Below are 144,179 nucleotides of genomic sequence, written 5' to 3'. Positions count from 1 at the left end.
TGTTGGAGATAAGGGTAGAAAATGTGTTGTCTTTGCACCTGGAGATCTTGTTTGGTTACATTTGCGTAAGGATAGGTTTCCTAATTTGCACAAGTCAAAGCTAATGCCACGTGCTGATGGTCCTTTTAAGGTGTTAGAAACAATAAATGATAATGCATATAAACTTGAGTTGCCTGCAGATTTTGGGGTTAGTCCCACTTTTAACATTGCAGATTTGAAGCTTTACTTGGGTCAGGAAGATGAGCTTCCGTCGAGGACGACTTCAATTTAAGAAGGGGAGGATGATGAGGACATCACTAACAAAGTTACACCCACATCCCCTACTGATACATATAGAGGACCAATTACTAGAGCTCGCGTACGCCAATTAAATTACCATGTACTTACATTTCTTGGTAATGATTCTAATGTTCGTGAGAATATGATGCTGCCTAAATTGGATACATTTGTCTTGCTTACAAATGAAGGGCCTAGCTTGGACAAGAAGGATGATCATTTGAGCAAGATCATAATGGAGATGAGGGCATGCGCAAGGGGGACAAGAGTGGAGTTACAAGTGATGATTTCAGGACTTTGAAGCCACCATAATGAGTGCGTGAAGCCTTGGATGAAATATACAAGATGCCACTTCATAAATTTCGTCCAGAGGCTATTATAGGTACTGCGTCACCTTATTATTGGGCCAGGCCCATGTAATTTCGAAATACTTATGTATAGGCTGTTTTAGAGTCCGTATGTGTGGGGAAACAAGAGTTAGGGTAGGTTTCGGACCCCTCCTCCAGGGGCCACAAAATTTCCCCCTCTTCCTCCATATATACAGCCCTTAGGGCGTCGTTTAGTGTTTGGGTTTTGTTTAGATTAAAGTTCACCATATCTGCAACTTCGCGTACTTCATTTGTGTTCAACGACTAGACAAAGGCGTCACAGAATCCCACCTTGATCAATAATTTTTTCCTCTTATATTCACAATATCAAGATTGCAATCTTAGTTTCTTGCTTGTTCTTCGTTTGCCTGCAGGAAAGAGACATTCGTGGTCAGGTTGATCATGCTCCGGCATGGTCAATAACCTCTTGGAGTTGGTTTAGCGATTGATAAGGCGCGACGTCCTAGCACGTTCGTAGTCGGATCGTCAAAGTCGACTTCCTCCAAAATGATAGCCACCATCTCATCAAAAGATGGGACATCTTTGCCTCGATCACACTTGACGTTCCTCCTTGGTAGCTTGATGCACTAGCTCGATGAGGTTGGAGTAAGGTTGGAAGTCGGCGATCTTCTTGATGGGATGATTGAGTCCATTCAAGAAACATGCCATAGTTTTCTTATCATCTTCCGTGACATTGGCTATTGTCGTGGCAATCTCCATTTCTTTGTAGTACTCTTCAACGCTCTTGATTCCTTTCTTGAGGAGTTGGAGTTTCTTGAAGAGCTCGCGGTTGTAGTATGTTGGCACAAAATGTGCTCTCATGACATCCTTAATTTGTGCCCAAGTAGTGATGGGTGGTTCATGTCTTGCCTCATGGCACTCAGTGAGTTGTTCCCACCATATGAGGACATGGTCTTTGGGACTCAAGGGATGACATGGAGATCTTATTCTCTTCCTCATAGTTGTGCAAACGAAAGATCTTGTCGGTCTTCAATGCCCATGAAAGGTACTCTTCGGGATCATTGCTTCCGGTGATCTTGGGCATGGTGAACTTGAGCTTGCCGGAGCGTTGCTCTTCATTGTGTTGGGGTCGGGGATGATGACACCCTTGTCATGGAGGATTTTCAACCTCATGTTGATCTTGGCGTGGAGGGTTGTCAAACTCATGTTGCTCTTGGCGAACTTGGGGTTCTTGTCAAGGAGCTTCTGGAACTTGGTGATGCACTCGAGATTGATAGTTCGTCTCTTGGAATTCTTCGTAAAGTTCTTCTTCTTGCCCCCAAGTATGCCGGTTGCGGTCAGCGATGGCGCGACTTGTTTCATGGAGGGCACGTTGGGCTTCAAGTGCTTGTGCTTCACACCATTGTTGTTGTTGTCGGAGCGCCTCGACGTCTTGCTCCTATGGATGTTAGCGCGCCCGCTCTTCCTCTTGTTGGTGTTGTCGTTGCCTTTATTGTGCTTGTGCCATGGTAGCTTGGTTTTGGCGATGTCGATGTTCCTGCGCTTGAGGATTGGTTCCGTGTAGAGGATTGAGGTTTGCTTGATGGTCTTGGCACGTGGCTCGTCGATGAGTGTTTTATTACGGAGTACTTAAGCCGGAGATTGTGTCATCGGAGTGTCGACTTGAGCGGCTCCGTCTTGAGTAGGACAAAGAGGTAGAAGAGCGGTTGACCAACAAGGCACGAACCTCGTCCATTCTTGCATTGCTCTCTTGTTTTTGTTCGTCGAGCTTATTGTCAAAGTAGTCTCTTATACATTGCTCGGAGAGTCGCAAGTCGGTGGTGAGATGGTCGATGCGGTCACTCAATGCTTGTTGTTCTTGACGAACAACTCGTTGTGCATCGAAGAGGTGGTTCTTCGTGACGTAGGAGCTCATGTTGTCATCTTGCTCGATGAAGAGTGGGTTGGTAGAAGAACTTGGCCTATCCATCATTCCAAGCAAATATGTGAGGGGGTGAAAGTGAAGAACTTATACCAAATGTACCTTCACCGGTACGCGTCGGTGCTAAACAAACGGTTTTTAACCCCTTTTCGCGACGGCATTTGGAATATTCGCCAAGTGAGTGTGGGCGATAGTGGGGGGTCCTTGCCACACGACCCAGAAATCGTCGGGGATAGGCCCTCCTGGGACACCGAATGAGCTCGTGTGCGATTGGGCGAGGCATCGAAACCCAATCATTTTCGTAGGTATGTACATCCCACATGGTGAATCCCGGAAAAACATTTCGGTAGGTATGTATATCACACACAGTCAATCCAAGGAATACATTTCCGTTCTTATGTACATCCCACACAGTCAATCCAGGGAAAACGTTTTCGTTCGTATGTACATCCCACACAGTTTTATTTGTAGGCTCGTGTGTGAAAGGTGTAACTATCACACACGCTCTGCCTTGGTTAACTGTTTTCTTTTATCAACTACATCACACACAATTTGATGAAGAAAACTGTGTGGCATTGGGCTATCCATCACAAGCGCTTTTACTGCTAGAACCATTTGCAAAGTTCCATGACACATTTAGCAGGTTTATTAGTTTACAATTAATAATTCCAGTATTACGCAAATTCACATTTCATATCGAACAGCTATTTGCCAATTTCATACCAGGAACATAAATATATTATAACATCACAGGACGATAGCTACATGAAAACAGCATAGTACAACATATAGCTGGTTCAACTTCATAAGAACAATATTAGAACAATATATTCATTTCCTTAATCGAGATCGTCTAGGCTCGTCTTATCCACCTCTGCTTTCAGTTCAGTAAGAACATGTTTTGCACTGGCCAACTGGGAAAGTGCCTCCTCCTTCGCCAATACCATCTTAACAAAGTCTGATTTAAAAATCTGAGCTCATTCTCCACCTTCCTCTTTTTATCCCGCATCTTCGAATATTCTTTAGCGTTGACAACACTTTCTATGTTCTCTTCCTCATACATGCTCCAGAGCTTCACTAGGCACATCTTCAAAGACTGTCGCCACTCTTGATCAACCCACTCCAAGTAAGAACAGTTATGTTCATCCCATAATATTTAAAACTAGATTAGTAACAATTGTAGGGGAAATGGGTTTATAGCAACATAGAAAATCACCAATGCTTATTTTAAAAAAACTGAAGAAACATGTTAATTATGACATATCTTCTCAAAAAGATCAATGTGCAAATGAATTAATTGCTACTGAGACAACAAAAAAATCCCGGAACATCAGAAGCTATAATTAACTACAACAATGCTACAAGTTCTTACTCATGTACAATAAATAACAAATTCAACATTTTATGAGGAAGGTAAATATAACTGCAACAGCATAGCGACAGTGTTTGGATGACAACAAATTGATACTAACAGGTGTGTACATGCACACATTTAGTAACATAGAACTAATAGCACTAAGGCCGTCCACTATGTATGCCAAAACTGGTGTAAAGACAACTCTTGCTACATCTCGCACCGGTGCCATGCACCGGCGAGCCGATGCAGCAAAAAAAAATTGGGGACCCGGACTCCGAAGCACGTAGTTGCTCCGGTGCCCAGTTCCTTCGTGCCATAAAGATTTAGTATTTTACCGCTTGGCTGCTCAGATGTGTGGACCAAAGTTGGCTGCACAAACTACTAAAGCGGTGCCAAATAATTTTCTAATGGCACCGCTGATGAGATGGCAACAATTTAAGATACTAGGTACAAACTATGACACTGTCTCAGGATGCGCTTGGTTGAAGGTGTGGTATGAATGGGTTGAGATCGTGACAGTGTCTGAATCACATCTAACAAATGATTCGTAACAACAAAAGAGGGTCTAACCTTCTCTGCACATGCCATAAACTTCCTCCCACTATCCACAGATTCAAATGCAACTAGCTTCATGCATGGAGATTGATGGTGACAACGAGTAGATAGATCTTCAGCCACCCCGCTCCATTCGTTGCCACTAATGGTCCTAGGGAGCTACAAGAGGAAGAAATGACTCAAATCGACCGCTAGGTAAAAATCCTTCATTTGAAGTCATAGCTCGAGAAAGATAAGAGAGGCATACCTGGGTGGTGAAGGAGTCGTCACCAGAGGAGGAACGGCAGGAGAGGTCTTCGAAGAAGACCATGACAACCCCGGCGGTAGGATGCGAGATGGCAAGAGCGAGGAAACGGCTATAGCTTAGGAAGGAAGGAAGGAAGGAGGAAATAGGGGAAATGTGACTTGTGGTCGGGGAGAACAGGGGGTAGGGAAGGGGGAGGGTGCGGGGGTAGATATTTTGGCGGTAGGCCAAAATTTTGGAAATGTGGAGGGAAACTTTGCGCGCAGTACCGCCAGACCATTGACTTTGAGCGATTGTGTGCATCGCAAACAATTCTTCTGCTTTACACTGTCAGGACCCCGACTCGATGTCACATCGATCTAGCCGGTAACACCTCATATCACTTTGCGGCCTCACGCACGGTATCCCCGCGGGTGTCGCCTTACCTTTGCCCGGGACCGTTTGCGCCTTTTGGCTCACGTATATGATAGTGTCGCTAGCATCCATATGATAAGGAGCCCGGGCTGACATGACTAGTCGTAAACCCAAAGTGGCACAGACTTACAGGGACAGGCATCCATGACCCAGCTTCGAACGTGTCGGTCATCAGCAAGTGGGTCCGGGCTGTAGCACTGGGCTAGCAGGACTCCGGTAAACCGGGCTGTAGCGGGCCAACAGGACTCCGGTACTCAATGCGTGACATTTCCCCGAAGGGACAGACACCGGAACGAAGAAGGACACATGCCGGCCAGCCTAAGTGTTCCAGAGCAGTAGCAAGCTACCATGGCTCAACGGTAACACTAGGAGACATTTCCCGGTAACAGAGGCTACTAAAGATAAACAACTAGATAGTCAGATCCCACACATACCAAGCATTTCAATCATACACACAATATGCTCGATATGTGCAAATACAACAAGGCATCACAACATGACTCTATGACACAAGTACTTTATTTAAGGCTCAGAGAGCCATACATAACATACACAAAGGTACGGGTCACACGACCCAGCATTCAAGTCATACAGTCATACAAACCAGCAGCAGAAGTAACTTGTCTGAGTACAGACAACTAGTAAAATAAAAGAGGCTTGGAAAGCCTAGCTATACTACGTGGTCCTTCACAAGCTCAGGATCACCACCTGGGCCTTTAGCCTACTCGTTGATGTCAACGTCTACGTAGAACCCATCAGAAGGGGTTGCAGCGTCTTCTGTAAAATGTAAATTATAGCAACATGAGTACAAAGGTACTCAGCAAGACTTACATCAGAACCTACATACATGCATATTATCAAGAAGGGTTGGTGGGGTTATTGCAGCAAGCCAGCTTTGACTCTTGGCTAGGCTAACCTACGAGACTCTAACTTGAAATGGTTTTGCGTACACGAGTCCACTACTCTCCACTCAATACACTACCGAGGATCCACCTCCGTCTTCCTACGGAAGAGCCATCCTCGGCACTCACACTTATCTTGAGATTTTTAGTAGTTTCCATTTACTTGTCTATGAACTGTATAGGCAACCAAGTAGTCCTTTACCGCGGACGCGGCTATTCGAATAGATCATGATAACCCTGCAGGGGTGTACTTCTTCATACATGTTTCCACCACTTAGCGTTTGCACACGACATGTGCTCGGCAGACTTCAAGCGAAAGCCGACGTGGGTGTAGACCACGACCTACCTAAACACTTAAGCCTCTAGTCCAGGTTTATCGCCTATCCAGGTTCCATCCGCAGGGAGTCCGACCGAGGTTTCCCATACGGCCCCGAACGATGTGAACAGGGTTCCCGAGATACCTAACGGGTATTCGGTACACCGTGCCACGTACCTACCGCATCACAGCCCACCCCTACGGTCAGCGCTGTCCACGGCCTCCAGTAGGCTACAAACACCAGAAACTACGTGCAACTCCTGGACAGAGAGCTAGGGTGAATAAGAAGTCGAGCGGGGTCATATTTCAGGGCCCAATGCATGGTAGTAGCTGTATCTTAAATCACACATACAGATCTCAGTGCTTAAGGTCGGCTTCAATGAAACAACCCACCATGTACTCCTACATGGCCTCTCATCGATACCTTTACCAAATCGTGTTCACCACACCACTCTCATTACCGACATAATCATTTCACTCTAGCCATCACCCAGATGAACCAGACCTGACACGACTCTAAGCATAGCAGGCATAGCAAGGTAGGAACAACACATACATATGGCTCAATCAACTCCTACACATGCTAGTGGGTTTCATCTAGTTACTGTGGCAATGACAGGTCATGCAGAGGAAATGGGTTCAACTACCGTAGCACACAACAGTTTGAAATGCGTTGTCTTAATGCAGTAAAAGAGAGCAGGAGCGAGAACATGGGATTGTATCGATATGATCAAATGGTTGGTTGCTTGCCTGATGGTTCGATGCACTGATACGGTTCTTCGTTAGGGTAATCACGATACTCCTCAGAGGCAGAACCTGTCGCAAAGGACACCGATACACAACCATCACCAAACAAAGTGCAACAGTATGATGCATGCATGAAACATAGCAATATGAGTGTGTTGGGCTAATGCAACTAAGATCAGAAGGGTTTGAACCAATTTGAATCAAAGATTCAAATTTCAAACTCAAACATGGCCTTTTAAAGTGCTTTTCCTTGTTCTGCATTAAACATCAAGTTAACTTGTTTAGTCATGCATGGAAATAGTACAGATGGATAGATTGGATTTTTCTGATCATTTTTCATATATAATTTGTCTGATTTGGAGTTACAGAATAAAAGTTATGAATTTTTGAAGTTTAAATTATATTCTGGAATTTCCTATATTAGATTAATTCCAGAAAATCAATTATTGCGTCAGCCTGACGTCAGTGTGACGTCAGCAGGTCAACGGAACACGTCCGGGTCAATCCTGACAGTGGGTCCCGCATGTGAGGGTGATTAAATTAATTAAAGTTTAATTAAAACTAAACCTGTTTAATTAACAGGGCTGGGCCCCACCTGTCATTGACTCAGGGGAGTCAACCAGGGCCCACCCGTGGTCAAAGTCAATGCCAGCGGCACCGGCGTTTAGCCGCCGGTGAGCCCGACGCGGCGGCGGGAGTGGTTTTGGCCGTTTCGGCCACCAAATGGGTCACGGAGACCACCGGAGTGGAGCTGAGGACGAACCGCAGCTCCTGGTGGAGTCCGTTGGGGTCGGGGTGGCCGGAGTTGGCGCCGACGACGACCTTGGTGGCCACCGGGGTTCGGCCGAAGACGAACTTGACGCTAGAGGGGTCGGTGAGGCTCGGGGAGTGGCTAGCTAGCTGCTAAGTGACACGGTGAGCATGACGGACACCGTGGAGTGGCCGGAGGATGACCGGGAGCACGTCGGCGACGAGCTCCACGGCGGTGGGTGCGGTTGAGCTCCGGGAGGTCGCTACACGGCTCGGGAGCAAGAACGGAAGGGAGGGGAAGATGGCTAAGCTCACAGTGAGTGCGACGAAGCCCTTGGTGTGGCCGGAGATGGACCGAAGCGACGACGGCGTTGAAGGGGATCTCCGGCGACGGCGAGCTCGGGCGGGGTCGGTGCGGTGGTCTCGGGCTGCACGAGCACACGGGGCTCGGCTAGCTCGATGAAGTGGACGGCGGAGGAGCTCCTGGACACGGCGGCACGGCGTGGGGTTGACGGAGGGCGTGGCTACGGCGAGGGGGTGGCGGCGATGGCGTCGGCCATGGCGTGGGAGAGCGAGGGAGAGGAGCTGGAGAGGTGAGGGGGTGTTTGGGAGGTTCGGGAGAGAGAGAGAGGCCGATTCACGGCGTTAGCCGTGCGAGGGAGGCGGCGAGGCGGCGAGCAGGTGCGTGGCACCCATGCGGTGCTCGCCGTCGAGCACCTGCCTGCCTGCCTGGCCGGCAAGCAGCTCGCTGGCGCGGTGCTGGGCTGGGCCGGCAGGTGGGCCGGGTGCTGGGCGCCAGGTAAGCTTTTTCCATTTTTTTCTGTTTTCTGTCTTTTTAATACTTCTGCAACTTTGTTGAATTAAATAAAATACTTAGGCTACTCCTAAAATCACCAAACTACTCCTGGTCCATAGTTGGATTATTTCCAACAGGAAACATTTTAGTTTGGAGATATTTGAGCATTTAAATATTTTATATAATTTTAAATGCCCAAATTCAAATATTTATGATTTAAATCAAAAACCCTAAGCTGGCCTAGGAAAATGTGCATCACTTTTGGCAGAGGTTCTGAACCAAGACAAAAATGATGGGCATTTTAGAAGGGCATTTCAGGTTCATTGAAAAATTTTTTAGTAAACCCTAATTGGATTCAGAGGGGACTGGGGGTTCTGTCATCCCCATTTCAGGTTTTTGGTGAAAGAATAAACATGATGCAACACTCTAATGCATGACTAGCTAGGATGTGACATACACGCATGGGATGGGTTTGATAATTCGAATTTTGGTGGAAATTTCCCTAGGTACGTCATTGCATAACTTAACATCGCTTGCCAATTTGGGCACACAAAAGAGCGTACAGCAGACATACCACACTTGCTGAATCGAGCAATTTTAGTAATTAAACAGAGCTAGTTGACCTGAACATTTCTCCAAGGAAAGACTAGCATTAAAAACAAAGCCTAATTATGCATAATTTTAACAAATCCACCGCCGTGCTGGCCAATGCATCTCTAGTGTGAGATGAGACGTCGATGACTTGTCCTGGAGACATGCAGCCATTGGTGGACTCCGCGCCCCCCCTGCTAAAGTTGACCTCGTCCTCATACTCATCCTCATCCTCAGTGCTGCCCTCAAGGCTGTAGTACTCGTAGTAGTGTCTGCGCCAGAGCTCGTGTTGGTACTCCACTGCCGATTCCTTGACGGACAGACTCTTCTCTACCTCGACCTTGACCTCGGTCACGCACAACTCCTCCTCCCGGCGCTCCTCGATCTCCGCCGCCACCTGCATCTCCAGCTCCCACTCAGCGACCTCACGAGGAAGCAAGTGCTCCATGGCCACCGGCACCTTTTCGGATGTGGGTTGCATGCTGGAGTTCGAGGTGGTCTGGAATATCTTGGCGTGTGCATCCTCGATCTTGGCCTGGATGGCCTCGATCGGGCCAGGACGACATTGGTGGCACGGACTACAGCTCGGGCGCTCTCGGCGTTTGCAGTTGCCTTGTCGGCTGCAGCACATGCCCTCTCGGCAGAAGCGGCAGCACTCTCGGCATAGGCGGCCATGCTCTGGGCGCAGGCGGCGGCACTCGGGGGGGGGGGGGGGACACGGCCATCGTACGGGCCTTCACGAAGTGTTTCCATGGCGTCATCTTTGCAAGAAGGGGGTGTGGGAATGGGGATCGGGATTCGTGGATTCAGTGGTTGCCAGCACTGGAGCAGACGAGTCGTCGAAGCATAAGGAGGGAGACTTAAATAGACCCAGATATTTTTATCGCAAACGGTTGCTACAAACAACTCAGTGTGATGTTGCATATATTTTTATTAGCTGTGAAAGACGAATTTGGAGTAAAGTGGCAACAATGGTGTTTTAAATATACGAGAAATTTTGTAGTACTAATACAACGGTCATGTCAAATTTTGGAAAATTTCAGGGGTCATTTGACCTTTTAAGACATTTAAGTGATTTTCTAGCCATTTAATGACCGTAATTGAAATTTGAACTACATGTACATGCAACAGCTAACCATAATGGTTTGAAAAGTCATATTTTGTGAACTTGTGCGCAATTTAATTCCATGTGTAGTAAATTGGTAGGAATTTTCAAACATACTGGTCTAACGGCTATGACATAATTAAGCATGGAGTGCCATGGCATTTAAATTCCGAAAAATTAAAAAAAATCAGAAACACATGAAACCATGGTTGGTGTAATGTCATGCCACCAAGATAATGTGGTAAAAAATTTGGCATTTGTGACGAAAGTTTGGACGCACACCCCTCACAAACCGAAGCAACTCACTAGAAGGCTCGTGCTTCTGAGAGGGAACAATGCATGATTGATGATGAATGGGAGATAGCTTCCTCTTACAGCCTTCAAATTTTTTCTACATGTAATGTGCACTAATACAATTGTCATGTGAAAATTTGGAAAATTTTAGGGGTCATTTGACCTTTTGATGAGTTTTAAGTGATTTTCTTGCCATTTAATGTTCATAATTCAAATTTGAACTGCATGTACATGCAACGCCTAACCATAACGGTTTGAAAAATCATATTTGTGTACTTGTGTGCGAGTTAATTCCATGTGCAGTAAATTAGAAGGAATTTTTAAACATATTTGTCTCATGGCATGGACACATGCATATGTATGCATGGAGTGACATGGCATTTTAATTCCAAAAAATTAAAAAATATCAAAAACAGATGAAACCTTGCTTGATGTAATGTCATGCCACCAAGATGATGTGGTAAAAAAATTGGCATGTTTGACATAAGTTTGGACACACACCCCTCACAAACTGGAGCAACTCACTAGAAGGCTCGTGGTTCCGAGAGGGAACAATGCATGTTTGATGACGAACGGGAGATAGCTTCCTCTTATGGCCTTCAAATTTTTTCTACGTTTAACGTGCACAAATACAACTGTAATCTGAAAATTTGGAAAATTCTAGAGATCATGTTATCTTTTAAAGGCATTTAAGTGATTTTATAGCCATTTAATGACCGTAATTCAAATCTGAACTACTTCTACATGCAACGCCTAACATAACGGTTTGAAAAATCATATTTGTGTACTTCTATGCAAGTTAATATGATGTGAAGTAAAATAGAAGGAATTTTCAAACATATTGGTCTCACGGAATGGGCAGATGCATGGAATGCCATGGCATTTTAAATCCAAAAAATTAAAAAATGATCAAAAAACATGAAACCATGCTTGATGTAATGTCATGCCACGAAGATGATGTGGTAAAAAAGTTGTCCTGTTTGACGAAAGTTTGGAAACACACCCCTCACAAATCGGAGCAACTCACTAGAAGGTTCGTGGTTCCGAGAGGGAACAATGCATGTTTGATGACGAACGAGAGATAGCTTCCCCTTACGGCCTTCAATTTTTTTTCTGTGTTTAACATGCACTAATACAATTGTCATGTGAAAATTTGGACAATTTCAGGGGTCATTTGACCTTTTTAAGACATTTAAGTGATTTTCTAGCCATTTAATGACTGTAATTAAAATTTGAAATACATCTACATGCAACGGATAACCATAACAGTTTGAAAAATCATATTTTTGTGTACTTGTGTGCGAGTTAAAAAAACATCAGGCGATGTAAGTATCTGTTGTTCAAAAGAAAATGTAAAGATCTAGCAAGACAACCAGGCCCCGCATGATTGGCACTCTATCTCACCACTCGAGGTTTGGTAGGTGAGTGGCGGGGATCATTAATCAGACACGATTCCGTATTGGAAACTGTCAGCTATTATGTTCACACATGGATTTTATTGCGGGGATCGTGTGTAATTCAAACTACAGTACTCGTAAATTCCAGCGTCTGGCGTGTGTACTGTTCCCGTCGATCTCGATTCCGGCCGCCAATAAATACTACCTTGCTCATGTCGTCCCGCCTGCATTCTCTTCTACACCCTCCTCTCACTCGCCCACTCTCTCTCTCTCAAATCTCTACCATGGCGCCGCCGGTCTGCCCACGCACCGACAGGGAGTCGCCGCCCCCCGAGGAAGCTCACTTGAATAGCAGCGACGAGGACCCTTAAGCGTCATCGGACTAGGTTGCGCCGGACCCCCCCCCCAACTTCAGATTGGTTTTGGGGCCACTACAATCTTTGTCCATGGAAGTCACTGCCGTCGGCTAAGAAAGCCAGACAAGTGACATTCAAGAAGGAGATGGCGGAGGAGGAAGCCAGGTACCAGGAGGCTTGTGAAGCCCGTGATGCGGCCTGGAAAAAGGAGGCGGGGGAGCTTTGGGGGCGGGCACGTCGTCGTCCGGAAGATGTGTACTAAGACGGGTACTTCGCGAGGAAGGCCATAGGCGCTGGGCGCCTCGTCGTTGTGTGGAGATGGGCCGATAAGTTCCAGCATGCCACCGACGAGGAGCTCCGGTGAAGATCGTTCGCGCGTGTCCGCCGATAAGAGGCAGATCGGTACATCAAGCGCTGCGAGGCGGAGAAGGCGGAGTACTGCCTCCGCACTGGGAAGATGCCGTGCACCAGGGAGCTGTTGGCAAGGGGTTGCCGGAATACTAGCCCCAGAATGGATTATTAGTTTTAGTATTGTTCGATTTCAATTTTATGCATTATACTTAGTAGTTAAGTATCATCACGTATATGTGACGATATTATATATATATTCTGTGATGAACTAATCAATCTGTATATGTTGAATCTAGCTGTTATCATCCACATATACAAAATGGAAAGCGTATATACACACATTAAAACAGAACATATAAGAACTGAAAACAGAGTACACACATTGAAATAGAGGAATAAACAGAGCAATACTAATATTGTTGTGAATACATACCTATCCACGTCGAAACGACTCAACAAAATAAAATGCATCCATGAGACCATGACCAGCAACCCTTGCCTAAGGTAGCTCTTGGCCATGCCTGAACTCATGCAGGCATTCATCCAAGCGGTGGACATGCTCTCTGTACATCTGGAGCGCGATCTCGAGCTCCAAGTTGGCTATTTCATCGAAGATCACCAGCTCGAGGATGCGATGACCATGTTCCTCTACTGCGCCCAGGTGGACACCTGGGCCAAGGATGCGGTCGAGCCTACCAACCAGCGCGTTGGCATCGAGCGAGCCGCGGACAAGGAGAACGACATGACCCATGCGAACGGCGTGGCGGGTGTTCGGTGCAAGGACGGCGCGGCTGGCCTCTGGTGCAAGTATGGCGCTGAGGGCCTCTGCCCACTCCTGCCGAGGAATGGGGGTACTGATAGGACGTGTACCCAGTTGGGACACCATGTTGACAGCAGGCAAGCGCTGATGGATCCGCTCTTGCCGTGCGGCGCGCCGCGCCTCACGCTCTACGGCGCTCCAACGGTCTCGCCGTGCGGCGAGCCGCAGCCTATCGGTGCAGACGCTCCTAGCTTGCTCTGCGGCACGCCATTGATCATGTTGTGCAGCGAGCTGCAGCCTGTCGGCGTTGACATGCCTATCCTGATCCATGATGCGCAAGCGCCATGCGCCAAAGGTCTGCTCAACCCTGGAGATGACGTGCATCACGACATCGTCCATCGCATTGCTGGGGAGCGCCTCGTCCTCGAAGGGCCGTGGTGCCTGCTCGTTTTCCTTGTCGACGTGGTTGATGGCAGAGGCGGCGCTTTGGTGGGTTGGCATGCTTGGAAAAGGTGGATATGCTACAGGCTACACTTGTCGCCTCTATGCGTTGTGCGCCGCCTAGGTTTATGCACAATATCGCTTGGTGGAGGGAAACAGGTGAGGAAAAGGCGGGAAACGGCGGCGTGCTCATAAAACACCCTCAATTAATAGAAACTTAGCATAGAGGGAACATCAAGCTAGCACAAGAAGTAGATGATGATCAGATCAACACGGACCACACTAGGGAACCTGTCGGTGATGAATTCATCAATCGCAAATGGTTGAATACAAGCAAGCGTTTTCCCACAATACACATGGCTTATTCCATCACAAACAGGTCGGATGGATCAACTGTATTCCATGTATCACACATTGTCAAAAAGTAATGCAGTAGACCTTCTTTAACATGTGTTACAAAATTAAAAAATTAAAAACAAGGACCTCAAGGTTAAATTAACTCATGGGATGGGTCATATTAGTCATTTAATTTGACAAATACGACTCGTCCTATCAGTTAATTTAACATCAACACAACTTCCCAACCAGTCACCCATCTGATGGCTGCTCAAGCCTGAGCACACTTAACTTGAGAGTTCTCTTACATGAGCTATTGGTGGAACAACTAGTCCGTGCTGATATAGGATGCCTCTTCGCATCCTTATGGCGTATCCGGATGACCGCCTGTCCCCCAATGGCCAATAGATGTTGTGTAGACAGAGCATATCACATACGTCTTACTTGAAGCAATCATCTGTGTTATTATCGGTCTTCGCACACATTTCTGATTACAGACTTGTTTGCCGCGTATCACACACATCTTGATATATTGAACCATTTCTGTTCTCTTGTCTCAACGCAAACTGTTCATCCGAGTGAACGGCATGCCGTATATTGCACACACCTTGATCTGGCTGACCGTTTCTTTTGTCTTGCCTAATCACAAACAGTTCATCCGAGTGAACTGTATGCCGTATATCGCACACACCTTCATCTGGCTGCCCATTTATTTTGTTCCACCTCATCGCAAATAGTTAATTAAACTGAACCATATGCCCTGCATCGCACATTCAACTAAAATCTAAACCGTGTTGGATGCATCTTCCATCGCAAAAGTTTTGCACCTTTTTGACGGTTTTTTCACCACCGTTTGCGATTATTTCATCTCACACAGTTTCATTGAAGGGTCTCTGATCATAGTGTCGCGTTAGTAGCATCCTGCAGTAGTGCTTGACTGATGTTGAAGATGGATCAAGGATCACTCAAATGTGTAACAAGGAAATAGCACAATTGGTACCAATTCTTGTCGGTTCTCACACCTACACAAGTAAAATCTTATAGTGGAGCTCGGTTAGGATGGTGGCACAAAATTTGATGCAATTGTTAATGAGCCTCAATAATTTTGGAAAAGATTCACAAATTTGCGAATGCAACAAGTAGACCAATAGCAAGATATGGTACATGGAAACACACACGTAGATAGATAAATGGGGTTGTGCGACCAAGGAATGAGCCAAAATGTGGAATCCACGAAAATGCTCTTGTTGCACAACACTAGAGAGACACTAGCACAATTCCACAATAGGCGGATACGAAACTTGTGCATAACCTACAAAGCAAAAATGCAACAACTTCTATCCCAAGTATGCTATATGTATGTTGTTCCGATGATATGATCCAAGATGATCGAGTATGACAATCGTAATGTAGTAGGTGCTATGGTTCTTGCTTAAAAGCTCTTTGCTTATCTTTCCTTTTTGCTTAAAAGCTTGTTTGGCTCTTGCTCTTTTGAGCTCTTTTGATGGCCACTTATGCCAAACTTCATGAACCAATATAGCAATTGTGTATATGCGATGACAACCTTGTGACACAAGAGATGTTACCAAGATGATATGTTATTTATGCAATGGGAGCTATGATCAGTAATGTGCACAAGTAACGTTGCTAGAAATAATCAAAGGCAAGGTACACAAAATGGGCTATGGGGTTATCAATGCAATGTCAAGAATGTACACTGATGGGATATCACGATACCAAGATGATATAGAAGTTACTGTCGAGGGTTACTTATTTGTAAGAAAGGATGGATGAAAGTGAAGTGTTCATTGTTGATGATGAGTCCGTGGCGAAGATGAGTGGCGGTGATGTCGATGTCGAATCGTTCCTTGTTAGCCGAAACACCCTAGGAAACGGTGAACCACAACTCAAATTCTCAAAACCAAATGTGTCATAATTTGTCGGACTGCGTAGCGAGTAAGCAATGGTGTTTGTGGCAATCGATGGTGGTTGGGTTGAAGTATCGGGGTGTATGTATGGAAGGGGGTATTGGGGTGTGTATGCGGAAGTGGAGGGAATGGTGGTGGTGGCGGAACTGAATTTTTTCAGTTTCGTCAGTGAAGGTCGGACGTCCGATGGTGGTCCGACAACCAATAGTCGTCGGACATCCGGATACGGTTGGACGTCCGGTGCCTGGGCGATTTCGGGCACGGGATGAATTCGGGTTTTCGTTGTGGAGGTGGAAAAATTGGTCAAATTCGAGTGATTTTTTGGATGGAAAAGGTGGAGATGATGGGGGAAAGCTAGATCCACTAGTGGAAAAGCAAATCCATGGATCAAATCCAACAAAACTTCATCACACCAACAAACCACAAAAAAACTTGGGGCTATTTTTGGTGACGAATTTTCGAAATTGGGACAAAATCAACAAAATCAGGCTAGAAAACAAGGGGTAGGGACTCCAAATTCGTGATCAACGTGGCTCATGATACCAAGATGTAGGGTAGAACCCTAGATGCCTGATCTTTCATGAAATGGAGGGGATCTATAGGATCGAAAGTATGTCTAGAGGGGGGTGATTAGACTACTTGACCAAATAAAAATCTATCATTTTCCCAATTTTAAGTCTTGGCAGATTTTAGCAACTTAGAACAATTCAAGTAATCAACCTACACATGCAATTCTAAGAGTACAGCAGCAGAATGTAAAACAATTGCATATAAAGGTAAAGGGAGAAGTTTGGAGGGAGCAAACACAATGTTGACACGGAGATTTTTGGCGTGGTTCCGATAGGTTGTGCTATCGTACATCCACATTGATGGAGACTTCAACCCACGAAGGGTAATGGTTGCGCGAGTCCACGGAGGCCTCCTCCCACGAAGGGTCCACGAAGAAGCAACCTTGTCTATCCCACCATGGCCATCGCCCATGAAGGATTTGCCTCACTATGGTAGATCCTCACGAAGTAGGCGATTTCCTTGCCCATACAAACTCCTTGGTTGAACTCCACAATCTTGATGGAGGCTCCCAAGTGACACCTAACCAATCTCTCAGAAAATGTATGTTGGAAGTGTAGGCATATTCTGATGGCTCTCTCCTTCAATGCAGAGTGCGTGGAGGGGTATATATAGTCTCCACACAAAACCTAACCGTTAGACACAAATCACCAAACTCGGTGGGACCGAATCATAAAACTCGGTCAGACTGATTTGGTTCATAATGTGACCATTAGGCTTTTCGGTGGGACCGACATGTCAACTCGGTGGGACCGATTCCATTAGGTTTAGGGAATAACGTAATCTCGGTGAGACCGATTTCACAAACTCGTTGGGACCGATTTTGGTAATAGACAAACAGAGAGTTGGTCAGGCGAACTCGGTGGGACATATTCACTCATCTCGGTTAGACCGAAACGTTACGAAGGGGAAACAGAGAGTTTGCATTGCAATCTCGGTGGGACCGATTGCTCATCTCGGTAGACCGAGACGTTACGAAGGGAAACAAAGAGTTTGCAATTACCAAAACCACCCAGGGATAGTTGCACATTCAATCTCCCCCTTTTCGGTAATTGATGACAATATATAGATCAAAGCTTCGACAAATGATAATAAGATTGAAATACATCTTCGCTTTGAGAAGTATGTGATAATCAAGAGCTCCCCCTAAATTTGTGCATTATTTAAAATTTGCTTTTGAATGCAAATGCACAATCAATTAGGTTCATGGGTTACTCTTCCATGTCACATACATCTTGGTGGAGCGCTCAAAATGATAGAAATTAAAAGCATGCACTCATCACCAAGCAAGTGAATGATCATATATGAGATATAAAAGATAGTGTCATTCAACCAAGCATTAAGGTAGCATATGATCAACCACATGATTACATAAGTATCTCACAAGGACATAAGGACATAAAGTATCTCAAACAAGCACACAATAAAAAAGTTCAACCAAAAGCAAGAGAGATAAAAAGCAAAACACACTCTCTCTCTCTCGAAGCCAATGATCTATACATATTTCTCCCCCTTTGGCAACAAGTTAAAAAAAATTTCAAAAATGCATAGTGCTAAACATCTCTCAGGCTTGGTATTTGGGAGGTGGTGTAGAGAGAACTCCAAGGACGAAGGCTTCCGATGATGTAGTTGGAGCTGGTGGAGGTGGAGTGGGTGCTGGAGGTGGCACTGGAGCTGTAGCTGTTGGTGCTAACACTGTAGCTCTAGCATCTGAAACTGGCACTGCAGCAGATCTTGGACCTCATGGAACACGCTGAAAAGCATCAGTAGTTGCCTTTCCTCTCCTCTCCTCTGCTTCCTCCTGGAGCTGCTCAACTGCAGTCTGAATCTCAGTCATCTTTAGATCAAGATCATAGAATTTAGCTCCACAATCCTCTCCAAGCTCTCTTGATTCTGAGTCAGGGTGACCAAGCCCTTCTCAATCCTTAGTGTAGCTTGAATCGGATAGCTTAACTGATCATGCTTTCTCTTCGGGAAAAATTGAGATGCTTCTTCTACGCTTGGCATCCTTGTAGCTTTCTCAGCCTTTGCCTTGGCTCTCTTCTCCTGGACTTGAGCTGATGCTGGTTCCTCCTCATTCATCACAACAGTGTTGTCTTCAAATTCAAGATGTAAGGGTAGATGCTCCTTGTCTAGCAAATAAATTCATGTGCCCATCTTAGAATTGATGAGGTCCTGAATATGTGGAGCATACCCACAACTCCTCTTTTGATCAGTAGCAGTCCTCTTGATCGTTTCTACAATCAAGCTCATAACTTTGAACTTCTGAGGGACATCAAAAATTTGCAGCATTTTGATGGAGTGTCCTCTGATCATCTTGTGATCTCCTGACTTGGGTAGCAATGTGTGCCTTAAGATCCAGTTAATGGTAGGCAGACCAGACAATAAGAAGTGTACCGATCCAAGCTTGTGTGTCTCCAAAGCCTTATCAGGGATCTCCTTGTACATGTTTGCCATGGAGTTGTGGTCTTTCTTCTTGGTGGCATACCCATCCAAGTCATCTTCATGTTCTTCGGGGGCATTGATTAGCTTGGCCCACTCTTCAATTGTGGACTGGTACCTGGTACCTTCAGACATCCATACTATCCTTCCATCTGGATAGAAGTGGGCAGTGGAGTAAAACTTCATGATCAGCTCATCATTCCATTTAGTGAGCTTTTATCCAACAAACTCATCTACTCCACATGCCTTAAAGCTGTTATATACTCATGGGAAGTGACCTTCATTCTCCTGGATGTATTCCCACTCCACCCATTTCATGTCACGCACAATGGGCTTCTTGTCAAGCAAAATTGTCTCATAGAAGTCTTGTTGTTCCTTTGTACGGAACCTGTAGTCAACTGCAATCCTCCTCCTAATAGCATAGTGATCGTACTGTCTCCACAATCTCACTCCTGCATCTTTCCTGATGTGCATGTCCTCGGCGACTGTACGAGCATCATTGTGGTCAGGAATTTTGGGCTTCAACTTCCTCAAAACAAGAGAATCATCTTCCTCTTCTTTAGCTTCAAGCACTGGGGCCTTGTTCTTCTCCTCAGCAGGTATACTCCTGGTGTTCCTCTTGGGCTTTGGGGGTTTCTGAGCAGCAGACTTGGGAGCAGATTTGGGCTTAGATGGAGCAGCCCCTAAGTTAATTGCCTCTCCCATAAGCTTCTGATACTTGGGAGTTGGTGCAGCATCCTCTTCCTCCTCTTCCTCTGGATCTCTCATAATGGAGGATCTACCAAGCACTCTGGCAGTGGTCTTCTTAACCCAATCCTTCCTCTTCTTTCCTTCTCCAACAACCTCTTCAGTTTGCTTGGTGGTTTCAGCAGTTGAGGCTCTCACCTTTAAGGTTGGCACCCTCTTGGCAGGGCCTTCTTGTGCAAGCCAGGCTTAGTTGATGCAGCCGTGACATATTCCTTCTTCAGCACCTTCCTCTTGGAGCTGACTTCCTCCTCAACAGCCACATAGTCCTCATCTTCAGAATCTGAGGTTTTCTTCTTTCTTGACCTGGTGGCTGCCTTGGGCAAGTTGCTTGGTGTGCTCCTGCTGCCATCATCAGAAGTGCTAGAGGGACTAGTGCCCTCACTCAATTGCACCTGTTCCTCTGACTTGTTCTGGTTGTCGCTCTAGTCAGACATCTCTGCAAACTAACTGACAGCAGACCCTGTGAATAGGTATATATGAGGTAGAGTGGATGAGCATCACAAAGTGCAGAGTTTTGCAAAATAGATGACTTAAAAACTTAGTTCTAGTTCTTCACAGAAAGCATTTCGGAGCTACCAATTTGTAAACTCGGTGATACCGAAGCAGCTTTTGGAACCTAAACTAGTGAACTCGGTCAGACCGAGTCATAGTTCAGTGGCACCGGGACTGCTAGGGTTTCACAAAGAATCAAACTCGGTCACACCGATTTGCAATTTTTGGTCATACCGAAAGTGCAACTGCAATGGCCTAAGCCAAATCGGTGAGACCGTTTTCTACAATTCGGTCGGTCCGAGATGAGTTCGGCGGAGACCTAACCCTAAATTTTCAAATCCAATCTAATATAAAGGATGTTTTCAGTGGATAGATTGATTGCATACGTGGTCATGATCATGGCAAAGTAATGTGCTATGAATCGGAGTTAAAAGAATAGCACAAAGGATCGAACTCGTACCCTAATTCAGCAGAGTTTGCTACAACGGCAACGGAGGGGCAGAAATCCGTTGACGGCGATGGAAACCAACGGCAGGAGGTCGCTGGTAGTGAGAGGATGATCCGAAGACCCGAGGCGGCAGAGCAGGATACGTGTGAGCTGAGAGGTTTCGGAGAAATTTCAAAAATCTCACCCTTGGGTTTATATATCCCGACCCTGTCAGTGTGACTGAGTGGAACAACTCGGTGGCACCGAGATGCTGAATCGCAAGCGGTTGCTGCAACTTCGTGTGACCAAAAATTTCTAATCAGTTGCACTGAGATTGAAAACCTAGATCAACTTAGTGATCTTGGTGTGACCGAAATGGATGACTCAGTCAACCGAAATGCACAAAGAGGTCTTGGAAGTTTAATTCTATGAGGAATCGGGGAATCCAAGTGATCCTCACAGAGAGTTGTTCGAATCTGACTTGATCAAACTTTTGTGATGTAGCATGAATAGAGTTTGAGACGAGAAAAGCATAGATATCTAGAGGGAGTTCTTAGGCATTCTTGTCCATCCATTTGGCAAAAGAGAAAAAGCCAAACAATCAAAGCAACAAGTGGATGTCCTCGAATGAGTAAAATATGCATCCAACATGCTCACACAATAAAATGACAAATGAAATATGTGACAAAGCATGCACACTCATTCTAGCATCTATCAAGCAATTTGGCAATGACTAGGTCATCTATATATGAGTATATTGACTTAGGAGTCAAATGAGAACATTTGATCATAGGTCATACTCATCGTTTAAGCACAAGTGGGGTTGCCACTTTTACATAAGCATTGTTGTGCTCACATCATAAAAGTTGCTTTAGCTCAATTGATTAGAGTAAAGCTTCCCCTAGATGTGATATCCCGCTAAGAGGGATGAACTAACCTTGGGTTTTGTCAATGATGACTTCATGTAGGTGTTGAAGATGTAGATGCTCAATGTTGATGTAGATCATTCGGAGCAATCCTTTGGAGTGAGTTGCACTTTCAATACCTACACGGGTTAGTCATAGAGTGATGGTCACGTAGGATGATGTCCATGAAAGCATTAGGTTACCTTGTCCCTTGTCTTACCAACAAGAGGGTTCGTGACTCCTTGAACTAGTGCAAGATATGGAAGTTATTTGCACTTGTACTTGCCAAGATGATAAGAGTGAAGTATGTTGCCGGAGTCACCCTCAAGAACTTTCTAGTTCTTCTTCTTAGGGATCCACACCATCTTGATGGGAATCCTTGGAGTTGTAGTCGTACTTGATGAAGTGGAACTTGATGTAGTCTTGGGAACCCACTTGACCAATGCCTTAGGTGCTTCTTCAAATGCATCAATCTCCTCTTGAAGCTTGTCCTTGCCTTTTAGCTTGTGGTCTTGTGGTGGAAGATCATCTTGAGCTTGTGTTCCTTGGAAAGAAGTAGAATCTTACTTCTCTTGTTGAGGAACAAACTTCGTCTTGGGGTATTTATCTTCTTCCCACTCAACTCCGTTGGCATTGAACTTTCGTTCAAAACCAACACCTTGATTCTTCCGGTGTCTTCCTTGCTTGTGTACAATTTCCCCAAATTGCTTACTTCCGGCAAGGCTCTTGTAAACACCTTTCTCTATAATTCCCTTCAATAAGCTGTTTTCTTTCTCAAGTATAACTTGGCTAAGAGAATCATTAGTGGAATCAAGAGAACTACTAGAAGCAACAACATTGGATTTAGCATGATTGTTGTTACTACTAGAGGAAGAATCTTTCTTGTTCTTGTTGCTAGATTTAACTTGTGGCATGTAAGTAGACAAGAGTAAACGCTTGGCAATGTAAGAAGAACTTTTCTTGCGAAGATCATCATTGATTGCTTTTAAGAACTCATGCTCTTGCTCAAGGTTGAGCTTTTCAAAATGTAGCTTCTCATGAGTCTTTAAAAGTTCTCGATGATCTTCCAAGGTAGTTTCATGAGCTAACTTAAGAGTGTTTAGTTCTTTAGTTAGACGCTCAATCTCCTTCTTATCATTTTCATTCGTTTTATCTTGATTAGCATGATTAATAACAAGTTCATCATAGTTTTCATAACTAGAGTTGTCAACAAGTAAATCATCATTTCCTAGCAAATCATCTTCATCACTATTGAAATCGACATACTTGGGGTGTGATACCTTTGGGCCTTTAGCCATGAAGAATCTTCCAATCCCTTCATTTGGTGAGTCAAATATGTCGTAGGACTTGGTTGACACAAGTGGTAGACCGGAAACACCTTCATCTTGAGTATATTTGGAGTTGGAGTGATAACTTCTCTCGAAGTGATCGTCGGAGTCGGAGCCGGATACCCATTCACAAACATGAGCTTCATGTCTTTGTTTTGTGTAGCTCTTTGATGACTTGTCCTTCCTGCCCGAATCCTTGCTTCTCTTTGATGTTCTTCGTTCATAACGGTCATCTCTACTCCTTCTCTCTCTTGGTGGTGATTCTTCTCTTCTACTTATCCTTTTGGGAGAATCTTCTCTTCTTTTGTATGGAGCCGTACACTCATTGGAATAGTGTCCAGGTCTTCCACAATTGTAGCAATTGCGCTCACGACTAGAAGATCCTTTGTCATTGTAGGACCTTGACTGGGAACTTCTTTCCTTGCTTCTAGTCTTGTAAAACATGTTGAAGTTCTTCACTATTAGGCTCAATTCTTCATTGAATGTTTGTTTCTCACTTGATGATGTGGGAGCATCACATGAGGCTTTGTAAGCACCACTTGACTTGTTGTGAAGCTCTTCCTTATCCTTGAGTGACATCTCATGAGAAACAATCCTTCCAATGACTTCTGTTGGCTTGAGATCATTGTAATTGGGCATCATTTGGATCAATGTGCACACGGTATCATATTTTCCATCCAAGGCTCTTAGGATCTTCTTGATAATCTATCGGTCATCTCTTCACTTCCTAAGCCGACAATCTCATTTCTGATGAGAGCAAGCCTAGAGTACATTTCAGCGACACCTTCACCATCCTTCATTTTGAACTTGGCAAGTTGACTTTGAAGCACATCCAATTTGGATTCCTTGACAGAGTCGGTACCTTCGTGCATATCAATCAAAGTATCCCAAAATTCCTTTGCATTCTCAAGACGGCTGATTTTGTTGAATTCTTCGGGGCACAATTCGTTGAAGATAATATGACAAGCTTGAGCATTGTATTACAGAATCTTCAACTCTTCTGCGGTAGCTTCATGGTTCGGTTCTCTCCCATCAAAGAATTCACCTTGCAAGCCAATACACACAATTGCCCAAACGGCGGGGTTATGTCCAAGAATATGCATTTTCATCGTATGCTTCCAACTAGCAAAATTAGTACCATCAAAGTAAGGACCTCTACGGTGGTAATTTCCCTCACTAGACGCCATACTCTCCTAGGTTGTGAAACCAACGCTATGATCACCAAAAGCTATGGAAATCAAAGCAAATGGAGACCAAAGCTCTGATACCACTTGTAGGATCGAAAGTATGTCTAGAGGGAGGTGATTAGACTACTTCACCAGATAAAAATCTAGCATTTTCCCAATTTTAAGTCTTGGCAGATTTTAGCAACTTAGCACAATTCAAGTAATCAAACTACTCATGCAATTCTAAGAGTATAGCAGCGGAATGGAAAACAATTGCATATGAAGGTAAAGGGAGGAGTTTGGAGGGAGCAAACGCAATGTAGACACGGAGATTTTTGGCGTGGTTCCGATAGGTGGTGCTATCGTACATCCACGTTGATGTAGACTTCAACCCACGAAGGGTAACAGTTGCGCGAGTCCACGAAGGGCTCCACCCATGAAGGGTCCATGAAGAAGCAACCTTGTCTATCCGACCATGGCCATCGCCCACGAAGGACTTGCCTCACTGGGGTAGATCTTCACGAAGTAGGCGATCTCCTTGCCCATACAAACTCCTTGGTTCAACTCCACAATCTTGATGGAGGCTCCCAAGTGACTAACCAATCTAGGAGACACCACTCTCCAAAAGGTAATAGATGGTGTGTTGATGATGAACTCCTTGCTTTTGTGCTTCAAATGATAGTCTCCCCAACACTCAACTCTCTCTCATAGGATTGCATTTGGTAGAAAGATGATTTGAGTGGAAAGCAACTTGGGGAAGGCTAGAGATCAAGATTTATGCGGTTGGAATGGAATATCTTGACCTCAACACAAGTGTAGGTGGTTCTCTCTCAGAAAATGTATGTTGGAAGTGTAGGCATATTCTGATGGCTCTCTCCTCCAATGAAGAGTGTGTGGAGGGGTATATATAGCCTCCACACAAAATCTAACCATTACACACAAATCACCAAACTCGGAGGGACTGAATCATAAAACTCGGTCAGATCGATTTTGTTCATAATGTGACCGTTAGGCTTTTCGGTGGGACCGACATGTCAACTCGGTGGGACGATTCCATTAGGGTTAGGGCATAACGTAATCTCGGTGAGACCGATTACACAAACTCGGTGGGACCGATTTTGATAATAGACAAACAGAGAGTTGGTCAGGAAAACTCGGTGGGACCGATTCGCTCATCTCGGTTAGACTGAAACATTACGAAGGGGAAACACAGAGTTTGCATTGCAATCTCGGTGGGACCGATCGCTCATCTCGGTTGGACCGAAACATTATGAAGGGAAACAGAGAGTTTGCAATTCCATCTCGGTGAGACCAAGATCCCTATCGGTGAGACCGAAGTGACTAGGGTTTCTGGCAGTGGCTATGTCTAGTGAACTCGGTGGCGCCGGATAGAAGATTTTGGTGGGGCCGAGTTTAACTTTTGGTTTGGGAAATATGTGGATATGATAAATTAGTTGAGGTTTTTTTGGAGAATCTCGCTAAGCATTTTGAGCAAGTAACTCATTAAGCAACACCTCACCCCCTTTTAATACTATTGGCTTTTCCTATGGACTCAATGTGATCTTGTATCACTAAAAGTAAGATGTAGAGTCTTGTGCTTTGAGCTTGAGCCAATCTTTTGTCCTTAGCATTTTGAGGGATCCACTTTCTAATCCATGTCATGCCAATCATTGAGCTTTCTTGAAATATTTATCTTCAAATAGAATTAGCTCAATGAGCTATATGTTGTTAGGAATTACCAAAACCACCTAGGTATAGTTGCATTTTTAGGATCCTACGATGAACACGAGGGGAAACACGAGAGGTATCACTCAAACCAACATGATTTGATTACAGATGTGCTAGATCCCTGAAACACAAGAAGATACATGATCCAAATCCAACAAAGGACGATGCAAGTAACAAGTTCTTCTCCGTGAGGAGGTCTTGAGGTGTTCCCATTACGGGTCTTGAATCCGCTTGGGGGATCTTCTTCGTAGAGGTCGTGCACTCCAAGGGAGAAGTAACCAAGTGGATGAGCAAAGCTTTATCTCTAAATTGAGCTAATCCTTTGCTAACCCTAGAAAGTGGGAGGAGGAGGTCTATTTATAGTCTTAGTGGACGAAGGGGTACATGGGCCTCGGCCCAACATGCTGTCAACACACATGCATCCAACGTCCGACAGTCAGCGATCGTCTGAAGGCTCGTCAGGGTCCGAACGTCCGGTACTTGTAGGAAGTCTGATGTTTCGGCTCTAGTCAGGTTTTGTCGATCTTCGGTCGGGGTTGGACGTCCGAGGCGTCGGTCGTCTGGAGGCTTCCATACTTCCGACATTTTGGCTCGGTGATGGTGGTGTCGGCCGTACGGGACCTAGAGTTCGTCGGACGTCTGGTCGGCGTCGGTCATCCGGTCGCTGGAGCGTCTTCTTTCTGGGACTTGGTCGGCTGGCTGATGCGACAGCCGTCGAACGTCCGTAGGTTGGAGGTTCCCCGGCAGCTCTTCTTCTTGTTCCTTGTACTTGGTGTCCTCGCCGCCTTTTCCGTTGAGTGTAGTTGTTCCGTAGCCTTCCTCCAAGTACCTGGTCACACATATGGTCTCTTCTTGAGGTAGTAGCCATGTCTCATGTGAAGAAAGTGGTTGTTCGGAGAGGAGCAAGTTCACCTTATCTTCGATAGCCTTTGCTCGAGCTCTTATGATTGGTCCAAGTGGTGTCATGGGAGATGTAGGTTGGTCTATGGGGATGACCTTGGGATGCTCCACATCACCGCCAATCTTTTAGCCGGCTTATCTGTAACGCCCATAACCCAGCTAGAGCTTCGAACATGCCTTTGTAATTTTACTTATCAATATGTTGCTTCATAACTTTGGTGATCATACCTTATAATTAAGGTGTATTTTAGTTGTAGTTGACCCGTCTTTCAACACATAAACGACTTGTGATATACTCATAACCATGACCACCTAATACTTTCCAGGCCGTAACTTTTCAACTGCCGAAAAATGACTATCGTCAACAGGGAATGGTCCTTGGTTACCAAGAAGATCGTTCATGATTTCATAGGGCCTATTGGCGAGTCAACAAGACCTTGGATGGCGAGTCAGTAATGGTGAAGTACCCCCAACTTCTGCTAAAGACGAGATCATAGTCTTTACTGATCACATACTTAGAGGGTTTATCCCACCCGGGTCTAGGTTCTTCGGAGATCTTATTCATTATTTTAATCTACACCCTCAAGATATAGGGCTGAACTAAGGGTCCAATATCTGCCACTTCCAAATTTTCTGTGAGGTTTATCTTCAGAGAGCACCCATAGTCCCTCTTTTCAAGGAATTCTTCTATATGAACCGCCAAACTGAATGCAAAAATGGCCCGAGTTAAGAATTAGGTGGGATCTCAATTCAGAGACAGAGAGATAACATCTTTCCCTCCACCGTCTTACACAGTCACCCCAAGGGACGGGTAACCACTTGTTTTTACTATAAAAACATCGCGCCTACTACAGAATACCCTCTGCCCAGGTTTAGAGTTGAGGGTCTTCCACTGAACTTTGACCCGCCCAGGAAAATAATTCCAGAAGAGCATGCCATGGCTCTCCCATTACTTTCTAGGGCCAAAACCTTGTTGGCTAATGGGCTACTTGGGGTTGATTTGATCCGGTGCTGGGTCATTTGGAACATACTCCCTTTAAGCCGTTGCTCTAGCTTAATGTATGAATATTCTGGCGAACCAAATGATCCTCAATGGTTCACAAAAGATAACTTTACTGCGGAAGAAGTTTTTAAGACCATGAGGACCCTACTTGATGAGTCTCAAGAGAACTGCAACAAAGTGGGCCTGCCCCCATTCTTTAAACAGAACCCAACTCCACCTATAAGTATTTACCTTTACTTGCTTCAATATATGTCAAACCGGCTTATACCTTAATTTGATCTCTTTTTACGCTTAAGCAGGCTGACTCCGCCTTCTGGACCAGGAAACTGCAACCCGCCACCTCGGTTAAGAAATCTAAGGCCAAGTCCCATGCTCCGATTCGCCATAAAAAACAAACAGCGGAAGATCTTGTGAAGCTGGATAACTTGGAGGTAGAACCCAATTCCGTTGGTCGTCTTTTTTATGCAACTTATTGATGCTGACTCTTCACAGGATGACGCAGAGACAAGCCGAGCAAATGCAACAGAGGTAATACTTGTCTCCTCCGACTCAAATCCTTTGCCAAGAAAGAAAACCCGGCGGGTCATCCGGAAACTAAGATTTTATCATCCTCTTGCTTATTTGGACCCCAATTTTCTTTTGAAGAAGTAGCAACATGACTCCAGACGTATGACCCAGAGTGACGGTTTTCATGACCTCAACTCTGGCTTACCTAATACCCCTGTTCGCAAGTGTCGACATGAGGTGCCTTATAACCCAACAATTACTTTGCCAAAAGCTGGTCTTTTTCGTCAACCTCTTACTCTTTCCGACTCAAACTACCAGGGGACCTCTCCATCATCTAGCGACCACAGGCACTCAAATGCCGGTCTTCAAAGCTTCCAAAGGGTAATGATACCACTTTGCTTCGTAGATTATTTGTGACAATATATGCTTATGATTTATTGCATCTTTATTGTAGAGGCGTAGCCAAACCAGGTAAAAAGCAGAAGGTGGGCGGGTCTTCTAGAGACCCCCAATGCTCCTGAACTATAAACACAAATAGACGAGGCCCTTGAAACTTCACCTCAAAATCTTGAAGGTCCTATCAATGACCCGCCACCACAAATTGACCTGGCGGCTCTGGAATCAATCCATACTAAAATCAACCCGGCTGCCAGTGATGACTCACCAAATCCCAAGCCGTCAAGCCCTTAGAATACTACTAAAGATATTCTCATTACTGGGATAGGCTACACAGAACCAGGGAATCCAACTGTCTTAGCTAAACACAACGCCAAAGAAGAAGCTCATTCTTTGGAAAAAGGCAAAGTGAAGCTGGATCTAGAGACTTATGCTGCTGTGAGTGCTAGCGACATCCACACTAGTTATCTTAACTGCATTCACACTAGCCGCGACCTTGAGGCCGACTTAGTAAACCTTATGAAGGAACACTATGAGGTACGCTACTAACTTGTTTCCATATGTACTTATACAGCCGCCAAGTCTTAAGTATACGAAAAAATGTTGAATATGTTTAGGACATCCTAATAACCTATAGCCTTAGCAAGGGCCGACTTAAACAAACTGTAGCCCCGAAGGGCCGGCTTAAACTGACAAGTTAAGCCGGGACTTGCAATTACTTAAGAAATCCTAACATGCAGCCCCCAAGGGCCGGCTTAAACTGCCAAGTTGAGCCGGGTCTTGCGATTGCTTAAGAAATCCAAACCTGTAACCCTCAAGGGGCGGCTTAAACTGATAAGTTAAGCCGGGTCATAAGAACTTTTAAAACAGCCTGCATTAGCCCCCAAGTGCCAAGTGCACTTTTTGCAATGTGCTTGGGACTTTTTAATGAATTGTATGATAAAAAATTTGCTCCTTGTTACGTAACCTTTGCTTTTATCCATTCCAGGAAGAATCGAACATGAAAAGGTCGCAAGTTGTAACATCCCAAAATTCTAAATTTTGGAATGTTATAATAAATAGATAGATTTGATTGCTTGCTTGTTTGTTGTATGATTGAGTGAGTGAATTCGAAACTTTTTGAAAGTTAAATGAGAGGGAATAAAAGGACTTTCCCAAACTTTTATATTTGCTTTCTGATCTCCGTGAATTCAAATTCTTTTCAACCCAAAACGCTAGAGAGAAGATGACATGACTTCTTCCATTTAAATTAAATGAAAAGGGTTGTTGAAAATATTTGAATTTCATTTGAAAATATTTTCAATTCATAAACTTCATGCAGCTCAATGATTTTCATGAGAGAAGATAAAATGACTTCTTCAAATTATATGAAATATGAGTTGGGAGTTTTAAGAATTAAATTCAAAGTTCTTTTGAATTTATTTTCAATTTGGAGTTATTTGAGTTTTATTCAAATTATTTTTCTCCAAAATAAAAATACATGGAAAATAGGGTAACATGATTCCCTATAACAGAAAATTGGAGAAAATTAATTTGAAATCATTTTGGTATTTTTTTAAATGATTTTTGGTGGATTTTATTAGAGCAGGAGCACTGTTTGAATTATTTGAATTTTGTGGATTTTATTTGGAATTATAAAAATGTTCATGTCGTAGAGAATCTTTTTCTGAAAATTTTGATATATAATATGCCTATAAAATATTTTTATTTATTTTGCTTTTATTATTTTATTTGTCTGAATTTTTTTTTTAAAAAAAACTTCCCGCCAGGCCAGCCGGCCCAACAGGCCGCGGCCCAGCCCGCGTCGCCCCGTCCCCGAGCTCCCGCAGGAGTTCGTCTCCTGCACGCCGCCGTGCCGCCATGGGAGGCCGTGCCGCCTCCGGCCTCCTCCTCTTCCCCTCCTCCCCCTATAAAGCCGCAGCCCCGCGCCGCCCTCTCTCCTCTTCCCCGCCTCTCGCCGCGCCTCCCGCATCCGGCCGAAGCCGCGCCGCCGCTGCCGCTGCACTTCGCCGCTGCCGCCGCCGCACCGCGCTGCCACCGCTGCCGCCTGCTGCTGCCGGCTTGCCGCTCCGCCCCGTGTCGCTCCCCGCCGTCGCCTGCGCTGCCGCCCCGCTCGCCGTCGATCTGCCGTCCTCGCCGGACTCCAACCGCCATGGAAAAAAACCGCCGCCGGCGTCGAAACCGCGGTGAACCGGTAATACTTCCGCCCGGTTCGCCGGTTTATTTTAGGGTTCGGTTTTCATAAAAAAAATGGTTTAGTTTTTTTAGTTAGATCTATTTAGAGAACGTTCTCTGTTTAAGAACTAGTTAGCGAACGTTCACTTTTTAGCCTTTTTCTTTTTCTGTTAGTTTTAGACAGGGACCTCTTTGTAGTATTTCTTTTACAGATTAGTCCATCTGCTTCAAACCTCTACAACTTTTTACCCGTTTATCCAAATCCAACGAAACCAACGCCCACATCTTCATTACGATCTCCTCTATCCAGTAAAACAACTCAGACATGTTTTTGAAAATATTAAAATTTAAATTAGATCAGATTTGAATTCAAACTTCGTTTGATCATAACTTGAGTTTCGTAGCTCCGTATGAGTTGATTCTTTTTGCAAATCGAAGATCTTGACCTAAACATTCTAATAAGGCCAAATTCACATAATTTTGGTACTGTTAGAAATTGTTTTCTGTTGCAAGAGTTATTTGCTTGGTTTTGATGTTTTCGAATCGTCTTCTTCGTTCTTTCTGTTTTCTTTGGGTGATTGCTTATGTGTGGTTACTATTGCTTGCTTATGATAGATTGACCGGAGTGTGACAAGTAGATCTATCAAGAGTTTTGAGTGCGAATCATCTTCATCAACATTGCAGGCAAGTTCACACTTTGATCATACCTCTTTCATACCCAGTTTTGTTGCATTAGATCAAACCTCAAACATTGCATGATTAGGATCTAATTAAATTGTGGGTATTGGGAAGTAGTTGATGAGGTAGGAACCTATTGCCCCGCATTCAAACCTTGGGAGTTACTATTACGTTATGCTTACATTGCCATGCTATGCTCGTAGACGTGGATTGGGTTTGAGAGTATTTCATGACAGATGTGAGATTGTTAATTAATGGTTCAACTTAAGGTGGCAACTTTAATACACATCTAGGTGGATTGCTAGGGGCACCCTGGGGATATACCAGTGGACTTGCCCGGACACCTGGGGAAATACCAGTGTTGTCCTAGGAGATCCCGGGGATATACCGTGTGATCATCCTACGGTCTGTGTGCAGCCACAAGCTATTATGGGCTCTAGCATAGTTGATTAAGTCGTGTGAACTCTTACAGTGGTAGACTAGCAGATGTAGGGGTTGTAGGTGGTACGGTCTACCCATCGTAAGGTGCAAACGCTTCTGAAAGACTATGTCTCGGTCATCCGTTTCTCAAACACCCTGTAGTGCGAGAAATCCAATGGGGGAGATCGAGTCTTGTGGGGAAAAGTGCGCAAACCTCTGCAGAGTGTACAAACTAATCATGATTAGCCGTGTCCCCGGTTATGGAAATCTTGAGTCTCTGGTACTTGGATTATCCTGTTGATCTCATCACGTTACTTTAAATTAAGTTTGTTGGGTTTAATGATGTTATTTAATTGGGATTGAGAATGCTGTCAACCATTCTCAATGTTCAACAACCACCATGATAGTTAAATAAGATTTATTCCTTTGTAATAGGGAAAACTGGCTTTTCGCAAAAACTATAACCATAGAGCTTTTCCACCAGCCAAATATGCATGTAGTGATAGCCATTGTTAATCATTTCTCTCTATGGTGTGAATTTGCCAGTACATTCAATGTACTGACCCTCCGTGGCCGCAACGTCTCATGTTGCAGGAATCTTACGACGAGTAAGTGATACGTTAGGGTTACGATTTCTACACCCAACTTTGTCGTTGGTGTTGATGGGAATCCACAACCTTGTTACTTTCGCTATTTTGGATTGAGGTAATAGTATTTACGTTACTTTTACATGTGATTTACCTCTGTTATAAATCCTCGAGTACTGTGTGTGTCAGCATACCGATCCAGGGATGACACTTAAGCACAGAGACTTGATCCATTCGGGTCGGGTCGCTACACAAGTTGGCGACTTAACACAAGGTTTAAAGCTGCAGCAATCCGAAACTTCAAATGCCAAATCAGAGCTGAATGCCTCATTAGAAGCAATAAAGAAGTTGAAAATGGATTTTGATGCTGAGAGAGCCGGCTGGGAAACTGACAAGGCGGCTTTAATCAAGAAGGAGAAAGACGTAGAAGCTTCTCTTAAGCTGATAACTAAAGAGTTATCCGGCTTAAAACAACATATTATTCAAATGACAGCTGCCATCTTTGGTAAGATTCAAACCCTTACTCATTAGTAAGTTCGATATTGCTGTGACTTGCCTAGCGACTTATGCTTATGCGATCTTTTTAATTCATTTGGCGACTCTTACGTCTTATGTAAACAGGCCCTAGAACCGCCAGCCTTGGGGAAAGTACGCTAATGAAGTTAAAGGCAGTGTACTCATTGATCGAACAACTGTATAACGGAACTCTGCACAAACTCATTGCCCTTGTCAGGTGGGAAGAAGCCCCCAACACTCCTCAAGGCCATACTAGAACAATTTTCAACTTCGCCGGCTCAAATCCAAGAGTGCCGATTGTCAGCCGCCCGAGCAGGAGCTATTGTCGCTCTAGGCCGAGCCAAGGCATGGGCAATAGAACTGGACATGTTAGAGATCGCCGCACGGTGCCCTGAGTTTAAAGATGACGGGTCAACCTTTGAGGAGCAAGATTTTAACAAGTGCTTGATGGAGGTGCGACCTATGGCGTGTAAGCTTATTGAAGAACTAAATCTGAAGCACTACACGCTGACTTATGGTGATCAGAACAACAAGATTAAGCCACCCATCCATGAAGTGATGAACCTTGTGCCTGTCAGGCGTAAGCACCTCTTTGCCCCAGATCTTGACTCTACCCTCATTATAAATGATGGATCCATATTCGAGGCCTTAACCGGCATTGACTAGACGTCACCTGACCTCCAGATGGGCAAAGAAGAAGAGACGACGCAGGATGACCCAAATCGTCATCTGGCCATGAAAGAAATCATTGATAAACCAGGCGGCTCTCAGGCCAGAGTACAAGATCTCTTCTCCAAAAAACATTTTGGCTCCAAACTTATGGTCTTGTGATAGGCTTTTAGTAGAGTAGTCTTTTGAAACAATGATCCGTCTTGTCATTCCATCTGCATGGTAACTATTTGAAATATCAGGTTTAGTCTTTATGACAAGCTTGATCCAATTGGTCATACTAGCCATTGCAACACTCTTGCTTGTGTGTAAAATTCTGCATGTCCTGCCATAAGAGGTTAAATACATGCCCTGGCGACTTAACATCAATAACTAGGGCGGGTGACAACCCTAATAGTAGTAGCCTCTCATGACTAAAAAATCATCATCTTAGCTTTGTGAAGTCAAAATTAACTAGTGACTCATTGTCCAAAAACAGGGCGGGTTATAACCCGAAAATATTCAAGCATGAGCCATAATGCACTGGCAACTTAAAGTCAAAAACTCGGGCGGGTTATAACCCCAAATAGTCAACCATAACTATCATAACCAGGAACCAGGCGACTCGGGGACCTTTAAAACCAAAACTTTGAAAACTTAAAAGCATCTAAAATCCAAACAAAATATATGCAAAGCTCAAAATTAACTTGGGCCAGCTTTTAAAGCGTGGCCGAAAAAGGTGGCTTATAAGCCGCATATTTGCTTTCAAGGCCTCAGCAGCCGTTTGTCATTCAGGCCTCGTGATTTCTTTCAATGCCGCAACACCATTTGGCACTCAGGCCTCATGTTTGCTTTCAAGGCCGCAACAGCCGTCTGTCACTCAGGCCACATGATTGCTTTCAAGGCTGCAACAGCCATTTGGCACTTAGTCCACATGATTGTGTTTAAGGCCGCCACAGCCACTTGGCATGTAGGCCACATGATTGCGTTCAAGGCTGCAACAGCTGTGGTTTGACCTAGCTCACTGTAAGTCGGCTCTCACGTGACAAAATTCGCCGTTTGAACCTTAACGAGTTCAAGGTCTTTAAAAATATTGACTGTTAAGAGTTTGGAGGGTCACCTAGTGGAGTAGCAAGTTGCAAACAGGCAGGAAAAACCTATGAAAAGTGACATTTAAGCTGACCAAGAGGGTATGAAATCTAAACCAAGTGGTTGGAAGCCCCCAAGTGACCTTATGATCAACCAATAAAGGCTCGAATACTCAGAAATGAAACAATAGAGGCCCCGTTCGGGGATGCTGGCTTTATTATATTGATCATAAATATATACATTGGCAAAAGTATGTACAATTTATGAGCTGGCGGCTCAAGTGTAGTATGGCCAAAGATGTGCAATATTCCAAGGACGGCGGGTCTCCTCCTCCGACTTGTGAGAATCCTTGAGCTCACATATATCAATGAGGTAATATGACCCATTCTTCAGGTTCTTGCTGACCACAAAGGGTTCTTCCCAAGGTGGGGATAACTTTTGCATATCTGTTTGATCTTGAATAAGCCGGTGTACCAAGTCGCCTTCTTGAAACGCCCGGGTCTTAACTTTGAGGCTATGATAGCGATGCGGGTCCTGTTGGTATATCGCCGAATGAGCCGCGCCAGGTCACGCTCCTCGTCCAAAGTGTCGACTGCGTTTTGACACGCTATTTCATTCTCAGTTTCAACATAAGCCGCCACATGAGGCGAGTCATGACGGATATCACTTGGAAGAACCGCCCCTGCACCATAAACCATGAAGAAAGGCGTATAGCCTGTTGACTTGTTGGGGGTGGTGTTGATACTCCAAAGTACTAAAGGTAACTCCTCAACCCAACAACCCAGCATTCGCTGCAAAGGAACCATAAGCCGGGGCTTGATACCTCTCAAAATTTCTTGATTAGCCCTCTCAGCTTGACCATTAGACTGTGTATGAGCCACATAAGAGACATCAAGATGAATATGCTCTTGTTTGATAGAATTCTTTCATAGCAGCCTTAGAAAGATTAGTGTCATTATCAGTTATGATACTATGAGGGTAACCAAATCGGAACATCAATTTTTTAACAAACTAAATTGTCATTGCTGCATCACACTTGCTGACCGGCTTTGCTTCAACCCACTTGGTAAATTTGTCAACCGCCACCAAGAGTTGGGTTTTCTTATCCTTAGACCTCTTGAAAGGTCCAACCATATCGATCCCCCAGACTACGAATGACCAAGTAATTGGAATCATCCTCAATTCTTGAGCTGGCACATGAGCCCATTGCGAAAACTTCTGACATCCATCACACTTACGGACGATATCTTTGGCATCAGCATGAGCCGTCAACCAGTAAAAATCCATGGCGAAAAGCTTTAACCACTAGAGATTTAGAGCCATCATGATGACCACAATCACCTTCATGGATTTGTCTTATAATCCCATGGCCCTCTTCAGGAGAAACACAATGCCGGAACACACCTATGACATTGCATCGGTGTAACTCACCATTGACAATAGTCATAGACTTAGACCGCGAGTTATCTGCCTGGCCAAAGTTTCATCCTCAGGTAACTCGCCCCGGGTCATATAAGCCAAGTAGGGAAGTGTCCAATAAGGAATAGCATGGAGAGCCGCCACCATTTACGCCTCCGGGTCAGGAATAGCAAGATCCTCTTCTGATGGTAACTTGACTAAAGGATTATGTTGCACATCAAGAAACACATTAGGGGGCACCGACTTACGTTGATACCCAAGCCGGCTCAAGGCATCAGCCGCCTCATTCTTCCTTTGATCAAGATGTTCCACCTGATAGCCCTTGAAGTGACCAGCAGTATTATCAACTGCCCGATGATAAGCCGACATGCGCGGGTCCTTGGAATCTCAAGTGCCGGAAACTTGCTGAGCCACTAGATCCTAGTCGCCAAAACACCTGACCCGGCTTAAATTCATCTCTTTGGCCGTTCGAAGGTCATGGAGCAAAGCTTCATATTCACCTGCATTGTTAGTATAAGGAAGCATCAACCTTAAAACATAGCGAAATTTATCACCTCGTGGGGAAGTAAAAATAACTCCACCCCTGAGCCTTCTAATTGCATGGACCCATCGAAGTGAATAGTCCAATATGTGTTATTAGGCTTCTCCTCAGGCGTCTGAAATTCCGTCCAGTCATTGATGAAACCGACAAGAGCCTGAGATTTAATAGTTATCCTTGGCATATAGTTCAAACCATGGGGTCCGAGCTCAATAGCCCACTTAGCCACTCGACATGTGGCCTCTCTGTTCTGAATGATATCCCCCAACGGAGCAAAACTGACCACAATAATAGGATGGACAAGAAAATAATGCTTCAGTTTACGACTGACCATGAACACCCCATATACCAGTTTTTACCAATGTGGTTATCGCTGCTTAGACTCAGTTAACACTTCACTGACATAATATGCCAGCCTTTGGCCTGGGTATTCCTTACCCGTCTCCTTACACTCCACCAGAATTGCCACACTGACAGATCTACTATTAGCCGCCACGTATAGGAGCAAGGGTTCTTTCTCAACGGGAGCCGCAAGGATTGGCGGCTTAGCTAACTACTTTTGAGTGCCTCAAACGCTTCATTAGCAGCATCACTCCAAACAAAGTGATCTATTTTCTTCATCATCTGGTACAAAGGAATTGCCTTCTCACCCAGGCGGCTTATGAACCAACTTAATGCCGCGATACAACCAGCCAAGCACTGGACATCATTGACACACGTCGGGTTAGCCAATGAAGTGATAGCTTTGATCTTCTCCAGGTTAGCTTCAATTCCCCTCCCTGAGACCAGGAAACCCAAGAGCTTGCCTGCAGGCACACTAAAAACACACTTGGCCGGGTTAAGAATCATCTTATAGACTCGAAGATTATCAAAGGTCTCCTTTAAATCATCTATCAGAGTCTCCTTCTTTCTGGACTTAACAAAGATATCATCCACATAAGCATGAACATTACGTCCAATCTAGTTATGAAAAAAATTCTGGACACAACGCTGATAAGTCGCCTATGCACTCTTGAGCCCAAAAGGCATAGGCACAGAGCAGAAAGCCCCAAACGGTGTGTTAAAAACTGTCTTCTCTTGGTCTTTAACTGCCATCTTAATCTAATGATAACCAGAATAAGCATCCAGGAAGAGCAGATGCTCACAACCCACTGTGCGTCTATTATATATTCAATATGGGGAAGAGCAAAAGGATCAGCTGGACAAGCTTTATTGAGATTTGTATAATCCACACATATACGCCAGGTGTCATTTTTCTTAAGCACCAGCACAGGATTAGCAAACCACTCAGGGTGAAAAACTTCAATGATGAACCCGACCGCCATGAGCCGGGCCACCTCTTCTCTAATGGCCTCATGTCGCTCTTCATTGAACGGACGAAGGAACTGTTTCACCAGCATAAATTTAGGATCAATATTAGGAGTGCGCTCAGCGAGTTCTCTCAGTACACCTGGCATGTCTGAAGGTTTCCATGCAAAGATGTCCTGGTTCTCACGGATGAACTCGATGAGCACGCTTTCCTACTTAGGATCCATGTTAGCACTGATGGTGAACTACTGAGATGAGGCGCCATGTACAAAGTCAACCTGTTCAGTATCATTAGCCGACTTAATCTTCAACAAAGGGTCTTGCTTAGTGGTCGGCTTCTTCAAACGGGACATATCCGCCAGGTCAACATTATGTTTATAAAATTTGAGCTCCTCTGTGGCGCAAGCCGACTCAGCATATGCAGCATCTCCTTTGTCACACCCTGATTTTCATACAACAACACTTAAGCTAATAAGTCATGATAAATGTGGTTTGACAAAAACTTTTGAATACTTTGGACTTTGCTTGATTTGGATTTTTGTTTGACGTTTGAAAGTGCTCTAAAAATCAAATAAATCCTCCAACTCCTATACTTCATCTCCTTGATCCAGAATTTTGCCCAATGATCATGCCATGTGTATACATCAGAATAGTATTGTCTTGTAAAAATAATTTGGCCAAAAAGTATTTTCTAATTAGGTTTTCCAAAAACCCGTGAGTTATGTCTTGAACTACAAGTACTTAATATGGGATGTGAAAAATCTTTCAAAAATTATATTTAAATCCTATTAGATTTAGGACTCCCTAAAACCACAAAAATATTATTTTAAAGTTATTTTGCTATTTTATTTAAAGGATTTTTCTTTAGGCCATAAATGGTCTTTAATAGGTAAAAATTATTTTAGAGTTTCAAAAACATTTGAGAAAATTTAGGGAGACTAAGTGGACATATATTGTCCATATATATGAGTTTCAACACATGGTCATGGCCAAAATATTGGTCAAATCCCTCAAAAACCCTTTCTGGATATTTGAAGCTTTTGAAATATTTACAAAGGAAGTATTCTCCATAATCCAAGAAAATTCCACCATGTCACAAAAATGGCCTACTTGATGATCTTGACAAGTCTCATGTCATGGAGAAGAGTACAACCCCAGGGAACCCTCTCAAAACCATTTATGTCGTTTTCCAAGTTTGAACAACTTTGCACTACCAAACATGTCCAAATGTTCCGAAACATGCTACACATGCTCAAATGGTCTAATTATTCATCTATACCAAATGGCACAAGTTGGAGAACAAGATAACTTGATCAAAATGCCCCAAAACCCTCTTTCTCCAGAACCAAATTTGAGCAACTCTACATTGCCAAGTGTCTCCTTTTGATCCCAATTTTTGTGTACATGCACAAATACTCAAAATATGACACTACACCAAGTGGTGAATCAAGGAGAAAAGATTTGCATGACTAAATCTTGGTAAAACCATTTCATTTGATTTCTAGGGTTTGCAAAAGTTACATTGGCAACTTTCTCCAAATTGACTCAAGCTTCGTGATAAACATCATTTGTAGATGATATTTGATCCAGTTAAATATCACGTTAAGAAGAATTCATTTGCATGCCCAAAGCATCATCAAAGACCTTCTGTTATTTTGCCTAAGCCACTGTTTTGACCCCTTCCACTATTCTCCGTAAGCTCAAATCTTTACCAGAGCTTCTCCTAGTCATCTTCTACAACCAGCAATTCCCTCTCCTCCTCGGTTCGTTGATTGAGGAGGGTAAAACCCCCCATTTACCTCTCTAGACAGCAGCAAATTCAATCTTTCTCACCCCCTCCTCACACCAGAGCACTTCCAGAGCATCCAAAGTTGCATTCCCTTTCTTGACTCCCACCCGGAGACCCTAGACACTAGTGTCCATGACTAGGGCGCCTAAAAATATGCTAGTGTTAGCCATTCGGGCGCTCTGGAGCGCACTATAGTGCACCAAAGTACTATAGCTGCCACTCCCAATGTGCCCGGCCACCTAGGGCCTCTCCAACATGCCTGCCGATGCACCTCAGCGTCCGTAGCACGACAAGTGGTCGACTCACCTCCTTCCTCTCTCTCCACTGCCTGTCCCGCGTGTGAACAGAGCACCGCCCGAGCCCACCAGTGCCGGCTCACGCACGGGGCCCGCCTCGAGCTCAACTCAATGCACCTCTCTCTCACCAGCAACCTACGCCACCCCTACAAGCACCACAGAGTAGACCCAGCTCCTCCCCTTGGCCACCAGAGCCGTTGCCGTAGGCACCTGTGAGCTCTGTCCATGGTGAGCCTCAGGTTGGCTATGTAAGGCCTCCCCAAGCCCTCCTCTCCTCACCACTCACCCTCTGAAGCTCCTAATCAACCCCATGCACCACCCACTCCTCTCCAGAAGCGCCCGAGCTCGAGATCGAGCTCGAGCTCCGCTGCCTCAGGTCGTCATCAATCTCGGGGTACATGCACTCTTCGCCTCATTTATCTCTCGATCTGGAACCGCCGCACCTCCCTGACCATTTCCCCTTTGTTTCCCCTCTCTATTGCAGCCCGAATTGACCAAGGCAAGCACCTCTCGAAGTTTTGCATCGGCTTCCTCATCGTTGTCAAACCCCTACACCCCGGCGACCAACTCCACCTCCACCCGAACGGCGACTCCGTCCTGAGCACATAAGTGCCCTTAGATCGCCTCGCCGTCGACCACATCGATACTGGTGAGCTCGCCGCCCTCTCTGGCCCGAGGTTGACGATGACGGACGTGGAGTCCATCGGTCAGCCTCACACATTAACGGGTGGGCCCCACACGTCAAGTTCAAATCTCCCCCGCGCGCGAAGCGGTATGCTGCATCGGCTAGAGGCGTATTCTCTGAATACACCTTCTACGTGGCTTGTCACGCGGGCTGGACCCCTCTGGGCCTGCCGCACTGTGGCCAAATCGGCCGATTGGCACAATGCCATTTCCTCCTTTTCTTTTTTTAGAAACTTACAAAATTTCCAAAAATCAAAATACTTGTCCAAATGAAATAATTCCAACTCCGATATTTTTCTAAAAATCCCACCTATCTAATGGTGTAGCTTTCATACATACCCAACAAACTTTTCTGTACTATTCAAATTTAAATTCAAATTTGAGCATTCAAATCCATCTCTGAAAATCCATTTCTATTATTCCATAACTCCAAACCCAAAACTAAGAATTTTGAATTCTTAGTTTTCATCCTAATATTTAACAAAAATAGTTGACATTTTTATAAGCACTTTATTTTTCTGTTTTTGCTTTTGCCTTATTTTCTCATTGTTCCTTTTGGACGAATAGGTCTCGTGTTTGACGACATAGTTGGAGAAGAAGAAGGAGAAGGACTCAAAACTTTGAGAACCAAGCCAACCAAGGCAAGCAGCCCTTTGACCATGCCTATGAAACCATTTTATGCATGTCATATAGCACTTTATTATTGTTGCATCGGAATCTTGATGAGATGGTATCCACTTTGGTTGTTGCCTTTGTTACTCCCTTGTTGATATGTGCATTGTGCATGACCCTACCTTCCTATGAGGGTTATGCGGGTGGGAGTAGATAGGATGCCAAAGTAGTTTCTACAGAAAAAGGGACAGGTATATGCATGGTGATGGATGCAAGAATATTTTTAAAAGACTTTTTGAAAACCCCATCGGGTGCCACTAATGCCCGAGGGAGATGTTGAGCTAAGTAACCACTTGATGACGAAGTGGTGTACCGAGGCAAGTGAGTGTGTTCTTTTTGGAAACAGATTGGTTTAAGTTGTGACCGTTGCCCCAACCAAACATGCGCAACCACTCTACCCTTATATGGGAAATGGCATCATTGATTACCTAGTTCGTGCTAGCATGGACGCCCACATTTCTAGTGATGGGAGTGGCATGGTCACTCTCGGGATGGGGTCGTGTTTGGATAGGCGGCCATGACTGTTATTATAGGGCACCCGACACACCGTTGGTACCCCCTTGCTTGTGTTATGTGATGAATATGGGAGCGTGGCTCCACAAATCTTACTATATGACAATGTTTGGCATGGGTGCTATTACCAATTGAGTGGACTCTATGTTAGACATGGCTAGGGAAAGGTAATTATCGGGTGCTTACACCGGGTACTTGAGGTACCGCCGGTCATGGATGACATGCAAGTTCCCCAGATCTTGTGGGTAAATTGTGCAACCTCTTTAGAGTGTCAAACTACTCGAATAGTCGTGTCCATGGTCAAGGACAGTTGGATAACCACTCTTGGGCTACGTCCATTGTTTATGAAACCTGGTGTGTGTGGTTGGTTGTGTGGAGAAAACTACTTTAGTCGAGTGGAATGACTCGACACATTGATTAAGTTGGAGTTGATCCAAACTGTGTTTATGTTCATATTTGTAACATGTTCACACGTATATCTGAATGCTTACGGTGCATGCTTTACAAGTTGTTGGACATATCATTGCACTCAAAACTAGCTTTCTGCAAAATTTCCTACTTAGTGCTATATCATGCATTGTCACGCCTTATTCAAAATCATGGGTTGCTTGTGAGTACATTCAAACATACTCACTGGTTTGTCCCTGGCTATTTACTTGGCCAGGCTTGGAAGAACAAGATTAAGATGAAGAGTTCTTTGGTGACGAACATGCGAGCTAGTACGCTTTCCTAGTCAGAATGCCTGTAGGGTTAAGGCAGATGGCATGGGTTTATGCTATCGTTGAGGATTTCTGCTGCGAGCTTATGAAGACTTGGCCATAATGGTCATAATTTGTGTAAGATGGTATGTGTGGATGTAAGACTCTTGTTATTCAGCTTCTACTGATCTATAGGATCACTTTACACGTGCATTCGGTGATCATGACTTATGAGACGTGGTCCCCACATCCTTCCTCACATTCCAATGCAATTCTTCGATCGCCATGGACTGTAACTGTGCCCTTACGCCCTGGCATTTTAAGATGTAAGTAAACATAACAAGTCCGCGCCATAAACTTTGTATAAGCCGGCCGCCCAAACAAGGCATGATAAGGGCTCTTGATTTTAACCACTTCAAACCACAACGACTCTGCTCTATAGTCATAGTCATCACCAAAAGCCACTTCGAAGGCAATTTTCCCTACTGCGTATGTCAACATACCAGGGACCACACCATGAAAAACTATAGAGGACGGCTTAAGCTCCTTATCAGTTAAATTCATCCTGCGGAAAGTACCATAATAGAGGATATTGATACTACTGCCACCATCCATGAGCACTTTAGTGAATTTATAACCCCAACCTGAGGGGCTACCACCAATGCTAGTTGACCCGGATTTTCATCCCGGGGCGGGTGATCCTCTCTACCCCATGTGATTGGATGCTCGGACCATCGCCGGCTCAATCGCACTGAGCACACGTTTATGAACTTTCTGATCCAGCTTACATAGACTCGTGGTGAAGACATGATACTGACCACTGTTAAGTTGCTTTGGGTTGCTCTGGCATCCGGATGGATGCTCCTGGTTACCCTAACCTGACTGTTAGTTATAACAACCCTGGTTGCCTTGTCCCCTATACCCAGAAATTTAAGCCACCATCGCCAAAACAGGGACCTTGTGAGCCGGATCCTGACCCGCCAGGCGGGCATTATTATTGTCGTGATTCTGGTTGAAGTTAGAATTTTTCTACTCTTTTATGATAAAATAGTCCTTCCATGCATGAGTTGATGGCTGCAGGGCAAACTATGCTTTGGGCAAGGGTCATTAAGCATTGCCTCCAGGTTAAATTTTGGTCCTCCAAATTGCGGCTTACCCTTATGACGCTGGTTTCTATGCTGAGCATTAGTGTTAGCCACAAAATCTGACCTGCCACCGGTTTGCTTGCACTTACCACTGTTGCCCTGATTATGACCATTATACCCTATCACGTTCTGCTGCTGACCCTTACCATTACCACTCTTCTTCCCCTTGTTGCATTTTTCATCATCAGATTCAGAGTCCTTAGTGTTGTGTGAGCCAGCATACTTGATGAGAGCCACCATGAGCTCTCCCATATCATTGCAATGACGTTTAAGCCGACTGTCATAGTTCTAAGTCTGACAGTATAAAGGGGGTACGTTGGAGGAGGCAATATCCTAGCTACAAGGAGGTTGTGCATGCAAGATTTACGAGTTCAGACCCTTCGCAAAGGAAGTAAAAGCCCTACGTCTCGGTGCCCTGAGGCGATTTATGCGTGAAGTTATAGGGAGTGTGAACCATTGTGCCAGAGGAGGGGTTGGCTTATATAGAGTGCGACAAGACCCCAGCTGTCCCACGTTACACAGGGTTCAATGTACATTAAGGTGAGGCGTTATTGGTAATGCCAACAATAAAGGCACATAAATGATCATTAACACTATGGAGTGAACGCCTGACCATTGCCATCCTGAGTGACTTTACATCTTCTGTACTCCGAGTGGCTTCTTGTTTGGTCGAGTGATGATATACTGGTCGAATGGAATTAGGTTATCCGAGTGGAGTTGTTGGTCGAGTGAGTTGCACTCAGAGGTGATCCCATTCGGTGAAATCTGTTGTGCCTTGAATGCCGTTGATCTTAGGGTAGTGACCTTGGGGAGGGCGTCTAGGTCAGGCCTATTACCCTACCCTAGGTACATGTCCTTGTCATTAGCCCCAGAATGGATTGAGGTCCGAGGGTAGAAGAGGTTGAAGATGGTTCCGACTCAGTTCTCATGCTTCAGGGGCATCGTACCTGTGTTGGTGAACCACGCTAAACCTTCAACTTTATTTTTAATAGCCTCGATCCATTTAGAATTTTGTCGAGTGAATTTATCCTGGAATGCTTCGAGTGTTGGAGTAGAACGAGATCTTCGACATGACTAATTGCGCCGCCATTCCCAGATCTCACAGGATTCGAAATTTGGGGAAGCGCGCGGGACGGAGAGCGCCGTAGTAATCGGGGCAGATTAGGTAGGGGCGCCTCGATTTCTGCGCCTCCTTTTTCACCACGTACCGAGCGCGTGGCTGTTGTGGGATTTGACAGGATCTCTCGAGCCTGATAGTCAGTCTCTTGGAAATGTGCGGATAAAAGGATCCGCGGCCGGTGTGCCCGCACAACGCATCCCATTCTCCTACTCCTTCCTATGTTTCTTCATCTCGCCTCCGCCACTCTCGACACCTCCGCTCCACCCGCGAGCAGCCTGCGACGGTGGGGAAGGACAAGACGGTGGCTCTGGAGCGCGCCAAGAAGGTCACGGCAACGGTGGCATGGAAGCCGAAGGGCAAGAAGACGACTCGGGGGGATCTTCCTCGAGGTCCGGTCTGCCGCCCGGCTGGATCCAGGGCGACTGGATTCGCTCCATGATTCAGCTTGAAGATGTGGGGGATCTCTCCTCAGGGGGACTAACCGCATCTAGTGCCACCCATGGATCTTGGTGTAAGTGCATCTAGTGCCACCCCTAGTTGGTTTTGGAGTATTGACGACAAACCTAGTTAAGGGACTAATGTGTTTGTGAGAATTGCAGGATAACACAGGTAGAAGTCCCTCATTGATTCGGTTTTCCTACCAGTAATGACCCCTAAAAATGTATGAAAACATTGAAGTCAAAGGTGGTATATGAAGATATTCACATTGAAGACCATGACAAGAGAAGACACCACATGAAGCCTATGGAGCTCGAAGACTTAGATCTTTCGTAGTTCTCTTTCTTCTGTGTTGAGTCATAGGAACCACCGTACTGTTAAGTGGGGTCCAAGAGAACCAGTCAGAATGACTTAAGTGATGCTTAAACAAAACCTATGTCTTCGAGTGAAGACTTTGAGAGCGAATCTTGTCCAGAGTCGGGCAAGTCAGCTTTGCTTGAAGCCCAAGTAAAGTTTCCGTGTGAGTTTGAAATCTGACCATTGGAACACGTGTCAGTTCCTTAGTGACCCAGGGTCATTTCGGACAAATCAGGTCGGGTTGCCAAGTGGCTATAAATAGCCCACCCCCTACAACCATAACTGATTGGCTGCTCAGATTCAGAGTACGGCTTTTTTCGTTTGAGAGAAACCCACCTCGAAACCTTTGAGAGTGAATTCCTTGCAAGGATAAAGCCCTAACCACCCAGAGCCAAAGAGAATTAGGCATCACTTAAGTCTTCTTGTTTGTGTGATCTGAAGACTTATTACACTTGAGGACCGTGCATCCTCCAGCCGGTTAGGCGTCGCATTCTAAGCATCCAAGAGACATTGTGGATTGCCAGTGAACGAAGTCTGTGAAGGTTTGGGAGTCTACCTTGAAGACTTACCAGAGTGATTGGGCGAGGTGTGTGTGACCTTAGCTCAAGGGGAATACAGTGAGGACTGGGTGTCCTGAGCTGCGTGTTCAGGACTGGGTGTCCGGGACTGTGTGTCCTAAGGTTTAAATACCTAGACGCCCTAACCACACGTACAGTTGTCACAGCAACTGGAACTGGTCCAACAAATCATTGTCTTCAGCGAGTCACTAGTTTCATCTTCCCTTCCCTTTACTTACTGTTACTCCTTGTGAAGTCATTGTATGTTCGCACTATCTTTTGTCTTCACTGAGTGACTGCATGTTCTGTGTGGCTTAACAATATCTTCCTACCTGATCCTTACTACATTGCTGCTATTAGTCATTGTGCTTTCACTCTATTGAATACTTGACTATGACTTGCCTAGTGTAGTCTACCTTCCGCTGAAGGGTAATAGGTTTATTTCTATCGTTTGTCTTCATAACTTCCACGTTTTGAAGACTTTCATAAAAATCGCCTATTCACCCCCCCTCTAGTCGATATAACGCATTTTCAATTGGTATCAGAGCAAGGTGCTCCCTTGTTCTGTGTGATTCGGTTTAACCACCTGGAGTTTTAGCTATGTCGACTGCAGGGATAATTAAAGTCTCCGCCGTGTGCCCCGTCTTCGATGGAACTGAATATCCCTACTGGAAGAATAAGATGTGCATGCATCTTGAAGCCATTGATGTCGACCTATGGTATATCGTCAAGAACGGCGTTCCCAAGGCTGGAGAAGGTGTCACTGCTGCTAATGTCAAGAAGTTCGTTCAACTAGATTCTACTGCCAAGAATATCATCTGTGGTCATCTAACCAAAGGACAGTATGGTCGTGTGAGTGCTTTGGAAACATCTAAGCTGGTCTGGGACTGGCTCTCCAAGGTCAATGAAGGCGTCTCAACCTAGAGAGATCAGAGAATCAGTGTCCTTTGCAACCTCTTCAACCGCTTCAAGCGAAATGACAATGAGAATGTCTAGCTCACATTTGACCGACTCACTGACATCACAAATGAGCTTCAAGCCCTCGGCACTACTGAGATCACCAAACATGAAGTCGTCAAGACACTATTGAGATCACTTGATAGTTCATTTGACACCCTAGCCCTGATGATTCAAGAACGTCCTGATTTCAAGACACTCGAGCCGTCTGACATACTTGAGAGGCTCAACACACATGAGTTTCAGCTTTCTGAGAAAAGAGATATCTACGGTCCAAACTATGGGCGAACTCGTGCCTTGAAGGCAAAAGCTGTCTCCTCATCTGAAGAAGAATCTAACATCAGTTCGGATGATCCTGAAGACATTGGAAGGGAACTTGCTATGCTTGTGAAGAAGTTCCAAAAATTCACCAAGAAGAAATGTTTCAGAAAGTCTTCCCGATCAAGCTCAAGGAATGATGAAGCTTCTGCTCACGACTACAAGAAGAAAACATGTCACAAGTGCAAGAAACCTGGCCACTTCATCTCTGAGTGTCCACAGTGGGACAATGAGAACAAAAAGAAGAAGAAGAGCAAGGAATATAACTCTGACGACAAGAAGAAGAAGAAATACTCAAAGTCTTCTTCCAAGTCTTCCTCAAAGTCTTCATCACACAAGAAGAGCTCATCTGGCAAGGCACGTGCGTTTGTTGGCAAGGAAATGGATTCAGAGGAGGAGTCCGCTTCTGAGGAGGCGGAGGTGGAGTCTGACGAGGAGTCCGATTCAGGCGTCGCAAGTCTGGCTACAGCATACATTGCCAAGTCCATCTTCAGCGCTAAAGACAATGACTTCATCACCGACACCGATGCAAATGACAAGGACTACTCCGCTTCTACCTACCGCTTCATGGCACGTGGTGCCAAGGTAAACACACGCACAACTCACTATCAAACATCTAGTGACGATGACTCTGATTGTGGTTCAAAACCCAGCTACAAAACACTTGCTAAAATTGCAACTGAACAACAGAAAGCTATGGAACATATTCAAAAACTGTTAGACAGAAGCGATGATCTGTTAGGTGCTGAAATGACTCGATCTGAATCCTTAATTGAAGACATAAAAAATCTTCACTCAAGAACTCGAAAGTCGTCATGAAACTCTCTCAACAAATCATGAAAAGCTTTCCTATGATTATCTTCAAAGGAAGCAAGATCTTGAGAAATTGAGAGCGGCTCATGAAGATCTTAAAAAGGAAAACGAGTCACTTCGCGCCAAACAGATCAGTTCCGCTCAGGAAGGATTTGAACCACCATGTCTTAAATGCATTGAGTGTGATAATGCTACTTTTGTTGCTGAATGTTCTACTGCTACTGTTGTTGCAATATCTTCAACTGTTGATGTGGTAACTAACCCCTCTGCTGAGGATACCACTGCTATTGCTGATGAGAATGCTAGGTTGAAGACATTGCTTGAAACAGGGATGTACAAAAGTCTTAAAGGGCATCAGACACTATGTGATGTCCTCAAAAAGCAGATTCTGAACCGAAACCCGAGGAAAGAGGGTGTTGGGTTTGTAAGGAAAATGAATGCTGATGGCTCTTACTGAAACCTGAGCAGTACACCAAAACCACGTGGGTTGCTGCAAAGGAACCTTCAGCAGATCCATCCAATATATCTGGCTTCACTTGTGCTAACCCCATTATCATTGATGAATCCCTTGATGCAAACTATAAAATGTTTATGAATCAGAATGGTGAAGTGTTTGCCAGGTACATTGGTACTAACTGCTGGAATGGACCGCCTATGAAGAAGATCTGGGTTTCAAAAAGGTGTCTGGAGAATCTTCCTGTGAATGTCATCATGACACCTCACGTGAAGAAGACAAACCACAGACCAAAGGCTTCATACGGTCCAAAGGCTTCATACAGAGAGAGGACTCACCTGAGTCGCACTAACGCAAATGTTTTGCAGGGAAACCATACTCAGGCATATGAATATGAGAGCGGTTCATCAAACCGCCATGTTCATAAGACCAAGAACTATTCTGCTTATTCTTATGAGTACTATTGTCCGCCTGCAAGACTGTTTGCTAGGGCTCCAAAGCCAAAGTTCTCAGATGCTGCACTTAGACTTATTGCTTCTAAGCCACCCTTGAAGATGTGGGTGGCTAAGAAAGCTTAACTCTCTTTTGTAGGGAAAGGTCTCCAGCAGAAAACCAAAATCGCCTAACGCTATTGCTGGGGACCTTAAACATCTTGTAGGGCGCAAGATCAAATGCCCGAATGGTCTTACTATGTACTTCGTTCCTGAATCGCTTGCCACTCTCCCTATTAGTCCTAATCTGGATCTAAGCTTTCATAACCCACTGGTTCGTCAAATGTTTTTGCTTCACAATGCTCTTCGTGAAGCCTATCCCCCTAACTACACTGTACGGTACGACACCAGCGTCTTCAGAATGGATTATTGATAGTGGGTGTACAAATCACATGACTGGCAAAAGAAGCCTTCTTATGGACTCGACCTTACGTCCATCCGACAAGAACCACATCACATTTGCTGACACTAGTAAAAGTAAGGTATTGGGTCTAGGTAGAGTTGCAATCTCAAGGGATCAACACATGGATAAAGTCATGCTTGTTGAATCCCTTGGCTTCAACTTAATGTCTTTCTCAATGCTTTGCGATTTAAACATGATCGTAATATTTGGAAAATATCGTTGCCTTGTTCTAATGGAATCTGACAAGTCTCTAGTATTTGAAGGGTATCAAAAAGATGATTTGTATGTGGTAGATTTCTCAGCAGGACCACAGCTTGCCGTATGTCTTCTAGCAAAAGCTTCAGAATGCTGGCTCTGGCATCGGAGGCTTGGGCATGCTGGCATGAGGAACCTCCACACCCTGGCAAAGAAGAAGCATGTCATAGGCATCTAGGGCGTCAAGTTCAAGAAAGATCACTTATGCGGTGCCTGTGAGGCAGGAAAGAAAACGAGGGCCAAACATCCCTCGAAGACAATCATGACCACTACTCGACCCTTCGAACTGCTTCACATGGATCTTTTCGGTCCCACTCATTACTCAACTCTTACTACTACTGCTTGTCTCTATGGCTTTGTCATTGTTGATGATTATTCTAGATATACTTGGGTGCACATAATCCTTTACAAGACTGAAGTGCAGGATGTCTTCAGACGCTTCGCCAATCGAGCAATGAACAACTATGGCGCCAAGATAAAGCATATCAGAAGTGCCAATGGCACTGAATTCAAGAACACTGGCCTTGATACATATCTTGATACCTTGGACATCACACATGAATTCTCAGCCCCGTACACGCCACAGCAGAATAGGGTCATCGAACGCAAGAACAGAACACTCATTGAGATGGCCAGAACGATGCTAGATGAATACAAGACTCCAAGAAAATTCTGGCCTGAAGCCATTGATATTGCATGCCATACAATCAACCATGTTTATCTTCACAAGCTTCTGAACAAGACATCTTATGAGCTCCTTACTGGCAAGAAGCCAAATGTTAGTTACTTCAGAGTATTTGGCGCCAGGTGCTGGATCAAGGACCCACATCACACCTCAAAGTTTGCACCAAAGGCACATGAGGGTCTTATGCTTGGATATGGAAAGGATTCGCACTCCTACAGAGTCTTCAATCTCAATAGTGGATGTGCGGTTCGATGAGACCAACGGTTCACAAAGAGAGCAACTGCCAAATGTGCTAGATGAAGTTCCATCCAGTGAATCAATCAAGCTATTGGGAACTGGAGAAATTATACCTTCTGAAGCTCATCCTGAAGAAGAACTTATCATCTCAGCACCTGATCAACATGAAGACAATGCTCAGCCTGAAGACATTCCTTCTAACAATGACAATGATCAGCAAGAGCAAAATCTTCGCCCTGTGCATCCTCGCGTTGCCAATGAAGTGCAGATTGAAAAAATAATTGATAGCATCAATGCACCCAGTCCACTCACTCGTTCAAGGGCAACTCAGCTAGCAAATTTCTGTAGGCACTTCGCATTCGTCTCAATAACAGAACCCAAGAAAGTTGAAGAAGCCTTCATGGAACCTGAATGGATTCAAGCTATGCAAGATGAGCTTCAACAGTTTGAGCTGAATAATGTATGGGAACTAGTCAAGCGTCCCGATCCTCGGAAGCACAACATAATAGGCACCAAATGGATATACCGCAACAAGCAAGATGAGCATGGTCAAGTTGTTAGAAACAAAGCTCGTCTCGTTGCTCAAGGATATACTCAAGTGGAAGGCATTGACTTCGATGAAACATTTTCTCCTGTGGCTAGACTTGAAGCCATACGCATACTGCTGGCCTATGCAAATCATCACAACATACTTCTTTATCAAATGGATGTGAAGAGCGCCTTCCTCAATGGCAAGATTGAAGAAGAAGTGTATGTTGCACAACCTCCTGGCTTTGAAGATCCAAAACATCCTGACATGGTATACAAGCTCAACAAACACTGTATGGCCTCAAACAAGCCCCTCGGGCCTGGTATGACACACTCAAATACTTCCTGAAGAGCAAAGGCTTCATACCTGGTTCTCTCGACCCCACTCTCTTCACGAAGACATATGATGGTGAACTGTTTGTGTGCCAAATATATGTGGATGACATTATCTTCGGCTGCACCAATCAGAAGTACAGTGAAGAGTTTGGATATATGATGCAAGAGCAATATCAAATGTCTATGATGGGAGAGCTGAAGTTCTTTCTCGGTCTTCAAATACGACAGCAACGCAACGACATATTCATATCTCAAGAGAAGTATCTCAAAGATTGCCTGAAGAAGTTCGGTATGCAAGACTGCAAAGGCTTCACAACGCCAATGCCAGCCAAGCATCATCTGGGTCCTGACGACAGTGGTAAAGAGTTCGATCAAAAGGTATACCGCTCCATGATTGGTTCTTTACTTTATCTATGTGCATCTAGGCCAGATATTATGCTTAGTGTTTGCATGTGTGCTCGATTTCAAGCGGCACCAAAGAAGTCGCATCACTTAGCTGTGAAGCGAATTCTTCGATATTTGGCTCACACCCAAACTCTAGGATTATGGTATCCAAAGGGCTCAGAGTTTGATCTGGTTGGATTCTCGGATGCTGATTATGCTGGTGACAAAGTTGATCGCAAGTCTACATCAGGCACATGTCACTTTCTGGGACGATCACTTGTATGTTGGTCTTCAAAGAAGCAGAACTGTGTATCTCTCTCCACTGCTGAATCTGAATACATTGCTGCTGGATCTTGCTGCGCTCAGCTTCTGTGGATGAAGCAAACGCTCAAAGACTATGGCATTCATCTGAAGCAAGTGCCACTCTACTGCGACAACGAAAGCACCATCAAGATTGCCAACAACCCAGTTCAGCACTCGAAGACAAAGCACATTGAAATTCGTCATCACTTTCTCAGAGATCATGTTGTGAAGGAAGATATTGATATCATACACGTCAACACTGAAGAGCAATTGGCAGATATCTTCACCAAGCCCTTGGATGAGAAGAGATTTTGCAAGTTACGGTGTGAGCTAAATATCCTGGAATCCTCAAATGTCATGTGATCAGGCACACATCCTAACCCTTATGCATATTGATGACTTAGATGTGCAACATAGGAAGTAAAGTATATCTTCAATCAATGAAGACATACATTCTAAGTGTGAATACATTAATGTGGAATTTGACTTCGGAGCGCCACGATAATTGTGCGCCGTGTCTGGGTCTAATACTTCCTATACGGTGGGTAACGCCACCACCAAATGTTCTATTTTGAAGTGTTTCACTCATGGCGTTACCTTGCTATGTCTTCACATTTGGTTTGGCTTCAATCTCAACATGTCTTCATGATTATGTTCACTATGTTGATTATATATATACACTAGTGTTCTGTCCTCTACAGCATTCACTTATAGCTATGTCTTCTTGTTGAATCTTTTGAACTAAGTGAATGTGATCGGACCCTAACCTCTCTATGCTATCTATCTCAAACTCTATCTCTCCAAATCATATGCATTCTATTGAAACTGTCGAATATCTTCTCTGTGTCCTTGTCAGCAGAAGATACAAAGACAAACCTTAAGTCCACTTTCAATGCTCATTCCTCCACTCGAAACCCGGAGAAGTAGGAACGACCACCCGACAATCTAGGCGTGCGTGGGACGTGGAACAAACCCCAAAATTCTGTATGATGGCCACGTGTTCCTCAGATGCGAATCACCAGGGGCACCTGTGTAATAACGCAGTGCCGCCCCTGTACCTATAAATACACACTTCATGGCGGTCATTATCTCTTCTTCCTCTCTCGCACGAACCCTAGCGCCACTGCTAGCCCTCGACGACGCCGGCGACGAAGCGCTTCGCTGCCGCAACCTCTCCGACATCGTCTTCACGCCGACCGCGGACATCGTCCTCTCCGCCGTCGCCGTAGGTGTCCTCCGTCGCCAAGTTAGGGCACGGAAGATCGAACTGCTCGGCCTCATCTTCCACTCCGTCTAGTAGTTCTTAGTGTGGTAAATAAAACTTCCTTTTTACGGCACCGTTGATCCTATGGCTTTGTCACTTTCTACCACAAGCAGTTTCTATTCACACAAGTTAGATCTCTCTCATACTGCATCTCATAACATGCCTAGTATATTCACTTATGCTTCACAAAGTAGTTAGATTCCTCACTTGTACTGATCTCTGGATTCGTACACATTTGGAACCAACTCCTTATCTATGAGTGAATGTCTTCGCACGATGAGGTCAATGTCTTCTAAACTGATTTATATTCAAAATCTTCTGAGAATGCATATGACCTCTTCCCCTTCCCTCGCACCTTAATGCTGTCACAGGTACATGTCTGTGGGAGAATCCCTTGGTTCTCATAGTCTGCATTCATTTGCAGAATTCTTACAGCATCATATAAATTCTCCCGAAGCAAGTTCCTGTTTATCCAGCAAGCGAAAATATTTGAAGCCTTTGAACGTGTTGAAGCCTTTCAGTTTAAAGTTCATGGCTTCAGAGAAATAGCAAGGAAGGGTGGCAGAAAGCGTCATGGAGAAACATCTAGAGATCTGCCAGATGACCTCTCAGAACTGTACAAGACAGATCCTGAAGAGGATTACAATCAGCGCAAGACCCGAATCCAATGGATTCGAAGATATTGGGCAGAACAATGGTTCAAATACCGATTTGTAACCCAGGAATATGCTAAGAAAAATGCCATCAAGAGACCGTGGGGAGACATCCTATACAAGAATCTTCAACCCAGGTCCAGAGATGAAGCCATTGAACAAGGTTTCTATCCCTGCATGGTCCGTGGGCCACAGCCTATTGATGCACACCCATCGTCACTACTATGGTGTCATGACGACATTCTGTTCAAGCGCAACTTCCAGTTTGCCTAGAACTCAGCAAAGCAAAACAAGAAGACATTGGGACTAGACTTCAACCCTGGTCCCTCAGCTCCAAGGGCTGATGACACACGAGATGCAGAACCCAATGTCGTTGGTCCTTTCTACAATCTTGGTTCAAGGGATTGCAGTGAATGAGCCTGCAGCTGACGCTGAATCAGATGAAGCGCCTGCAGCACCGAAGCCAAAGAAGTTCAAGAAGCCTAAAGCTTCAAAGCCTGCCCCTTCACCAAAAATCTCACGGGCGAAGCCACTGGCAACTGCACCTCCTGAAGACAGTGTGCAGTCCGAAGATTTATCATGCATCTCCAAGCCCCAGAAGGTCAAGATGCCTCTGCCACACACCGGCCAAGAGCTAACAGCTGCTGCCATTCTACGCAATGATGCCATTGATTTGTCAAGTGATGAAGATCTTGTAGATGACGCTCTTGAGAAACTCATCAAGAGCAAAGAAGAAGCAGAAATCTTCAATGATCTGCCTCTCTTTGATGTGACAATCATCCACAACTTCATTGATGAGTGGTTTGACACGCCAAACATCAGCTTCGAAGATCTGCAGCTACCCATTGGCCTCAGTGTCGCCTTCCATGGCGCCATTGCTTCAGAGTTAGCTATCGCCCAGCGCATTGTTGAACTGAAGCAAAATATTGACTATGAAAAGTCTCAGTTCAAGAAGCATATGGCCAAGCTCAGCGTGCAAGAGGTGAAGAACTTCAAGATTATGCTGCACGAGCTCAAGGAAGCCTTTCTCAAGAAACGTGCAGAAGCTCAAGGTTCTTGTGAGCGCATGAAGGTTCTGGCTGACAAATGTGTGCAGGCCTACAATGAGGCTGGGAAGCGCAAGGCCCTTGGGCGTCCTGGCATCGACCCCAGGATGGCAGCAAAGAAGATGAAGAAGCCAGCTACGGCTGAACCTAATGCACCAAGGCAGGAAGCAGATCCCATTGTCTTCCCAACTAGAATGACTGGCTCAAAGCCAAAAAGCCGGTCAACCGCTTTAGAGCTCAAGAAGACGAGGACTGCTGAGGCTGAAGCCAGGAAGAGGAAACATCCTGAAGCCTCTCCTATTGCCCCCTCCAAGAAGAAGAGGAAGACCAAGAAAGATCGGGCTGCTCCCATAGAGCCTTTGATAGTTGAACCCATTTCTGTGGTTCGTCCTGACGTTGAACGCCAACTGACAATCCATGAGCCTGCTTTCACAGAGGCTCATGAAGCTGAAGACTTTCCAGCAGCTGATCCCATCGCTGCTGAAGACATTGGTCAACATGACCATGTAGAAGATGGTGCAGTCCTTCCTTAGCTCGAGAACAGCGAACTCATCAGCATTGGTCGTCCTCTGACGCCAATCGCTCAAGATGCTTCATGGGCTGATCGCCCACAAGAGGAAGAAGACTTTGAGGCCCAGCCAACTCCAACTACACAGGCGTCGCCTGCGTTGCGCAGGCTTCGAAAAGGACCTAGGCCTCCAGTCTCTGCGTCTGAAGCTGAAACTGCTGAAGACATTCCGGCTGCATCAACCGATGAAGAAGAAGTCCCACAAGCTGCTACTCCCCTGTCCCACCAAGAAGCGGTTCTCGAGGAGAACATGATTGTGACCGACCCTCCAGCTCGTCAAGTGGAGGTTGAAAATCTTGAGGCTGCCACCACCACCACCAATGAAGCCACTGACGCTGTCATGGCTGAAGCTAATGTGGAGCCCTCCCCAACGGAAGAAGAATTCAGCGAAGCCACTGATCCCGCCACTTCTGTTCCTGAGTCTGCTGCCGGTCCCCAGTTCGACTATCATGTTGAGCACAGGCCTCAGGTACAGAAGCCAATCCCAAGATTGGCAAGGTTCCCAGGTCCTGCATCAGCACCTGGCTCCTTCAATATCAATGGCTTCAGAGCAGACAACACATTCTTCAACAGCTCCAGGAACCCCTACTCAAGGGAAAGGATATCATCTGATTGGTTCTGGAGCTATCCGCAGCGAAGCTATTACTCCTGCATTCTATACAATCAAGGTCGCATCTTCCCCCACAAGCGTCTTGGCATTGAAGCTATAGCTGGTCTGCCATGTCTGGAAGAAGCTCTGGATTGCTTCAAAGAAGTTGGATTGCTGCCATTCGTCACTGACCAAGAGCATTGGAATGAAGAGTTGCTGCTCCAATTCTATGCCACACTTCACATCCGCGGGTATAGCAAAGATCTGAAGACTTGGGTTCTGGAGTGGATGACAGGAAACGTTCATCAGGAAGCCAAAGTCTTTGACATCATTGAGCTCACTGGTTTGCCCACTCCTGGCGATCTCTACGAGCATGGCTATCAGCTTCATAGTGAAACTATTGAGAACATCTTTCAGAAGACTGAACCTAATATGAGTCAGATGCTCAGTATGATGAAGCCATTTCCCCAAGATGCTGCATATCCCACGGAGTTCTTCGTTGAAGACCTTGAGTATCTGCCAAGAACCATTTATCACATCATAAGGCGAACTCTCTGGCCAATCAAAGGACATTCTCCCCATGCCAAGCTGGAAGGTGCAATGAAGACTTTGGTCTTCTACATTCTTCATGGAAAATGCTTCAATACACAGGATTTCTTCATTCGCCAACTTGCTGCATCAGGCTCTGATCTGTTTGGCTTGAAGTTCTACGCCCCATGGGTCATGCGGCTGATCAAACTTCACTCCATTTTCTCATATCAGCCATCTGCTCGCAATCATCGGATTTTTCTGCCTGATGTGGATATGTCTATTGAAGCCATCTATCCTGAGCCTGCCAAGGAACCCCTAAGTCTTCAGAATGCAGAGCAACATAGTTTCTCTCAGAACATTGAAGGAGTTGAAGCAGTCGCTCGTGTGTATCCTTTGGCTGGCACTACACGTGCACTGCATCCTGCTCTCACTGAAGCCACTGACAGTACAACTGCTCCACGACCCAAGAAGCGCACTCGTGTTCTCAACGACTGAGAGCTTCTTGTGGCTCTTCATCAGAAACAGGATAAGCATCATGACTGGCTGAAGCGTCAGATGCAAAGCCTCTTGGTGGATGTTAATCGCATTCGCAATCTTGCCACCAAGAATGCTTTTGTTGCCCATGAAACCTCTCGCCGCACATGGAAAGGGCTAACGCTGATGTGTTCTGAAGATGATCTTCAAGAGGATGGCTTCACTGAGCGATTCAAGTTTGACTCCACACCTCCTCGAAGGGCAGTGCTGCGATGAACTCCATCCCTTGAAGACTCTGAGTTCTCTTCCTCTGCTGCAACTGTGAATGCCAGAGTGATCGAGGATGAAGACGATGCTACTTCACCGCCACCTCCTTCAGCACGCTTCGACTCTGCTCCAAGCTCTTCAGTACCGCCAAACACCACCAACGACCCTGCTGCTTCACCTACTCCTCATGGGAACGAGTAGATGCTCTATGTCTTCAAACCTTTTTGGTCCTTACTGACAAAAGGGGGAGAAGCATATGAGGTTGATAGTCTTCAAGCGGGTCCATATGGGCGGGTGCTTTATATTTTGCTTTGTGCTTACAACTCTCGTTTTGCTACATTTGGTTCTTTGAGTTGTAACACTTAAACTCGATGGTCGTCTGCTACTTATCTGCCACCTTGTGTTGCGATGATAAATTCCGCATGTGCGACGATAAATTCCGCACTTAGATCATCCTACAGATGTCCATTTTCCATTATGCATGTCATTATCTTCATATACTTTCACATGCATAGTGGATTGTCATCATAAGTTGAAGTGGATCTCCACAAGTACAACCTGCCATGTGCATTTGCATTCCAAAAGCAAATTACTTAAATGCACATCTTCAGGGGGAGCCCTTGCAACATATGAAGACAATTCCTTATCCTTTACAATTTCACAGATTATATTCCCCGTTGAAAACTTCAACTAGTTTGTCATCAATCACCAAAAAGGGGGAGATTGTAAGTGCATCTAGTGCCACCCCTAGTTGGTTTTGGAGTATTGACGACAAACTTAGTTGAGGGAATAATGTGTTTGCGAGAATTGCAGGATAACACAGGTAGAAGTCCCTCATTGATTCGGTTTTCCTACCAGAGATGACCCCTAAAAATGTATGAAGACATTGAAGTCAAAGGTGGTATATGAAGATATTCACATTGAAGACTATGACAAGAGAAGACACCACATGAAGCCTATGGAGCTCGAAGACTTAGATCTTTCGTAGTTCTCTTTCTTCTGTGTTGAGTCATAGGAACCACCGTACTATTAAGTGGGGTCCAAGAGAACCAGTCAGAATGACTGAAGTGATGCTTAAACAAAACCTATGTCTTCGAGTGAAGACTTTGAGAGCGAATCTTGTCCAGAGTTGGGCAAGTCAGCTTTGCCTGAAGCCCAAGTAAAGTTGCCGTGCGAGTTTGAAATCTGACCGTTGGAACACGTGTCAGTTCCTTAGTGACCTAGGGTCATTTCGGACAAATCAGGCCGGGTTGCCAAGTGGCTATAAATAGCCCACCCCCTACAACCATAAACGATTGGCTGCTCAGATTCAGACTACGACTTTTGTCGTTTGAGAGAAACCCACCTCGAAGCCTTTGAGAGTGAATTCCTTGCGAGGATAAAGCCCTAACCACCCAGAGCCAAAGAGAATTAGGCATCACTTAAGTCTTCTTGTCTGTGTGATCTGAAGACTTATTACACTTGAGGACTGTGCATCCTCCAGCCGGTTAGGTGTCGCGTTCTAAGCATCCAAGAGACATTGTGGATTGCCGGTAAACGAAGTCTGTGAAGGTTTGGGAGTCTACCTTGAAGACTTACCAGACTAATTGGGCAAGGTCTGTGTGACCTTAGCTCAAGGGGAATATGGTGAGGACTGCGTGTCCTGAGCTGCGTGTTCAGGACTGGGTGTCCGGGACTGTGTGTCCTAAGGTTTAAATACCTAGCCGCCCTAACCAGACGTATAGTTCTCATAGCAACTGGAACTGGTCCAACTAATCATTGTCTTCAGCGAGTCACTGGTTTCATCTTCCCTTCCCTTTACTTACTGTTACTCCTTGTGAAGTCATTGTATGTTCGTACTATCTTTTGTCTTCACTGAGTGACTGCGTGTTATGTGTGGCTTCACAATATCTTCCTACCTGATCCTTACTACATTGCTGCTATTAGTCATTGTGCTTTCACTCTATTGAATACTTGACTATGGCTTGCCTAGTGTAGTCTACCTTTCGCTGCAGGGTAATAGGTTTATTTCTATCATTTTTCTTCATAACTTCCACATTTTGAAGACTTTCATAAAAATCGCCTATTCACCCCCCTCAAGTCGATATAACGCATTTTCACTTAGAGGCTTCCTGGAAATGAGACCGAGCCACAGCCGCAGGAGGGTGAGTGCGTCCTCCTTGCGACTCACGTTGACCGCGGATTCTCTCTGCCTCCCCATCCTTTCTTTCGGGGTTTTCTGAACTTCTTTCGAGCCCAACTTCATCACTTTTCCCCTAACACCATCACGTACCTTGCTGCGTTCGTTTCCGTGTGTGAAAATTTCTTGGGTTGTCGACCGCATTGGGGTCTCTTCAAACACATCTTCACTTGCCGCTCTTAGTTTGTGAAAAAAGCTAATCCGAGTGATGAGAAGACCCATGTGATCCAGATGTGTGGAGGCCTAGGTATCCAAATGAGAAACAAAAGTACTTTTCCAGTTGTGATCCTTCCAGAGTCAGTTAGAGGGTGGCAGTCGACCTGGTTCTACTACAAGGACCAACCCACTCCTGGTCAGTCGACCCGTCTCCCTCCCTTTTCCATGGAGCGAGTCCAACAGCCCACTTCTTTGAAAGTAACTCCAGCAGAGAGAGAGCAAAGGTGAACATGCTGATGGAGCGAGTAGTCCAATTAGTTCAAGATAGCGTGACTGGTATGGACTTGCTGGAAGTATTTCTCAGTCGACGCGTCCAGCCACTCCAAGCCCGCGGTCATCCTATGTGGATGTACTCGGGCATTGAGGACACCACTCGGATCCACCCGGAGGAGGTCACCGAAGAGACGGTGGAGTTGTGGTTGCAAGGCATCACTGGGAACAAAGACAACCCTCGGGGGTCCAAAAGAGTCCTACCATTCTGCGCTGGCCATGAACCCGAAAAGGTTTATCCTTTACTGTCGAGTGCTTCTTCATTCTGATTTATAACTATCTTCTTGCCCGACGGATGTCTATGTTATTCTCTGCCTTGCAGATCTACATTGATACGTACACAATTCCCAATGGAGAGAAGGACCAGGTGGGAGAGGTGAGTGGGGGCGAAAGTGGCTATTGGAGATCCGATGACGAGGACAAGGAGGACAGTGAGGACTTGAGTGACGGCGAGGAGGTCGACTCTCCACCCCGCACTGAAAGACGTTCCAAGCAGACCCATGACCCCACGAGAATCCGCGACAAGGTAGTTGTGCAGACCTCGAAGCGCACTCAGACTTCCTCCCCAGTTCCGACTGAGAAGGCGCCGAAGCAACCCAAGATTGCAGCTCCTAAGCCTCGGAAGACTCTGCCCAAGATGAAGATCGATGTTCCTATCGCCTCCAGGTAAGTGTTTAGTTTTATCCTTTTATTCAAGAACTTCTTCAGTAGTCATTGACTCACTCTCTTGCTCGACCGAGTGAGTTTGGGTACTTGCAGTGCTACTACTTCTGGGACTTCCATGTGTATTTATTGGAATGAGGATGATGCAAAGATGGAAGATGGGGCCACCTCTAGAGCAGGTGTGACTCTGCCATCTTGCCTCCACTTTGTCAATTGATTTGGAGGTCGACTGATATATTATGGTCGAATCTTTTGCAGCACCACAACATGTGATTGAACTTCTAGATGATGATGAAGATGTGCCTCTGAGGCCTATGGGAAGGAGGCAGGAGCTTGGCCAGGAAAGCGCCGATCGGCAAGAGAGCTTAGATGACAACAGTGCCCGAACGAGTGATCCAGCAGACTGGAGACCTCAATCGGGCCTCTGTCACGTTTGCCGAACCTGTGCCGAGTGAACATCCATCAGCGTCGACTGCCCAAGATCCTGCTTAATCTGTTCAACTCCATACTTCAGATTCTCAGATTGCTGCAACTGTTCCACCGTCTCCATTGTTCGTCACCCATCATGTCCCGAAGGACAAGGCGTGCGCTGCTAAAAAGGCCAGCCAAGCAGGCCTGACGATGGAGCGGATGAAGACGGTGCGTGAGACCAGCCAAGCTGCATATAACGCTAGTGCAGCTCTCCAAGCCAACGTCCAAGTTAGTTGATTTCCGACTGATCCTCTAACTTGATACTTGAGAACTGTTGCTTTCTTATTCATAAGATGTCCGTGGATGATCGTTTTCACACTTTTTCAAACTTCATGTGCATCTGTTCACCCACTTGGTGAATTCTTTCATTATACAATCTTTGTCACTTGAGTCAATGTCGAGTGAACTTTTGAATCAGTGGGGGCACAAAGAGTGCACCCACTGGGTGTAGTCCCCGAGACCATTGTCGAATGTTTGATTCGACGGGGGTCTTAGATCGTTGCTGATAATAAATCCACTCGGTCTCGAACTGATCCTGTCAAGTGAACTCTTAAACTAGTGGGGGCACGCCAAGTGCACCCACTGGGTGTAGTCCCCGAGACCGCGGTCGACTGCGGCAGTCAGCGGTGGTCTGAGAGCCAATTTTGTTGTTGTAGTTCTCTCTCTTTTTGGGTGACTGGACTAATCAAGTCGAGTACCAAAGCAAACCAGTGGGGGCACGCCAAGTGCACACACTGGGTGTAGTCCCCAAGACTACTGTTGAATGTTTGATTCTGCAGTAGTCTTAGAATTTTTTGTCATAATATCCTAAATTTTTACTACACCACTTGGGAGCAAATAATCTTTGACTTTGTCAACTGATATATCTTATTTACCAGCTTAAGAAATCCTGTGAGCTCATATCCCAATTTGCCGAATTTGAGAGGAGGCAGATCCAGCTCAATCTTGACTTGGACTTGGCCAAGCAGAACTTGCAGAAAGCCAAGGATGAAACAGGTGGTATGGAAGGTAAAAACTTTCCAACTGTGAGATTGGACTGTTAACCGAGTCATCTTCCCGTTCTTCTTTCTGAAGCGAGTGATGCTTATTATTTTTGAGAGAAAATGAGGCAGGCTCTAGCACAGAAGGATCTTGATCTCGCAGCAGCGTAGAAGGAGGCCCAAGAGAAGACAACACTTGCCGACGAGAAGTGGGCTTCAGTGAGGACGTTAGAAGAGGATAATGCCAAGCTGAAGACTGCTCTTGCCGAAGCTAACAAGGAAATGACATGTCTGAAGTAGGACAAGGTAGCCCTGAACGACAAGATTGAAGATCTCTCTCAGAAGAGAAATGAGCTGGAGGCTTATCTGGGGGGACTCGCCAAGAAGTTATTCCTCATGCTTGAAGGTATTTCCTCCTGGTCGACTGGTTTCTCTTGACAGTTGTTGATTCCTCAGATGGTTATTTGACTCATCATTTTGCTATGTTGTGCAGAGTTTTTCCAGAACATTGAAGAAGAGACTGGACGGATCGAGACGAACTTGGATCCCATCAACTCTCCCGTTCAGGATGAAGCTGCCATGAACATGCTCCGACTGGAGTCTCGCCTTGCCAGCGTCGTGGATTATCTGGCTTGACTGAAGGTGGCGGTTTCCCGAGTCGACACAACACTCTGGCCAAAGGAGAGGTTCCAGAATGACCTCGAGTCTCTAATGACTCGACTCAATGAGATCCCCGGCCGAGTGCAAGCATGGAAGAAGTCTTCTGCCTGATGTGGTGCTGATGTGGCTCTGTGCCTGGTTCATGTCCACTGCAAAGAGGCCAAGGAAGAGAACCTGGCAGCGCTCAAGGTTGCTAACACCAAACATTGCCAGTTCCAGTCCTTCATGGAGACCTTCATTGAAGCAGCCACTCGCATCGCAGACGAAATTGACTTGGACGAGTTCGTGGAGCCAGCCAGTCCTCCTCCAGAGGAGTGAACAAACTTTAAGCTTTAATTCAATTTGCCTCGGAATGCCGAGTGATTTTGTAACCATTAAAACTCCTTCAGGCCAGGTGCCCGAGCACTTTTATCTACGGTTCTGGACCTTGCAAGATTTATCTGAACTTTGTTTTTCTTCGAATATGTTTGTCTTCACCTTTGCTGCTTTTGAATCTCTTGGCTCTGAGTGAAACTTCATTCTTCAGTCGAAATTGCCACTAACTCTGTGATGTAGCTCTATCGAATGGGTCATGGACAAGGGCACTTAGTGTTGTCCACGACCCGCACTTCGTTGTCCTTGCGGATCAGAATGGAGCCGACGTTATACTTGCGGCGCAACTCCATCGAGTGGGTCATGGACAAGAGTACTAGGTGCTGTGCACGACCTGCACCTCGTCGTCCTTGTGGAACGGGATGGAGCGGACGTTGTACTTGTGGTGCAGCTCCGTCGAGTGGGTCATGGACAAGAGCACTAGGTGATGTGCACTACCTGCACCTCGTCGTCCTTGCAGATCGGGATGGAGCGCACATTGTACTTGTGGAGTAGCTCCGTCGAGTGGGTGGTGGACAAGAGCACTAGGTGAAGTGCACAACCTATACCTCGTCGTCCTTGCGGGTCGGCATGGAGCGGACGCTGTACTCGTGGCGCAGCTCCGTCGAGTGGGTCATGGACAAGGGAACTAGGTGTTGCGCACGACCTGCACCTCATCGTCCTTGCGGATCGGGATGGTTTTTAACTTAGGCGAGTGCGAGACTGCAGCTAAGCCCCCTAGTGGGAGGATTGCTCTCCACTTGGTAGGATTTTAGAAACTTCGGCGAGTATGGGACCGCATCTAAGACCCCGAGTGGGAGGATTGCTCTCCACTCGGTAGGATTATTTAAATTTGGGCGAGTACGGACTGCAGCTAAGTCCCCGAGTCGGAGGATTGATCTCCACTCGGTAGGATTTTTTAAACTTAGGCGAGTAGGAGACTGCAGCTGAGCCCTCAAGTGGGAGAATTTCTCTCAACTCGGTAGAATTTTAGAAACTTAGGCGAGTACGGGACCGTAGCTAAGACCCCGAGTGGGAGGATTGCTCTCCACTCCATAGGATTTTTTAAACTTAGGCGAGTACGGGACTGCAGCTAAGCCCCCGAGTGGGAGGATTGTTGTCCACTCGGTAGGATTTTTTAAACTTAGGCGACTATGAGACTGCAACTAAGCCCCCGAGTGGGAGAATTGCTCTCCACTCGGTAGGATTTTAGAAACTTAGGTGAGTACGAGACTGCAGCTAAGCCCCCGAGTGGGAGGATTGCTCTCCATTCGGTAGGATTTTAGAAACTTAGGCGAGTACGAGACTGCAGCTAAGCCTCCGAGTGGGAGGCTTTTTAAACTTAGGCGAGTACGGGACTGCAGCTAAGCCCCCGAGTGGGAGGATTTCTCTCCACTCGGTAGGATTTTTTAAACTTAGGCGAGTACGGGATTGCAGGTAAGCCCCCGAGTGGAAGGATTGCTCTCCACTCGGTAGGTTTTTTTAAACTTAGGCGAGTACATGACCGCAGCTAAGCCCCGAGTGGGAGGATTGCTCTCCAGCCGGTACGATTTTTTAAACAAAGGTGAGTACTGGACCGTAGCTAAGCCCCCAGTGGGAGGATTGCACTACACTCGGTAGGATTTCTAAACTTAGGCGAGTACGGGCCTGCAGCTAAGCCCCCGAGTGGGAGGATTGCTCTACACTCGATAGGATTTTAGAAACTTAGGCGAATCAGGTTTGTGGCTAAGCCACCCACTGGGGGATTTGAACACACAACTTGACAGGATAACAATCATTTAAGAACCACAAAAATCTTGTTTTTGATAAGCAAAATGAACGATTCTTATTACAACTCGCCGACCCGAGTGCTTAAATGTTGAAATGGCGGAGCAGATCCGCGTTCCAACGGCGTGGCTCGTCTTTCTTGTGTTCCACATTATAAAGGTGATAAGCTCCGTTGTGGAGCACCTTGGTGATGATGAAAGGGACCTTCCCAAGCAGGAGCAAGCTTGTCAGGCCGTTGCTGATCCACTCGAAGCACCAGGTCTCCTTCCTGAAATGCTCGACCTCTCACGTTTCTGGCATGGAATCGACGGAGGTCTTGCTGATAAATGGTCGACCGGATCAAGACAATCTCTCTCTCTCTCTTCTTCCAGGAGGTCAACAGCATCTTGCCGAGCTTGCTCTGCTTCAGCTTCTAAGAAAAGTTCCACTCGGGGCGTGTTCTGAAGCAAGTCGCTTGGCCGCACGGCTTCAGCCCATAGACCATGAAGAAGGGAGTCCGACCAGTCGAATGATTTGGCGTTGTTCTCAACCCCCAAAGGACGGAAGGCAACTCATCCACCCAAGCGTCATGTTGCATGCTTGAGGTCACGCATCAACCAGGGTTTCAGCCCTTAGCAGATCAAACCATTTGCTCTCTCTGCCTGTCCATTCGATTGCGGATGCGTGACAGATGCGTAGTCGACCCGAGTACCCTAGGAGGCGCAGAATGCTCTGGACTCATCAGAATCTAAGTTGGAGCCATTATCCATGATAATACTATGAGGGACTCCATATCGGAACGTCAGCTCTCTGATGAAACTGATGGCAGTGCTTGAATCGAGACTCTTGATAGGCTTGGCTTCGATCCACTTAGTGAACTTGTCGACTGCTACAAGCAAATGAGTGAAACCACTCCTGCTGGTCCTTAGGGGTCCAACCATATCCAATCCCCAAACAGCAAATGGCCAGACGAGTGGAATGGTCTTCAAGGCTGAAGCGGGCTTGTGAGACATGTTGGAGTAGAACTGGCAGCCCTGACACTTGTCGACTATTTCCTTTGCCATTTCATTTGCACGTGGCCAGTAAAAACCTGCTCTATATGCTTTGGCCACGATTGTCCGAGAGGACACATGGTGACCACATGTCCCCGGGTGGATATCATTGAGAATCATTCGACCTTCTTCCGGTGTAATGCATCATTGAGCAACTCCGGTCACACTCTCTCTTTACAGTCGTCCACCTGTCACGGTGAAGGCTTTGGATCGACGAATGATCTGACGGGCCTCATCCTCACCCTCTGGAAGCTCCTTTGTGAGTATGTATGCAACATATGGCACCGTCCAATCAGGGGTGATGACCAAAACCTCCATGATCATGTTGACCACGGCTGGAATTTCAACTTCAGTCGGGTCGGTGAAACTTTTCAGTTGCGGGGGCTCTTCTATGAAAGGAACCTCTTGAACTGACGGAGTGTGGAGATGTTCCAAAAACACATTGCTGGGAATAGACTTGCGCTTGGAGCCTATCTTCGCCAGATCATCAGCTGCTTGATTCTTGACTCGGGGTATGTGGTGGAGCTCTAACCCTTCGAACTTCTTTTCCAACTTCCTCACTGCATTGGAATAGCCAGTCATAGCTGGGCTCCTGATATCCCATTCCTTCATCACTTGATTGACCACCAAATCCGAGTCGTCATAAACCATCAGGGGACGGGCGCCGAGTGAAATGGCCATACGCAGCCCGTACAGAAGTGCCTCATATTCAGCCTCATTGTTGGAGGAATCAAAGTGAATCTGGAGAACATAACTGAGTTTGTCGCCTCGCAGGGATACCAGAACCACCCCAGCACCAGAACCATTCAGCATCTTGGACCCATCAAAGAACATAGTCCAATGTTCCGAGTTAATTTCAGTCGGCTGTTGCTGCTCACTCCACTCGGCGAGGAAATATGCTATTGCTTGGGACTTGATTGCTTTCTTTGCCTCAAACTTGATATCTAACGGAAGGATTTCAATCGCCCACTTCGCCACTCAACCAGTTGCATCTCTGTTGTTCAGAATTTCTGATAATGGAGCATCACTAAAAACCGAAACCGAGTGATCTGAGAAGTAATGTGCAACTTCCTTTGTCATCAGATAAATTCCATAAACCAACTTCTGATAATGAGGCTATCTCTGCTTGGGCGGGGTTAAGACTTCAGAAATATAATACACTGGGCGCAGAACTTTGAAGGCTTTGCCTTCTTCTTCCCGCTTGACCATGAGCACCATACTGACAACTTGTCAAGTGGCTATGATATAAAGCAGTAATGGCTCTTTGCTGATTGGAGCAGCAAGCACCGGCTGGGTGGAAAGCAGGGTTTTGAGTTCTGCAAACGTTGCTCAGCTTCAGGAGTCCACTCGAACTTGTTAGACTTCTTCATCAGTCGGTAAAGAGGCAATGCCTTTTCACTGAGACAAGAAATGAATCGACTCAATGCGGCCAGGCAACCAGTAAGCTTCTGGACATCATGCACATGCACAGGGCGCTTCATTCGGAGAATTGCACCAATTGCATGTTTGGAAACGAGAAAACCGAGTAACTTTCCTCCTGGGACTCCGAATGTGCACTTTGATGGATTAAGCTTGATATCATAGCTTCTCAGATTGGCAAAGGTTTCAGCGAGGTCAGTCAGTAGGTCAGAACCTTTACGTGACTTGACCATGATGTCATCCATGTATGCTTCCACATTCCGACTGATCTGAGTGAGCATGCACTTCTTAATCATGCGCATGAATGTGGCACCAGCATTCTCGAGACCAAAGGCCATAGTAGCATAGAAAAAGCACCCGAATGGGGTGATAAAAGATGTTTTTATTTCATCAGGACCATACAGTCGGATCTGATGGTACCCAGAATAAGCGTCCAGAAAGGACAAATGATCGCATCCCGCAGTCGAGTCAACAATTTGATCGATGTGGGGCAGAGGGAAGTGATATTTCGGGTAGGCCCAATTCATATGCTTGAAGTCGATGCACATGTGAAGTGAATCGACCTTTTTGGGGACCATGACAACATTGGCGAGCCACTCAGAGTGGTATATCTCGCGGATGAACTCAGCTGCCAGAAGCTGAGCCACCTCCTCACCAATTGCTTTCTTCTTCTCTATGGCAGACCGACGGATATGCTCTTTCACAGGTTTTGCTTTTGGGTCGACTCGCAAACGGACAATTCCCTTGGGTACACCTGGCATGACAGAAGGCTTCCATGCAAAGATGTCCCAGTTCTCATGGAGGAACTGGATGAGCGCTTCTTCATATTAGCTGTCAAGCATTGTTGAGATATGAGTCGGAGCAGCACTAGGATCGGTCGGGTGAACATGAACTTGCTTTGTTTCACCGGACGACTGAAATGAAGATTCTGAAGCGGGCTTTTTGGCACATAACAAATCACTCAGATCTGCGTTCTTCTGGTACTCTTGCATTTCCACTACCGCCATCTGTTCATCGGTAATCTTTGAGCCCTTCTGGAAACATTCCTCCACTCTTTGCCGATTACCAGTGATCATAATCACACCTTTGGGACCAGGCATCTTCAGCTTGAGGTATACGTAGCATGGTCAAGCCATGAAGCAAGCATATGCAAGCCTTCCCAGAATAGCATGATAAGCACTGTGAAAATCCACAATTTCAAATGTCAACTTTTCCTTGCGACAATTCTTTGAATCGCCGAAAACCACATCAAGAGTGATCTGGCTGAGTGAATCAGCTTTTTTCTTAGGGATGACACCGTGGAAGCGCATATTGCTTTCACTGAGCTTAGACATCAGGATGCCCATCTCTCGAAGAGTCTCAACATACAAAATGTTCAAGAGAAAATTCCTTATTTGACACTATCTTAAAATCTACTTCCTTATTTGACACTGAAAAAAAATTATTCCCTATTTGACACAAGTTCTAAATTTTATTCCCTATATGACATTTCCGTTCATTTTGAGCCTAAATGACACCTGAAAAGACTCTTTTGCCCCTCATGTGGTATGTGTGTGGGGGGCAATAGCGCACACACGCATCACCAATGCGAGGGCAGGAGCACACATGCAGCAACACATACACATGCACCAACACACACGCACGCGCACACACACACAACAACACGCACGCGCACACACACACACACGCACACACACGCAGCAACACACATGCACGCGCATGCACACACGCAGCAACACACACACACACATACATACACACACAGCAGCAGCACACACGCAGGCAGCACATAGGCACGCAACAGCACACACACACGCGCGCACATACACACGCAGCGGCGCACATGCACACACACATGCAGCAGCAGCACACATATGCGCTCGCACCCACACACGCAACAGCACACGCGCGCGCACACACATACCACATGACGGGCAAAATCATCTTTTCAGGTGTCATTTAGGCTCAAAATGGACGGAAGTGTCATATAGTGAATAAAATTTAGGACTAGTGTCAAATAGGGAAGAAAAACATTTCCAGTGTCAAATAAGGAACCAGATTTTAAGACAGTGTCAAATAAGGAATTTTCTCAATGTTCAATCCTCTGCCACCATCCATCAGGACCTTGGTCAATCAAGTCCCCCCAACGACCGGGTCGACCACCAATGCTTGCCACCCTGGGGTAGCAACACGTGCCGGATGATCATATTGGTCGAATGTAATGGGAGTCTTAGACCACTTCAAATATGTTGGCATTGCCGGAGCAACCATGTTCACTTCTCTGTTAATAACTTTCAGTCGACTTTTGCTCTCAACATCAGCAAAAATCACCAAAGTGGCATTGATGTTGGGGAAACCATCATCTTCCTCTTTGTCTTCATCCTTATCAGACTCTTTCTCTTTCTCTTTGTACTGGCCCTCCCGGAATTGTTGGATAAGGAGTCGACACTATCGAGTGGTATGCTTGGGATAAATCAGGTTTCCCTCCTCATCCACCTTGGTGTGAATATGACATGGCAAATCCAACACATCATTTCCTGCCGAAGCTTTCACCTTTTTGGGGACCCATGGTCCTTTAGGTTTTCCCTTGAATTTCCTCTAAGTCACTGCTGCGGCTTCACCAAGAGCGGCGGGTTCGGCCTTGCGCTTCTGTTTCCGATTGGAACTACCTCCTCCGGCGTCTTTGGCGACTGGTCTGCTCTTGCCGCTGCGGAGTCAGTCTTCTTCTTCACCGTTAGCGTACTGAGTGGCTATTTCCATCATTCGGGTCAGAGTCATATCTTCTATCCAACCAAATTTCAGGTTCAGCTTTCGGTACCGAATGCCCTCCTTGAAGGCGCAAACTGCTTGGTGCGGTGACACGTTTTCCACTATGTGATGCAAAGTGGTCCACCTATGGATGTAATCTCTCAACATCTCATTCAGCTTCTGAACACAATGCTGCAACTCTGTCAGCCTTGCAGGCCGCTTGCAAGTGCCTTCAAATGTTATAACAAACACTCGGGCGAACTCTTCCCAACTGAATATGCTGCCAGGGGAGATCTGATTCAACCAAGCTCTGGCTAACCCTTCTAACATCAAAGGAAGGTGTTTCATGGCTACCTCATCATTACCGCCGCCAATCTGTACAGCCACTCGGTAATCCTCTAGCTAAGTGTCAGGTTTGGATTCACCGGTAAACTTACTTACCCCAGTCGCCAACCTGAAGTTGGGAGGGATTTCTGCGGCTCTAATGGCACTGCTGAAACACTCAGGTCCTGATACATGCACTCGACTGCTCGTTGGTCGATCTCTGTCTTGTCCTTCTCTGTGAGCTCTGTTCCGGTCGACCAAACCTTGTACCAAAATTGATCTTGCATCAAATCTAGGTTCTCTGGGGTCGAATGGATGTCTTCGCTCATCACCATATGGACGCCTGTCATTGGGCCGCCGGGGTGTATTAGATCCACCCGTCGGAAGGGGTGTGGACACTCGACGGCGGTCCTCACGGCCGAACCGATGATCATATTGCTCGTGGTTCCGACCCATGTACTGCTCTTGACGGTGTCCCCGGCCCTCACGCCGCGGAGGCGATCTTGGGCTATGTGCTGACTGGACAGTGTCCGGCACCACAGATCTGCTATGGTTGCTGTTGCGTGACTGGGAAACTGTTGGGTTCTGCTCTCCCACTGCACGGAGTAGCGCTCGAATCTGCATCAAACCTCTTCTAGCCTCTGACTGGGACGGATGGATTGACTCTGCTATACGGGCTGTAGCAGTAAGATTCTAAATTGTGGTATGGTATACCTGATGCTTGCGGGGAAACAATTGCCGCTGTCGTCGACTAGATTCAGGGACCAGTCGTCGAGTGCGATTGTCGAGTGAACGCTAGAGATTCTCCCGTCGCTCGAGTCGCGCGCGCTCAACCACCTTGGTCAGGCGCGTAGTCTCCAAGGCCCAAGCCTCAGAGGTTTCTCCACCGATGGGAGTGTGGAGTGCCTCCATATTGCGACGATGCAGCTCCTCTCCCTGCTGCGAAGTAAGGGCTTGATGACGATATTCTTCATGAACATGCGATGAATCACCATTGCCATCGCCGTCGTCGTTGCGGTAGAAACCAGGCGAGCTGCCCGGCGTGTCGACCATGAGGACTTCTGCCGCAGGGTCGCTGCTGTCACACTCAGAGAGGGTGTCAACGGAGCCAGTCGACAGGTCGAACAGCCCGTAGAGAGATTCGTTGGGCTCGATTGCCGCGACTTGACGGGTGGCCGACCGGCGAGCCACCGCATGCTTAATCCACCGCCGAAGCCGCGATCGACTGGATCGCTTGCGGCATCGAGCAGCGAAGAGCGAAGACGTTGCGGGAGCCAACCGATACTGGGTCGACGGTTGCCGCAAAAGGACGCCATGGGCGCACACCTGAAAGTGGGTCGCTCTGCGGACAGGGAGCGCCTCGACGTCGAGGGGAGCTTCTTGAAGCCAAGCGGAGTCGTTGGCGTTGAAAACGAGCATGCCAAGACGGATCTTGTGGCCCTTAGCCAAACCTCCACCAAAAACCATGATGGTGGGAATCGGAAAAAATCGCAACCTCACCGGAAGTCGCTAACGGTGGGCGCCAACTGTCGTGGTTCTAAATCTGACAGTAGAAAGGGGGATACGTAGGAGGAGGCAAGATGTTAGCTACGATGAGGTTGTGCACGCAAGATTTATGAGTTTAGGCCCTTCGCAGAGGAAGTAAAAGCCCTACGTCTCGATGCCCTCAGGCGGTTGACTGGATTATGCGTGAAGTTACAGGGGGTGTGAACCCTTGTGCCAGAGGAGGGGGTAGCTTATATAGAGTGCGCCAGGACCCCAGCCGTCCCATGTTACATAGGGTTCAATGTACATTATGGTGAGGCATTACTGGTAGTGCCAGCAATAAAGGCATATAAATGATCATTAACACTACGGAGTGAACGCCTGACTGTTGCCATCCTGAGTGACTTTATATCTTCTATACTCCGAGTGGTTTCTTGTTTGGTCGAGTGATGATATACTGGTCGAATGGAATTGGGTTATCCGAGTGGAGTTGTTGGTCGAGTGAGTTGCACTCTGAGGTGATTCCAGTCGGTGAAATCTGTTGTGCCTTGAATGTCATTGATCTTAGGGTAGTGACCTTGGGGAGGGCGTCTAGGTCAGGCCTATTACCCTACCCTAGGTACATGTCCTCGTCACTGACCAAGTTTCTGCTTGGGAGGTGTGAAGTGACAATTCTTCTCCAAAATCAGAATAGTAGAGATAATGGTTGAGACTTGGCGAACCGAATGATGGGTCGACTCATCCTCTCGCTGCACACAGTTGTCCCGACCAATAATCGACAGTGAATGCTTACATGTTCCTTTAAAATTCGGAATGAAACACACCTTCAACTCAACCCATGAAGTGACAGAATTGGAAGGTAGCCCTTTCAACTAGGTTTGAGCTGGTCCATCCAACATCATGGTGAAGTATTTGGCACATACCACATCATTAACGTCCAACATCTCCATAGCCAGCTCATAGCTCTCAATCCAAGCCCCGGGTAGAAGATCGGCTATGTAATTAGGCACCTTACAAGGGCCCTTGAAATCCTTGGGCAAACATTCATTGTGCAGAGCCGGTACTAGACATGGCACACTGACAATCCTGGAAATCGTCCCAGCCTCAATAGACGCCGAAGGGTTTACTAGAAACTGATGATGAGTCCCTAGCTGAGCCACCAATTCCGCCTCACGACAGGCCCTAGCCTGGTCCACTAGGGCATGAGCATCATTGTTCACCCTATGATCATCTTGGGGTGGGTTAGGTCCGCTTGGTGGGTCATCATTATGAGGCGGTTTACGATGCCGCTTGCTGTTGGAAACCGCCGGCGACTCAATGCGTCGGCTATAACTTCGACTAGGGTGGGGCGTTGAATGAGCACGCTCACAAATGTATGAGGAAGCCGCCTATTGTGCCACAGACGTCTGAAGAAGTTCCACCGCATTCCGGGTCTCTATTGCAGCTGGAGACTCACCTTCGATCAGGATAGCCGCCAGCCTAGTAGCTGCCGCTATCCTGTTATCCACCGGGTTAGAATAATGGCCAGAAGGTGTTGGAACCCATTGAGGCGGGGTTAGATCACTAGGGGGCTGGTCTGGCACATGAGGTTGAGCCGCTGCTCCGGTTCCTAGCGCCTCAGCTGCCCGAGTTACAACGGGCGGGTTACTCGTTCCTGCCCCAGGTGTGTTAAAAAGATTCCGGCTTTCAAACTATAAAAGTAAGCGGCTCTGTTGCCTCCTTCAGTGAATAGCATTGGACGCATACTGATCTAGTCTTAGACGAAAAGCTTCTGCTTGAATTCACTATGACTCGGCCTCCAGCAGAGCCCGCTCTCTGTTGCCATCCGGGCATTCTCTGTATTAAGATCCTCTCGGGCCTTGGCCACCTTATCTCGCACTTTTGTAACCTCTGCATTATTTTGCGCCTGGTTCACCGGAGTTACCTCTGCAGCTAACAGAGTTGCCAAACATTCCAATAGCTCTGGTAAGACTTGAGCCGGCGACCGTGCAGTGCCGCTTGCTCCGGCTGTCGCAGTAGTTGTTGAGCTGGAAGTCATAGCCGCAGCCGCTGATGAATTTAGCATCGGCTGTGTACTAGCCATAAAAATAGCAGCCCTACTCAGTGGTTCATAGGGATCCGGAATACTGTCACCATCGGAATAGCCCCCAAGCCCGCCATCTTGAAGCTGATAGATTGACTCGGTTTCTCTAGTTGAGGACTCATCACCTGAATAGATGGTCGTCTCTCTACCAGACACAAAACTTTCCTCATGATCCGCCCCATGAACAAAGCCAACAAAAGCATGCTTCCAGCCGGGTTGAACTCTACCGGGTCGCGCACGCTGAGATGTCTCGACGATGTCGGTGCAGGGGTTCGGCTTAGGTTCTGACTCACCGATCTTGCCGATGAAAACATGAATTCCACCAAAGGGGACCCAGTACCCATACTCGATTGAGTCGACCTCAAGGCCCCAGCCGGTGTCGTCGATGTAGATCTTGCCGCATCGACTCTTTCTCATCCGGCCCACGGCGTATCCTTTCATCCCTGAGAAAATGCCCTTCAAGAACTCGAAACCACCATGCTCTGGCCCCATGGTGGGCGCCAATTGTCGTGGATTTAACACGGCGGATGCCCTAGTAAAAGGACTTAGGTGTGGAGCCATTGCAATGCAGGTTAGCTTGAAGGGGTTGAACGGGTCAAAGGACACAAGGGATTTACCCAGGTTCGGCCCCTCGCAACGAGGTAAAAGCCTACTTCCTGCTTCTAGTTGTATTGCTTGAGTTTTGATTACAAGGGAGCGAATATGCTTGACCTAGCCATCGATTGGTTGTTTCTTGACCTAATTCACCACCGGGTCTCACCTTTATATACACAGGTCGAGGTCCCATGACTTACAAGAGCCTGGTTCGGGTCACACAACGTAACTGAACCTGGTTCTAACTTCCTTGCCTTATAGTGCAAGTCATCATCGGGCGGCTCACACCTTCGGGTCTCGAGCCATCTCGGAGTCTTGGGCCTTCAGTAGCCTACTTATGAACCTTCATCTTCTCGCCTTGTCTTATTGGGCCTGCTGGGTCTCACACCTCGGGGTTATATCCCCAACACTATAATTCATAAAAGATTTAACACAATCAAACTTAAGCCTAATACCTGACTCTTTACATTCTTGAGTTCCCAATCTTCAGACTTACGTTTATTTCTTTCTAAAAGATCCCACATGAATTCAATAGTCATTGTCGGCGGAAACGACACCTATGGGGTCACTGGGATCCCTTCTACAGGAAGCACACAGATCGTTTACCCAGGTGCGGGCCGCGAATATGTGTAATACCCTAGTCATGCTTTGGTGGATGTATTTGAGTTTCTTGTGTTCTTGAGCTAGCTACAGGGTGCAACTTGCCCAAAAGAGCCGAATCCCCCTCCTGGACGCCTTAGGCCTCCTTTTATAGGCGAAAAGGGGTTGCCACACTGGCACACAGGAGGTGGAAAGGTCTAAAGTGGATGAGTCTATCCTCTGGCCCCGTCGGACAAATGCATTTAATGCACTGCCGATGTGACCCTCTCACTTTATCGGGGACGCCAGGGAAGCACGTGCCAGCCATCGCCGCCTCGCCTGGCCTCGACACGCGTCCGAGCTGATGAGGCATCGTGGCGCCATGTTGGCTGGCAGCTAGGCTGGCGTGGTGGTGGATCCTTCATGAAGGGTCACATGCCGCCATGCAGGTGCTTGCTGAGTTGGTGTAGAGGCCGCTCGTCGCCACACAGGTACCTGCCCAGCTGGTTGAGCTAGCAGGTGCTTGGGGACGGTGGTGGAGTCTTGGCTGGCCCGGGCCTGGGAGTGGTCCTGCTGATGCCCTCGGCAACGGCCTTGCTGGAGCCTGGCAAGGGTATTGCCATGGCATTGTAGTCGCCCCCGGCAAGGGTCTTGTTGGAGGTCTTGTGGATTTCCTCGGCTAGGATCCTGCCGAGGGTCGCCATCTTCCGGTCCTCATCTGATCTCATATGTTTATGATCTTGACGAAAATTTGCATGCCACCACAGAGGCGCCTCCCGAGCCTTGGTTCCAATATAGTTGGTTGGGTTGGAGCCCATGGACTCAAGGGTGGCTTGCTCCAATGGCATCGGGCAAGTTGCCCCGGCAAGGCTCTTGCCGGGGCTGCGGAGGCTGCCTCGGCAAGGATCTTGCCGAGGGAGTCCACCTCGCCCTCTTGCTCTCCTATGTTTCTGGTATTTGCGTTGCCTTGGTTGTCTCGTACTTTGGCTTCTCTCCGGCTTCCCTCCTCTGCCCTGCTAAGTGTGGCCGTGGCGCGCGGCTTTGACTACCTGTGCACAAGTAAAGGGCTCAAAAGAAGAGCCCCTACTTTTGTACACCGACAGGAGCCACCGGGCCTGGGCCGCACATAAGCATGCCGCGTTGTTGGGCTAGGCCCAGAACGGTGCGCGGGCAGGTGGGGCGGATTTTACCGCAGTAATTTCTCGTCCGCTGTGCTTCCCCATGACCTGCGTTGAATGCGTGATGTGGAGGGTCGTACGTGACATGGGGGTCATGCGTGGGGCAGTTTCCGCATGCACGCGTGACATCGTGGTAAAGAGGCGGCCCGCGCCTTCCCCGTAAAAAGGAACGACCGCGGGCGCGCTGCTCATTTACCCCCTGTGTCTTCTCCAATCTCGGAACCGCCGTCCCTTCCTCCTTCCTTCTCAAGCTTCTACCCCTTCTCGCCATCGCCGCGCCTTTGTCCTCCTCAACCGCCATGGCGCCCAAAACCAGCAGAGGCAAGGGGGCGGCCAAGGACGCCGGGGAGAAGGAGCCGCCGGAGAGCGAGTTGGCGGTGCGGTGGACGCAGCACGCCTATTTCCCGTCGGCAGTCGATGCGGTCGAACTCCGGGACTACTTCAGACACCTGTGGGGGTGCAAAACTGGGGGCGAGACAATGGGGCATCCGGCCACGCACGTCATCCCCGCCGCTTTCGCCGAAGCCGGCCCAAATCGGTACCCATTCTTCATCGATTACTTCTCCTCCGACCTCTGTCCCCCCTTCTCTGATTTCTTCAACGATGTCATGCACACCTACGGCTTCCACCTTCTAGATTTTACTCCAAATTCATGGCACGCATAGCTCTTTTTGCGCACCTCTGCGAGGGTTTCGCCCGGGTGCATCCCAACACGGCGCTCTTCCGCCACTACTTCTTCCCTCGGATCTAGAAGGGAGGCGCCATCTCCAGTTGTGTCGCCTGGATCCCGAGGTCCAAGGGGACATACCCAGAGGGCGCTCAGAAGGAGAGGTGGGAGGAGTGGCGGGCCGGTGGTGCTGGATTGAGGAGGAGGATCCACAAGAATTCTGCCGGGTTCGCCAGGCGCCGCCGGTTTACGGAAACGACTAGAGCAATGTCGATGCCGACGACGCGAAGCTTACGGTCGCTACCACCAGGATTCTTCGCCTCACCGAGGCCGGGCTCACCCTTGAGATGATCGGGGTGGATTAAATCCGCTGCCGAAGCGCTCCGCTGCATAACAAGGGGAGGCCGGCCTAGCTCTTTACGAATGTGGCCGATATCATGAGGCTTCGCCCCGGCCTCGACCACAACTTCACGGTGTTGGTGCACGCTCACTTCTGCCAGCGGCTCTTCCAGCTTGATGTGAACCGCGACGGCAAGGCTGAGAGGTTCGGCAAGGCCACGAAGGCCAGCAAGGTCGCCAAGGGGCCCTTGTTTGGGTTGCCAGCAGGGGTGGTCCCGCTGAGCAATAACTCGCGCCAAAACAACGTCATCGCCATGATGCCGAAGTTCAACGCGCACGGCCTCGTTCCAAATTGAGCCAAGCTGCCAGAGGATCAAGTATAGGAGTTCTTTGATGCCCTAGAGGAGAAGTACGTCCGCGACGAGCCGCGGCTCGTCCAGGGCACCACCCAGGCGGAGTTGGACTACATCACCGCCAGGGCGGCGGAGGCGAAGCTCGCCAAGGAGGCTGGCAGCATCGGCGGCGTGGAGGACAAAGCCATGGCGGCCGTAGAGGAGAAGGAGCTCGCGCAGTGGGCGGAGTCCGCTGGGGATGCCAGCAGCGCCGGCACCGGGGCCCCTCTCGTCGAAGACAACGACAACGAGCCATCCGAGGTGGAGGCTGGAGCTGCCGAGCCCCCAGCCGCGGGGAAAGGGCGAGTCCTGTGGCGGGCCAGCTCTGACGAGTCGGTTCGGCCCGGCAGGGCCGTGAAACCCCGGCATGCCCAGGAGACGTCCGCGTGCCAAATGAGGGCCGCAGCAGCGAAGAAATTGGTGAAGGCCGCGGTGGCGAAGAAGAAAGCATTTGCCTCTTCTTCGTCCAAGCGTTCCCCAACTCCACCTGCTTCCCCTCCTCCTGCAGGTGACGACACGGAGGTCTTCATCAACTCCGGGTCTTTCAGCCCGAGGAGGAAGAGGAAAGCAGCGGAAGAAGAAGCGGAGGATGAGTAAGTGCTTCGACTTTTGTCATCTCCGTCGCTCCGGGCCATACCTCTTTTCTTGACTTGTTTTCATCTTGGCAGGGATACGGAGACAATGACCCAGAGGGTGAAGGGGGCCAAGTCTACGACGGGCGGCCAGCCCCCGGCAGGCACTTCTGGTACACCACTGGTGGTGTCGAGCAGTCCGGACAGCAGCCCCCGGCACAGCCCCCAGCGTAAGCTCGTCACCCACCCCTCGTCAACGAGTGTTGGGGGTAAGATCCTTGGTGCTGACTTTGCCATGATCGCAGGAGGAGGACAGCAGTAGGGGGAGCCACTGAGGGCTACCCCCAACACATCGCCTCCTTCAACCACTCATCCCCGAGGGGCGTGCCCAGCAAGGGCGCCAAGCACCAAGCCCATGCACATTGAGGAGGAGGAGGAGAACTTGGGCGCCGGCAGCTCCACCTTGGTGCCAAATGTTGGCGAGGAAGGGGCTACTTCTTCCTAGCCCGACGCGGGTACATCATTTGCCTCTCATCCCCGCCCTTTCTTCTTCTTTCTAAATATTTGTCTTGGATTCGCTTCATCCCCTTCTCGATATCCAGATCCTCCGTCGGTGGACCAGGAGGACATAGACACCGTCATCGAGGATGTCGCCAAGGCCTCCGAGGCGGAGGCCTAGAAGATCTCTACCGAGGAGGCCGCCAAGGGCACTGCTGAGGACACCGCCAAGGGCCTGCCGCGGAGCCCGGCAAGGCTAATGCCAAGGAGGCCGGCAAGGGATCTATTGGGGAGGCTGGCAAGTCTGCTACCGAGGAGGAGGTGGATGATGACCAGCCTTCCTCCTCCGCTACCTCTGGCTCTGGCGGGTATCTGAAGGTGAGCGACGACCTTTTCATCCACCTTCCAGGGGCGTCGAGCTCCAGGGTGCTGATCGAGGGAGAGGTGTTCGACGAGGAGGTGCTTGCCGCCACCGGGCTCGAGGTCGTCGATGAGCCAAGCGCCGGTGGTGACGGTTCCCAGGAGGAGCGGCTTCTCCAGGCATGGGCGCCAGCTTTTGGAAGCTCCAGGCGCTCCACCACGCCTGCCTCGACAAGGCCAAGTCCAGGATGATAACGGTGGACAAGGCGGAGGCGAACCTTCAGGGACGCATCACCGAGGTGCAAACTTGGTTCTGCCAAGCTTGTGAGGAGCTGAAGGCCGCCCAGGGAGAGCTGGCCAAGCGTGAGTTGGAGCTCACCATGGAGCAGGCCGACATCAAGAAGGCCCAGGAGACGGCGAAGAACCTGGTCGCCACAGCCGAGGCCGCTCGAGCCCAGCATCAAGCCACGCTGAACTCCTAGGAGGAGAACCTTGCCGCACGTGAGGAGAAGCTTAACGCAACGCTGCGCGGCAAGGACGAGGAGGTGGAGAAGCTTGTCGTGCAGCGGACCCAGGAGCTGGAGCAGAGGCACAGGGACGCACTCGATGCCCAGTCTCTAGTTCACGCCGGCAAGGCGAAGGAGCTGGAGGTGGAGCGGGACGAGCTGAAGGATCAGGTCCTGAACCTGTCCAAGGAGAAGGACACGCTCAACGGTGCCCTGGTTGAGGCGCATGGTGCAGTCCTCGACAAGGCCGGGCAGCTTTCCAAGGCCAACAACTCCATCAGAGACCTCAAGCTGAAGCTGGAGGGTCTCGAGGCGATGCTCTCCGAGGCCAAAACCCATGAGGAGACCCTGGCCAAGGATCTGGAGGCCGAGAGGCAGCTGCGGAAGAACGAAGCCGCCAACCACAAGGATTTTGTGGAAGGCGAGAACTGCTGGATCGGGCACCTCAAAGGCGTCGCCAGTAGGATCACCATGCAGCTGGCTACCATGGGGATGCTAGATGTGAGGTATACCCCGGAGTGCAACGTGAGCCCCAATGCCAAGCTGGCCATCTTCTTCAAGGGCGTCCTCGGAGCCCTGGAGAAGTTCCACTCCAATCGGGCGGCCTCCCTAGCCGATGAGGCCCGGATGCTTTTCCGAGGTTCCATGACCAAGGTTATCACCAAGGTGGCACACTGGAACCCTGACCTCGACTTCAACGCCACATTGGAGAGCTTGCCGGAGGATGCAGACCTCGCAATGCTCAAGGAGCGTATCAAGCCCATCATCAGCCACATCGGCGGAATCGGGAGGGTGGAGGGCCAGCGCCGGGATTAGGCACCCCATTTCAAATTGCCGCTGCCAGTTCATGGCCAAGACAATTTATATCTTTAGTTAGAACCGCAGCAACAATTGATGTAAGATAACTCTACAGTACTTTTGAAAATGATGCATGTTATTGTCCTATTTGATCCCCCTTTGTATGTCCACCCTACGTTAATCGGGTAGGCTTGCCGGCGCATAACCCAGGCCACGACGCCTTGAGGATGGATCCCTGATAGCCTGCCGGGTATGCTTGCTGACAGGCGAACCACCTTACCGCTCTCAACCTGGGCGACTCGAACTGTCGAGCCTGACTCGAGTCAAAATCGAGAGCGTTGCCAATTGCGGAAGGCTACCCAGCCACTCTCGACGCGGCCGCTTGAGCTGTTGAGCGGACTCGAAACAGAACAAGGGCATTGTCAATTGCGGAAGGGCCCCTTTGCGTGCAGGTTTTCCATACACAGGGTAGGACCTTCGAGGATAATAACCATATATATAAAAAGAAATTGCTTAAAGTTTCGCACGACTTAGCTTTTTTGTCGTTGCACGGGCATCCACCGCATCCGCCGATGGTGCCACCAAGCTCGGTCATCTTCTTCCTTGGAACGATGGCCACGATGAAGCCGCTGCCCCGATCAGACCAAATTCTCACAACTGCGCCCCCTACCTGGCGCACGAGAGATGTCGGCGGAAACGACACCTATGGGGTCACTTGGATCCATTCTACGGTTGGCGAGCACGAGGTTGTGAGAAGAGAGGGACTGACAGGAAGCACATAGATTGTTTACCCAGGTTCAGGCCGCGAAGATGCGTAATACCCTAGTCCTGCTTTGGTGGATGTATTTGAGTGTTCTTGTGTTCTTAAGCTAGCTACGGGGTGTAACTTTCCCAAAAGAGCCGAATCCCCCTCCTGGACGCATCGGGCCTCCTTTTATAGGCGAAAAGGGGTTCCATAGTGGCACACAAGAGGTGGAAAGGTCTACAATGGATGAGTCTATCCTCTGGCCCCGTTAGACAAACGCATTTAATGCATTGCCAACGTGCCCCTCTCACTTTATCGGGGACGCCAGGGAAGCACGTTCCAGCCATCGCCTGGCCTCGACACGCGTGAGCTGATGAGGCATCGCGGCGCCACGTTGGTTTGCTGTTGGGCTGGCGCGGTGGCGGATCCTTCATGAAGGGTCGCATGCCGCTAGGCAGGTGCTTGCTGGGTTGGTGTAGAGGCCGCCCATCGCCACGCAGGTGCCTGGCCAGCTGGTTGAGCTAGCAGCTGCTTGGGGACGATGGTGGAGTCTTGGCTGGGCGGGCCTGGCAGTGGTCATGTTGTGGGCCCGACAAGGGTATTGCTGTGGCGTTTTCGTCGCCCCCGGCAAGGTTCCAGGTCTTGTGTATTTCCTCGGCGAGGATCCCGCCGAGGGTCGCCGTCTACTGGTCCTCATCTGATCTCATATGTTTATGATCTTGACGAAGATTTGCATGCCAGCACAGAGGCACCTCCCGAGCCTTGGTTCCAATGTAGTTGGTTGGGTTGGAGCCCATGGGCTCATGGGTGGCTTGCTCCGCCGGCATCGGGCAAGTTGCGCCGGCAAGGCTCTTGTCGGGGCTGCGAAGGCTGCCTCGGCAAGGATCTTGCTGAGGGAGTCCACCTCACCCTCTTGCTCTCCTGTGTTTCTCGTCTTGGCGTTGCCTTGGTTGTCTCGTACTTTGGCTTCTCTCCGTCTTCCCTCCTCTGCCCTGCTAAGTGTGGCCGTGGCGCACGGCTCTGACTACCCGTGCACAAGTAAAGGGGTCAGAAGAAGAGCCCCTACTTTTGTACACCGACAGTCGTGTTCATGAAAGAACCAGTACAAGAAGTATCGAGCATGGATTGATCATCACGAGAAAGCCGAGCATAAAAATTATGAACAATAATTTCTGTCAAGACTCATGATTGGGGCATTAATATAACATTTACTTAAGCCCCCCACCCAAGCTAGAGAGATACTTTCTCCTTCACGAGGCCAAAAATTATATATATAATTCCAATCACGATGAACTAGATGCATAGGATAATTTTTTTGGTGAAACTATAATTTCAATCAATTCCAAATCCAAGATCCAATATCACATAGCCTATACCATGCCAATGCTTTTCCATTCAAAGATAAAGGGAAAACTTTCTTATTAGCTTCATCTCCGGGTAAACCTACAAGCATAAATAATCAACAAATTTCATCTACATATATCAAGTGCATATCAGGATGTTCAGTTCCATCTCCTGCATAAGGATTAGCTAGCAGTTGTTCTATCATACCGGAAGGAATTTCATAACCAATATTTTCAGTAGGTGTAGTAGGTTGAGGGGTAACTAATTGTGGTTCCGGTCGAGGTGAAGATACCCCGAACAAACCCCTCAAAGGGTTGTTCTCCCTAGTAATAAGTGACAATACATTTCAGCACGTAGTAATAATTTTTCCTTACCGACTTCCACTTACCAAGAGCCTTGATAAGTATGAGAGTCGAACCCAATAAGGAGCAGAAGGAAAAGAAAAGTGGTTTTCAGCAAGGTAATTTTCCGCAAGCACTGAAATTGTTGGTAACAGATAATTTGATAGCAAGATATTTTTTAACAAGCAAGTAATGGCAACGGTAAATAATATGCAGCAAGGTAGCCCAATCCTTTTGTGGCAAAGGACATGCCAAAACTGTCTCTTATGATAAGCAAAGCGTTCTTAAGGGTACACGGGAATTTCATCTGGTCACTTTCACCATGTTGATTTGATTTGTGTTCGCTACTTTGATAATTTGATATATGGGTGGACCGGTTGATGTGGAGCATCCCATAGTCATCCCCATGGACACTACTTCAACTACCCAAGCTCCAACTGGACCTATGACAAGAGCTCGAACACCTTCTATTCAATCTGAGGTGACATCTCTCGTACTTGAGCTTCCCTAACATTCAAGTGAGACATGGCTACTACCTAAGTCAGAAACACCATGTGTAATCAGCTACAACGCACAAGCCACGGAGCCGAGAACTGAGGAAGAAGGAACATGCAACAACTCTCTGTTCATCCCGGAAGATTCGGCCAAAGCCCGGAACCTCCGCCCCTCAGAACCTCCGTCCTGCCCGAACCATCTGACCCCCAGACACCAGCCCAGCTCTCTCCATGCCAACTCTCTGGTTATGTCGAACCCTCCCCGGACCTTAGCCCGGAACCTCCGGCGCCCGGAACTTCCGGCCTCACCTGGAACTTCCGGCCCTGCCTGCGCGCAGTGACTCGGGACGAGGCCATGTACCGTTTCGCCCCTAGCTACAAATACTCTTCCTCTACCTCTGTTTTAGGGTTAGCATGGGTTTAGCTCATAGTTGATATAGAGCTTTGCTTATCCATCCAGATCTACTCCACCGAGAGACAACGCGGCCTCTACGGAGAAGATCCATCTTGGATTCAAGACCCTAACGGGAAGACCCTCAAGACCTCCTCACAGAGAAGAACTTGCCACTTGTATCATCCCTTGTTGATCGTGGATCGTGTATCTCTTTGTGTTTCGAGGATATAGCATATTTGTAATGGAATCTCGTTGGTTTGAGTGATTTCTCTCATGTTCCCCCTCATGCTTTCCCCTCGTGTTCTTCGTGGGATCCTCTCCAATCGTGAAAGATCGGGCATCTAGGGTCCTACCCTACATCATCTTGGTATCAAAGCCACGTTGATCATGGTTTTGGAGCCTTCCTTGTTGTTTTTTAGCCTAATTTTGTTGTGATTTGTGTCAATTTTGAAAATCCCCACAAAAATAGCCCTCCCAATTTTTTTTGTGATTTGTTGATTTGATGAAGTTTTGTTGAATTTGATCCGTGGATTTCGCGTGTGACCCGTAGATCTAGCTTTCCCACTCTTCCATCCAACCAAGATTTTCCTTTTCCCCCTCGGATTTGGGTTTTCCCTGAAGTTTTTCCGCCAAATCCACAATCCCCAAGTTTCCTCTCTTGGCAGATTCGTGAGCCCCGGAAATTCCGGCCCCTCCCGGTCCTTCCGTCCTCCCCGGAACTTCTGGCCCCCGGACCTTCCTTCTTGCCCAGAACATCTGGCTTAGATAGAAAGTTTGCGCATCTTCGACGACTTCCGCTACTTCACCAACTCCGACTATGGTGCAACGACATCTTCACCAACGTACTGAAGACTGTGCACTATGATAGTGACAACTCATTCTCGTCGTCCAACTAGAACATCGCCAACGAGCACATCACCTTTGACACTATCAACCATAAGTAAGGACGGTAACTTGGACGACATATTTGTCTACACCTTGCCATTGCATCGACAACCCCATAGCCCATTTTGCGTACCTTCCCTATCGAGACTAGCTTTTGAGTATTGCCGACAATGTCACTTGTGCACATTAGTGATCATACTTCCCATTGCATACATACCATATCATCTTGCACTACTAGGGAAAACCCTATACATAGAACATTAGCAGTAGCGTGGGATAAAAACGCACGCTGGTGCTAATTAGCAGCAACGGGTATTTAAAACCGCGCTGCAGATACAGTTATAGTAGTAGCGCGCCCGAGTACAAAAGCGCTACTACTAAAATTCCCACGGCTTAGCCGATAGGCTACACATAATAGTAGCGATCTACGTGGAACCACGCTACCGCTACAAAGGCGCTACTGCTAATGAAAATAAAATTAAATGGAAAGCAAATAAAAAAGAGAAGGAATAGCAGTAGCGCTTGTTAGGAAACACGCAATAGCTACTGTAGCAGCAGCGCACTTCCTGGAACGCGCTACTGCTACTTTTAACTTAATTAACTTTGTTCTTCCCCACGGCCACTTCCCCCCAAATCCCTACTCCTCCGCTGTCGCCGCCCTGCATCGTCGTCGGCCGCCACGTGCGACCCGTCGCTCTCTGCACACCTTCGACGCCATCCCCGCCCCCGACCGCGACCTCAACGCTGCCCCCGACCCCGACCTCGACACCCCCCTACATCGCCGCCCTCCGCCATGCGCCCGCCGCCCCGACCCCGTCCCCAACCTCGACGTCGCGTGCCCCTCTCCCTAACTCCACTGGCGCCAAAGGTGAGCACGCCCTCCTCCTCCTCCTCCCCTACCTCTGCCTAGCTAGGGTTCTTAGGGTTAAATTTCAGAGTTCATCTAATTAGTTAGGGTTCATCAAATTAGATGCTAATTATGACAGTAGTTGTTAAGTAGAATTAGTTTTAGAGTTCATCAAATTAGTTAGGGTTAAATTTTAGAGTTCATCAAATTAGTTAGGGTTAAATTTTAGTAAGTGTTTAATAGAATTAGTAAGAAAATTAATAAAACTGTCGGGACCCCGATTCCAAGTCACATCGATCTAGCTGGTAATACCTCATATCACCTTGCGGCCTCACGCACGGTATTCCCACGGGTGTCGCCTTACCATGGCCCGGGACTGTTTGCGCCCTTTTGGCTCACGTATATGATAGTGTCACTAGCATCCATATGACAGAGAACCCGGGCCGACATGGCTAGTCGTGAACCCAAAGCGGCACTAACCCATGGGGACAGGCATACATGAATCAACTTCGAACATGTCGGTCAGCAGCGTGTGAATCCGGGCTGTAGCACTGGGCTAACAGGACTCCGGTAACCCGGGCTGTAGCAGGCTAGGAAGGACTCCGGAGGTCACCGCGTGACATTTCCCCGAAGGGACAGACACAGGAACGAAGTGAAACACATGCCGGCCAGTCAAGTGTCCTAAGCAGTAGTGCTGGCCTAGCAGGACTCCGGTGAACCGGGCTGTAGCGGACTACTATGGATCATGGAAGCACAAGACTACATTTCCCCATAAGAGAGGCTACCAAGGATAAACAACTAGATTGTCGGATCCCACACATACCAAGCATTTAAATCATACACACAATATGCTCGACATGTGTAAATACAACATGGCATCTAAACAAGACTCTACGACTCAAACATTTATTCATTAGGCTCCGAGGAGCGAGATATTACAAACATGGGTCTCATGACCCAACAATCATAGCATACAAATCAAGCACATGCGGAAGCTTAACATGTCTGAGTACAGACATCTACCAATGAAAATGGCTAAGAAGCCTGGCTATCTACCAGATCCTACCGAGGGCACAAGATCGTAGCTGAGGTATCAAGCTAAACATCGAAGTCCACACGGAACTACTAGTGAGACTGACGTCTCTCTGCAAAAACATAGAATAGGCAAACGTGAGTACAAATGTACCCAGCAAGACTTACATCAGAACTAACTACATATGCACCGGTATCAATAAAGGGGTAGTGGAGTTTAACTTCAGCAAGCCAGCTTTGACTCAGTGGCTAACCTGAACTACGAATGCAAGCAACTCTTTGAGGTGGCGCACACGAGTCCACATATTCACCATATCAATACACCACTATGGGTCCGCTCCCGTCTCCCTACGAGAACGCCATCCATAGCACTCACGCTTATCTTGCGAGTTTTAGGGTACCCACTTTCACTTGTCTATGAACTGTTATAGGCAACCCAGAAGTCCTTTACCGCGGACACGGCTATTCGAATAGATCATTTATAACCCTGCAGGGGTGTACTTCTTCACACATGCTCTCGCCACTTACCACCATGTACACATCGTGTATCTCGGCAACCTTCAAGCGGAAACCTGGCGAGGGAGTCGGCCATGACCTAACTAACCACACAAGTCTCTAGTCCAGGTTTATCGCCTATTCGGGTTCCATCCGCGAGGAGATCCGGCTGGAGTTTCGCTCACAGCCCCAAACGATGTGTGCAGGGTTTCCGAGACACCAAACGGGCGCCCGGTACACTGTGCCACGGTGTATCTACCGCATCATAGCCCACCCCTAGGGTCAGCGCTATGCACGGCCGCCAACACATATCCTACAAACACTAGAAACTAGTTGCAACTCCTGGACAGAGGACAAGGGCAGTTAATAAGTCGAGAGGGTCCACTGGTTTCGGGCACAATGCATGGTAGTAGCTGGTCATGGATCACAAACACAGAACTCAGTTCCTAAGAATGGTTTCAATGAGACAACCCACCATGTACTCCTACATGGCCTCTCACCGCTACCTTTACCAAATCGTGTTCACACACTTAGCTCACACACAGTAGGACATGTTCACACACCTCCGATTCATCCCCGATGAATCAGACCTGACTCAACTCTAAGCAGTAGCAGGCATGACAAACAAACATGAATGAGTAGGCACATCAGGGCTCAAGTAACTCCTACTCATGCTAGTGGGTTTCATCTAATTACTGTGGCAATGACAGGTCATGCAGAGGATAAGGGATTCAACTACCGCAGCAAGTAACAGTTGAATCGTTGTTGTCCTAATGCAGTAAAAGAGAGCAGGAGCGAGAGAGTGGGATTGTATCGGAATGAACAAGGGGGTTTTGCTTGCCTGGCACTTCTGAAGATAATATAGTTCTTCATCGGTGTCATCGATCACGTCGGCGTAAACATCGTCGTCTGAGAGGGGACGGTTACCGGTAAACAGGGAAGGACACAACCAATGCAATGCAACAATATGATGCATGAATGTGACATGGCAATATGCTGTTTATTGGCCTAATGCAACTAGCAACACAATTATATGAAGTTGGTTTGAATACAAGATTCAAATTCAAACTCCATATATGATTAGTTAAATGCCATTTATTTGTTTTGTCCAAAACAGAGGACAAACATTGTTCAAACATGCATGAAAATGCCATAAACAGATTCCTTGAATTTTTCTGATAATTTTTCATATATAAATTATTTCATTCTGAGTTACGGTTGATTTTATATGATTTTTCAAAGTTTTGGATATTTTCTGAAAATAAATAAATCATTTAGATTTATTTAAAATACAGAAAAGGTTTTACTGCGTCAGCATGACGTAAGAGTGACTTCATCAGGTCAACTGTGGCCGGCCAGGTCAAACCTGACCAGTGGGGCCTACTGGTCAGTGACACACCGCTGGCATGAGTCACTAATGTGTGGGGCCGGTCAAAGGCCACATCAGCAAGGTCAAAGCTGACGCGTGGGTCCCGTGGGGTTATGACTAATCTAAGTAGAAATAAAGCTGGGGTTAATTAGGGCGTGGAGCCCATTTGTCAGTGAGCAAGGGGGGTTAATTAGGGCGTGATTAGCCCCTAATGACGGCGCCACGTCAGCCTCGCCAGAGTTCAGCCGGCGGCGACCAAAGCCAACGGCAGAGATGACGTGGGAAGCGCTACAGGGATGGTTTCGGCCGTGGTCGGTCCCGTTGGAAAGCTGGCGCTCGGCCGCATCCAATGGTGCAAGCGGGGTTGCCGGGAACGGCGTGTCACAGAGACGGCGGCGGGTAGAAGCGGCAGCCGGAGTTGGGCTCGAGCGGGTCTAGGGCTCTAGTGCTCGAGTGAGCAAACGTAGTGGCTAGGCAGCCTCCTGGAGGCGCTAGGAGCGTGTCGATGCCCCTGCAGCAAGGAGGAGAGGCTTGGGAGCGCGGGCTCGCCGGCCATGGCGGACGGCGGCCTCGGGTGACCTCGGGACTATGGCTAGAGGGTGGGAGCAAGCAAGGGGGTCAGAGGGGAAACGGTCAGTAGCTCACCGCGGTTCGAAAGAGCCAGTCGTGGAGCTCGGGGAGGCAGGGACGACGGGGAATCGGACGGTAGCATCCAGCGGCCATGGACGGGGAAGAAAGGTCGTGGCATCGTCCTCAGGTCGTCCGGCCTTGCCTCGGTCGGCAGAGGGGTGCTTGGGGTTGGGGCGGAGCACGGGTGCACGGAAACGACTCCAGGGGAGCTCGGTGGCCATGCTAAACGGTGGCGGTGGTGACGACTGCGCTCGGGTCACCACGAGAGAGAGAGCAGAGGAGGGGAAAGAGGTCCGGGGAGAGAGGGGAGAGGACGAGGGGGTCGGGGGGTGTGCGTGGCGGCGACCAGGCAGTCGAGGGTGGCACGCAGGCAGGGAGGAGCCAGCGCGGCTCGCCTACGCATTGGGCACGCAGCTGCTTCTCCTCCTGGCAGGAGGAAGAAGACAGTGCTGCCCCTGGTGGGCCGGGCTGGCTTTGGCCAGTAGGCCACTACAGTGGTGGGCTGCACGGTAAGGTTCCTCTCTTTTTATTATTTCCTGTTTTCTATTAGTCTGCAACTTTGTGGCTTTATTTAAAATATTGAAACAACCCCTAAATTCATGAAACTGCTCATGACCACTGTTGGGAATATATTCTATAGCAAACATTTCAGTTCATGAATATTTGGGCATTTGAAATATTCTTTAGCATTTAAATGCCCAAATGCAAGTATTATATGATTTAATTCAGTGACCCTCTGTTGTCCTAGTAAAATGTGCACCATTTTTGTCAGGGGTTCTGGACCAAGGCAAAGATGATGAACATTTTAGAAGGGCATTTTGGGTTCAGTGAAAATGATTTTATTTGGACCCTAGTTGAATTTCATTTGCTGCTAGGGTTTATCAGCCCCCATTTCAAAGTTTCATAAAAATTTAGACATGATGCATGGAGGCTAATGCAAGATAGGCAAGGCCAGAACTGGGGCTGTGACAATAACTAGTTGAACTAGTTTATTTTTAGTAAAAACTAGTTTATTTTTATTCATAGTAAGTGCTTAATTGAACTAGTTGAGTTAATCCAACTATTTTATTTTTGGTACGAAAATTAATAGAACTAGGTTATTTTTTTAGTTAAAGCAACTATTTTATTTTTAGTAAGTAAATTAATAAACTAGTTGAACTACTTTAGTTGTAGTTGAACTAGTTTAGTAAGTAAATTAATAAACTAGTTGAACTAGTTCAATTAATAGAACTAATGTATTTTTAGTAAGATAATTAATATAACTAGTTGAACTACTTTACTTTTAGAAAGAACTAGTTTTTTTTCTATTTATAGTAAGTTTATATTTAGTAAGAACTAGTTGAATTAATAAAACTAGTTGAACAAGTCATATTTGCTCAAATAGGATATGTTGTTGCCCAAGTGGCTGTTCATGTTTAGTTTACACCTTCGAGTGGCCTATGTTTTGCCGGAGTGTTGATTAATTTCTGTTTCGGCAAATTTCAGGCGCTCGATATGTCCTTTTTTAGCAAAGGTCATGCCGGATTTTTCCATGAATTCTGGCATGACTTGTGCTAGAATATGTAGGAAATATCGAGTGGCCTGGATTTTCTCGAAAAATAATGATCTAATTTAGGTTTTTTAGTACATATATTTAATTGTACAAGTTTAATCTTTGAATTATGAACGTAGGAAATGTCGTACTCGGACGACGACAGTCTCCTGGGGGAGTGCAGCTGGTGCCATGACGATCGAGGTATGTGCGACATGTTCGTTGAGCTGGACGAAGATCGGCACTTCAACATTAAGCTCGAGGAGACCTTCGATGTTGAAACGGTACGCAACAACGACAAGTGTTTTTTTCATAATTAAGCATGACTTCAACTATTTCAATGTCTAATTTTCATCTTTTACAATTCGACTAGCTTATCCCATGCCATGCGAGACGCTATGTCTTGGAGAGGATGGGTTTTGAAGACCATGAAAATTTTCAAACAAAGAAAATACACCTGAGGACCCATCATGATATCAATTTTGAAGTAAATCTGTACAATTCTCAGAGCGTAACCCATTTTGGTTTCCAAAATTGGGAAGCACTTTGCAAAATGTATGGTTTTTATGAGGGTATGATTGTCACCATGGGTCTTGGTGATCCTGACATCAAGGAAAACAATATGGACATTTGGGCCCTTGTTGATACGCTTCCGATTCTACCACAATGTGAGTTTCTCAAACATAGTTATTAACTAATTTATATAGTTTATTTCAAAATAGTTGACAGCTTATTTCCATTGACAACTTATTTTGAATTTTCAAAGAATGTGTAGAGGATGGTAGACAAAACCCACTACACTGATGGCTCCGAATTAACTTATAAGGAGAAAAATCATATGATCCCATTTTGTACTTTCTTTGAGAATTACAATACCTATTATAGAACTCCTTCAAATTATGGTGAATACGTGCCACTAGTGCATGGGTTGAACCATGATAACTTCTATGGAGATACCTTGGTAAGATTTTTTACTATTACGACATCCGTTCATCTTTTGCATACTTCTAAAACTAGTACATCATTGCTAACTACAAAGTTATTACTATGTTTTTCAACAGAAAATCCCGATGGATTGTGTGCCTCATGTGATGTATTACAATGGTCGCCTTGAAGTTCTGAACCTGCAGCCAGGTCATCCTACGGATCTCACCTGTGCATATCGGATTTCTGAAACCGGTGAACACATGCTAATCAAAGAGTGGAAAAAATGCTTGGACATTCGTAAGGAGGTTGTTGGAAGCAACATTAAGCGAAAGGCAAGAATTGGAGACAGGATAATCTGCATTCTCCATAATGGAGAGCTAGAGGCTATCTTGTTTTTTGCTATTTTACCTTAGAGAATATAGTAGGTCCTAAGAGAATGTAGTAGGTCCTATGAGGTATAATAGGTCTATTATGTGGTACAATGTGTTAGAGTTGATGATGAGGAGTAGTTGTGATTATTACTAGTGACCAACTTGCTATGTGATGTCTCATCGATCAAAATGATGATCATGAGGAGGTGTTATATGAAAATGATGTATTATGATGATGATATTTATTATATCATTGCGTGAAAGAACCGCGGATTAGTTTCAAGTGGATGTCCATCCACTTGAAACTAGTCCACGGTTCTTTCACCCAATGATGTAATAACTCATTATGATGTAAAAACAATCTCTAAATTGTTGTTGTATGAGAACTTGTATAGAGGTATATGAATACAACATGAAATAAAAAAGAAATAAAATACGGAATACTAGTAGTAGCGCGGGCTGGGAGAAGCGCTACTAGTAATTACCAGTAGCGCTCCTCCGGGAAGTCGCTACTACTAAGTTGATTTAGCAATAGTGTGGACGGAGGCACGCTACTGCTATACGTTAGCTATAGCGCCTTATCAGTAGCGCATCGCGCCGTGCTACTGATAGGCCTAAAACCCGCGCTGCTGCTAGGCTTTTCCCTAGTAGTGTTGGTATCCATATCTTGATATCATATTTTGTGTCACAAGGTTGTCATAGCATATACTTAATTGCTATCTTGGTTCATTAAATTTTGCATGAGAAAGAGATCAAAAGAGAAAGAGCCAAACAATCTTTCAAGAAAAAGGAAAAGAAAAGCAAAGAGATTTTAAGCAAGAACCATAGCATCATACTACATTAAGATTGTCATACTCGATCATCTTGGATCATGTCATAGAAATATCATACATATAGCATACTTGGGATAGAAGTCGTTGCATTTTTGCTTAGTAGGTTGTGAAAAAGTCTCGTATCCACCTATTGTGCTAGCGTCTCTCTAGAGTTGTGCAACAAGAGCATTTTCTGTGGATTCCACATTTTCTGCTCGTTTTTCGTTTGCACAACCCCATTTATCTATTTGCGTGTGTGTTTTCGTGTACCACTACTTTCTATCGGTCTACTGTGGCATTTGCAAATTTGTGAATCTTTTTCAACATCATTGAGTCTCACTAACAATTGCATAAGTTTTGTGCCACCGTCCTAACCGAGCTTGACCGTAAGCTTTCTTTGCGTAGGTGTGAGAGATTGACAAGATACAATACCAATTGTGTTATTTCATTGTTATATCACTGAGTGATCTTTGATCCACCCTCAACATCGGTCAAGGAACACTGGGTATTGTTCTCCCTTTCTCCAACTCACACATTTGCTTGGAATGATGGATAGGCCAAGTTCTTATACGAACCCACTCTTCATCGAGTAAGACAACGACTCGACCTCCTATGTCACCAAGAGCCACCTCGTCGGTGCACAAAGAGCATTACATCAAGAACAAAAAGCTATGAGCGACCACATCGACAACCTCGCCACTGACTTGCGACTCTCTGAGCAACGTACAAGAGACTACTTCGACAACAAGCTCGACGAACAAAAACAAGAGAATAATGCAAGAATGGACAAGATTCGCGCCTTGTTGGTCAACTGCTCTTCTACCACTTCATCATATTCAAGACGGAGCCATTCAAGTCGACACTCTTCCGACACCATCTCGGCCAAGACCATCACACAAGCCGCAATCCTCTACACAACAATGGTCCAGAAGAGCAACTTGAAGAGCAAGAATATCGACATCATCAAAATCAAGCTACATTCACGCAAGCACAAGAAAGACAATGTCTACGCCAACAAGAGGAAGCACAAGAACAACGACGCCAACAAGAGCTAATGCAAGAACGTCAACACCAACATCAAGATGAGCAGCAGACTAAGGCATAGCCTAGTGGTGGGAAGGGGCTGATGCCTTCCCGCCCACCCAGGTTCAAGGCATGGTACTTGCAATTTGGGTTTGTTGCACCAATTATACTGTAGAGGGTTCCCTTTCAGTCTTTCTGTAAAAAAACATCAAGATGATCAAGACGCCATCGCGCTACGTCAACAACAAGAACGGCGTGAAGCTTGAGCACTTGAGGCGCTATGTGCCCTCCGATATACAAATCGTGTCATTTCCAGCCGGAACCACCATACACATCAAGAAGAAGAAGCACTTTGTGACGAAGTTCAAGAAAGAATATATCAAGCACAAGTGCATCGTCAAGTTCCTCAAGCTCCTCCACAAGCTAGACAAGTACCACAAGCTCGACAAGAAGCAGAAGTTCGCCAAGAGCAACAACACAATGGAAATCATCCATGCCAAGAGCAAATTGAGGGTGACAATCCTCCACATCAAGGACGTCATCACCCTTGACCCCAATAGAATGAAGAGCAACGCTACGGCAAACTCAAGTTCACCATGCCCAAGTTTTTCAGAAGCAATGATCCCGTAGAGTACCTTTCATGGGCATTGAAGGTTGACAAGATCTTCCATTTGCACAACTATGAGGAAGAGAAGAAGATCTCCATGGCATCCCATCAGTTCCAAGACTATGTTCTAATTCGGTGGGAACAAGTCATTGCATGCCATGAGGCAAGAGGTGAACCACCCATCACTACTTGGGCGCAAATGAAGGATGTCATGAGAGCGCGGTTTGTCCCAACCTACTACAACCGTGACCTCTCAAGCGACTACAACTCCTGAAGTAAGGAACAAAGAGCGTTGAAGAGTACTACAAGGAAATGGAGATTGCCATGATACGAGCTAATGTCATGGATGATGATGAGAAAACTATGGCATGTTTTTAAATGGACTCAATCATCCTATCAAGAAGATCGTCGATTTCCAACCGTACTCTAACCTCATCGAGCTAGTGCACCAAGCCATCAAGGCGGAGCGACAAGTGCAAGATGACTTCAAGTATTCCAAGTTCTCTTCCAAGTCCTATGGCTTCTCCAATACCCAAGCTTCAACGACTCCAACACCTTCTACCTCAACCAAACCTTCTACAAGCAACAACGACAAGTCAAGTTACAAGAAAACTTCGACAACCTCAAGTCATCCTCCTACTAAAAGCAACTTCAAGCCGAGAGCTTCATCATCTGAAACTCCACGGGATGAGACCACCAAGACAAGTTCCATCAAATGCTTCACATGCGGTGGCCGAGGCCACAAGTCCTTAGAGTGTACCAACAAGTGCATCATGATTCTCAATGACGACGGTACATACGACTCCATGAGTGAAGGAGAAATGGAAGCCCTTGAAAATGTGGCTATGCATCGACAATTAAACGAAGATGAAGATGGTCAAGTCTTTTGTGACAAAGATTCGAGCCCCAATATTTTTGTCTCCAAGGTCTTGACACTTCAACATCAACAAGACGAAGACCAAGATGCCATATCTTCCACACCAAGGCCGAGATCAATGGAGGATCCGTGAAGGTCATCATCGATGGAGGAAGTTGTCATAACTTGACAAGTGAAGAACTATGGTCCAATCTCCAATTGGTCAAGATGAAGCACCCTCATCCCTACAAGGTCCAATGGTTAAGCGACTCTGGCACTATTCAAGTGCAGCACATGGTGCAGGTTTACTTCAAAATTGGAGCATACGAAGACACTTTGGAGTGTGACGTCGTTCCAATGTCCATTTGCCACCTCCTTCTTGGACAACCATGGCAATTCGACTGAGGAATCATCCACAACGGGCCTACTAACCACAATACCTTTAGGATGAAGGGAAAGGAGTACATGCTACGGCCTATGTCTCCAAGTCAAGTGCTCGCTGACAAGCAAGCCACCCATCATGGAGAGAATAGTGAGAGAGTGAGCCACCCAAAAGGGAGTGAGAGACACAAGCCCAAAATGAGTGCCTCCATGATGAGCGACAAGAAAATCCTAGTATTATTTGCCACCAAAAGTGAGATGAGAGAACTGTGTGAGAACCCATCAAGGGTTACGCACTATGTCCTTTTGTGCAAGGACGAGGCACCAAAAACTAAGACCTCTCACAATCTACCTTTATTGTTATCTTCTCTATTGCAGGAATTCCAAGATGTTTCCCCCGACGAGCTACCTCTGGGTCTACCTCCCCTTCGGGGCATCGAACACCGCATTGACCTCATCCCAGAGCACCTCTTCCTAACAAGGCTCCCTACCGCCTCAACCCCGAGGAAACCAAGGATATCCAACGGCAAGTACAACAACTCATCGACAACGACCATGTACGTGAAAGCTTGAGCCCTTGTGCCATCCCGGTAATCCTTTTTGCCAAGAAAGATGGTACATATCGCATGTATTCCGATTGTCATCCTATCAATGCTATGACCATTCGCTATAGATATCTTATTCCACGACTTGATGATATGTTAGATGAGCTTAGCAGAGCCACTATTCTCTCTAAAATTGATCTTAAAAGTGGCTATTACCAAATATGCATACAAGAAGGTAACGAATGGAAAACTGCATTTAAGACCAAATTTGGCTTATATGAATGGCTTGTTATGCCAATGGGCTTATCCGAAGCACCCGGTACCTTCATGCAAGTAATGCATTTTGTTCCTTGACCATATATTGGCGTATTTGTTGTGGTCTATTCTGACGATATCCTTGTCTTTAGCAAATCTCTTAAAGATCATGTCACCCATCTTAGAACCGTTTTACTAACTCTTAGAAAAGAGCGACTTCATGCTAATATGGAAAAATGCCTTTTTGGTGTTGATAAGCTTGTTTTCTTGGGTTTTGTTGTGTCTTCTAAGGGTGTTCATGTAGATGAATCTAAGATCAATGCTATTAAAACTTGGCCTCAACCAACCAACTTGCAACAAGTGTATAGTTTTCTTGGTTTAGCCGGTTTCTATCGTAGATTCGTTAAGGATTTTAGCACCATTGCATCTCCTCTGCATGCCTTGAGTAAGAAGAATGCACCATTTATTTGGGACCATCCCAACATACCGCATTCAATGAGCTTAAGAATTTGCTTACACATGCTCTGGTGCTTGCATTACCCAACTTTAACAAAACTTTTGAAGTTCATTGTGATGCTAGCGGTAGTGGCATAGGAGGTGTGTTAATGCAAGAGAAGCGCCCAATTGCTTACTTTAGTGAGAAACTTTCTGGAGCGCAACTCAAATCCATCTATGACAAAGAGCTATATGATTTATTGTGAGTTTGTGTGAATGGGAACATTATCTTCGCCCTCATTAATTTGTCATTCATACCGACCATGAAACACTTAAGTAACTTAAGGGTCAAACTAAGTTGAATAAGCATCATGTAAAGTGGAGTGAGTTCATTGAGTCATTTCCTTATGTCATTGAATACATCAAAGGCAAAGAAAATGTTGTGGTAGATGCTCTTTCCTGCATATGCATCTTGTTACCAAACTTGAATTGAATGTCATTGGCTTTGAGCACATAAAAGACTTCTATGCGCATGATACTACTTTTGCTATTATATATGCCAAATGTTTGACGCATACATCTTGGGAATGATATTACATCAAGGATGGTTACCTTATGAGAGCTAACAAACTATGCATCCCCGAGTCTTCTCTTCATTTGTTACTTCTGCAACAATCTCATGGAGGAGGACTTATGGGACACTTCGGACGCGACAAGACATTTTCTATGCTCTCAAAGAACTACTTTTGGCCCAAGATGCACCGCGACGTCTCACGCTTCATCAACTGATGCTCTACATGTCGCAAATCTAAGTCTAAACCTCAGTCCCATGGTATCTATATGCCACTCCCTATTCCATATCACCCATGGGAAGATATTACTATGGATTTCGTGCTTGGTTTACCTAGAACTAGAAACGGAAAAGATTATGTGTTTTTTGTTGTGGACCGATTCTCTAAAATGGCTCATTTCATCCCATGCAACAAGATAGACGATGCTTCACATGTTGCAAATCTCTTTTGTAGGGAAATATCGCGTCTCCATGGAGTACCAAAGATGATTGTCTCGGACCGCGACGTCAAGTTCTTAAGCTACTTTTGGAAGACCTTATGGCCAAGCTCGGTATCAATCTCTTGTTCTCTTCGCCATACCATCCCCAAACGGACGATCAAACGGAGGTCACGAACAGGATGCTCTCCACTCTACTACGCGTGTTGATCAAGAAGAACATCAAGGAGTGGGAGGAGTATCTACCCATCGCCGAGTGCTCCTACAACCGTGCAAGACATACATCTACCAGCAAGTCCCCTATGAGGCCGTCTATGATTTCAACCCGTTGTCCCCATTGGACATCCTTCCTCTACCACTGCAAGAGCGCATCAACATGGACGCGAGTGCATGAGTGAACTACCTCAAGAAGATGCATGAAGATACAAGCCACACCATCGAGCGCCAAGTACAATGACTCGCGACCAAGATCAACTTCAGCAAGCAACCCATGATATTCAACATTGGAGATCTTGTGTGGCTACACCTTCGCAAGGACCACTTCCCCAATGAACGCAAGTCCAAGCTTCAACCGCGAGTCGATGGACCTTTCAAGGTGCTTGAACGCTACAACAACGCTTACAAGATCGACATCCCACGTGACAAGTACTCCGTTAGCAACATATTCAACATCAAAGATCTCTCTCTCCATACCATGGTGATGAGATTTTTGAGACGAGGTCGGATCTTTCCCAAGGGGGGAGATGATGCGGAGCATCCCACAGTCATCCCCATGGACACTACCTCAATTACCAAAGCTCCAAGTGGACCCATGACAAGAGCTCGAACACGTGCTATTCAATCCGAGGTGACATCTCTCCTACTTGAGCCTCCCTTACATTCAAGAGAGACATGGGTACTGCCTAAGTCAGAAACACTATGTCTAATCAGGTACAACGCACAAGCCACGGAGCCGAGAGCTGAGGAAGAAGGAATGGGCGAAAACTCTCTGGTCAGCACGAAACTTCTGGCCAGAGCCCGGAACCTCCGGCCGACCCGGAACATCTGGCCTCCGACGGCCCACACGAGCCCGGGTGTGCCAACTCTCTGGTTTGCCCGGAACCATCTCGGAACTTAGCCCGGACCTTCTCGCCCCTGGAACCTCTGTCCTGCCCGGACCTTCCACCCCCTAGACGCTAGCCCATCTCTCTCCGTGCCAAGTCTCTGGTTAGGCCGGACCCTCCGCGGACTATGGTCCGAAACCTCCGGTCTCACCTGGAACTTCTGGCCCTGCGTGCGTGCAGTGACTCGGGCCGAGGCCCATGTACCCTTCCGATCCCTAGACTATAAATACTCTTCTTCTACCTCCACTTTAGGGTTAGCATTGGTTTAGCTCATACTTGAGATAGAGCTTTTCTCATCCATCCGGATCTACTCCACCGAGAGAGACTGCGGCCTCCACAGAGAAGATACATCTTGGATTCAAGACCCCTAACGGGAAGACCCTCAAGACCTCCTCAGGGAGAACTTGCTACTTGTATCGTCCCTTGTTGATCGTGGATCGTGTATCTCTTTGTGTTTCGAGGATCTAGCACATGTGTAATCGAATCCCATTGGTTTGAGTGATTTCTCTTGTATTTCCCCTCATGTTCTCCGTGGGATCCCGCCAATTGTGAAAGATCGGGCATCTAGGGTTCGACCCTACATCACCGACACTTAGGTGTTGTTATTACTTGAACAAGCCTCCTACTTATTATTAACCCCCTCGCAAGCATCCACAACTATGAGAAAATATTTAGATAAAATCTAACCATAGCATTAAACTTTTGGATCCAAATCGGTCCCTTATGGAATAGCGCATAAACTAGGGTTTAAGCTTCTTTCACTCTAGCAACCCATCATCTAATAACTACTCCACAATGCATTCCCTTAGGCCCAAATATGGTGAAGTGTCATGCAGTCGACATTCACATGACACCACTAAGGGTATCACAACATACATACCATCAAAATATCGAACACATATCAAGTTCACATGATTACTTGCAACAAGAATTCTAACGTGACCACGAGAACAAAAGTAACTACTCACAAATGATAATCATGCTCAAGATCAGAGGGGTATTAAATAGCATAATGGATCTGAACATATAATCTTCCATCAAATAAACCATATAGTAATCAACTACAAGATGTAATAAACACTACTAGTCACCCACAAGCACCAATCCAGGGTCCCGGTGCAAAGATGGAACACAAGAGATGAACTAGGGTTTGAGAGGAGATGGCGTTCTTGAAGATGTTGATGAAGATTTCCCTCCCCAAGGTGGGAGAGTTGTTGGTGAGTGATGATGACGATGATTTGCCCCTCCGGGAGGGAAGTTCCCACGCGGAATCGCTCTATCAGAGGGAAAAGTGCTCCTGCCCAAGTTCCGCCTCGAGACAACGACGCTTCTCCGGAAAGTCCTCCCCTTATTTTTTTTCTAGGTCAAAATGACTCATATACCAGAAGAGGGGCAACGGAGGTGGGCCGAGGCGGGCACAACCCACCAGGGCGCGCCTGGGCCCCCTGGCGCACCCAGGTGCGTTGTGCCCACCTAGTGGGCTCCCTGGCACGCCCAGGTGAGTTGTGCCCAACTAGTGGGCCCCCTCTGGTGGTTATTTGCTCCAATATTCCTCATATGTTCCAAAATAATTCTCTGTAAATTTTCAGCTCATTTGGAGATGGGCGGAATAGGTAACTCTGACGTAGCTTTTCCAGGTCCAAAATTCCAGCGGGTATTCTCCCTCTTTGTGTAAACTTTGCATATTATGAGAGAAAAGACATCAGAATTACTCCAAAGGGCATTATTATGTGCTAAAACATAGTAAATAACAGTAGGTAAACATGATGCAAAATGGATGTATCAAAGAGCACGTCAGCCGATGGCACGGCTAGAGGATGAGGCCGGCCAGGTTCGGGAAGGTGTGCAACTGGGGTGAAGAACTCGCCGGCGTAGAGGAGCTCGCCGGTCGACGCCGCGGCTAGATGATGAGAGGTCACGGAGGGTGTGCAGGCAGGGCGAAGAGCTCGTCGGCCGATGCCGTGGCTGCAGGTGGCAACGCCATCGCTCGGGAGGTCGGCTAGAGGGAGGCCATGGAGGGTAATGCTGGCGCGGCTGAAGAGCTTGCCGGTGAGCCTTAGGAGATGGAAGGTGCGAAGAGCTCGCCGGCTGATGCCGCGGGTACAGGAGGCCGAAGCGCGATCGTGGAGGGTGTGCAAGAGGGGCGAAGAGCTCGTCGACCGATGCTGCCGCTGCAGGAGGCGACACCGTCGCTCGGGAGGTGGCCAAAGGGAGGCCGCGAAGGTGGCTAGCGAGGCCAGAGAGCCAGCTGATGAGCCTGAGGAGGTGGGAAGGTGCGAAGAGCTCGCCGGCGAGCCTGAGGAGGCGGGGAGGCGCGAAGAGCTCGCCGGCTGACGCACATAGTCTCTGCGGGTGTGGGTGTGTATGCCGGCGTGTGAGGCGTGAGGGGAGACGAGGGAGGGCTAGGTCTAGAGGGGGAGCTGTCTGGGCCTGGTGGGCTGGTTTGGACCCTAGGTAGGGATAGAAATATTTTTTTGGCCGGGTCATCGATTGTTGAAGAAATTTAAAAGAAAAAAACAGAAAATGAAATAGTTGAACTTGGTACCACAAATGTTTTAAAGGTTTGAATTGGAACGTATTTGAATTCTATTCAAATTGACAACATGAAAATTCACACAAAAACAAATTCACACAAACATCCATAACTTTATTACAGATTACAAATAGGTTTTGGTTGTTACGACATTGAAGGGGAGGAGGCCATGGGGCGGTAGCGACATCTCGTGAGGGAGAGACGAACATGGTGGTTTCTTTGTGTGGTGACATGGCCAACACATGGTTGTTAAGAATGCACGGGAGGGACTTTGGGGACTTGGGGCGGATCACACACGGCTGACTGGTCGGCCTTCATGTGGCCACAATATAGATGTATAAACTCCAAATTTGTGAGGTCTGCTTGAGCTAGAGCTTTGTCATCTATGCAACATATATTTGTCTTCGTATACCCAATGTAGCTGAAGGAGATAGAGAAGAGAAAGAGGATCTATTTTCATCTCTATATTAGATTAGAAGAACGGTGAAGGGATGGGTAGCGCGCCATCCAGTTAGTTGATTAACTTGTGAGGAGTTAGTGAGAAAATACTAGAAGATTATATATTTATTTCTTACAATACTAGAAGGTTTCATTTAGATTCGTCTTATTCTATTATTTGTTGCCTCAACTATTTACTATTGGGAAGCCTGAATTTAGTTTTCAAGGAAAAGGCAATGCACATATGTTTTTGGATAAACAGATGACTACATGTCAGAACTTGTTATATACAAGCAACAGAAGATTTCATTGCATCAAGCAAACAAACTTCAAATGTGCATGTCACTTAATTTTGGATACACATTACTAAATTTCCCCCACTGTAGTTGGCCTCTGATGTTCTTGCAATGGATTTTTTAGAAGGATTTAGCATATGACGCAAGGTGGATATCACTGCCACTATCGATGAGTGTGGAAAGAAATATAAGAGGGAATACATGTGGGGCACTGTGTTGAAATAAAGGACGGAGACAACTGTGCATTAACGAGGAGGGATGGGGTGTGATATGTTTTCTTCTCCTGTTACAACACAGAAGAAACTTCAAATGTGCATGTCACTTACTTTTGGATACCCATTACTGAACTCCCACCATTATAGTTGACCTCTTATGTTCTTGCATCGGATTTTTTAGCAGGATTTAGAAGATGACGCAAGGTGCACATCACTGCCACCATCAATAACCACGGAAAGTGATGTAGGGTAGAACCCTAGATGCATGATCTTTCACGATATGGGTGGATCCCGCGAAGAACACGAAGAACAGAAGGGGAAAACACAAGAGAAACATGGGAGAAATCACTCAAACCAACAAGATTCGGTTACACATGTGCTAGATCCTCGAAACACAAAGAGATATAGGATCCACGATCAACAAGGGACGATACAAGTAGCAAGGTCTTCTCTGTGAGGAGGTCTTGAGGGGCCTTGAATCCACTTGGGGGATCTTCTCCGTGGAGGTCATGAACTCCTATGGAGAAGGGATCAAGTGGAGAGCAAAGCTTCTCAAATGAGCTACTACTTCGCTAACCCTAAAACATAGGTAGGAGAAGAGTATATATAATCTCGGGGGCGAAAGGGTACACGGGTCACGGCCCAAGTCACTGTGCGCAGGCAGTGCCGGAAGTTCAGGGCAAGGCTGGAAGTTCCAAGCACCGGAGGTTCCGGGGAAGGTCTGGCCTAACCAGAGAGTTGGAACGGTGGGAGCTTGGCTGGTGTCCGAGGGCTGGAAGGTCCGGGCGGGCCAGAAGGTCCGGGCGGGCCGGAAGGTCCGAGCTAGGTTCCGAGCTGGTTTATGGCTAACCAGAGAGTTGGCACGCTAGGCTGTCTGGTTCGTCGGAGGCCGGAAGGTCCGGGTCGGTAGGAGGTTCCGGGGGCGAAAGTTCCAGGCTCTGGCCAGAAGTTCTGGGCTAGACAGAGAGTTGAGGCATGTTCCTTCTTCTTCAGCTCTCGCCTCCATGGCTTGTGGTTTGTACCATATCTCACACGACATTTCGGACTTAGGCAGTAGCCATGTCTCATTCGAAGGAAAGGGAAACTCAAGTAGGAGTGATGTCACCTAGATTGAATAGCATGAGCTCTTGCTCTTGTCATGGGTCCACTTGAAGCTTGCATAGTTGAGGTACTGTCCATGGGGATTACTGTGGGATGCTCTGCATCATCTCCCCCCCCTTGGGAAAGATCTGACCTCGGATCAAAAGCCTCATCACTATGATCAGGAGAGAGATCTTTGACGTTGAAGATGTCGCTAACGGAGTACTTGTTGCGTGGGATGTTGATCTTGTAGGCGTTGTTGTTGTAGCGTTCAAGCACCTTGAAGGGTCCATCGGCTCGTGGTAGAAATTTTGACTTGCATTCGTTGGGGAGGCATTCCTTGCGAAGGTGTAGCCACACAAGATCTCCAATGTTGAATATCATCGGTTGCTTGTTGACGTTGAGCTTGGTCGCGAGTCATTGTACTTGGTGCTCGATGGTGTGCCTTGTATCTTCATGGATCTTCTTGAGGTAGCTCACTCGGGCACTCGCATCCGTGTTGATGCGCTCTTGTAGTGGTAGAGGAAGAATGTCCAATGGGGACAATAGGTTGAAACCATAGACGACCTCGAAGGGGGACTTGCCGGTAGTCGAATGTCTTGCATGGTTGTAGGCGTACTCGGCGATGGCTAGACACTCCTCCCACTCCTTGATATTCTTCTTGATCAACACGCAAAGTAGAGTGGAGAGTGTCATTGGTCACCTCCGTTTGGCCGTCAGTTTTTGGATGGTATGCCGAGGAGAACAAAAGCTTGATTCCGAGTTTGGCGCATAGAGTCTTCCAAAAGTAGCTCAAGAACTTGACGTCGCGGTCCGAGACATTAGTATTTGGAACTCTATGTAGGCGCAAGATTTCTCTAAAAAAAGATTTGCAACATGTGAAGCATTGTCTATCTTGTTGCAATGAATGAAATGAGCCATCTTAGAGAATCTGTCCACAACAACAAACACGGAATCTTTGTTGTTTCTAGTCCTAGGCAAACCAAGCACAAAACCCATGCTAATATCTTCCCATGGGTTATACGGAATAGGAAGTGGCATGTAGAGACCATGGTATTGAGCTTTAAACTTAGCTTTGCGGCATCTAGAGCACCGGTTGGTGAAGCGTGAGACGTCACGGAACATCTTAGGCCAAAAATAGTTCTTGGAGAGCGCAGCAAATGTCTTGTCGCGTCCAAAGTGTCCCACTAGTCCTCATCCATGAGATTCTTGCAAAAGTAACAAACGAAGAGAAGACTCGGGAATACATAGTTTATTATCTCTCATAAGATAATCATCTTTTTTGTAATATCACTCCCAAGATATATGCGTCAAACATTTAGCATAAGGAATAACAAAAGTAGGATCATGCGCATACAAGTCTTTTATGTGCTCAAAGTCAATCACATTTAGTTCAAGTTGGGTAACAAGCATGCATCTACGAGAAAGTGCATTCACCACAACATTCTCGTTGCCTTTGATGTACTTGATGACATAAGGAAATGAATCAATGAATTCAATCCACTTAGCATGACGGTTGTGATAACCCACAAGTATAGGGGGTCAATTGTAGCCTCTTTCGATAAGTAGGAGTGTCGAACCCAACGAGGAGCTAAAGGTAGAACAAATATTCCCTCAAGTTCTATCTACCACCGATACAACTCTACGCACGCTTAACGTTCGCTTTACCTAGAACAAGTATGAAACTAGAGGTACTTTATAGGTGTAAGGTTTGCAAGAATATGAAGAGCACGTAAATAAAAACTAGGGGCTATTTTAGGTGAAGAAGCAATAAAGTTAGTATAGTGAGTGTGGAAAAGTGGTGGTAGGAGTTGTGAAATTGTCCCTAAGCAATTGACTACTTTACTAGACCGATAGCAAGTTTTATGAGGGAGAGGCCACTGCTAGCATGTCATCCTTGACTTGGAATTCTATGCACCTATGATTGGAACTATTAGCAAGCATCCGCAACTACTAACGTTCATTAAGGTAAAACCCAACCATAGCATTAAGATATATTGGTCCCCCTTCAATCCCGTATGTATCAATTTCTATGCTAGGTTGAAGCTTCTGTCACTCTTGCCCTCCAATACATAGTCCTATCAACATAAAACTAACCCTATGGTGTGATCCATGCGCGCGCTCATATGATGGGCACCAAAGGACAGCAACATAACCACAGGAAAATTAAACCAATCATAGCAATTCATCAATTACCGATAGGACAACGAAAATCTACTCAGACATCATAGGATGGGAACACATCATTGGATAATAATATGAAGCATAAAGCAGCATGTTCAAGTAGAGGGTACAACGGGTTGCGAGAGAGTGGACCACTATAGATAGATGGGGGAAGGTGATGAAGACGTTGGTGAAGATGACGGAGGTGTTGGTGTAGATCGCCGTCACACGTCCCGGCGCCATCGGGAGAGAGGGGGAGAGAGCCTCCTTCTTCTTCTTCCTTGACCTTCTCCCTAGATGGGAGAAGGGTTTACCCCCTGGTCCATGGCTTCCATGGTGGTGGAGGGGCGAGAGCCCCTCCGAGAATGGATATGTCTCTCTGTCTCTCTCTGTTTCTGCGTTTAAGATTCTGGCCTTTCACCGTTTCTTATATTCTCGGAGATCCATAACTCTGATTGGGCTGAAATTTTAACATGATTTGTATCCGGATATTGGCTTTCTTGCCACGAAATAAGGGCACCAACCTCCTTACGGGGTGGCCACGAGGGTCAGGGGTGTGCCCACCCCCCTAGGGCGCGCCCCCTGCCTCGTGGCCCCCTTGGGCATCGTCTCGCGTTGATTCATCTTCCCCAAAATCACATATATTCCAAAAAAAAATCTCCGTAAGTTTTTATCCTGTTTGGACTCAGTTTGATATGGATTTTCTGCGAAACAAAAAACATGCAACAAACAGGAACTAGCACTGGGCACTGGGTCAATATGTTAGTCCCAAAAATAGTATAAAAAGTTGCCAAAAGTATATGAAAGCTGTATAATATTGGCATAGAACAATCAAAAAGTATAGATACAACGGAGACGTATAAGCATCCCCAAGCTTAATTTTTGCTCGTCCTCGAGTAGGTAAATGATAAAAAAATAATTTTTGATGTGGAATCCTACCTAGCATAATCTTGATCATGTAATCTAATCATGGCATGAATATTAAGACCCGAGTGATTCAAAGCAATAGTCTATCATTTGGCATTATGACAATAATACTTCAAGCATACTAATAAAGCAATCACGTCTTTTCAAAATAACATGGCCAAAGAAAGTTATCCCTACAAAATCATATGGTCTGGCTATGCTCCATCTTCACCACACAAAATATTCAAATCATGCACAACCCCGATGACAAGCCAAGCAATTATTTCATACTGTTGATGTTCTCAAGACTTTTCAACTTTCATGCAATACATGAGCGTGAGCCATGGATATAGCACTATAGGTGGAATAGAATATGATGGTGGAGGTTGTGTGGGGAAGACAAAAAGGGAGAAAGTCTCACATCAACTAGGAAAATTAATGGGCTATGGAGATGCCCATCAATCGATGTCAATGCGAGGAGTAGGGATTGCCATGCAACAGATGCACTAGAGCTATAAGTGTATGAAGGCTTAAAATGAAAGCTAAGTGGGTGTGCATCCAACTTGCTTTCTCATGAAGACCTCGGGCATTTGAGGAAACCCATCATCGGAATATACAAGCCAAGTTCTATTAATGAAAAATTCCCACTAGTATATGAAAGTGACAACGTAGGAGACTCTCTCTATGAAGAACATGGTGCTACTTTGAAGAACAAGTGTGGTAAAAAGGATAGCAGCATTGCCCCTTCTCTCTTTTTTCTCATTTTTTTGTTTTTTTGGTGGGCTTCTTTGGCCTCTCTTTTTCTTATCTAGGCTTCTTTGGCCTCTTTTATTTTTCATAAAGTCCGGAGACTCATCCCAACTTGTGAGGGAATCATAGCTTTCATCATCCTTTCCTCACATGGGAAAATGCTCTAATAATGATCATCATCACACTTTTATTTACTTACAACTCAATATTACAACTCGATATCTAGAACAAAAAATGACTCTATATGAATGCCTCCGGCAGTGTACTGGGATGTGCAATGATCTAGCATAGCAATGAAATCAAAAAAAGGACAAGCCATGAAAACATCATGCTAGCTATCTTATGATCATGCAAAGCAATATGACAATAAATGCTCAAGTCATGTATATGATGATGATGGAAGTTGCATGGCAATATATCTCGGAATGGCTATGGAAATGCCATGATAGGTAGGTATGGTGGTTGTTTTGAGGAAGATATAAGGAGGCTTATGTGTGATAGAGCATATCATATCACGGGGTTTGGATGCACCGGCGAAGTTTGCACCGACTCTCGAGGTGAGAAGGGGCAATGCACGGTACCGAAGAGGCTAGCAATGATGGAAGGGTGAGAGTGCGTATAATCCATGGACTCAACATTAGTCATAAAGAACTCATATACTTATTACAAAAGTCTGTTAGTTATTGAAAAAAGTACTACGTGCATGCTCCTAGGGGGGATAGATTGGTAGGAAAAGACCATCGCTCGTCCCCGACCTCCACCCATAAGGAAGACAATCAGTAAATACCTCATGCCCCAACTTTGTTAGATAACGGTTCACTATACGTGCATGCTACGGGAATCACAAACTTCAACACAAGTATTTCTACAATCCACAACTACCCACTAGCATGACTCTAATACCACCATCTTTATATCCAAAACTATTGCAAGGAATCAAACATATCATATTCAGTGATCTACAAGTTTTATGTAGGATTTAATGACTAACCATGTGAATGACCAATTCCTGTCATCTCTCTAAATAGATATAAGTGAAGAAAGAGAGTTTAGTTCTTTCTACAAAAGATATGTCCATGCTCTAACAAATATAAGTGAAGCAAAAGAGCATTCTACAAATGGCGGTTTTCGATGTGTAGGGAAATAGGCAATCCGAACTTCAAAATATATAAGTGAAGCACACGAAGCGTTCTATAAAGCCATAATCAAAAGATATAAGTAAAGTGCAAAGAGCATTCTATAAATCAACCATGGACTATCTCATACCAGCATGGTGCATCAAAGAAAAGTGAAAACTGAATGTAAAAGACGCTCCAAGATTTGCACATATCGCATGAATGAAACGAATCCGAAAACATACCGATACTTGTTGAAGCAAGATGGGATGCCTTCCGGGGCATCCCCAAGCTTAGACGCTTGATTCTCCTTGAATATTTACTTGGGGTTCCTTGGGCATCTCCGAGCTTGAGCTCTTGCCTCTCCTCCTTCTCCTCATATCGAGACCACCTCGATCTTTGATCACTTCATCCACACAAAATTCAACAGAAAGCTCGGTAAGATCCATTAGTATAATAAAGCAAATCACTACTCTAAGTACTGTTTCAAACTAATTCATATTTTTTTTGCATTGTAGCTACTGTAATATAACTTTTCCATGGCTTAATCCACTGATAGAAATTGATAGTTTCATCAAAACAAGCAAACAATGCATCAAAAATAGAATATGTCTTAAATAGGACAGTCTGTAGTAATCTGAACATTCACCATACTTCTGTACTCCAAAAATTCTAAAAAAATTAGGAAAAATAAACAATTTTTATAGAAATACGGTGCAAAAAGTTTCAGAACTGTTTGACGTTCCAGAAAAAATGTAAAATCGCGCACTACAGACAAAGTTTCTGTTTTGCGCCGCACAAACCAACAAGCAATGTAAACATCCTAAAGGCAAATCTTGGCACATTATTTTTATGATACAATGGATTTGCACAAGGGGATAATTATTTTTGTTGAAAAGTTTCTGTAATCAAGGTTCACAAAGTTTCCATGGGCATGAACAAAGTTCAAGGCTAGCTCCCACTTTAACAATGCTCGTCTTTCTTACTTCCGCTTTTCTTTTTGAAAAAATTTTAGGTTCCCCTCTTTATTTTTTTTGTTTTTAAACTTTATAAAAGCACATAACAGAAATAAATGACTCTCTAAAACTTTCGGGTTGTCTCCATGGCAGCGCTTTCTTTAAAGCCATTAAGCTAGGCATATAATGCTCCAGTAATGGATCCACCCGGATCCCAAGGTATATCAAAGCCAATTTTAATTAACAATGATTTGTGATTTATTAGTAAGCACAAAGTAACATATATCATGCAACAACGAAGTCTAACTCTCTTCCTATGCATTGGCATGTCATAAAAGAACAATTCATGCACACATAGTAAAGGCCAATGCATAGTATAAACAGTTTCTTGCAATTTTATCATATTGGAAACATGGAGAGGCGGAGATGTAGTTCCTCTCTCATAATAATTGCAAGTAGGATCAGAAAGCATATGCATATTATATATATCAAAACCATCATCTATAGTAGTAAAACGCAACCCATCAATATAATCCTTAATAAGGGAAAACTTCTCCGATATAGTGTAGTCGGCAGAATTCAAAAAGATAATAGGACTATCATGCGTGGGTTCAATAGCAACAATTTCATGTTTAACATAAGGAACTATAGCAAGTCCATCTCCATAAGCATAATTCATATTGGCATCTTGGCAACAAGCATAGCAAGCATCATCAAAAAGGGATATTTCAAAAGAATCAACGGGATCATAACAATCATCATAGAATTCATCCTTCAGTAAATTCGAAGGGAAATTAAACAACGTATGGGATAAAGAGTTACTCTCATTAGATGGTGGGAATGGGTGATCAATCCGCTCTTCCTCCTTTTGGTCTTCGCTCTCCTCCTCATCTTTTTCATCCAATGAGCTCAGAATGTCATTAATTTCTTCTTCCATAGACTCCTGCAAAATATTAGTCTCTTCTTGGACAGCGGATGAGTCCTCAATATATGGTTTAATATAAGGATTATAAGCATTTATCATAGCAATATTTAAGTAAGGCCAAATTTTCAGATTTGTAGAGAGTAGTATCACACTCTTCAATAAAAGAAGCAATTTCACAAGTACCCCTAAAAGCAACAAATTCTTCAATTTGTTGAACATCATAGTAACTATAAACACCCTTAGTATACGAAGATACGATTCCATTATCACTAAACCCACATTGGTAAGGAAGGTGTTTCTTAGGGTCTTTAGAACAACAAGTACAATCATATATTTCACATAAATTCCAAGCATAGCACTTCAAACAATGAATTTGATCTAGTAAAAGTTTCCCTTTTTCAGATATGCGGTGTTGCCCATAACAAGCATGCTCATCTAAATATTTTTCCCTCAACTAAGCTAGTTGGGGTTTCAACCCAAGCACATAGGGATCAAAGATGATCCAAGTAAAAAGCTTCAGCAGTGTGATAGATTTTGAGTGGTTCTTCAACCAATGGTTCAGTAGGTACCACTAATTTTTTTGGTATTTTGTGTTTCCTACCCATAACTAAAGATAGAAAACAAGAGCACAAAATAAAAACTACTTAGTGATAAAGCAAACAAGCACACATGAGAATATTCACCCCACGCTATAACTCCCTGGCAACTGTGCCAGAAAAAGGTCTTGATAACCCACAAGTATAGGGGATCAATTGTAGCATCTTTCGATAAGTAAGACTGTCGAACCCAACAAGGAGCTAATGGTAGAACAAATATTCCCTCAAGTTCTATCGACCACCGATACAACTCTACCCATGCTTAATGTTCGCTTTACCTAGAAAAAGTATGAAACTAGAAGTACTTTGTAGGTGTAACGGGATAGGTTTGCAAGAATATAAAGAGCACGTAAATAAAAACAAGGGGCTGTTTTAGGAAAAGCAGCAATAAAGTTAGTATAGCGAGTGTGGAAAAGTGGTGGTAGGAGTTGCGAAATTGTCCCTAAGCAATTGACTACTTTACTAAAGCCATAGAAAGGTTTATGTGGGAGAGGCCACTGCTAGCATGTCATCCCTGAATTGGAATTGTATGCACTTATGATTGGAACTATTAGCAAGAATCCTCAACTACTAACGTTCATTAAGGTAAAACCCAACCATAGCATTAAGATATATTGGTCCCCCTTCAATCCCGTATGCATCAATTTCTATGCTAGGTTGAAGCTTCTGTCACTCTTGCCCTCCAATACATAGTCCTATCAGCATACAACTAATCCTATGGTGTGATCCACGAGCACGCTCATATGATGGGCACCAAAGGATAGAAACATAATCACAAGCAAATTAAACCAATCATAGCAATTCACCAATTACCGATAGGACAACGAAAATCTACTCAGACATCATAGGATGGGCACACATCATTGGATAATAATATGAAGCATAAAGTACCATGTTCAAGTAGAGGGTATAGTGGGTTGCAGGAGAATGGACCGCTGTAGATAGATGGGGGAAGGTGATGAAGACGTTGGTGAAGTTGACAGAGGTGTTGGTGTAGATCGCCATCACACGATGATGGCTCCGGCGGCATTCCGGCGCCACCAAGAGAGAGGGGGTGAGCCCCCCTTCTTCTTATTATTCCTTGACCTTCTCCCTAGATGGGATAAGGGTTTACCCCCTGGTCCATGGCATCCATGGCGGCGGAGTGGCGAGAGCCCCTCCGAGATTGGAGCTGTCTCTCTCTGTCTCTACGTTTCATATTCTAGCATTTCACCGTTTCTTATATTCCCGGATATCCATAACTCCGATTGGGCTGAAATTTTAACATGATTTGTATCCAAATATTGGCTTTTTTGCAGCGAAAGAAAGGCACCAACCGCCTTGAAGGGTGGCCACGAGGGTTAGGGGCGCGCCCCTACCTCATTGCCCCCTCAGGCATCGTCTCGCGTTGATTCTTCTACCGAAAAATCACATATATTCCAAAAAAATCTCCGTAAGTTTTTATCCTGGTCTCCATTTGATATGGATTTTTTGTGAAAAAAAACATGCAACAAACAGGAACTGGCACTGGGCACTGCATCAATATGTTAGTCCCAAAATAGTATAAAAAGTTGCCAAAAGTATATGAAAGTTGTATAATATTGGCATGGAACAATCAAAAATTATAGATGCGACGGAGACGTATCAGCTTGTTCAACTTAGTTTGACCCTTAAGGTACTTAAGTGTTTCATGATCGGTGTGAAGAATGAACTGATGAGGGCGGAGATAATGCTCTCAAATATGCTAGACTCTCACTAAACCATATAGCGCTTTGTGACAGATGGGATAATTGAGTTGCGCTCCAGAAAGTTTTTCACTAAAGTAGGCTATGGATCGCCTCTCTTGCATTAACGCACCTCCTATGCCATAACTGCTGGCATTGCAATGTATCTCAAAAGGTTTATCAAAGTTGGGTAAAGCAAGCAAAGGAGCATGTGTAAGCAAATTCTTAAGCTCATTGAATGCAGTATCTTGAGATGGACCCAAACAAAGGGTGCATTCTTCTTACTCAAAGCATGTAAAGGTGAATCAATGGTGCTAAAATCCTTCACAAATCTACGGTAGAAACCGGCTAAACTAAGGAAACTTCGCACTTGTTGAAAATTTGTTTGTTGGGGCCAAGTTTCAATAGCATTGATCTTAGATTCATATACATGAACACCTTTAGAAGACACAACAAAACCCAAGAACACAAGCTTATCAACACCAAAAGGCATTTGACCATATAAGCATAAAGGCACTCTTTCCTAAGGGTTTGCAACATGGTTCTAAGATGGATGACATGATCTTTAAGAGATTTGCTAAAGACAAGGATATCGTCAAAATAGACCACGACAAATACGCCAATATAGGGTCGAAGAACAAAATGCATGAGTCACATGAAAGTACCGGGTGCTTTGGATAAACCCATTGGCATAACAAGCCATTCATATAATCCTAATTTGGTCTTAAATGCGGTTTTCCATTCATCACCTTCTTGGATGCGTATTTGATAGTAGCCACTTTTAAGATCAATCTTAGAAAAACTTGCGGCTCCTCTAAGCTCATCTAGCATATCATCTAGGCGTGGAATGGGGTAACGATAACGCACGGTAATAGCATTTATAGGACAACAATCATAACACATGTGATATGTACCATCTTTCTTGGGAACAAGGATTACCGGGATGTCACAAGGGCTTAAGCTTTCACGTACTTGTTCATTGTTGATGAGTTGTTGTACTTGCCATTGGATCTCCTTAGTTTCCTCGGGATTGACGTGGTAGGGAGCCTTCTTAGGAAGGGGTGCTCCGGGGATGAGGTCCATGCGGTGTTCAATGCCTCGAAGAGGAGGTAGACTCGGAGGTAGCTTGTCGGGGAATACATCTTAGAATTCCTGCAATAGAGAAAATAACACTAGAGGTAGAGTGTGAGAGGTATTAGTTTTTGGTGCCTCATCATGCACAAAAGGACATAGTGCATGGCACTTGATGGGTTCTCACACACTTCTCTCATCTCACTTTTGGTGTCATATAGGACTAAGTTCTTATTTGCGGTTCATCGTGGAGGCACTAAATTTGGGCATGCGGCGCTCACTCTCTTTTGGGTGGTTTGCTCTCTCACTATTCTCTCCATGATGGGTGGCTTGCTTGTCGGCGATCACTTGGCTAGGAGATATAGGTCGTAGAACATACTACTTTCCCTTGATCTTGAAGCTATAGTGATTTGTTCGCCCGTTGTGGATGACACCTCGGTCAAATTGCCATGGTCGTCCAACAAGGAGGTGGCAAACGGACATCGGAATGACATCACACTCCAAACTATCTTCCTCTGCTCCGATCTTGAAGGAAATTTGCGCCATATGCTCAACTTGGATAGTGTCAGAGTCGCTTAGCCATTCGACCTTGTAAGGATGCGGGTGATTCATCTTGACTGATTGGAGCTTGGAGCATAGTTCTTCACTCGCCAAATTATGGCAACTCCCTCCATCAATGATGACCTTCATAGACCTTCCATTGATGTCGGCCTTGGTGTGGAAGATATGGCATCTTCGGTCCTCGTCTTGCTGATGTTGAAGTGTCAAGATCTTCGAGAGAATGAGAGCGGGGCTCGAATCTTCGTCACAAAAGACTTGATCATCTTCATTCACGCGTCGATGCATGGTCACTTGCTCAAGGGCTTCCGTCTCCTCTTCACTCATGGAGTCATATGTTCCGTCGTTGTTGAGGATCATGGTGCACTTGTTGGTACACTGGAAGGACTTGTGGCCGCGGCCACCGCATGTGAAGCACTTGATGGAACTTGTCTTGATAGTCTCATCGGTTGGAGTAGATGATGATGAAGTTCTCGGCTTGAAGTTGCTTGTAGTGGGAGGACGACTTGAAGTTGTCAAAGTTTTCTTGTAACTTGACTTGTCACTATTGCTTGAAGAGGGTGTTGGAGTCGTTGAAGCTTGGTTGTTAGAGAAGACATAGGACTTGGAAGAGAACTTGGCATACTTGAAGTCATCTTCTACTTCCCGCTCCACCTTGGTGGCCTGGTGCACTAGCTCAATGAGGTTGGAGTAAGGTTGGAAGTCGGCGATCTTCTTGATAGGGTGGTTGAGTCCATTCAAGAAACGTGCCATAGTTTGCTCATCATCTTCTGTGAAATTGCCTCGTATCATGGCAATCTCCATTTCCTTGTAGTACTCTTCAACGCTCTTTGTTCCTTGCTTGAGGAGTTGAAGTTTCTAGAAGAGGTCGCGGTTGTAGTAGGTTGGTTCTAAACGTGATTGGTGGTTCACCTCTTGCCTCACGGCGCTAAATGACTTGTTCCCACCATATGATGACATAGTCTTGGAACTCAAGGGATGCCATGGGGATCTTCTTCTCTTCCTCATAGTTGTGCAAACGGAAGATTTTATCGACCTTCAATTCCCATCAAAGATACTCTTCAGGATCATTGCTTCCAGTGAACTTGGGCATGGTGAACTTGAGTTTGCCGTAGCGTTGCTCTTCATTGTGTTGTGGCTGGGGATGATGACGCCCTTGACGTGGAGGGTTGTCAAAACTCATGTTGCTCTTGGTGAAGTGGTGGTTCTTGTCGAGCTTGTTGTTCATGTCTAGCTTGAAGAGGATCTTGACGTTGCATGCATGCTTGATAGTTCCTCTCTTGAATTTCTCGCGAAGTGCTTCTTCTTGCCCACAAGTTCGTCGGTTGTGCGCGGCTATGTTGTGAGTTGTGTCTCGAAGGGCACGTTGCACCTCAAGTGCTCGAGCTTCATGCCGTTGTTGTTGAAGACGTTGCGCCTTGGCATCTTGCTCGTCTTGGTGTTGTCGCGCTCGCTCTTCCTCTTGTTGGCATAGACATTGTCGTTCTTGTTCTTGCACAAGGGTAGCTTGATTTTGACGATGTCGATGTTCTTGCGCTCGAAATTTCTCTTGATGATCGTTGTCGTGTAGAGGATTGAGATTTGCTTGACGTTCTTGGCGCGCGGCTCGACGTAGAGTGTTCGACGTCGGTGTACTTGAGTTGGCGGAGGAGTATCGACTTGAGTGGATCCGTCTTGAATAGGATGAAGTGATAGAAGAGAGGTTGACCAACAAGGCACGAATCTCATCCATTCTTGCATTGCTCTCTTGTTTTTGTTTGTCAAGATCGTTGTCGAAGTAGTCTCTTGTACATTTCTCAGAGAGTCGCCAATCGGTGGCGAGATTGTCGATGCGGTCCCTCAATGCTTGTTGTTCTCGATGCAAAGCTCATTGTGCACTGAAGAGGTGGTTTTTGGTGATGTAGTTGTTCCGGTCGTCGTCTTGCTCAATGAAGAGTGGGTTGTTAGAAGAACTTGGCCTATCCATCATTCCAAGCAAATATGTGAGTGGGAGAAAAAGAACTTATACCAAATGTACCTTGACCAATGTTGACGGTGGATCAAAGATCACTCGATGATGTAATAAGGAAATAGCGCAATTGGTACCAATTCTTGTCGATTCTCACACCTACACAAATAAAGCTTATAGTGGAGCTCGGTTAGGATGGTGGCACAAAATTAATTCAATTGTTAGTGAGACTCAATAATGTTGGAAAAGATTCGCAAATTTGCAATGCAACAAGTAGACCAATGGCGAGATATGGTACACGGAAACACACACACACGGATAGATAAATGGGGTCGTGCAACCAACGAATGAGCCAAAATGTGGAATCCCCAAAAATGCTCTTGTTGCTCAACTCTAGAGAGATGCTAGCACGATTGCACAATAGGCAGACACGAAACTTGTGCAAAACCTATAAAGCAAAAAAATGCAACGACTTATGTAGTGACCCGACCTCAAACGGTCAAGTCTTTGTGTTTAAGTGTCATCCATGAATCAGTATTGCTAACACACACAGTACTCGAGTATTTATAACAGAGTTCAATCACACACTTATTACATCGAATGTCTCAAAAGAGAACTATCACAATAATATGGCTGGAGGCCATCTAAATATGATAACAGCGGAAGCTTCGAAGGTAGTAGAGTCCATCCACATCCACGGCAAAACTGAGTGCATGACAATGACCTAGCGCACCTTACTCTTCGTCTGAAAACTCTGCAACATAATACGTTGCAGCCTGTGTAGGTCAGCACATGGAATATGCTGGCAAGATAACACTATAGAGCAAAGAACAAATAACAGCTATAAATACATGCATATATGGCTGGTGGAGGCTCTATGGTTATTATTTGCAAAAAGCTAGTTTTTTCCTACAACAAAGGAATATATTTTATTTAACTACAAGTTTGTTGAAAACATTGAGAATGGTAACCCCGTCTCAATCCCAATTAAAAGTTAACAACCCAACAAATTAATTAAGTAGAGTGTTGAGATCAACATAATAATTCAAGCACTAGATACTCAAGATGTCCATACCCGGGGACACGGCTAATCATGATTAGTTTCTACACTCTGTAGAGGTTTGCGCACTTTCCCCCACAAGACTCGATCTCCTCCGTTGGATTTCTCGCACTACATGATGTTTGAGAAACGGATGACCGAGACACAGTCCTTCAGAAGCGTTAGCTCGTTACCATGGGTAAAAAGTACCACGTACACCCCCTACATCTTCTAGTCTACCACTATAAGAGATCACACAACATACTCAACTATGCCAGAGACCATAATGGCTTGTGGCTGCACACGGAAGTTTCTAGCATGAATAACATAATGATCCCTTTGAGCCTGGGTGGCAAACCACAGGATGATCACATGGATTCCCCGGGATCTCCTTGGACAACATTGGATTCCCCAGGTGCCCACAAACAAATCCACCCAGATGTGTATTAAAGTAGCCACCTTAAGTTAACCTTAGTTAATAATAACTCTGACATCGTTCATGAATTCTCTCAAAACCAAACCACGTCTACGAGCATAACATAGCAGTGTAAGCATAACCTAATAACACCCAGGGTTTGAAATAAACGGGCAATAGGTTCCTACCTCATCAACTACTTCCCAAATTCCCACATGTTAACAATCCTACTCATGCAATGTTTGAGGGTTGAAACTAATGCATAAAAACTGGGTAACAAAGGGATATGATCAAAGTGCTTGCTGACGATCTGAAAACCCTATATATTCGTAGTAGCAAGCCTCGCACTCCGGAAACTCTATGGTGAACAAACAATAGCATACATAAGCACTCAAGCATATTATGCAAAGGTAAAAATAAAAAGAAAAGATACAAATTGAAAGTTCAACTGAAGAGCTTCGATTTGCAAAAAGAATCAATCAAATTGGAGCTACGAAACTCAAACTATGATCAAAAGAAGTTCGAATTCAAATCTGCTTGAAACCAAATTTTAAAATGTCAAAACCAGGTTCAGGTTGATTATTTGGAAAGAGGGGAACAAGAAGAAGATTTGGCGTTGATTTCACTGGATTTAGACACACGAGTAAAAAGTAGCGAGGGTTTGAAGTTCAAGGACTAATCTGTGATAAAAGTATTCATGGATAGGTCCATGGCCGAAAATTAAAACAGAAAATGAAAAATCTAACGAACGAACGTTCGCTAACAGATCTAAACGAACGAAGTCGTTCATCAACAGAAACTAACCGATGAAAGTTCACCAAATAACCTAATAAATATAAAAACCGATCTAACCTAATAAACCAAAAAAACGGCGGCGGTTTGGTTTATACCAGTTAACGCGACGGCGGGGTCAATGGTGTGATCTGGCGGCGATGGGGCGACGTCGACGCTGGGAGGCAGCTCGGCGCGTGGCGACGGCGGCAGTGGCGGTGACGGCAGTGGCGGCCACGGTGCGACTCGGCTTGGGGAGGGGCTGCGGTGGCGGTGGCGATGAGGAGGAGGGGCAGCGGCGGGGCGGCTTATAAAGAGGGGGCGACTCGGCCTGGGGAGGGGGTTGCCGGGAGGAGGAGTCCTCCTCGGACTCAGCGGCGGGGCGCGTGCACCGGCCGGACTCCGCCCGGAGTCAGTAGGGCGAGGCGGTCGGCAGCTGGGCTCGGCTGGGCCTTCGGCCCGACTGGGCAAAGAAGATTTTTTTTAACATAAAATTTAGCCCGAAAGAAAAAAAATCCTAATAAAATATAAAAAAATTCTAAAAATACCAGAAACAAATTTCACCGTCCAAACCTAATTTAGGACAAGATGAACATTTTTCCGGCCTAAAAGTGCAATTTTCAAAAATGCAAATTTTTTTCTAATTCAAATAAAATGCAAATAAAATAATAATTTGATTTTAAAATTTCTTCTCCAGTATTTTCCTTTGTTGAAGAAGTCATATTATCTTCTCTCATTTGTTTTTGTTATTGAAAATAATTGGAGAGAAAAATATTAAAATCAAATTGATCCTCTTTTCAAATTTGAAAAAACGATCAAATATGAAAATTTATGAAATCTCCAACTCTCTCCTTGGGTCCTTGAGTTGCTTAAGATTTCTAGGATCACAACCAAAATGCAAATTAAATATGATATGCATAAGATGACCTATGTGTAACATCCAATTGAAAATTGGGATGTTACAAACCTACCCCCCTTAAGATGAATCTCGCCCTCGAGATTCAGGTTGGCTAGAAAATAGGTGTGTGTGGTCTTTCTGTAGGTCTTCCTCTCGCTCCCAGGTGGCTTCTTCCTCGGTATGGTGGCTCCACTAAACTTTACAAAACTTGATAAACTTGATGCATGTAACTTGGCTAGAAAACTCGAGAATCTTGACAGGTTTCTCCTCATAGGTTAGGTCACTCTCCAACTGAAATGTTTCCAGGGGCACTATATCTCTTAGAGGAATATCGGTTTTCTCAGCATGGCACTTATTTAACTGGGACACATGAAACACATCATGAACTCCTGACAATCCTTCGGGTAACTCCAACTTGTTGGCCATTTCTCCCATACGTTCCAAAACTCGATATGGTACTACAAATCGTGGTGCTAACTTTCCTTTGACTCCAAATCATTTAACTCCTCGGAGCGGTGACACACGAAGATATGCCCTGTCTTCGATTTCATAGACTACCTCCTTGCTTTTAGTATCGGCATAACTCTTCTGCTTGGACTAGGCTATCTTCAGTCTATCACGAATCAACTTAAACTTCTCTTCAGACTCCTTGATTAAATCTAGTCCAAACAACTAATGGTCTCTGACTTCATCCCACATCAACGGTGTCCTACACCTTCTTCCAGACAAAGCTTCGAAAGGGGCCATCTTCAAACTAGCCTGGTAATTGTTTTTATATGAGAACTCTGCATAAGGCAAATTATCATCCCAACTAGATCCATAATCTAGCGCGCAAGCTCTCAGCATGTCCTCTTGAATCTGATTGACTCTCTCGGTCTGTCCATCTGTCTGCGGATGAAAAGGCTGTACTGAACTCCAGCCTGGTACCCAAAGTCTGGTGCAGATGATTCCAAAACTTCAAAGTAAACTGTGTCCCTCTATCTTATACGATGGTCCTCGGAACTCCATGCAGACATACGATCTTGGTCATATATATCTTAGCCAATTTCGCACTCCTATAAGTGGTTTTCATAGGGATGAAGTGAGCCACTTTGGTCAAGCGATCAACTACTACCCAGATGGAGTCATAACCTGATTTTGTCCTGGGTAATCCGGTAATTAAATCCATGCCAAGCTTATCACACTTCCATTCGGGTATAGGCATAGGCTGAAGCAATCCTGCTGGCTTCTGATGTTCTGCCTTAACTCTCTGACATACGTCACATACGGCTACATACTCGGCAATATCCATCTTCATTCCTATCCACCAGAAACGTTCTTTCAAATCCAAATACATCTTGGTGTTTCCGGGGTGAATCGACTATGGCGAGTCATGAGCTTCCTGAAGTATTAACTTCCTGATCTCCGCATTATTGGGCACATATACACGATCCTCAAACCATAAAGTTTCATGCTCATCCTCACGAAAACCTTTCACCTTTCCTTTGCTCAATTTCTCCTTTATCTCAGCAATTTCCTTGTCATCCTTCTGGGCTTCTCAAATCTTTCCCAATAACATAGACTGATCCTCCATTTCTGCACCAAATCCCCTTGGAACTATCTCCAAACGAAGTTCCTTGAGATCATCGACTAACTCCTGCGGTAATCCTCTGCATATGAGTGTATTGACATAACTCTTGCGGCGGCAAAGCGTCTGCTATGACATTGGCCTTTCCTGGATGATAATGTAGCTTCATATCATAATCCTTTATTAGCTCCAACCATCTCCTCTACCTGAGATTCAACTCCTTTTCTGTGAAAATACACTTCAAACTCTTGTTTCCAATCAGAAAATGTATCCATATCTTGAGCGCATGCACTACGGCTGCTAACTCCAAATCATGCGTGGCATAGTTCAACTCATGTGGTCGAAGCTGACGTGAGGCATATGAAACAACTCTTCCGTCTTGCATAAGTACACCTCCAAGTCCCAAACAAGAAGCGTTGCAATACACTTGAAAGTCCTTGCGTATATCCGGAAGAATTAGAACTGGGGCTATAACCAAACGTTTCTTCAACTCCTGAAAATTGTCCTCACATTCTTCTGTCTATTCGAACTTGGTGTCCTTCTTCAACAACTCTGTCATGGGCTTCGCAATCTTGGAAAAATTCTCAATGGACCTCCTGTAGTATCCTGCGAGTCCCAGAAAACTGCGGATCTCTCCTACTCAGGTGGGTGCCAACCACTTAGTGACAGACTAAACCTTCGTAGAGTCTACTACTATACCTTCTTGATGCGGAGCATCCTACGATCATTCCCATGAACACTTCGACTACTCCCCAAGCCCCAATAGGACATACGATGAGACCTCGACCATACGCCATTGGACACAAGGTGAACTCACTCCTCTTCGAACCGTCACTTTCCACATATGAGACACGGCTACTACCTCATGCATGGACTTGCATATACTCAAGTACAACCGAGACGACCATGGAGGATCCAAGGACCAAGGCCAAGCATGGAAGAGGAGAAGGAAGAAGAAGTAGGGACAAGCTTCTGGAAAGGTCGGAACTTTCGGCCCCCGGACCTTCCGACCTGTCCGGAACCTCAGGCTCTCGGAGTCCAGACTAGCCCCGAGCGCGCCAACTCTCTGGATAGCCTGGAACCCAGCCAGAACCTGCCCGGAACTTCTGGCCCCACCCGGAACTTCGGGTCTGCGTGTGTGCAAAGACTCGGGCCAAGGGCCCATGTATCCCCCCTCTCACTTACCCCTTCGTGGGCTAGCACTATATATACTCCCCCACCTCCTCCTAGTTAGGGTCAGCATCGGTTTAGCTCATTTTAGAGATCGAGCATTGCCGTACCATCCCAAAATTCGAAATTTTTGGAATGTTGTAATAAATAGATAGATTTGATTGATTGTGTGAAACTGAATGAAATTCGAAATCTTTTTGAAAGTTAAATGAGAGGGAATAAAAGGACTTTCCCAAACTTTCATTTTGCATTTATGATCTTCGTGAATTCAAATTCTTTTCAAATACAAAACCCTAGAGATAAGATGACATGACTTCTTCCATTTAAATAAATGAAAAGGGTGTTTGAAAAATATTTGAATTCCATTGGGAAATATTTTCCAATTCAGAAACTTTATGCAACTCAATGATTTTCACGAGAGAAGATAAAATGACGTCTTCAAATTATGAGTTGGGAGTTTCAAAGATCACATTTAAAGTCCTTTTTGAATTTATTTTCAATTTGGAGTTATTTGAGTTTTATTCAAATTATTTTTCTCCAAAAATAAAATATATGAAAAATAGGGTAACATGATTCCCTACATCAGAAAATTGGATATAAATAAATTTGAATTCATTCTGGTATTTCTAAAATGATTTTTGTTGGATTTTATTAGACCAGTAGCACTCTTTGAATTATTAGAATTTGTGTGTATTTTATTTAATGCTAGAAAAATGTTCATGTCGTAGAAAATCTTTTTCTGAAAATTTTGATATATAATATGCCTATATAAATTTTTTATTTTATTTTGTTATTCAGTTTTCCTTCCGTTTCTATTTTTTTTAACTGTACGTGCGGCCCATATTTATTTATCGCCTACATGCGCAGTATAGTAGCTTCTGGCGCCCCATTGTTTTTTTCTCTCTTAAATAGGCCAGGCCCAGCCAGCCTTTTCAATTTTTTTTATTTTTTTCTTAGGCCGAATTTTGTAAAAAAAACTACAGCCGCAACGTGCACGCGGCCGGCCGAAGGCCTTTAGGCCCATGCGAGCCGCTCACCTCTTTTCATCTCTGTTTCGTATATTTTCGTCTACGTTTAGTCCAACATTGCCTAGCCTTTGACCTCTAAACCTCTTTTCCACCAATAAATATAGACCCATAGAGCCTCCAAAAATCATCCGATTCGGGTTAAATCAATATTTTGGTTTGACAAGATTCATTTAAGAAAAATATATTTCTCCTCTCAAGTGCGACTTCTGGAAATTTGTCTCTTCTCTCCAAAGTCGTCTTTTCTCTGCCTTATAAAGGTATCTTTCTTTATTTTATTTTTTCTTCTTATACTTCTGTAGTTTATTATTTTTAGACTAATACGATAGAATAATTAGATTATCAATTAGTCTATGTATTTATACGTTAGACCTTAACCATAGCTATTTTTTCTTTCATAAAACAGTTTGGCCCTGATTTTTCAAATAGCCATAACTTTTCACTCGTTTATCCAAATTAGATGAAACCAGCGCCTATAGCTTCGTCTTGTTTTCACCTATTCAGTGAACTTGTCACATCAACTTTTTGAAATTTTCAAATTTCGAATTTTGTTCAGATTCTTATTCAAACTTCTTTTGAACATAACTTGAGTTTTGTAACTCCGATTTAGTTGATTCTTTTTGCAAATCGAAGCTCTTGACCTAAACTTTCTGATAAGGCCAAATTCACTTAATTTTGGTACTGTTAGAAATTGTTTTATGTTGCAAGAGTTATTTGCTTGGTTTTGACGTTTTCCGAATTGTTTTCTTTGTTCTCTCCGATCTTTGAGTGATTGCTTTTGTGTGGTTGCTATTGCTTGCTTATGATAGATTGACCGGAGTGTGACGAGTAGAACTATCAAGAGTTTTGAGTGCGAATCGTCTTCATCAACATTGCAGGCAAGTTCACACTTTGATCATACCTCCTACTACCCAGTTTTATTGCATTAGATCAATCCTCAAACATTGCATGATTAGGATCTAATTAAAATTGTGGGTTTGGGAAGTAGTTGAGGTAGATCTATTACCTGTTTATTATCAAACCTTTGGGAGTTACTTCTACGTTTGCTTATTATGCCATGCTATGCTAGTAGACGTGGATTGGGGGAGTGTATCCATGACAGATGTGAGATTGTTAATTAATGGTTTATTTAAGGAGGCAATTTAAACACACATCTGGGTGGATTGAGGTACCTGGGTATTCCATGATTGCCTGTTTTTTTAAGGACCGCCACCCAGGTTCAAAGGGATCATGAGATTATTCATACTAGAAAATTTCGTGTGCAGCCACAAGCTATTATGGGCTCTAGCATAGTTGATTAAGTCGTGTGAACTCTTACAGTGGTAGACTAGCAGATGTAGGGGTTGTAGTTGGAACGGTCTACCCATCGTAAGGTGCAAACGCTTCTGAAAGACTATGTATCGGTCATCCGTTTCTCAAACACGATGTAGTGCGAGAAATCCAACGGAGGAGATCGAGTCTTATGGGGAAAAGTGTGCAAACCTCTGCAGAGTGTACAAACTAATCATGATTAGCCGTGTCCCCGGTTATGGACATCTTGAGTATCTAGTACTTGGATTATCATGTGAATCTCATCATGTTACTTTAAATTAAGTTGTTGGGTTTAATGATGTTACTTAATTGGGATTGGGAATGCTGTCAACCATTCTCAATGTTCAACAACCACCATGATAGTTAATCAAAATGTATTCCTTTGCAGTAGGGAAAAATTGGCTTTTCGCAAAAACATTACAACCCCAGAGCCTTTCCACCAGCCAAATATGCATGTAGTGATAGTCTTTATTCATCATTATCCTCTGGTGTGAATTTGCCAGTACATTCAATGTACTGACCCTTCATGGCTGCAACGTCTCATGTTGCAGGATATCTTACGACGAGTAAGTGATACGTTAGGGTTACGATTTCTACACTCAACTTTGCCGTTGGTGTTGATGGGAATCCACAACCTTGTTACTTCCGCTATTTTGGATTGAGGTAATAGTATCTTACGTTACTTATACATGTGATTTACCTATGTTATAAATCCTCGAGTACTGTGTGTCAGCATACCAATCCAGGATGACACTTAAGCACAGAGACTTGATCCATTCGGGTCGGGTCGCTACAAGATGGTATCAGAGCACATGTTGACTGTAGGACGTGACCCTAGAAACTGGTAAGCCCATAGCAAAGATTTTTCTCTACAACCTTCCCTTTCAAAAAGATCTTTTACCTCTCTTTCTTTCTAAGCTTATTCAAAAATTCCCTTTTAGTGAGTCCATATCACTTTTCCCTTTGGATCACTCAAAGATTCGACGGATGATGCCACTCCAAGAAGTACAAGATATTGGACAACTAAGACCGCTTCGGAATGAAGAGGATTTTACTGTGCATCTGAATAATGGAAACTACAATGGTTGAAGACTCCAAAGACTAGGAGAATTTGAAGGCTCTGAAGAATCCCTAGATTTGTATGACCTAGGAAGGCTTCCCTTATGGAACTTGACAGACTATGGAAGTTGTCAATGCCCGAGATCAAGGTGTATCGGAGAAAGACTGAAACAAGGAGCATGAGAACTCGAAGTTTTGTCAAAGAAAACCCTAAGGCAGGAGATATCAACTATGGAATGATAGCTCATGGGAATGACAAGAGCAGAAACACGGTTATCCGTGATGTCATCGCCCGCTGATGCTATTGTCACCATGCTGAGTTAAGGATGCATTTCTTCAGAATGGATTTGATGAAAGAAGGCTGATGGAGCACCTATTAGTAAGATGAAGTTTTAACCTTAGCCGGAGTATCACCGGGATCTGGAGTAGTACATCAAGAAGTTAAGATGGACCTATAAGAAGCAGTATTTTGACAAGGAAGTATTTCATGAGGAACTCAGGACCCTGAAGATGAGAGTAGCCAAGCTAGAGGATCAAAACCTCGAGAAACCGGAGATTCGTCATGAACTAGACCATGGTTCATGCCAAGGATGTTGAAACCTAGAAGTTTGAAATGCAACTCCGGAATATTAAAGGATGTCACGAGAGATTTCACGTCAACAGAGATGATCTGGCAAAAGAACTTGAGAAGACAAGCATGATCAGAAGAAGCCATTGGAGGCATGAATAAGGCTTGAAGAGTTTGGAGACGTTGAAGATTTATTGACCTTTAGAAGACCAAACCCCTTATATAACTACGTTACATGCGACGATTGTGAGCTGTCATTTGTTTGATGTTTTTCGACAGCCACAATAAAATCTATCTTTTCAAAACTTTTGTTTGTATTGTGTGTATCCATCTCTATCTCTCTTATCTCACCCCAAACCCATGGACCCAATAGAGGATGAATGAAGATGAGCTTATATTTTCTGGACTAATGAGTCAATTGGAGACGGGCCAATGGATTCAGAACATGGAGGATCGCATGAAGAAAAACCTTATAATCGGAAAGGATATGACCCAGCATGCTCTTCAGTGCTTTGAAAGAGGTGCTGCTACTTGGTGGAGAATGTACCAAACCATCAATGGATGGCAAGGAGTAACCACTTGGAAAGAATTTAAGTTGACTTTGCCAAAGTCTCGGCTTGTGTCCCAGAAGTTGAAGCCTTATGGAAAGGATATGAAGAAACCTCGTGCATGCAAGATTTGTGGAGAAATCGGACACACCCATAAAGAACACAAGGATGAGTGCCCTAATTGTGAAGGAAGTCACCCAGTTGAAGAATGCCCAACTAGGCAGATTACTTGTTTTTTGTGTGAAGGGACTACCCACTATCCTGCTCAGTGTCACATTTACCCCATGGTACAACGAACCATCCAACAGAAGAAAGAAGTAATGAAAGGAGCCCTCATGGAAATTTTAGAAGAAGCTGTGATGAAGGAAGGGATGGAGGACACACCTAAAGAAGACCCGAGTAAACCCTGCACTAAGTCTTGCTATTCATGTGGAGAAGAAGGACACATCTCCCAAAATTGTTTGAATGGGGATCTTGTAGAATTCCCGACAAAGGAAGGAGAATATGACCCACAAGAAATAGAAGCCATGATTGGCATGGAAAGGTCCAGGAAGAGAAGCAGATTGGATTCCAGGAAGGACCTGAGTGATATCACCTGTTACAGGTGCAAGGAGTCAGGGCACTACCTCAACAATTGCCCAAAAAGGAAACCTCGATACTTTTCAGAAGTAATATGTTTTAGTTGTAATGGAGCAGGGCACTTTGCCAGAGAATGCCCCAAGGAGAAGGAAACTTGTGCTAGATAGTTGAGTTTGCAACAAAAGAAATGGAGTAGTAGAAGTGAGAACATTTTCTTTTATATTGAGGTGTTGAGTTGAGAGATGTAATGGAAAAGCGAGAGATTGTAATAACTTGAGAATGAATAAAGTTAGCATCGTTGGTACTGATATGGATTTTATGAGTTGTTACTCTATGAAGAAGAATTTTGACCATTTTTTAAGGATATGAGAAATATGGTCTATGGAAGATTTGTGCATTTTAAGGGTGGTAGTACCCTGTAAGAACCCTTGACCCCTGGAAAAGATAAGGATACTCCACTGAGTGGATTTCAGATAAAATGAATACGAGTTTGGTCTCGATATGTGTGATGCCCCAAGAGTATGTGGGATGAAGTTGGAGACCGTCAGTTGTTGGACCAAATGTGATCAAGGGGTCAGAAGTGAATGTTAAGTTGATTCGAGATAGACCGAAGGTAGAGTTATGCAGACTAAAAAAACGTGAGGTAGTCTATGAAATTGGAGACAGAGCATGTCTTCGTGTGACCCCTCTGCGAGGAGTTAAACAATTTGTAGTTAAGGGAAAGTTAGCCCCGAGATTTGTAGGACCATACCGAGTTTTGGAGCGTATGGGAGAAGTGGCCAACAAGTTGGAGTCACCCGAAGGACTGTCAGGAGTTCAAGATGTGTTTCATGTTTCCCAGTTGAAGAAGTGCCATGCAGAGATGGCCAATATTCCCCTGTAAGGACGCTTGACCCTGGAAAGGATAATGATGTTCCCGAAGTGGAATATGGACTCCATAAGTACAAGTTTTTATCTTGATATGTGGGATATCCCACGAGGATGAAGAGATAAATTACTATTGTATATAAAGAAGGTATGATGTCGGAAATATGGATCAATGGAAACTCCATGATGAGTCTGAGTAATCATGTCCTAGTTTGGTGCCAATAGAAGGAAGGAAGACTATACAATTGGATGGATTTAAGAATGCTAGGAAGTTGGAAGTTGGAATAATGATCAGTTGCCCGATGATAAGTTCAAGGACTACAAGTGATGAGATGGGCCATAACCCACAGGCCCCAGGACCTGCTAAGAAGCAAGCACATTCTTGCTGAAGGAAAAACCCTGGAGGAAGATACGACGTTTATCAACAGACGATTTTAGAGGAGTAACGCAAAACCTGAGAGTTGTGAAGGAACGATAGATGTTTGTTTGGTTTGCAGAATCAATGGATTTATCCGAACCTTGGTTCGTCGACAAGAGAAATTTTGCAATGCTTGTGAGGATGACCGAGTGTTAGAATGTGAGATTCGCTAAACTGTATACAAGGTAATGATTTGGGTGCGGGGTGGATTGATCACCATACTGACTTACTCTTATTGTTCGCCTTGCTATATGGGATGGTAAATCTGAGTGACTTACCTATAGTAGAGCACCGATGATCAAAACCTTGCTTAAAACTTAGAATGGTATAAGTATTTTCCCTTGTACACGGCAGCTTTTGCCAACCGTAGGTTATACGGTGAGGATCAACCCAGACCCATTTCCTGCAGGAGAAACCATAATTGGATTACCACCATGAGATATCGATAGTTGTTTCTTATTGGCGCTAGACCCGTCAGGTAAGAAGAACCAGTCTCGGAAGAACCTTACCTAGATGAAAGACAGAAGAATTGTGGTAAAGCTTATGCCACTACCGGAAGAGCTCGGATAAGGAATTACCATGAAGATCCAAGAAGACCGACACTGTTAACAATAAAAATGGAGTATATGAGTTTTGATGGAATCGTAACCATGCTTCTAAGGGTGGTAGCACCCAGACCCCGGAGACGATTGATGAAATTTTGAAGAGACCCCGAACCTAACCTATTTCTTTCTAGCCTCTCCGAATCTCGAGGACGAGATTCCTTTTAAGGGTGGTAGGTTTGTAACATCCCAAAATTCTAAATTTTTGGAATGTTATAATAAATAGATAGATTTTATTGATTGTGTGAAATTGAGTGAAATTCGAAATATTTTTGAAAGTTAAATGAGAGGGAATAAAAGGACTTTCCCAAACTTTCATTTTGCATTTATGATCTTCGTGAATTCAAATTCTTTTCAAATACAAAACCCTAGAGATAAGATGACATGACTTCTTCCATTTAAATAAATGAAAAGGGTGTTTGAAAAATATTTGAATTCTATTGGGAAATATTTTCCAATTGAGAAACTTTATGCAACTCAATGATTTTCACGAGAGAAGATAAAATGACGTCTTCAAATTATGAAATATGAGTTGGGAGTTTCAAAGATCACATTTAAAGTCCTTTTTGAATTTATTTTCAATTTGGAGTTATTTGACTTTTATTCAAATTATTTTTCTCCAAAAATAAAATATATGAAAAATAGGGTAACATGATTCCCTACATCAGAAAATTGGATATAAATAAATTTGAATTCATTTTGGTATTTCTAAAATGATTTTTATTGGATTTTATTAGACCAGTAGCACTCTTTGAATTATTAGAATTTGTGTGTATTTTATTTAATGCTAGAAAAATGTTCATGTCGTAGAAAATCTTTTTATGAAAATTTTGATATATAATATGCCTATATAAAGTTTTTATTTTATTTTGTTATTCGGTTTTCCTTCTGTTTCTATTTTCTTTTTAAAACTGTAGGTGCGGCCCATATTTATTTATCGCCTACATGTGCAGTATAGTAGCTTCTGGCGCCCCATTGTTTTTTTCTCTCTTAAATAGGCCAGGCCTAGCCAGCCTTTTCAATCTTTTTTTTAATTTTTTCTTAGGCCGAATTTTGTAAAAAAAAAACTAAAGCCACAGCGTGCACGCGGCCGGCCGAAGGCCTTTAGGCCCATGCGAGCCGCTCACCTCTTTTCATCTCTATTTCGTATATTTTCGTTTATGTTTAGTCCCACATTGCCTAGCCTTTGACCTCTAAACCTCTTTTCCACCAATAAATATAGACCCATAGAGCCTTCAAAAATCATCCGATTCGGGTTAAATCAATATTTTGGTTTGACTAGATTCATTTAAGAAAAATATATTTCTCCTCTCCGGTGCGACTTCTGGAAATTTGTCTCTTCTCTCCAAAGTCGTCTTTTCTCTGCCTTATAAAGGTATCTTTCTTTATTTTATTTTTTCTTCTTATACTTCCGTAGTTTATTATTTTTAGACCAATATGATAAAAATAATTAGATTATCAATTAGTCTACGTATTTATATGTTAGACCTTAACCGTACCTATCTTTTCTTTCGTAAAACAGCTTGGTCCTGATTTTTCAAATAGCCATAACTTTTCACTCATTTATCCAAATTAGATGAAACCAGCGCCTATAGCTTCGTCTTGTTTTCACCTATCCAGTGAACCTGTCATATCAACTTTTTGAAATTTTCGAATTTTGTTCTAATTCATATTCAAACTTCTTTTGAACATAACTTGAGTTTCGTAACTCCGATTTAGTTGATTCTTTTTGCAAATCGAAGCTCTTGACCTAAACTTTCTGATAAGGGCAAATTCACTCAATTTTGGTATTGTTAGAAATTGTTTTATGTTGCAAGAATTATTTGCTTGGTTTTGACATTTTTCGAATTGTTTTCTTTGTTCTCTCCGATCTTTGAGTGATTGCTTATGTGTGGTTACTATTGCTTACTTATGATAGATTGACCCGAGTGTGACGAGTAGAACTATCAAGAGTTTTGAGTGCGAATCATCTTCATCAACATTGCAGGCAAGTTCACACTTTGATCATACCTCCTACTACCCAGTTTTATTGCATTAGATCAATCCTCACACATTGCATGATTATGATCTAATTAAAATTGTGGGTTTGGGAAGTAGTTGAGGTAGTACCTATTACCTGTTTATTATCAAACCTTTGGGAGTTACTTCTACGTTTGCTTATTATGCAATGCTATGCTAGTAGACGTGGATTGAGGGAGTGTATCCATGACAGATGTGAGATTGTTAATTAATGGTTTATTTAAGGTGGCAACTTAAACACACATCTGGGTGGATTGAGGTACATGGGTATTCCAGGATTGCCTGTTTTTTAAGGACCGCCACCCAGGTTCAAAGGGATCATGAGATTATTCATACTAGAAACTTCCATGTGCAGCCACAAGCTATTATGGGCTCTAGCATAGTTGATTAAGTCGTGTGAACTCTTACAGTGGTAGACTAGCAGATGTAGGGGTTGTAGGTGGAACGGTCTACCCATCGTAAGGTGCAAACGCTTTTGAAAGACTATGTCTTGGTCATCCGTTTCTCAAACACCATGTAGTGCGAGAAATCTAGCTGAGGAGATCGAGTCTTGTGGGGAAAAGTGCGCAAACCTCTGCAGAGTGTACAAACTAATCATGATTAGCTGTGTCCCCGGTTATGGACATCTTGAGTATCTAGTACTTGGATTATCATGTGAATCTCATCATGTTACTTTAAAATTAAGTTGTTGGGTTTAATGATGTTACTTAATTGGGATTGAGAATGTTGTCAACCATTCTCAATGTTCAACAACCACCATGATACTTAATTAAAATGTATTCCTTTACAGTAGGGAAAATTGGCTTTTCGCAAAAACATTACAACCCCAGAGCCTTTCCACCAGCCAAATATGCATGTAGTGATAGTCTTTATTCATCATTATCCTCTGGTGTGAATTTGGCAGTACATTCAATGTACTGACCCTTCGTGGCTGCAACGTCTCATGTTGCAGGATATCTTACGACGAGTAAGTGATACGTTAGGGTTACGATTTCTACACTCAACTTTGCCGTTGGTGTTGATGGGAATCCACAACCTTGTTACTTCCGCTATTTTGGATTGAGGTAATAGTATCTTATGTTACTTATACATGTGATTTACCTCTGTTATAAATCCTCGAGTACTGTGTGTGTCAGCATACCGATCCAGGGATGACACTTAAGCACAGATACTTGATCCATTCGGGTCGGGTCGCTACAATTGCTCATCCACATCGGATCTACTCCACGAGAGAGACCGCGTCCTCTACGGAGAAGATCCCTTTGGATTCAAGACCTCCTTGTGGAGAAGAACATCAAGACCTCCTCATGGAGAAGACCGGTTACCTCTTGTATCATTTTTTGTTGACTTTGGATCTTGTATCTTCCTTTGTGTTCATGGATCTAGCGCATGTGTGATCATTCTTGTTGGTTTGAGTGTTCTCTTGTGTTCCCCTCGTGATTTTCCCCTTGTTTCCCTCCTCGTGTTCTTCGTGTTCATCGCGGGATCCGCTCCTTTCGTGAAAGATCGGGCCTCTAGGATTCTACCCTACATCATCTTGGTATCATGAGCCACGTTGATCACAATTTCGGAGCCTCCCCTCATTGTTTTCTAGCCTAATTTTATTGTGTTCCTCCCCAATTTCGAAAATCCCCACCAAAAATAGCCCCAAATTCTTTTGTGATTTGTTGGTTTGATAAAGTTTTGTTGGATTTGATCCATAGATTTGCTTGGTTTCAAGTGGATCTAGCATCTCCCCAAGTTTCCCCATATTTCATCCACAAAATCTCATCAATTTTGACCTTGGAAATTGAATTTTTTTCGCCCCCATTCCCAGATCTGGAATTTAGGGTTCGTCCCGAAAGAAATCCACGACCCCCGGAACTTCCGGACTCCCCCGGAACATCTGTCCTCACCCCGGAACTTCCGGGCTAACCAGAAAGTTTACCTCAAAAATCCCCAGACTCCCCGCACTTTTTCCGCAACCCCCGAAACTTCCTGCCTAACCCGAAACATTACACAGAATTTCAGCATCAGCCTCTTTCACCGTTTTGGTCACAACTTTTCACTCCGAACTCCAATTTGAGTGTTCTTTGGCTCGTTTTGAAGCTATCGACGTGCCCGAGGAGCTCACCTTGGTTTCACCGCCTTTTTACACCATCAAATTTTTGGAATTTTGGCATATTTGCCTAGGCCTTCCACCATATCATCCGCTACACCACCACCGACTTCCGCAACCTAACCAATTATGTTCCCCATCACATTAGTGGTTGCTTGAGGAGTGATTTGAGTCTCATAAGGTGTCTAGGCTACTTAGGGACGGTTGCTTCTTCATCAACCACCACCACCACTTCCGCATAGGCCTGACTACTATACACTCCCGCCACCCTAACTTAACCAAATTTTGTTTGTGTTGTGAGTTGTGTCTCCTAAGGTGTTTCGGCTACTTAGGGACCAAGCTTCCAACTCCGACACCATGTATAGTCCACCACCTTACCCTCCATTTCCGCATTGCGTACTCTGCAACCCATCATTGCCATTTCATAATTCCATTGAGCATCCACAAAACCACCACCGCTTTCCCGCTACCACCATTTTACATTTGAGGTTTTGAGTTCGCGGTTTTTCCATTTCCTAAGGTGTTTCGGCTACTTAGGGATGAGTCTCCATCATCTTGGTATCTCCATCAAGATCACCGCCACTCATCATTGACACGGACGGTATCCTCCATATCATCTTGGTATCATGGTATCCCTCCATTGTATATTCCTTGGCCACTGCATTGATAACCCCTAGACCATTTTGTGTCACTTGCTGATATGTCTCCAACGTATCTATAATTTATGAAGTATTCATGCTATTATATTATCAACCTTGGATGTTTTATATGCATTTATATGCTATTTTATATGATTTTTGGGACTAACCTATTAACCTAGTGCCGAGTGCCAGTTTCTGTTTTCCCCTTGTTTTTGAGTTTTACAGAAAAGGAATATCAAACGGAGTCCAATTGACGTGCCAATTTTTGACGATTTTTTATGGACCAAAAGAAGACCCCGGAGTAAAAGAGTTGGGACAGGAGATTCCCGGGGCGCCCACGAGGGTGGGGGGCACGCCCACCCCCCAAGCGCGTGGGCCTACCTCGTGGACGCCTCAGGCACATCCTTCACGTAAGACCGACACCAAAAATTCCTATAAATACATAACCCTGGAAAATTAACCTAGATCAGGGGTTCCGCCGCCAGAAGCCTTCATAGCCACCGAAAACCAAACTAGGCCCTCTCTGGCACCCTGCCGGAAGGGGCCATCATCACCGGAGGGCATGGAGGAGGATCCTGGAGGGTCCATCATCACCATGAAGGCCAAGGACCAGAGGGGGAATCTCTCCCCATCCAGCGGGGAGGCCATGGAGGAGGAAGCACAAGGGAGAGAACCTCTCCTCCTCTCTCTTGGTGGCACTAGAGTGCCATTGAGAGGGGAATCATCGCCGCGGTGATCGTCTACATCAACATCACCATCATCATCACCATCCTCATCTCTTTTACGCGGTCCACTCTCCTGCACCCCGCTGTAATCCCTACTTGAACATGGTTCTTTATGCCACATATTATGATCCAATGATGTGTTGCCATCCTATGATGTTTTGAGTAGACATCCTTTGTCTTTGGGTTGATTGATGATCTAGATTGGTATGAGTTGTATGTTTTACTTTGGTGCTGTCCTATGGTGCCCTCTGTGTCGTGAAAGCATGAGGGATCCTCGCTGTAGGGTGTTGCAGTCCGTTTATGATTCACTTATAGTGGGTTGCGTGAGTGACAGAAACACAAACCCGAGTAAGGGGATTGTTGTGTATGGGATAAAGAGGACTTGATGCTTTAATGCTATGGTTGGGTTTTACCTTAATGATCTTTAGTAGTTGAGGATGCTTGCTAGAGTTACAATCATAAGTGAATATGATCCAAGTAGAGAAAGTATGTTAGCTTATGCCTCTCCCTCATATGAAACTGCAATAGTGATTACCGGTCTTGTTAACGATTGCCTAGGACAATTCCGCACATCGATCCACCATTATTCCACACTCTCTATTTATAATATTTAATAATATATTCTAACATTATGATAACAGCACCTACTTTTATATTTTAGCTCTCCGATATCATACAAAGTTATCCACTTCATACCCACAACGTAGTTTTATTTCTCGTTTCTAGTTGGAATCAAACGATCGGTGTACATAGAGTCGTATCAGTGGCAGATAGGGCTTGAGAATATATTGATCTTACCTTTAGCTCCTTGTGGGTTCGACACTCCATACTCATCATTTCCACCTTTGGAAATTGCTACGATGATTCCCTGCACTTGGGGATTATCAAGCTCTTTTCTAGTGCCGTTGCCGGGGAGCAATAGCGTGGGGTTGATATTCTCGTGTGTGCTTGTTTGCTTTCTTCACTAAGTAGATTTTGTTTTTCCTTTTTTGTTTCTGTTTAGTTGTGGGTGAAGCATACAAAAAAATTAAAAGAATGAAAATCCAATAAAAAAATTACTTGCCTCTCATGCCTAAAAAGTTTTTCAAAAAGAGAAGTGATTGGAAAGTTATGCATTGAAGAAGTGAGGGTCGACCTTGAGCACTTGTGTTCATGCTCACGGAAACAATGTAGAATTTTTCATGGAAGTTTATCTGTAAATAATTATCCCCTTATATATCCATTGTATTATAAAAATAATGTGCCAAGCTTCGGTTTAAGGATGATTAGACTGCTTGTTTACTATGTGCAGAACAAAAACAGAAACTTTGGCTGTAGTGCGTGATTTTACATTTTTTATTGGAAATTAAAATGGGTCTGAAATATTCTGCACATTACTTCTGTATAAATTATTCAAGTTATCAAATTTATTTCATAATTTTTGGAGTTACATAAGTTTACTAAAACCTCCAGATTACTACAGAGTGTCATGTTTTAGACAGATTCTGTTTTCTATGTGTTGTTTGCTTATTTTGATGAATCTATGAGTAGTATCAGAGGGTATGAACCATGGATGAGTTGGAGTAAAGTAGATATTACACCAATATGAATTTAGAATGAGTTCACAACAGTACCTAAAGGTAGTGATTTGCTTTATTATACTAACGTATCTCACAAAGTTTTTGTTAAAAGTTTTGTGTGGATGAAGTGTTCGAAGAACAAGGAGTTACCGATGTGAGAAGAATAAAGAGAGGCAAGAGCTCAAGCTTGGGGATGTCCAAGGCACCCCAAGTAAATATTCTAAGGATACTCAAGCACCTAAGCTTGGGGATGCCCCGGTTGGCATCCCATCTTTCTTCTTCAACAAACTATTGGTACACCTCAATTTTTGTCTTATTCACATGATTTGTGTCCTTTGTGTTTTTCTTTAAGAACCATGCTAGTATGAGATGTCCATTCATAAATTTATAGAATACTTCATGTGATTCACTTATATATTTTAAGTATGATCTTATAGAATTATTCTTTGAGCTTCACTTAAATCTTTTGAGTGTGGTTTTATAGAATGCTTCGTGTGCTTCACTTATACATTTTGAGCTTGGACATTGGTTAGTTTATATTAATTGTAGAATGCACCATGAAATTCACTTATATCTTTTTGGATTATGAATAATACTATCATCTAAAGCGGGTTTGGAAGAGTGTCAACTCTAGGAACTAGTGATCCTGCTATTCCGAATGAGAAGAATTTTGCTTATGTGGAGAGTAGAAAAATTTATATGCTTGTAGATGATGAAAAGAATGCTTTATGTGATGGTTATGTTGTTGAATTAATTCATGATGCTACTGAAAATTATTATGAAGGAGGAATATATGCTTGTAGGAGTTGCAATAATATCAAGTTTCCTCTCTATGTGCTTAAAGTTTTGAAGTTATCCTTGTTTTTCCTTCCTATGCTAGTTGATTCTTGTTCCCATAAGTTGTGTACTCACAAAATCCCTAGACATAGGAAGTGGGTTAGGTTTAAATTTTCTATTCATATTCTTCATGATGCTCTCTTTATGTCTCAATTCTTATCTTTTATGTGAGCATCATTGAAATCATCATGCCTAGCTAAAAGGCATTAAAGAAAAGCGCTTGTTGGGAGACAACCCAATATTTACCCTTAATGTTTTTGTGTGTTCTCATGATTAAGGTACTATATTAATCATGTATTATAGCTTTTGTTTCAATAAAGTTCCAAGTAAGACCTTTGGGAAGACTTGGGTGAAAGTTAATGTGATCTTGCTGTAAAAAACAGAAACTTTGCGCTCACGAGATTTGCTGCCATTTTTTATTGGAGAGTGCGATTAGGTTGATTCTTTTTTCAGAAGATTAATAGACAAATTCCTCACGTCCACCAATTTATTTTATAATTTCTTGAGTAGGATAAGTATGGTTAGTGTTCAGATCATTACAGACTGTTCTGTTTCTGACAGATTCTGTTTTCATTGCACAGTTTGCTTGTTTTCTAGTTTCTATGACTTATATTTCTCAATATAAATTGTAGAAATGATATGGTACAGTAGGCATTGTGTGAGAAAAATTATGAACCTTGTCTTTGACAGCACCAAAGTGAATGGTTTACTCTTTATCATACTAACCTATCTCACGAAGTTTCGTTAAGTTTTGTGTGATTGAAGTTTTCAAGCTTTAGGTGAGATATCGATATGAGGAGAATAAGGAGTGGAAAGACCCTAAGCTTGGGGATGCCTGAGGCACCCCAAGGTAATATTCAAGGAAGACTCAAGCGCCTAAGCTTGGGTATGCCCTGGAAGGCATCCCCTCTTTCGCCGTCAAAACTATCGGTATACCTTACTCGGAACTATATTTTTATTCATCACATGATATGTGTTTTGCTTGGAGCGTATTTTCAATTTTACTTGTTGTTTGAATAAAATCATTGGATCTTAATTTTCAAATGAAAAAGAATCCTCCCATGGCTAGTTAATTATTTAACTACTCAGTGTCCTTCACTATTATCTTTTGGAGTAGTTTGTCATTTACTCACGTGCTTCACGTATATCCTATGAGTAAATGGTTGAATAATTGAATATCATAAATATGAATTTATATATGTTTCACATGCTTATACCATGGGGAGTAATGACTTCACATAGAATAAGTATAGGTAGTAAACTTATTGAAAGTTAGCAAATGTAGAATTGGTCACTTGAACAATTCATGAAAGAATATTGAAGGAGGAGAGATTTCACATATAAATATACTATATTGGACATATTTTGTAATTGTGAGCACTCATTAAAATATGACATGCTAAAAGGTTGATGTCGGACAAGGAAGACAATGTAATGGGTTATGTTTTCTTATATCGGAAATAAAGTATATTGTCTTGGATCATACAACATGTTGAGCTTGCTTTCCCCCCTCATGCTAGCCAAATTCTTTGCACCAAGCAGAGATACTACTTGTGCTTCCAAACATTTCTTAAACCAGTTTTGCCATGAGAGTCCACCATACCTACCTATGGATTGAGTAAGATCCTTCAAGTAAGTTGTCATCGGTGCATGCAATAAAAATTTCCCTCTAAATATGTATGATCTATTAACGTGGAGAAAATAAGCTTTATACGATCTTGTGATGTGGAAGAAATAAAAGCGACAGACTGCATAATAAAGGTCCATATCACAAGTGGCAATATAAAGTGACGTTCTTTTGCATTAAGATTTTGTGCATCCAACCATAAAAGCGCATGACAACCTCTGCTTCCCTCTGCGAAGGGCCTATCTTTTACTTTTATCTTCTACCTTATGCAAGAGTCATGGTGATCTTCACCTTTCATTTTTACATTTTATCCTTTACCAAGCACATTGTGTTGGAAAGATCCTGATATATATATACAATTGGATGTAAGTTATCATGAACTATTATTGTTGACATTACCCTTGAGGTAAAAGTTGGGAGGAGAATATATAAGCCCCTATCTTTCTTTATGTCCGATTAAAACTTTGAACCCATAAATATCACGTGAGTGTTAGCAATTGTGAAAGATTAAATGATAGTTGAGTATGTGGAGTTTGCTAAATCAAAGCTCTGACATAGACCCTTCCTGGAAATAAAATGAATTGCAATTGTTTGATGACTGAGAATATAGTTTGTTAGTTTCAAGAAAGTTTATGATCTATACTTTAACATGTGAATGGCTTGTTACTTGATTATGGAAAGTTTTGTGAAGATGAGCTACTGTTATGATATATAATGATGCTAGAAAAAGTGATTGGATCTATCATTGATGAAACTTATGCACTTGCTAGCATTCATACTTCATAAATTATTTATTTTATCATTTACCTACTCAAGGACGAGCAGGAATTAAGCTTGGGGATGCTGATACGTCTCCAGCGTATCTATAATTTATGAAGTATTCATGCTATTATATTATCAACCTTGGATGTTTTATATGCATTTATATGCTATTTTATATGATTTTTGGGACTAACCTATTAACCTAGTGCCCAGTGCCAGTTTATGTTTTTCCCTTGTTTTTGATTTTTACAGAAAAGGAATATCAAACGGAGTCCAATTGACGTGCCAATTTTTGATGATTTTTTATAGACCAAAAGAAGACCCCGGAGTAAAAGAGTCGGGCCAGGAGAGTCCCAGGGCGCCCATGAGGGTGGGGGCGCGCCCACCCCCAGGCGCGTGGGCCTGCCTCATGGACGCCTCGGGCACCTCCTTGACGTGAGACCGACGCCAAAAATTCCTATAAATACAAAAACCTCAGAAAATTAATCTAGATCGGGAGTTCCGCCGCCAGAAGCCTCCGTTGCCACCGAAAACCAATCTAGGCTCTCTCTGGCACCCTGCCGGAGGGGGCCATCATCACCGGAGGGCATGGAGGAGGATCCCGGAGGGGCCATCATCACCATGAAGGCCAAGGACTAGAGGGGGAACCTCTCCCCATCCAGGGGGAGGCCATGGAGGAGGAAGCACAAGCGGGAGAACCTCTCCTCCTCTCTCTTGGTGGCACCGGAGTGCCATCGAGAGGGGAATCATTGCCGTGGTGATCGTCTTCATCAACATCACCATCCTCATCTCTTTTACGCGGTCCACTCTCCCGCAACCCACTGTAATCCCTACTTGAACATGGTGCTTTATGCCACATATATGATCCAATTATGTGTTGCCATCCTATGATGTTTTGAGTAGATATCCTTTGTCTTTGGGTTGATTGATGATCTAGATTGGTATGAGTTGTATGTTTTACTTTGTTGCTGTCCTATGGTGCCCTCTGTGTCGCGCAAGCATGAGGGATCCCCGCTGTAGGTGTTGCAATACGTTTATGATTTTCTTATAGTGGGTTGCATGAGTGACTGAAACACAAACCCGAGTAAGGGGGTTGTTGCGTATGGGATAAAGAGGACTTGATGCTTTAATGCTATGGTTGGGTTTTACCTTAACGATCTTTAGTAGTTGCGGATGCTTGCTAGAGTTCCAATCATAAGTGCATATGATCCTAGTAGAGAAAGTATGTTAGCTTATGCCTCTCCCTCATATGAAACTGCAATAGTGATTATCGGTCTTGTTAACGATTGCCTAGGACAATTCCGCACACCGATCCACCATTATTCCACACTCGCTATTTATAATATTTAGTAATATATTCTAACTTTATGATAACATAACCTACTTTTATATTTTATCTCTCCGATATCATACAAAGTTATCCACTTCATACCCACAATGTAGTTTTACTTCTCGTTTCTAGTTCGAAGCAAACGTTCGGTGTACATAGAGTCGTATCAGTGGCAGATAGGGCTTGAGAGAATATTAATCTTACCTTTAGCTCCTTGTCGGTTCGACACTCCATACTTATCACTTCCACCTTTGGAAATTGCTACGATGATTCCCTACACTTGGGGATTATCAGTTTCCTATCCAGAGTAGCCATTTGAGTATGGCCGGCAACGTTACTTGTGCACATTAGTGATCTTCACCATACATTGCATACATACCATACCATATCGGTACCATCTTGGTATCATATCATCCTTTGTGCGCAAAGGTGGCCATACAAAAAAGGAAAAAGAATAAGCTTTTAAGGAAAGAAAAAGAGTGAGCACACTAGCAAGTGCCATAGCATCATACCACATTGTCATATCCAATCATCTTGGATCATACCTCCGGAACATCATATACATAGCATACTTGGGATAGAAGTCGTTGCATTTTTGTATCCTATAGGTTGTGCAAAAGTGTCGTATCCGCCTATTGAGCAATCATGCTAGCATCTCTCTAGAGTTGTGCAACAAGAGCATTTTCCATGGATTCCACATTTTGAGCTCATTCCTTGGTTGCACGACCCCATTTATCTATTCGTGTGTGTGTGTGTGTTTCCGTGCGCCACATATTGCTATTGGCCTACTTGTTTCACTTGTGAATTTGTGAATCTCTTTCAACATTATTGACTCTTGCTAACATTTTGCATCAATTTTTTGTGCAACTATCCTCACCGAGCTCCACCATAAGCCTTATTTGTGTAGGTGTGAGAAACCGACAAGAATTGGTACCAATTGTGCTATTTCCTTGTCCACATTGGAGTGATCATTGATCCACTTTCAACTTCGTTCAAGGTACATTTGGTATTCGTTCTTCTCTTTCTAGCACTCACATTTTTTTCTTGGAGTGATGGATAGGCAAGGCATTTCATCTCCGGTCTTCGACAACAACAACGGCGTGAACAACTACATCACCAAAGCGTCAATCTTCGATCTACAACAACAAAGCAAGGCGCACAATCAAGATTGTGAGAGCGCATCGAGAACCTCTCCATCGACATTCGTCACTCCGAAGCAAGGAAAAGGGAATACATCAAGAACAAGCTTTCCGCACAAAAGGAGGAGCAAGATGCAAGGATTGAGGAGATTCGGACCTTGTTGATCAACCGTTCTTCCCCTTCATCATCCTCAAGGAGGCGACATTCAAGTCACAAGTCTTCGGAGCGCAAAAATGATGCAAGTGCAAGTCGTCCACATCCACATCTCCATGGCGACCACCATCACGTTCGTGATCCACCTCGTCATGAAGGGCAACTCACCTCCAAGCAACATGTGCACGACGACAACGAACGACATCTACTATGAGCTCAAGTGCAACAACGCTAACATCATCATGACGATGCTCCCCAAGCGCAAATGCACAAGTCCCAACAAGCCCTACTTCCCGCCAAGTCCAAAATTCATGAGCACAAGAGGAGACCGCGAGACAAGCACCACCAAGACGGAGCTATGGCTACAACAACCACTTCGGCATCTTCTCCAAGTGCTATCAAGGCATCTTCACCTTTGGACGTACCGCATCTTCGCCTACTTCCTGTGAGTTCGCCCACATCGACATCTTCAACAACGAGGCGACCACCTACGAGCGAGGGCGACACTTCCATCTTTGTAAGCCTCCCAAGGAAGATGGCCGAGCATGGGACATTCCATTCGGTCATGGAGACGAGCTACGAGGTGCCACATCATATGGGCCTCCTATAACAAGACGGCGACAAGAAGGTCGAGCAAGGGCCATCCCCTTCGACCACGGCGACGAGCATGAACCTCTTCAACTACATGAAGACGGCGCCCCAAAAGGACTCATTCTCCTAGTCAAGCTACGAGACCGCACATGAGACCTTATCTTTGGTCTTGGAGGAGAGTGATGATGTGCCATCTTCGGCCTTCATCCACAGCTACGACTACGACGTGATTGAGCATGGAGACATTTGCACCAACATCTCTCCGACACCGACATGTGACGAGATGCCCCAATTGCCATGTGAGGAAAGCCACCACCACATGAGTGACATGAGTGACTCCACCATACGTGACATTGAGAGCATTTCCTATGAGAGGATGAGTGTGACCACCACTAGCCCCACACTTGAGAGCATGCCACACATCCTATGTGAGGTTGAGAGCCATTTGAGTGACTCCACCAACCATATGAGTGAGAGCATCAAAGAGGGAGTGAGTGAGCCACAACACTTAGTGAGTGAGGCAGTTGAGACAGCATGTGAGGCCCCTTTGATTTCTAACAACTTAACATCTACACCGAGTGTGTTTTCTTCTTTGGTTCTAGGTCTCCTACATGATGGCACGCCTATCCTCGACGAATCCATACCTCCAATGGAGACAATGATGGCCATGGTGGAAGAATATGCACCCCCACATGGTTCCATCAAGATGAAGATGACCATGACTTGGTCTTCGACACCTCACCTACAACACATGAGCGATGCTCCAAAGGTAACATAGGTTATGGTGCTTCTCTTGTCCCACTAGTGGACAATCTCACTAATGATTGCTTGCATGATGTTGATCCACCTATTCCCATGCTTCATGCTAGTGCGACTTCTTCATGTCATGATTTACCTATTTATGATGAATATGATGATGAGCATGTTGAGCTGCCTAGTTGTGATGCTATGCTACACATGATATCATGTGAAAATTCTATTGGCCACGTCATGTTTGACAATCCATTGAACTTGTCATATGCTATGAGTGAGATATCCCATATCACATCATTTCAATCTCAACATAGTAA

The sequence above is a fragment of the Triticum aestivum genome, chromosome 6A, assembly GCF_018294505.1.
Source record: "Triticum aestivum cultivar Chinese Spring chromosome 6A, IWGSC CS RefSeq v2.1, whole genome shotgun sequence".
NCBI classification, from domain to species: Eukaryota; Viridiplantae; Streptophyta; class Magnoliopsida; order Poales; family Poaceae; genus Triticum; species Triticum aestivum.
Note: the sequence above shows the minus strand (reverse complement) of the source record.